Source organism: Balaenoptera acutorostrata, chromosome 8, assembly GCF_949987535.1.
Source record: "Balaenoptera acutorostrata chromosome 8, mBalAcu1.1, whole genome shotgun sequence".
NCBI lineage: Eukaryota > Metazoa > Chordata > Mammalia > Artiodactyla > Balaenopteridae > Balaenoptera > Balaenoptera acutorostrata.
In genome coordinates this window covers 64544670-64678446 of record NC_080071.1, presented here as the reverse complement: position 1 = coordinate 64678446, position 133777 = coordinate 64544670, and the positions used below count along the sequence as shown (strand labels likewise).

The 133777-nt window shown below is 40.3% G+C and overlaps 3 protein-coding genes and 2 non-coding genes across 11 annotated transcripts; 2 read left to right on the top strand and 3 right to left on the bottom strand.

Annotated features, from left to right (window-relative positions):
- Window positions 1-23734: 23734 nt before the first annotated feature.
- Window positions 23735-69826, top strand: CMKLR2 (chemerin chemokine-like receptor 2). Of its 5 annotated transcripts, XR_009008988.1 has the most exons (3): window positions 23735-23913; window positions 27726-27877; window positions 37472-37721. XR_009008988.1 is itself a non-coding variant. In XM_057551082.1 (2 exons), the coding sequence occupies exon 2, from the start codon at window positions 68296-68298 to the stop codon at window positions 69361-69363; it is 1068 nt and encodes a 355-aa protein (XP_057407065.1). In that variant the 5' UTR covers window positions 41248-41358; window positions 68268-68295; the 3' UTR covers window positions 69364-69826. The 5 variants fall into 5 exon arrangements, 4 of the variants coding, with proteins under 4 accessions (XP_057407065.1, XP_007190652.1, XP_057407066.1 ...); XM_057551082.1 differs by lacking the exons at window positions 23735-23913; window positions 27726-27877; window positions 37472-37721 and adding exons at window positions 41248-41358; window positions 68268-69826; XM_007190590.2 differs by lacking the exons at window positions 23735-23913; window positions 27726-27877; window positions 37472-37721 and adding exons at window positions 42456-42514; window positions 68268-69826.
- Window positions 69827-78646: 8820 nt separating this feature from the next.
- Window positions 78647-82326, bottom strand: EEF1B2 (eukaryotic translation elongation factor 1 beta 2). The gene is made up of 6 exons (XM_057551826.1): window positions 82179-82326; window positions 81586-81708; window positions 79840-79966; window positions 79496-79562; window positions 78956-79081; window positions 78647-78845 (listed from the first exon to the last, which is right to left on the bottom strand). The coding sequence occupies exons 1-6, from the start codon at window positions 82256-82258 to the stop codon at window positions 78691-78693; spliced, it is 678 nt and encodes a 225-aa protein (XP_057407809.1). The 5' UTR covers window positions 82259-82326; the 3' UTR covers window positions 78647-78690.
- LOC114238906 (small nucleolar RNA SNORA41) lies at window positions 79212-79344 on the bottom strand. Its single transcript, XR_003624151.2, has one exon. It is a non-coding gene; the product is annotated as a small nucleolar RNA SNORA41 (small nucleolar RNA).
- LOC114238905 (small nucleolar RNA SNORD51) lies at window positions 79645-79723 on the bottom strand. The gene has a single exon (XR_003624150.1). It is a non-coding gene; the product is annotated as a small nucleolar RNA SNORD51 (small nucleolar RNA).
- A 438-nt stretch (window positions 82327-82764) lies between the features above and the next one.
- Window positions 82765-117387, top strand: NDUFS1 (NADH:ubiquinone oxidoreductase core subunit S1). Of its 3 annotated transcripts, XM_007190587.3 has the most exons (20): window positions 82765-82922; window positions 87011-87075; window positions 87602-87693; window positions 89745-89852; window positions 90555-90631; window positions 91289-91370; window positions 91451-91581; window positions 92036-92221; window positions 94604-94738; window positions 95417-95531; window positions 96784-96929; window positions 97272-97400; window positions 101900-102029; window positions 104778-104938; window positions 109208-109362; window positions 111090-111265; window positions 111952-112086; window positions 112190-112262; window positions 113789-113898; window positions 115301-117387. In XM_007190587.3, the coding sequence occupies exons 2-19, from the start codon at window positions 87015-87017 to the stop codon at window positions 113878-113880; spliced, it is 2184 nt and encodes a 727-aa protein (XP_007190649.1). In that variant the 5' UTR covers window positions 82765-82922; window positions 87011-87014; the 3' UTR covers window positions 113881-113898; window positions 115301-117387. The 3 variants fall into 3 exon arrangements, with proteins under 3 accessions (XP_007190649.1, XP_007190647.1, XP_007190648.1); XM_007190585.3 differs by lacking the exon at window positions 115301-117387 and having other exon boundaries at window positions 113789-115279; XM_007190586.3 differs by lacking the exons at window positions 82765-82922; window positions 115301-117387 and adding an exon at window positions 83159-83312 and having other exon boundaries at window positions 113789-115279.
- The last annotated feature ends 16390 nt before the right edge of the window (window positions 117388-133777 follow it).

Below are 133777 nucleotides of genomic sequence, written 5' to 3'. Positions count from 1 at the left end.
CCCACGTGCCGCAGAGCAGCTGGGCCCGTGAGCCACAACTACTGAGCCTGCGCGTCTGGAGCCTGTGCTCCGCAACAAGAGAGGCCGCAATAGTGAGAGGCCCTTGCACCGCGATGAAGAGTGGCCCCCACTCGCCGCAACTGGAGAAAGCCCTCACACAGAAACGAAGACCCAACACAGCCAAAAATAAAAATAATAAATAAATAATAAATTTAAAAAAAAAAAAAAAGAACTACCATATGATCCAGCAATCCCACTTCTGGGTGTATATCCAGAGGAAATGATATCTCACAAAGTCAGACCTGCACTCCAGTGTTCATGGCAGCATTATTTACAGTAGCCAAGATATGGAAACAACCTAAGTGTCCATCGATGGATGAATGGATAAGCAAAATGTGGTGTATAGATATATACAATAGAATATTATTCAGGGTTTTAAAAAAAGTAAATACTGTTATTTGCTACAACGTGGATGAACCTGAAGGACATTATGCTACGGAAATAAGCCAGACACAGAAAGACAAACACTGTGTGATCTTACTTTTCCGTGGAATCTAAAAAAGTCTAGTTCATAGGAGCAGAGAGTAGAACAGTGGTTGTCAGAGGCTGAGGGTGGGAGAAATGGGGAGATGTTGGTCAAAGGGTACAACTCTGTCTCCTTGCATGGCCCTGGAATAAACCTTTCTCTGCTCCAAACTCTGACATTTGGGTTTGTTTGGCCTCACTCTACATCCGTCACACGAACGTGCACTAATAGTGAGTCACGGGGAGGTGTGTGCAGAGAAGCAAAGAAGGGCTGGGAAGCTAAGGGGATGAGGGCAGATTCAGCGTGGCAATTACAACGCTGCAGGATGACAGTTCAGCAGGCCTCAAGCAATTGGTGGACCGTGGGCAGGGCGCCTCTTGGACCGTGGGCACCTGGTGGACCGTGGGCACCTGGTGGACCGTGGGCATCTGGTGGACCGTGGGCACCTCGTGGACCGTCGGCATCTGGTGGACCGTGGGTACCTCGTGGACCGTGGGCACCTCGTGGACCGTGGGCATCTGGTGGACCGCGAGCACCTGGCGGACCGCGGGCACCTGGCGAACCATGGGGAATTGGCAGGACTCGGGCAACTGGCAGACCGTGGTTCAACAGCAGGCTGTGCCCTTTTTGCCCAAAGGGGTAGCTGATGATTTTTGGGTGAAGCTGCAGGTACCAGACCCCCCCACACACAGAAACCCAAAACTCAATTCCTTAGACCCCCAGGACTCAAAGAGGAGAAGGATGCAGCCAGTCTCACAGGCAGACCCACCTCGGGCTAAGAGACCCATTTGCAAAACAGTAAGGGGCATTTGAGCCTCCTTTGGAATTCAGTTGGCTTTTGAGTTTTTTCTTCTTAAAGAAACAGGGTGTCCCCAACAGGCTTTAAGGAGCTGCCCGAGGGATGAAATTTACCAAGGTCATTTTGGAGAGGCTTTGCAGTTGTTACTACTCTTTTTTGTTTTGTTTTGTTTTTTTAAATGAAAGATTCTTTGTTTATTTATTTATTTATTTTTGGCTGTGTTGGGTCTTCGTTTCTGTGCGAGGGCTTTCTCTAGCTGCGGCGAGCAGGGGCCACTCTTCATCGCGGTGTGCGGGCCTCTCACTGTCACGGCCTCTCTTGCTGCGGAGCACAAGCTCCAGACGCGCAGGCTCAGTAGTTGTGGCTCACGGGCCCAATTGCTCCGCGGCATGTGGGATCTTCCCAGACCAGGGCTCGAACCCGTGTCGCCTGCACTGGCAGGCAGATTCTCAACCACTGCAGCACCAGGGAAGCCCCAGTTGTTACTACTCTTGCCCCTTTGTCCCAGGTGGGAAATGAAGAGTGTACCCAGACCTTTAGGTCCCTGAGACCCGGAGAGTAGTCACACGCCATTTCAAGCATCAGAGATCTGAGCAAATGCTGTGAAACCTGGGAAATCATGGTGAAATGTGGTCACAAATCATGGTCTGGCAGGGCTGGGGCAGGGAGGCCAGAGGAACCTCAGAGAACCTCAGCATCTGAGCAGGATTGAGGTGCTGGGTGCTGCCTGACCGCGGGCTACTGGCGAACCACCGCCCAAAGGAAGTTGCCTCTCACAGTGAGGCAAATTTTGCAATCCCTGTTTAGAGCCAGCAGCATAAAATTCCTCTTCACTTCCTAGCCACTGGCAGCCCAATCCTGTACTTGGGCTCAGGGCTCTTGGAGATCTTGGGGGAACCCTGCAGGGGCCAAACTTTATCAGGAATCCCAAGCTTAATTCTGTAGCCTCCAGGGCTGAAAAAAGGAGAGTTGTGCTCTCTTTGACCAAGGAGTGAGCCCATTCTCATTCTTTGGGGGACTACGTCCATCCTAGTGCTCTGGCCTCTGGTAGACAGAGCCATTACGAAGCAGCAGGAGGGAAGTATGGTAAAAAGGGAATATGGTAATTCTTTTGGCTCTTTGGTCTTTTCCTACCCCATGGGTCTTCTCTTAAAGGGGCAGAAGATCTCCAGCCAGGCTTAAAGGGCAGTTTAACTTTGAAACACCGAGTTCAGCCTGGGAGCAGTGGAGGGCAGCGGGGTGTGTGTGTGCGTGCATGTGAGTGTGTACGCGCGCGCGCACACGCACGCACACGCACGCACACAGGTATTCATTCTGCTATCTCTCTGATGGGGACCCACCCAGTGGGAGCCACAGACTTTTGGAGTGACACTAAGGCATTCTGAAACTGAGCAGGACCCTGTGGGGCTTTCCAGGGTACAAAAGCCTTTCCATGTCCCCCGTTCCCTGTTTGTAGAAAAAGGCTGTAGTCTCCTCGACTTTCCCTGATTTTCAAAGTGTAGATTCAAGAGGTTACTAATTAGGGAAGTGAAGGAATGCAAAAACAAAGGAAAAGCAGTCAAGAAACAAGTGTAGCAATAAAACAGAGTCCTAATTCCTCCTCAAGGGATAGACATAACAATCTGACGCTTACCTTTGAGTTGTTCTGCAGGAACTAAGCCCCCCACCCAGGTGGAGGATGGTTACTATATGCTGAGACCCCAGACTGGTCGGAACCAGAGGCTGATGATTGAGATTCCTGGCACACCACTGTTACCTCACCACCAGCCAGCCGGTCATGCACCCTGCAGCCATCACCCCAAATTTTGCCCTTAAAAACTCTTCCCTGAAAACCGTTGGAGAGTTCGGGCCTTTTGATCACGAGCTGCCTGTCTCTTTGCTTCACCCTGCAATAAACCATTGTCTGCTCAAAAAAAAAAAAAAATGAGTATGTTCTGAGGGTCTACAGTACATGGTGACTATAATTAATACTGTATTTTGTTCTTTTTTTAAAATTTATTTATTTTATTTATTTATTTTTGGCTGCATCGGGTCTTTGTTGCTGCATGCCGGCTTTCTCTAGTTGCGGCGAATGGGGGCTGCTCTTCGTTGCGGTGCGCGGGCTTCTCATTGCGGTGGCTTCTCTTGTTGCGGAGCACGGGCTCTAGGTGCACGGGCTTCAGTAGCTGTGGCGCGCGGGCTCAGTAGTTGTGGCACATGGGCTCTAGAGCGCAGGCTCAGTAGTTGTGGCGCACGGGCTTTTTTGCTCCGTGGCATGTGGGATCTTCCCAGACCAGGGATTGAACCGTGTCCCCTGCATTGGCAGGTGGATTCTTAACCACTGTGCCACCAGGGAAGTCCCTGTATTTTGTTCTTGAAATTTACTAAAAGAGTAGATTGTAAGTGTTGTCAGCACACATACACAAACACAGGTAACTATGCGAGGGGATGATCGTGTTAATTAGCTTGGCTGGGTAATCATTTCACAATGTATGTGTATATCAAATTATAGAGCTGTACACTTTAAGTATATTCAATTTTTATTTGTCAGTGATACCTGTACAAAGCTGGGGTCAGGGGTAAGTGTCTGGGACTCATTGCCCGGGGGAACTCTACATTTGTGTCCTGGTTGGTGAGCACCCAGGGTCCAGGATAGAGCACCTGCGGGTATATAGGGAATTGAACTCATCAGTTTCTGGAAAAGGTCGTCTGAGGGGATGAGGAGTGACTACCGTCCTAGTGAGAGTTGAGTCTGATAGGCAGTGGGGCCATCTGAGTCATTTAGATGAAAGTGACTGTGTCCAGAACGTTCTGTGCTTCTGGGGCACCCAGTAAATCATGTCCCATTTTTCTCTGCGCTTTGCTGTGTCCACATCCGGCCTGTTTCACGGAGTACGAGGAGAGTGCAGCACCGGACACCATCTCAAGGGTCTCAGACCATTCCTGGGGTCCAGGTGTGGGTCTCCTTCTCAGGAAATCATGGCCCACTGAACATGGCTGTTCAGGTCTAAAACATCACCACTGTGGGAATTCCCTGGAGGTCCAGTGGTTAGGTCTCCACGCTTCCACTGCAGGGGGCACGGGTTCAATCCCTGGTCAGGGAACTAAGATCCCACGTGCCACAAGCCTCGGCCAAAAGAAGAATAGAATAGAATAGAATAGAATAGATTGCCACTGTTGTCTGCCTTGCTACTATCATGATTTGTCCCCCAAACCGGTGGGATTTAGGGGGTCACATCATTGGAGCCCAACAGCTCAATGGTTAATGAAAAGGGGGAAAGGAGCAACTGGTTCCAGTTATCCCCAAAAGTCCCCAAGAGGTGGACCAATTCATAAAAGATTACATGAAAAAAAGGAGTATAATCTGTAAAAATACTGAATCACTATTCTATACACCTGAAACTAACATACAATAATATTGTAAATCCAATATACTTCAATTTTTAAAAATACTATTAAACAGTAACCATCTGTATTCAGTTGAACCAAATGTTAAATACTGAGGTGATATATGGTATTCAAGAGAAATAGGACACCACTTTTTGGCAAAAAGAAAAATATGTGCACAAAATTGAATATTACATTCTATCAGTTCACGTTCTTTGCAGTCATCAATTGACCTTTTGTCAAAACTAATCAATTATGAACCAAAAAAAAAAAAAGAGAGAGGGCTTCCCAGGTGGTGCAGTGGTTGAGAATCCGCCTGCCAGTGCAGGGGACACGGGTTCGAGCCCTGGTCTGGGAAGATCCCACATGCCGCGGAGCGACTAGGCCCGTGAGCCACAATTGCTGAGCCTACGCGTCTGGAGCCTGTGCTCCGCAACAAGAGAGGCCGCGACAGTGAGAGGCCCGTGCACCGCGATGAAGAGTGGCCCCCACTTGCCGCAAATGGAGAAAGCCCTTGCACAGAAACGAAGACCCAACACAGCCATAAATATAAAATAAATAAATAAATTTTAAAAAAAAAAAAAAGAGAGAGAGAGATTACACAGCACCCAATCAATGTATGTGGGCTATCAAGTGCTGACACTTTTTTTTTTTTTTTTCTTTATTCGGCTGTGCTGCGAGGCTTGCAGGATCTTCGTTCCCCGACCAGAGATCGAACCCGGCCCACAGCAGTGAAAGCGCTGAGACCTAGCCACTGGACCGCCAGGGAATTCCCAGTGCTGCCATTTATTAGCATGCAAAAGAATTGGAAAGATAAAACTGATGCTATTAGGGGAGTTCCCTGGTGACTTAGTGGTTAGGATTCCGGGCTTTCACTGCCGTGGCCCGGGCTCAATCCCTGCAAGGCTGCTGCTCAGAGCAGGCAAAGGGACTCACTGACTGCGCGTGTGGTGAACACCCAATGGAGGAAAATGTTGGGGAAGAGGAGGAGACAGAGACTGAGGAACTTTACTAGATTCGAGAGAATTCAAACTATCCTTAAGGATTTTATATCAAAGACAGAAAATAAGGGGGTGACAAATGCCATTTGCCGCAACATGGATGGACCTAGAGATTGTCATACTGAGTGAAGTAAGTCAGACAGAGAAGGATAAGAATAAGGATAAGGATATCGCTTATACGTGGAATCTAAAAAAATGGTACAAACGAACTTATTTACAAAACAGAAATAGACGCAGAAAACAACCTTATGGTTACCAGGGGGGAAAGGAAGGGAGGGATAAATTGGGAGATCGGGATTGACATATACACACTACTATATATAAAATAGATAACTAATAAGGACCTACTGTATAGCACAGGGAACTCTACTCAATACTCTGTAATGACCTATCTGGGAAAAGAATCTAAAAAATAGTGGATATATGTATATGTATAACATTCACTTTGCTGTACAGCAGAAAGTAACACAACATTGTAAATCAATTATAGTCCAATAAAAAAAATTTTATTTTATTTATTTATTCATTTGGCTGTGTCAGGCCTTAGTTGCGGCACGCAGGATCTCTGTCACGCGGGATCTTCGTTGCGGCACGGAGGATCTTTGTCCCTTGGGATCTTTCCTTGCGGCACGCGGGATCTTCCTTGTGGTGCGCAGGCTTCTCTCTAGTTGTGGCGCACGGGCTTAGTTGCCCCGCGGCATGTGGGATCTTAGTTCCCCAACCAGGGATCAAACCCGATCCCCTGCATTGGAAGGCGGATTCTTTACCACTGGACCATCAGGGAAGTCCCCAGTAAAAATTTTTTAAAATAAAAGAAAATAAAAGAGCGACTAATGTCAAGGGGTCTCTAACATGGTCTCCGAGCTACGGCTCACTGCCTGAGGGAAGCCGGCATGGCCCGCATCCTAAGGTTCAGGAGGTACTAAGATCCTCAGACTCTCCACGACCAGGTTTTACACAGCTGGGAAACAACCCTAAATCTAAAGAGCTATTCAAACTCTCCAGTGATAGGTTGTTTGTTGTTGTCGTCGTTTTTATGAGAGACCTGTCATCCTCCAATCATCCACTTTAGTTTGACTAATATCATCTCCATTTGTTTTTACATTTTCCAGTGTATCTTTACTTTTGAAATTGGTATTTTCAACGCTCAGTTTGATGTTGCCATCCTCTGACACCAAGGATTACCGTAGAATACATAAAAATATATATATACACTTTATTCAGTGAGTCTTTCCAGGTCCTAAAGACAGGAGGCACAGCCAGCAGGCACGACGCACGGGGCCATGTGGAAAATCGCTGACCTCGTCAGAAGACAGAAGACAGGAGCGCAGGGGGAGTTTAGGTCCCAGCCTTTATTGGGTTTGTTTTTTTTTGCAGCATGTTACCCTTGCTTACATTGTGTATGATCAGGCCTCATAAGATGGCTGCTCTCTTGCTCTCTGTACATCCCCTGCTGGACCTGGCCCTGCCTCACCCTTACCTAGGTGTATGATTGCCTCCCCCTCCTAAGCTGAAAGGCTTTTTCCCCTGTTTTAAGGTGATTTTATTAAATTGATTTGGACATACTGAAGATCAAATAATATTTTCCGAAGATAAAAACTATAGACTTTAGGGGCTTCCCTGGTGGCACAGTGGTTAAGAATCTGCCTGCCAGTGCAGCGGGCCACGGATTCAAGCCCTGGCCCGGGAAGATCCCACGTGCCGTGGAACAGCTAAGTCTGTGTGCCACAACTACTGAGCCTGCGCTCTAGAGCCCGCAAGCCACTACTACTGAAGCCCGGGCGCCTAGAACCCATGCTCCGCAACAAGAGAAGCCACGACAATGAGAAGCCCGCGCACCGCAGCGAAGAGTAACCCCCGCTCACCGCAACTGGAGAAAGCCTCCGCACAGCAGTGAAGACCCAACACAGCCAAAAATAAAGAAATAAATAAATAATTTTATTTAAAAAAAACAACTATAGACTTTAAAGCTTGACGTAAAATTAGTAGCTTCAAAAGTGTTAGTCACAGCATGATAGTTAAGAAACAGCGTGATAAAATAATTCAACTATGTAGAAATAGAACTCTAGGACTAGCTGGAAACTCGGAAATCATTTAGCCTATTAGCCTCATTTTGTAAGTGAGAAAACTAGGCTCAAAGATTAAATGATTTGCTCAAGCTCACCTAATAATATTAAAGCTAAAGTAATCAAGCTAGAAATCAAACCAATTTTTCCTAAAACTAAAATCCTATCATTGATATTCCAACTGGCTCTCTATCAACTAAAAGTCTAGATTTTCCTCTAATGTTCCACACTACTGTGGCATGAAAAAGCGTTAAGACACTACAGTAAATCTTAGTCAACGAATTCAGGCCCGAAAGGGGCTTTATCAAATAACTGAGCCAGCCCCCTCCTTGTGAAAAGGAGGAAATGTGTGGGAAATGACTTCCCGATGGCTTGTTAACAGAGATGTCTGGATTAAAATTCAGATAGTAGCAAATTTACCCCCAAATCCCATCTCTAGTTTCATGGCTCACCCACTAAGTTATGTGCTCCTTTTACATCTCCTTTATACGTTGAGGTTTTAGTTATAACCTCACTCAGTATTATTCCTATTCTTAGTATTCTTCTTATTATTGTTACTATTATTTTTGGCCGTACTGCGCGGCTTTTGGATATTAGTTCCCGACCAGGGATCAAACCCATGCCCCCTGCAGTGGAAGCGGGGAGTCCTAACCACTGGACCGCTAGTATTTTTATTGATTATAAAGTGACATTTCCTTCCACGTGAACTGTGTAACTCATTAACACAGAACTTTCTTTTAGATCCTGAGCTGTCAATGTTCCAAGGGGCTCCCAAGGTGCAAACCTTTGCGTGTTTAAGCCTCTGGAATCTTCCTCTTGCAGAATAATGTCGTACTTCTCACTTGTAAAAAGACGACTACACAGTGTAGCAGAGGGTGAGATACTGCATGATGGTCTCGGTCCCCTGGAGCCCCCCCTTGCTGAGTCACTATGACATTCTGTCTGCTGCACATCAGACAGGAGCCCCCCACAGGAAGCAAGCTCCTTGGGTCCAGGTATGGCAGTCCTTCCTTGTGAGGATTCCCTACACAGGTATTACTCCAGTCTTTTTTTTATCTTGAGGATGGAGCTCTTATCTTCCAGAGAGATGTGTCTCTTGATTTGCAGATCTGGGTGAGAATCCAGCCCTTGTTATGGTCAAACAATGGAGGCGACCAGCAGCTCTGCGGAAGGGGTCCTCATCGCCTGAGTAGGATGCTTGTCTGGCTCTGCTGGGACATTAGGTGCCTCCAGGTAAGGAGCTAAAGTGCCCCAGGCTGTGGACTCAGCACACCCTCCCTCCCTCTCCTCAAGGGACACCCTGTAGGTGCAGCTTCCCAGCCTCGTGCCTCCAGGCACCTCTCTAAGCTAAAAGGTTGTATTTTTTTTTTTTTTTTTACCTTAATCAGCAGAACTTTATCCCCTCACAGTTCTGGAGGCTAGAAGTCCCAAATGAAGGTATTGAGAGTGTTCGTTTCTTCTGAGTCCTCTTTCCGTGGTTCGGAGACAGAAGCCTTCTCACTGTGTCCTCACATAGTCTTCCCTCTGTTTATATTGACTGTTTCCCTGTTTCCTCTTTTTATAAGGACACCAGTCATATTGGGTTAAGGTCCACCCATATGCCTTCGTTTTAACCTAATTACCCCTTTAAAGGTCCTGTCTCCAAATGCAGTCACGTTCTGATGTAATGGGGGCTAGGACTTCAACATATGAATTTGGGGGATTCAATTCAGTCCATAACAAGGACTAACTGAATTTGTTCCTTTACATTATCTTTGGGGAGTTTGTTTGTTTTACTGTTAAATTTTTTTTATTGAAGTGTAATTGATTTACAATGTTGTGTTAGCTAAGCTGAAAATTTCATCAATAACTGCCTACGTGATTGGCCCAATCCCCAGCTAACGATTGTTCTAGCCCTCGGATCAGAATGGCTCCAGTCTGTTCGGTCATCAACAGGAAACAGCGGCCCTCTCAACAGTTGCTAACCCAAAATGCTGTGGGGTGAATGCGTTCCATCAGTCCCCTCGCAACCAAGGAGCCCCTCTGATGTCATGCCCCCCATAAGTGATCACCTCCTCCTCCCGTGTGTAGCAAAGCCTGCTGCACTTTCCTACCTGCCGAACTCGGTGGAGCGTCCCTCCAGGACCTCTGCCTCTGACTTGTAAGATTCCCTGTCGGATAAATCGTTGATGTCTCTGACTCTGACCCTGAGTTCTTTCTTCAATCTCAAGACTGGGAAGTTGCAGGTATTGCGGGACTGTGGGTCGAAGCTTCACACCTTGCTTTGCCCATTCTTTCCCAAGAAAACCTCCATAAAGGCTCCGACCCGCTCAATGTCCCCCTGCCTCTGCACCCCGTCCCTGCCTGCTGACCTTGCCTGCTACCTCCCCAGGTGGCCCTGCATGACCAGCTGTGGGAGACTATGGTCTCATAAATATATTCTTCCTTCACGGCAATCATTTTCATATCTGTGTGTCTTTCTACTTCGGCTCAAAATAAGTCCAGGGTAGGTTTTTGAACTATTGGTATTTAGGGCAGGGTGATCTCACCACCCGGGGCGCTGGACTCTAGCCTCCTTCGGAGTGATAAGAACCTCTCCAAGAAGGTGTCTTTCCCTCTGTTGTCCTGTGCATTGTAATGTACAAAATAACTTGTGGTGCTGATCAGGGGCCTTGGCCCCTTGACATATACACCGTAAAATGGGGTTGTACGTACATGTGTATCGCATGAACCTATCAGCAAGTATAGCTGCCACTTTTGAATTCTCTCTAAGATGGTCCTGAATTTTGCCACTTTGAAATAATGTGCTGAATAATCTCAGCAACCAAAAATCATTTTCTGGGAGTATCTCTTGTGACTCAGCTGATTTATTCTGATTCATTGTATCATTTTTAGTAGATCTTATACCCAGCTAGAAAATGAAATAGAAAGAGAAATAGCATTTCCTTTAAAAATGCTGGAGTGGGGCCATTCCTTGTAGAAGAGGCAGGATGATCAGACCTTGAGTATTTGAGGAAGTATTGTACTATGCTTCATTTCTGATACATTTTGGTTTCCAGTTTTACATTGAGCTCCAGGTTTTCTACGTTTGGAAAGCAGAGCTTTGGACCCTCTGAGTGACTCCTTTTTTTTTTTTTTAATAAATTTATTTATTTATTTATTTATTTATTTTTGGCTGCATTGGGTCTTCATTGCTGCGCACGGGCTTTCTCTAGTTGTGGCGAGCAAGGGCTACTCTTCGTTGAGGTGCGTGGACTTCTCATTGCGGTGGCTTCTCTTGTTGCAGAGCACGGGCTCTAGGCTTGCAGGCTTCAGTAGTTGTGGCGCACGGGCTTCAGTAGTTGTGGCACGTGGCTCAGTAGTTGTGGCTCACAGGCTCTAGAGCGCAGGCTCAGTAGTTGTGGCGCATGGGCTTAGTTGCTCCGCAGCATGTGGGATCTTCCCAGACCAGGGTTCGAACCCGTGTCCCCTGCATCGGCAGGTGGATTCTTAACCACTGCGCCACCAGGGAAGCCCCTCTGAGTGACTCCTTTGTAAGTGAAGAGAAAGGCTGGTTTTGCTGTTCTTGTTATTTGTTCCTGGTTTTGCTGTTCTTGTTATTTATTCCTAGTTTTGTTGTCCTTGTTATTCCGAAAGCCCTGGTTTGGAGACTGTGTTCACATGCAGTGTTTACATGCAATACTCAGCCTGTTCAGCTGCAGTGTTCTTGAGAGGTGGGGACCTAATTATTACCAAAGTAGCAGCCAAGAGAGGAAAAGGTGTCAATAAAAAGGAAAACATGGTTTTTACCTGAAAAAAAAAATTTAGGGAGCTCGAAAAGAAAGTTGAGCTCCATCCTCTCGCTCTTCCTGAGAGTGCCGTGCACAGTGCCGCGAAAGGAGCGGCTTGCAGTACCTACGGACGGGGCCAAGTACGAGACACGTGCGATGCCATAGACGCCTGTTGCCAGCAATGCAGTTTACAGTGTGGTATGCGGTGTCACTCTAAAAAAAAAGTTCAATGACAGTTATTAAGGCGGTAAAACAGGCTTCATTCAGGACCGTAGCCCTAGGGATAGGGACCTCTACGATTGGGAGTACACCGGAGTCAGCTCCGGATACAGCATGGGCAAGCGGAAACTTCCAGCCAAGAGCAGGGTCGGGGGCAGTGGATGTAAAATTATGAGGAGGAAACATCATGAAAAGGCGTGTTCTGACTAAACCAATCTAACCGAATTCTTCTAAACACTCAACAGGCTGGTCAGACTCATCCTGGGGGCTGGAGAATGACAAACCTGATCAGATATCTAATGTGATCAGTTATGGAGGGTGGAAAGTTCTAGTGAAACTGATTAGCAGGGTTCTTGCCAGAACAGGATTCTAGAGGAATTGCACAGAGGAGTCGAGAAGTTTCAGGGATCCGACTAAAACAAGGCAAAGCAAAGACTCACCAAAGAGTGCCTGGGGAAGGCCCCTTGTACCGAGCAGAGGTACAGGGCGATCCAGTAGGGAGGAAGTATTCAGCAGGGAGAAGTGATAGGAAGTATCACTGAGGGAGCCAAGGTGCAGAGTTCCATGAGACTCCGAAATCTGCACTCGCTCAAGGTGCTGAGGTCCGTGCGACACTGCAGTTTGGCCGCAAGGTGTCGCGGTGTCCCATACGGTGCTGCCGTGAAGAAGAATATTCAGTGATTCTTTGTGAAATAAAAATCATATTTTATGGCAAGACAAGAAAAATTTAAACAAAAGAATTCTTGGAAGTTCCCTGGTGGTCCAGGGGTTAGGACTCAGTGCTTTCACTGCTGTGAGCCCGGGTTCAATCCCTCAGGTCGGGGAACTGAGATCCCGCATGTTGCGGGGAGTGGCCAAAAAAAAAAAAAATTCTTCTTCTTTGCCCTTTGGTCTCCTCTCTCCGCACTGTCCACTGTATAGACATCATGCATCGACCAAACCTGCTCAACCAAAAAGAGCAACCTTCTCCTAGCATCAAGACAACTCCTCCAAAGATAACATTCCTCCTTGATCTTTTAAGGGGTCACATGACCCACCATTGATGATGCTTAGATCTGGATCATATAAACTGTCGATAAACGTCATTTGATGTACAGCCCTCTGTCTCAAAAACTTACGTAACTGTGCCTTGACTTCTAATGGACGGAATAGTTCTCAGAGCTTTTTGATATGCTCTTCCCGGGTTATAATCCTCAAATTTGGCTTGAATAAAATTTTCCACTTCTTTCTTAGATTGACTGATTAATTTATCATTGACAGCTTGTTAAAATGGGAAGACAAGCATTATTCAGGGCCGTAGCAAAGGTACGGGAACCTGTCCAGCTGGGACTTCACAGTGAAGGAGAGACTGCACTTAAGTCTCAATACAGCATGGACAAGGGGAAACTTACAGCTACGGAGCAGGAGGGGGGACAGTGAAGGGAAAATTACTGAGAAGAAACATCAGGAATAAGGAAGGTTATGGCAAAACCCACCTAACACTATTTGCTGAAGACAGGCCAGGGCGGTGAATCACCTGAGGGTGAATTCAGAATGGGGGTTCTGATCAGATATCCAGGGTGGTCGAATACGGAGGGCGGGAGGTTTTGGTGAAATTACTTAGCAGGATTCTTGCTAAAGCTGGACTTTACAAAGAAGTGCACAGATGAGCCTAGGAGAACATTCAACAGCCTGATGAAAGTTATCAGGATCCTTTAATGAAGGTCAATACCATGGCCCTCTAATGAGGGTCAGTACTAGGAGTGTCTCTGAGAATGATTAATCCTTTCAGTTCCTTTCTCTGTCACCAGTGGGTTCTCCTCCCAAACCAGGACCCCCTAATGAGGGTCAAAACCAGGAAGAGAAAACAGGATTCAGACTCATGTACAGAGATACTCACACACACACCCAAGATAAAAGCCAAACCAATTCCAAAAGACTCACTTTGATATAATAGCATAAAAAGCCTATGCATAAGGAATTTCATCCCATTTTCTTTCCCTTTTACAAGACAGTTCTAGTTGAAAGATGCTGTTATAATTTAGAGAGCCATTAGGGGCTGTTGTTCTCCACACCCCAAGGAGTACTGAAGCTAAGCAGTGTTATGATAAAATACCATTTTTTTTAATTTCATGGGAACATAGCTGAAGATCTCCCAGCTTTGCAAAATACAAGCTAGGGGACTACAAGATGGAATAGGACAATTGTTTCTATTCATGGCCGATATTACTAGAGGCAGAAAAACTGGCAGATCTGTATCCAGCAGCTTCTCAGGGTGGCAAGTTCCCTGGCACTAGAATGGAAAGTTTCCTACCTGCCATTCCAGACAGAAGTGCAAACAAGCCTTGGTGTAACAGGGAGTTTCCCAGTTACCACTCAAGTGGTGCCAAATGGCCAATGGACTCCTCAACCCAGAAGGGAAAATCCAGTTAAAGTGGTGAAACCGTGCAACTCAGACTGGGAGTTGAACCCACAGTCTTTTCATTGAGATTACACACCTGGTCTCAGGACTTAATGAAGCTCAGGTTCTTGATGTCTCCTCACAGAAAGAATTCAGTGAGAAACGAAGTGATAGGTAAGAAGTGGATTTATTTAGAGAGAAACACGCTCCACAGACAGAGTGTGGGACGTCTCAGAAGGCGAGAGTGGCCCCAGGGTATGGGGTTGTCAGTTTTTAATAGGGGTGGGTAATTTCATAGGCTAATGAGTGGGAGGTGTATTCCAACTACTTTGGGGAAGGGGTGGAGATTTCCAGGAATTGGGCCCCTGCCCACTTTTTGACCCTTATGGTTGGCCTTGGAACTGTAATGACACCTGTGGGTGTGTCATTTAGCTTGCTGATGTGTTACAATGAGCGTATACTGAGGCTCAAGGTCTAGTGGAAGTCGACTGGTCTGCCATCTTGGACCTATATGGTTCTAATCAGTTTATATCATGTTCTTGTGCTATGTCATTCTTTTAAAGATTGTGCCCTGCCCACTGTTCAGAAGTAGCTACAGAAGAAAGAGACCTCCGCCCCAATTCCCAACAAGTATCTTGAGAATGAAGTCTCTCAGGCGGGAATTGTTAGGGGAACATCTGACTGAAACTGCTCGCCTGGCCAGGCACAATAGTAACCACTTGCATGAGTTATCTTACAACAGGAGGTCCTGGTAAGGAACGAGGAACTAACAAGCTACCACCAACCGGAAGAATTCGGGAAAGGTCAAAAGGACAGAGGAGATGCCAGTCCATATGTCCTCCCAACCTCCCAGAATCCTTCTCGCTGGAATCCATCATGGCTGAGAGATGTGCATGCCACCAGGAAGGACCCTGAGTCAGAGTGATTAGCCAGAGACAACCTGGAAACTAACCCCACTACCATACAACTCAAGACTGCAAGCCACATGGCAGAGCAGTTCTCCTGAGTTCCCTTACCTTCCTGCTCTCTGCCCGGGTGCCCCTTCTTAATAGAGTCTCTTGCTTTGTCACCATGTGTGTCTCCTCAGACAATTTATTTCCAAGTGTTAGACAAGAGCCCACTCTTGGTCCCCCTTCCTGCAACAGCAGCACTCCACTCAAAATCAGATGACCAAGCCTTTTGCCTTTCTTCCCACCCCCCACCCCCAAAAAAGGAAAATCCAATCAAGGCTACCCAGTAGGGAAAAATACGTTGGTGTCATCCCACATAAGCTTCCACCATGCATTAGAAATGTTTCCTGGGGCTTCCCTGGTGGTGCAGTGGTTGAGAATCTGCCTGCCAATGCAGGGGACACGGGTTCGAGCCCTGGTCTGGGAAGATCCCACATGCCGCAGAGCAACTAGGCCCGTGAGCCACAACTACTGAACCTGCGCGTCTGGAGCCTGTGTTCCGCAACAAGAGAGGCCGCGATAGTGAGAGGCCCACGCACCGCGATGAAGAGTGGCCCCCACTTGCCACAACTAGAGAAAGCCTTCGCGCAGAAACGAAGACCCAACACAGCCAAAAATAAATATAAAAATAAATTAAAAAAAAAAAAAAGACCTAAAGAAGAAATACATGGCGAATGTCTTTAAAAAAAAAAGAAGAAATGTTTCCTTCATCATGGAATCAAAAGTGCCATGGGCCAATGATGGTCTGCTGCAAGCACAATGGTGGTGTGCAGCAAGTGCTCAGGACTATCTGTGAGGCATAGCTGTTCCGGCAGTGCTGGAGAGGATGTGAGTGACACCACCAGCCAGGAGCCTATGTGCCAAGGGTAAGATACTCAGGATAGCTGTCCCTTAGTAATCACCAGAATTTTTTTGGAACTGAACTTGGGTCCTCTTGTGTGCTGCGCTGCAAAGCCAACCTACCGACACCAGACTGTGGCGAAGGAAAATACAGGTTTATTGCAAGGCCAAACAAGGAGAAAGAGCAGCTCTTTCTCAAAAGACCCAAATTCCTCAATAGCTATCAGGGCATCATTTGGGGTGAGGGTTGCAGCTCGTGGTATTTCTTCTGATTGGTTGGTGGTGAGGTAACAGGGTGATGTTTAGGGAATTTTAATCATCAGGTTCCAACCAGTCTGGGTTCTACATGCTGTGGTCAGCATGTAGTCGCCATCCTGCACCTCCGTAGGGGTCTTAGTTCCTGCAGAATGACTCAAAGATATACATCAAAAAAAACAAAAAAGATATACATCAGATTGTTATGTAAATCCCTTGAGGAGGAACTAGCACTCTGTTTTATTGCTGAACATTGTTTCAACTATCATTACTTTTCTTGTTTAACTGCTTTTCCTTTGTTTCTGCTTCGCAAATTAGTAACTGCTTGAGTCTGCTTTTTGGAACTGGGGAAAGGCATAAGAGACTAATGCCTTTTTTCTACAAACAAGACATGGGAGATGTGGAGGGGCTTTTGTACCTGAGAAGGCCCCGCAGGGTTCTGCTTGGTTTCAACCCCCCACCCCCATTTCTTTGATACTTCTCAATCCTGAGGGGGAATACATGGGTGGGACAAGAAAGGGAACAAAGTTTTGGATAAAGTGATTAGTCATAGACTCAACAGGGGGAGTCAGTCTCACCCTCATAGCAGCTGCCTAATACCGCCTCACTAAAATAAACCTCTGCATCAGCAGTTCCAAGGACGCTCTCAGGGACAGAGCCTGCAGTGAGCTATAAAGCAGGAAGAGCTGTTTTTCTATCCACTGGAAAATATTTCTAAGACAAAGCCTGGTCCTCTGAAACATCAGCTAGGATTTTATGCCATGGGCAAGTTCATGGCATTCCTGCACAGTGGGGCTCCGCAGAGGGAAAACTGGGAGAGCCAGTACTTTACCACCGCAGTTCCTGAATTATGACATCGAGATTAAGTCAGATAACAAATTCCAGATCCTGTATGAAGATGGGGAAGGAATTCCTAATATTCCATTATGATTGGTTCAGAGTTTCCAGGCCTGGACTGTGTCAAATTTCCCAACCATTTTATTTGCCTTAAACATGTTCTTTGGGACTTCCCTGGTGGTCCAGTGGTTAAGAATCCGCCTTCCAATGCAGGGGATGCGGGTTCAATCCCTGGTCAGAGAACTAAGATCCCACCTGCCTTGGGGCAACAAAAATGTCCTATTGTATAGCACAAAGAACTATATCAGTATCCTATGATAAACCATAATGGAAAAAAGTATTTTAAAAAAGAATGTATATATATGTATAACTGAATCACTTTGCTGTATAGCAGAGATTAACACAACATTGTTAGTCAACTATACTTCAATTAAAAAAAAAATGTGAAAGAAGTTTTCTTCCTCAAGGGAGGGCGAAAATCCCACCAAAGGTCTAGAGCCTCAAAATGAAACCTAGGGGCATATTCCAGAAGCTTGGAAACTACTTAAATTTGGGGGGTGGTTGAGAAAGAGGGTACTAATTTAGCATACGTATCAGGCATGCTGTGGGGAGTTCTCCTAAACTGACTTAGCGGGATTCTTGCTAAAACTAGATTTTGCAAGAAAGAATCCTTGTTGAAGAGAGGGTTCAGGGGAGATGGAGTAAAGTTTGGTCAAGCAAAGAATCTTTGTCAATATATACATATAGATACACACATACACACATGTAGATACACACATACACGCACACCCTATCTTACTGTATGGTCAGACCGCTCAAGATGGCTGTTCTCTTGCTCTCTGTACATCCTCTACCCTACCAGTGTCTGCTTCATCTATACCTTACTCACATGACTGACGTTCCTGTGCACTTGCCCCAGGCCCCAGCTAGAGATTGTTGTTGTTGTTGTTTTAATTGGGGTATAGTTGTTTTACATAGAGATTGTTCTTACCAAAGGGACAGTGAGGGGCATGCCCCTCTGCTGGTTTCCCTGGTAACTAATGAACCAACCTAATGTCAATTCCCCCCATAACTGGCAATCTTCCCTTCCCCTGGGTGTGAAGACCGCCACCATGTGCTGCCCACAGTCTGCAGCACACAGTGGGATGTCACTCCAGGACCTTGCTTCAGACGTGTAAGATCCCCCATCCATTAAACCATTGATGTCTCTGTTGCTGACTCCAGGTTCTTTCTTTGGTCTTGAAGATGAGCAAGTGCAGGCCTTGTAGGCCTGCAGAGTATAGCCCAATACTTATTCAAAAAGTAACATACTGTAATATAGTTCTGAACCCATCTTTTTTTTTTTTTTTTTTTACTGAAATTATCTTGCTGAACACTCTACATCAGTATGTAGAGATATTCCTCTTTTTTTTTTTAAATACATTTATTTATTTATTTAATTTTGGCTGCACTGGGTCTTCGTTGCTGTGCACGGGCTTTCTCTAGTTACGGCAAGCGGGGGCTACTCTTCGTTGCGGTGCACGGGCTTCTCATCGCGGTGGCTTCTCTTGTTGCGGAGCACGGGCTCTAGGCACGCGGGCTCAGTAGTTGTGGCTCGCGGGCTGTAGAGCGCAGGCTCAGTAGTTGTGGCGCACGGGCTTAGTTGCTTCCACAGCATGTGGGATCTTCCCGGACCAGGGCTCGAACCTGTGTCCCCTGCATTGGCAGGCGGGTTCTTAACCACTATGCCACCAGGGAAGTCCCAGAGATACTCTTTATTCCTTTCTCACCTGCGGAAGACTCCATTGTATGGAGGTGCCATAATCTCTTTGATTTAGGTGTGTCTCCTATATATAGCACAGAACTGAGTTAGCTTGTTTTTCGTTTTTTTTTTAAACTTTGGGTTTATTTATTTATTTATTTATTTATGGCTGCGTTGGGACTTCGTTTCTGTGCGAGGGCTTTCTCTAGCTGCGGCAAGTGGGGGCCACCCTTCATCGCGGTGCGCGGGCCTCTCACTATCGCGGCCTCTCTTGTTGCGGAGCACAGGCTCCAGACGCGCAGGCTCAGTAATTGTGGCTCACGGGCCTAGTTGCTCCGCGGCATGTGGGATCTTCCCAGACCAGGGCTCGAACCCGTGTCCCCTGCATTGGCAGGAAGATTCTCAACCACTGCACCACCAGGGAAGCCCTAGCTTGTTTTTTTTGTTTTTTTTGTTTTTTAATTTTTATTAATTAATTTATTTTGGCTGCATTGGGTCTTCGTTGTTGTGTGCGGGCTTTCTCTAGTTGCCGTGAGGGGGCGCTACTCTTCGTTGCAGTGCGGAGGCTTCTCATTGCGGTGGCTTCTCCTGTTGCGGAGCATGGGCTCTAGATGTGCGGGCTTCAGTAGTTGTGGCACATGGGCGCAGTAGTTGTGGCTCACGGGCTCTAGAGAGCAGGCTCAGTAGTTATGGCGCACGGGCTTAGTTGCTCCACGGCATGTGGGATCTTCCCGGACCAGAGATCGAACCCGTGTCCCCTGCACTGGCAGGCGGATTCTTAACCACTGCACCACCAAGGAAGTCCCCTAGCTTGTTTTTTAATGTCATAAAACAATTTATAACATTAGAATGTGATTACCAATTCTACACTATCTATGTATGAACTATCTATGAATAGCTGCCATAGAAAATGTTTCCTTCCACTTAAATTAGGCCATTGTTTGGATAAGCAGGACAAAATGCTAGGAAGGCAATAGTCTTATGTGCTTTGCACATCATCTTGGACACTGTGGCTTCACAAAAGACGTCTCGTGACACGGCCAACAATTTTCAGAGAGGCCTGTCTCCTAAGTCCAGTGAGAATAAACTTAAGATGAGATAAATATACATTGACTGGGAGCTGTCTCTGACATTTTATTTCTCTTTTATAGCGTAACTGAAAAGAGTATGATGCTAAAACAGACTGAGCCAATTAAAAAAATTCTCCTCAGCATGTGAATTGTGACTTCACTGAGGGTTTTTGGCAATGACCGTCTGTCTGAAAGTTTCAAAGTCACCCATTAATCACATGGACCACCACAGGTTAGGGAGACAATCTTTGTAGATGTTTCCACTGTTCAAAAACACACAGAGCCACTGAGTTCATTCCTGTTCTGTGTTGTATGACCAGCAAATAGGAGTAAAGAATCAGGCAATGATGAGCCAAGCTCTCTGGCCCAGGCACAGCTGTGCTTTTCTGAATACACATCCTACCTAGACATAAACTATGACATAATCAGTTCAGAGCTTAGATACAGGGTACAATGATACATTTTCTCTCATAGCCCAGAAACACAACATCAGGAGATTACAAATTGTTGCCTGGCATCATCTTTGAGTAGATAGTCACTCCTTTTGTGCTTCCTTTATGACTTATCTTCTCAATCACTCTTGAGCTGAAATCCTCTTGAATAATGAATTTATCAGACAAAAAAAATAATGATACATACTGTCAACTGATGAGCTATAAAAATGATTGTCCCTGCTTTCTACTCCAAGGACAAGGCAAAGTTTTCTCAGGCTTGATTCCCTTTGGGACAGCCCTATAATGTTAGCCACTACAAACCGAATAATCACTACATGCCAGGGACTGTATTAGGCAAGTCAATTTATGTGCTTTCTTTCTTTTTTTTTTTTTTCTTTTTAATATGAAGCAGCCATCCAAGGGTTACCAACTTGTATCTGACTTATCATTTTTTATTTATTTAATTTTGGCTGTGTTGGGTCTTCGTTTCTGTGCGAGGGCTCTCTCCAGCTGCGGCGAGCGGGGGCCACTCTTCATCGCGGTGGGCGGGCCTCTCACTGTTGCGGCCTCTCCCGTTGCGGAGCACAGGCTCCAGACGCGCAGGCTTAGCAGTTGTGGCACATGGGCCCAGCTGCCCCGCGGCATGTGGGATCCTCCCAGATCAGGGCTCAAACCCGTGTCCCCTGCATTGGCAGGCAGACTCTCAACCACTGCGCCACCAGGGAAGCCCTGTGCTTTCTTTCTTTTTATTCCATCTTTACAACAACACTGTGAGGTATATTCCCAAAGTTTTTTGTTTGTTTCAAGACAAAATTACCCAGGTTACCTCACACGATGAGACTCTAATATAATTATAATGATTCCTTTTTTTTTTTTTTTTTTTTTTAGCTGCACCACATGGCTTGTGGGATTTTAGTTCCCCCACCAGAGATCGAACCCAGGCCCTCGGCAGTGAGAGCGTGGAGTCCTAACCACCGGACCGCCAGAGAATTCCCTATAATGATACCTCGAATGATGAAATTAGCATTATTTTTTAAGGATTTTAGCATGGTGTTGCGTATGTGAGTTACAATTTGGTTTGGCAAAATATAATAAAATATAATAACAACAAACTCAAAGTAGTAGTGACCCAAACACATAAAGGCTTATATTTCTAATGAACAATAAGTTTGGAGGTGGGAGATTGTAATACAGCTTCAAGAATTTCCAGGCTGAGGTCTCAAGGAGTCTAGGCTTTTTGTAACATCTCTCCTGCACTTTTCCTTCCCTTATAGTTCCTAAAGAGCTGCTGAATCTTCAGTCATTTGGTCGATCTTCCAAAGCATACCTCCAAAGCAGAGCCAACTTTCCTTGAAGCCCCAGCCCATGTTTTCTACATAAATCTTAGTGGTCATTCTCAGCATCCATGGAAGCTGGGAAATGTAGCGTTTTATCTGGATACAGCAACAATATTTATTTCCTAAATAAAATTGTGGTTCTGAAGGTAAGAAAGAAGAAAGGAATGGATTTTGAGGAGGCAGTTGTGGTCCCTGCCACAAAGTGGGTAGGTAATAATAGCACTTCATCAACAGATTGTATAAGTGAAAAGCACTTTGGGCAATTCATAGCAAGTAATAATAATAATATAAACGTTTATTGAGAGCTTACTCTTTATGTGCTTTACTATACTGTCTTATAGAAATCTCACAACACTCTGATGTAGATAGTATCATGATCCCCATTCTCCAGATAAGCCCGTGGCACACGGGCTTAGTTGCTTCCACAGCATGTGGGATCCTCCCGGACCAGAGCTTGAACCTGTGTCTCCTGCACTGGCAGGTGGATTCTTAACCACTGTGCCACCAGGGAAGTCCCCCAAAATAAAATTTACTGAATTATGTATATGTAATTAAAAGTCAGAATAATCGTTGCAGGAAGGGGGACCAATTCCAGGGCCTGAGATTGGGCTCTTGTCTAACACTTGGAAATAAATTGTCCAAGGAGACACACTTGGTGACAAAGCAAGAGACTTTATTGGGAAGGGGCACCCGGGCGGAGAGCAGGACGGTAAGGGAACCCAGGAGAACTGCTCTGCCACGTGGCTTGCAGTCTCGAGTTGTATGGTAATGGGGTTAGTTTCCAGGTTGTCTCTGGCCAGTCATTCTGACTCAGGGTCCATCCTGATGGCACATGCATTGCTCAGCCACGATGGATTCCAGCGAGAAGGATTCTAGGAGGTTGGTAGGACATATGGACTGGCATCTCCTCTGTCCTTTTGACCTTTCCCGAATTCTTCTGGTGGGTGGTAGCTTGTTAGTTCCTCGTTCCTTACCAGGACCTCCTGTTGTAAGGTAACTCATTCAAGTGGTTACTATCATGCCTGGCCACGGCAGGCAGTTTCAGTCCGTGGTTCCCCTAACATAATCACAGCAATATTTTTTAGAACTTAAAGATTTTAAAGAACTTAAAGATTTTTTTTCACTTGTTTAGAATTGCTGGCACACAGTGATCACAAAAAGCAGAAGGGCTTTAGTTGGTTTTATTACTGGTTTAAAATTCACTAAAGACAGAGCTCTCTATTATTGTCTGCACGGGGCAGATCTCTTCCATTGCTCTTCCTTTTCACCCACCACTGTTCCATAGTTAAGCTAGTTAAAGCCGGTTTTGTTGATTTAATCATAGGTTATAATGCAGTCAGGTTTCAGAAGGGAAGCACTGGAATTCATATTTTTTAAGTGACCAAACCTAAGATTCCTTATGCAATAAAAATGATTGCCCAATGACTTACCTTTCTGTGTATGCAATTGTCCTAAACTGAAGAAACTCAAGGGGAAAAGAATCGGAAAGGGACGTGAGGGTTGCAAGTGCGAACTCCCAGAAGATCCAGACGAATGCGGTCCATGAGTGAGTGAGTGAGGCAGGGGAGAAAAGTGTCGAAATAGAAAGAAATGCCCTGCCGGAAGTGGCCAGGTGGCATGAGGCACAGCCCCTACTCAGCCTCATCCAAATGTATCCTTGTGGGATGCAGGCCCATGGTTACCCTGATCTGGCAATTTTTTCATGAGGAGCCAACAATCCGATGTCTATGTAAGATCCCTTGATTTTTAAATGATGGAAATTAATTCAAACTCTAGAAAACACTGTGCACTGCAAACAAAACACATCTGCAGCTGCAGTACGCCCGCAGGCTACCAATTTCCTAATGAAAAATGCAAGCAGTGACTGAACCAGTTACGGAAGCCAAGAAAATATGCTTTATTCTTCGATCCTTTTCCTTTCCCCAAATGTGACATTTTAGAAAAATCCGGATACACTTATATCGTATCCATAATCTGCAGTTTAACAAGAAAAGCAGCATAATTAGAGTAAATAGTTGGGAGTGGCCTGAACGCCCAGAGCCCTCCTTTCTCTTGAGTCAGAGCCAAGGATGGTGTCACCCAGATGCCTGTTAACTAAGTGACATACACCAGATTTATTTAACCACTGTCAAACCGCATTTTTTTTTTCCCTAGGGCAATAAGTTAAAAGATTATTTACCTCCCTTGGTTACAAAAAGAGGAAATACTTCTTCCAAGACTCAGGGTAGCTGCGGCCAGTTCTCCCGGAGAAATTATTTTACCACAAAGGTTCAGAGCGCAGAGCCCGGAAGCCTTTGCCCACCAGCCTCCCTGCCGCTGCACCGCATGGGCACCTTCTGAGAGGTGAGTGTTTTATTAGCCTCCAAAAGTTTCAGGCCCTGAGCATCTGAGATTGATAGTTAAGAACATCATTCTAAATCCCTGTATGTAGATTTCATTTGATTTGGCATTTGGCATATTAAAAGAGAAGGTTTTTTTCAAATAAAAGACAACAATAGAAGCTGTCCCCCCCCCTTTTCCACAGGGAATTAAAGCTTTGTGTATCTTAATTAAAAAGCTATTTGCTAAATCCTTTAACAGAATTTCTAAGTATCCTCAAGGTTGGGTTCCTGCAGGGGCCAAACGGAATTTAAAGCAAGAATTTGAAGAAGGCTTTGTCCTCTGTGCCCATTAAGAATTCTCTGGTTTAAGTTGCATGGAAGCTGCCCTGTATGGCCAGGTGGGCATGGCTCCTCTATGTGACCTCCCAGAGACACGGAGTCTGCAACTGTGAGCCCCGAGGAAAAGCTTTGCATGGTCCCAAGCCTTACTGTTAACCCAGTAAAGACCCCAAAGTCTAATCTCTGACTCTGTCTACCACAAAGAAACAGGCCTAAGAAGGGCATTTACACATGAAGACAGTCATCTCCCTGTATAAGAGGAAAAAAACTCAAAAGAAGTGAAGTCTTTCCCTTTTTCACAAATTAGTTTCTTTTAAAAGAAAATGTCCATCTGTATCATATTATCTCTTTTCTAGTGGTTATGTTCTGGGTCAATTTTTTTTTCTTTCTTTTTTTGCAAACAACAACAAAAAGATTAGAAATGACCATTAACAAAAACCAATATGACCTGATTATATTCTCCCAAATGTCTATTTCTGAAATTTCTATCATCAGAGTATTCAGGTGTCTGGGGCAAGTGTGCTATTTTTTTTTTTTTTTTTTTTTTTTAATTTTATAGCTACTTTATTTATTTATTTATTTATTTTTGGCTGTGTTGGGTCTTCGGTTCGTGCGAGGGCTTTCTCTGGTTACGGCAAGTGGGGGCCACTCTTCATCGCGGTGCGGGGACCGCTCTTCATCGCGGTGCGCGGGCCTTTCACTATCGCGGCCCCTCCCGTTGCGGGGCACAGGCTCCAGACGCGCAGGCTCAGTAGCTGTGGCTCACGGGCCCAGTTGCTCCGTGGCATGTGGGATCTTCCCAGACCAGGGCTCGAACCCATGTCCCCTGCATTAGCAGGCAGATTCTCAACCACTGCGCCACCAGGGAAGCCCCAAGTGTGCTATTTTAACATCAAACAAGAAAAGAAAAGAATAAAGATATTCTTGATCATATCAAAAGATGGGAGGCCAAGTTGCTGACCCCAATTTTTTCTGGAGGAGTTGGGGTAGGGAGAGGGGATGATCATCTTAAAATTACCCAGTCCATTCTAACTACTAGAGCTTCACTTGATTAATAGAAAGCTTGTCTTTTAAAATGGATTCTCGGGACTTCCCTGGTGGTGCAGTGGTTAAGAATCCGCCTGCCAATGCAGGGGACATGGGTTTGATCCCTGGTCCGGGAAGATCCCACATGCTGCGGAGCAACTAAGCCTGTGTGCCACAACTACTGAGTCTGTGCTCTAGAGCCCGCGAGCCACAACTACTGAAGCCTGCGCGCCTGGAGCCCGTGCTCTGCAACAAGAGAAACCACCGCCATGAGAATCCCATGCACCGCAGCAAAGAGTAGCCCCCGCTCGCCACAACTAGAGAAAGCCTGCATGCAGCAACGAAGGCCCAACGCAGCCAAAAATTAAATATTCCTGGGTTTCAGTGTGGGCTGTGCTTAAACTATGCTTGGCACACAATAAATGCTTGTGAAATGTCATTTCTTTTGTCTTCTTTCTCTGTCCTTTGCTACTCAATGCTTCGCACTCCACTGCCAGAAAATAAACCCAAAGCCAAAACTTCCTGCAATTCTCCTCAAAAATGTCTTTTATGGATGAAATTGTGCTTTTGTGTGATTACAGAAGACAGCATATAACTCTTAGTAAATACTAATATAGCTGATGCCAAGGGGTGGGAACTGGTGACTGGATATCACCTCCAGCAGATGGTTTACTGTGACCTCCTTCACCAACTCAGATAACACTGACAAGAAATATGCCCTGTTTATTAATAGTGATTATTTCTGTGGAATCAAGGGACTAGGGGCAAATGTGGGAGAGTGTTCGTCCTTATGGTGCTGAGGGATATTTGTAGTTTGAAAAAGCGTACCCACTCCCTCCCCCAGGGTTATTCCGGTCTGCTCCCACCCCACTCTCAGTGGGGATTACTGCTTTTGATTTTCTAGACTTTGTCTTTTAGAGGAGGAAAAATAATTTTCCTTCTACCTTTCATTGTTCCTGGCTAAGTACCCCACCACCACCCCGTAAAAAAGACAGATTAATAGAGGAAAAAAAAATTTTTTTTTAATTTATTTATTTTTGGCTGTGTTGGGTCTTCGTTGCTGTGCGGGGGCTTTGTTTTCAGAGCTTCTTCTATGCCTGCAGTTCTTTAAAATAAACAGCTCAAAATAATTCTTACTCTCCAAAGAGGCATATTTTGCAGTGGCACATTCTGCTAAGCCCTCAGCATTCACAGCAGTCAAATACAAATTGTGTGTTCTTCTGGCTGCTCAAGCTAAATTCAATTAGCTTGCCTAACGACGTTTTATGACCTAATAATGCTCAGTTTCTCAAGCTGATGTTAGACGTTATGAAAATCACATTAGCTCTGCAGACGGACAAGCCAGCCACATCAAGGCTGGCTCCTGTCAGCCTCCACACATCTCACCCCATGAGTTCCTGAATTCTGAGTCCTGCTTCAGGTACACAGGCGTGCCCTCATCTGCCAGGGCCACAGATAAGATGAGAGATAAGAATCAGACCTTTAATTTCCTCAAAGCCTAGAAAATTCTCAACCCACCTAAGTAAAGAAATAAAAATTAAAGTACATATTTAACTGGGATGAATTGGGTGATTGGGATTAACATATATACACTAATATATATAAAATAGATAACTAATAAGAACCTGCTGTATAAAAAAATAAAATAAAATAAAATTCAAAAAAAAAATACATACCTAACTAAGGTGTGATTCTGATTCTTCCCTATCAGAAATACACTGAAACCCAGGAAATAAAATCTCTCTCCTAATGAGCCCTGGCGCATTTGAAGAGCTCTCCTTTGACATTCTAAGGTTCTTTTCATCCCATCGTTGGAATGAAATTTTTTTTTAATAAATTTATTTTATTTATTTATTTTTGGCTGCATTGGGTCTTCGTTGCTGCGCACGGGCTTTCTCTAGTTGCGGCGAGCAAGGGCTACCCTTCTTTGCGGTGCGCGGGCTTCTCATTGCAGTGGTTTCTCTTGTTGCGGAGCACGGGCTCTAGGCACACAGGCTTCAGTAGTTGTGGCACGTGGGCTCAGTAGTTGTGGCTCGTGGGCTCTAGAGCGCAGGCTCAGTAGTTGTGGTGCACGGGCTTAGTTGCTCCGCGGCATGTGGGATCTTCCCAGACCAGGGCTCGAACCTGTGTCCTCTGCATTGGCAGGCGGATTCTTAACCACTCTGCCACCAGGGAAGTCTGGACTGAAATTTAAATTGACTTTTCATAAGCAAAAGCCCACCCAAACAAAGGAGGGATTGGTTCCTCCCCCATCACTGGTTTTCAGCCTGCGGCACTGCAGCCAACAGTAATGATTTCCATTCAAAAAACAAACCTCAGTTACACACGTGTACACACTGAGCAAAAGAATTTGTGCAGTGTGTTCATTGCTTACTTTTCTCCTGGAATACATGATGAATTTTTATGGAGGGTAGGAGAGGAAGGGAAGAACCACATTCAAGTGAAACCCAACATCCTTCTCCTCTACAGTGTCATTTCAAAAGCCAGATAAAAGCCAAATGAGGAGCCTGGGAGAAGAGTGTCCAACGTAGCTGTTCTGAAAACCACCCTCCATTTCATTCTGGAGCAGAGAGGTTTCACCACACATCACAAAAGCTTCTCTCCTCACAGAAAATTAACTGGTAAGTGCTTTCTTGTTTTCCTTGAACTGCCGTGTTTGGAACTGACCTGATGAGGATGCCTGCAGATGATTTATTTATAAAGCAGTAATTGGACTAACTACCAGCTGGCAAAAAAGGAAAAGGACTCCTGATAGTTTATGAAAAGCTCTCTGTGCAGATTCATATTTTTGGTCCTGTCAAAAGTGTTTAGGAAGAGTGTAACAGGGTTTACAACAGCTGTGATTAAACCTAAAACACTGAGAGGACAGGAGGAGGTTGCTAGGGTAGGGGTTGGTAGGGCACAGTGAACTTTCAGTCATTTCCTCAGCTTTTACCTAGCAAATTACAGCTCATAAATGTAGTGGTGACTCAGAAATGTCAAACATCATTAGTGGAAAGCCCACTGTAGTGAAATCGAGTAGGAGGAAATGGTACTCAAGATGAAAATTGATTTTGCCCTCCTTCAATTACAAGGCAGGAAAAAAGTTCCAAATTGAGTTGTAATGTGGCTTGGTTTTCTCCTCTCTTTTTAAAATGAATAGCTTGTGGCTCTTCAAAACAAACATTTCTTTGTTGCTGTGGTTTTTGAAATCTCGTAATCAATTGCCTGTTAGAATAATTGGTATCTGGGCTCATCTAATGAAGGACGAATGGCTAATTGAAGGTGAGTACTTGGAAGAAAAGGTTCAGCTACCTTGACTGTTCTTTTGGTAGTCAGATAACTGGGAGCGCCAATTGTTTTTTGTCTGATAGTTTATCCTTCCCTCCAAATGAAAGCTAGTGAAAACCAAATGAAAATTTGATAACGGAACTTTCACCAGCAATTATTCTCTTAAATTGGCCTTTCTCACTTAAAAAAAAACTCATTCGCCCAAGCTTCCACAAACTTGTTGCTAAATTAATCCACTAGTATGTTTTGTTTTGTTTTGTGAAAAAGTCAAGAGGCTGCTCTTGAATCTCAGATTACCTAGTTCAAGTAATTCCTCTTTCTAAATAATTCTCATCATGTTTGCACTTCTTCCAAACACTAAATGATTTCTAAGTTTTTTCACGGCCTTTATTTATGATTTTACCCAAGACTTAAGTCATTTAGTTTATAAAAGAATGTCATACATTTTCTGTGTTACTTTACCACTGTCATCTCCCCGAGAGATAGCTATTTAACCCAACATTCCCCTTTCAAAGGCTACAGCAGTTGAAGCTAACTCATGGAAGTAATTTTAAAAGAAAAAGTTTTATGCTAAAAGACTTCTTTTCCGAATTGCTTATAATTTTAAAAAGTCAGAAGCAATCTAAATATCCAACAAATATTCAACAAATAGCTTTCTAGTGCAACCCAAATCTGTGGTTGCACTAGAAAGCTAGTTAAGAAACATCTTGTATATTATCTCAATGGAAATATTTAGTAGTCATTAAGTTATCATAATTTGGAGGGATATGTAGCATCATGGATGAGTACTCATAATACTAACAATAATTATAATTGTGTAAAAAAGTAAATGGAGTTGAAAAAATTGAAGAAAAACATGCAAAATTGAAAATGGTTGTGTTAAGCTGATAGTGAACTGATGGTATATCAGGGAGGAAAAACATTTCCTCCACCCTCTTAAGTTCTGTTTCTGAAGGCCTGTGAATTAAACTAACGAATGACAGATTAGCAAGAGATAACACAAAATTTAATCATGTATTTTTATTAACATACATAGGGGAGTTCACAGAAAAATGTGACTCCAGGGAAGGCTAGAATTTGGAGCTTATATACCATCTTAAGGGGAAGGGAAGAGAGAGAAGGATACTTACAGGAAAACAAGTGACTTCTTAATAAGGGAAGGGGAGGGGGAGAAAGGGGACTTATGGGAAAACAAATGACTTTTTAGAAATATAAATGGACTTTAGGAGAATAGATAGGCGATGCGATAGTTTTTGTGACATTGTCTGTTTAGATCTGATGTGGAGGCTTCTCATCTATGGCAATGAGTCAACCTTACCTTGTTGCTCCTGGGAGGGGATTTATGACAACTGAGTTCTTTTGGGACCTCAAATGCCTTCTGCTCAGAATAATTTTTATGCCACAGTAGCGTATGCTGGACCCCTTCAGATCATATAGCTCTTCTTTTTTCCCAAATTTTCTCTAGTAGTCCATTACTTGTATAATTTTAAAACTTTATAATTTTGAAAAGTCCCATCTACTTTTTTCTTCAGGTCTCAATTTTCATATAAACCACAAACAGTTAAACCCTCAATCTGGTGGGGGGGGGTCTTCAGTTCTAATTCACCTGGTTTCTTTGGTGGCATTAACTTTAGTAAAGGTTCCTGCCTCATAAAACTTCCTTTTAAAAAAAAAATTTATTGAAGTATAGCTGTCTTACAATGTTGTGTTTAATTTCTTTTTTTTTAAATTTTTTTTTAAGTTCATTTATTTATTTATTTTTGGCTGCATTGTTGCACGCGGGCTTTCTCTAGTTGTGGCGAGCAGGGGCTACTCTTTGTTGTGGTGCGTGGGCTTCTTATTGCAGTGGCTTCTCTTGTTGCGGAGCACTGCTCTAGGTGCGCAGGCTTCAGTAGTTGCGGCATGCGGGCTCAGCAGTTGTGGCTCGCGGGCTCTAGAGCGCAGGCTCAGTAGTCGGTGGCTCACAGGCTTAGCTGCTCCGCGGCATGTGGGATCTTCCCAGACCAGGGATCGAACCCATGTCCCCTGCATTGGCAGGTGGATTCTCAACCACTGCGCCACCAGGGAAGTCCCCTTGTGTTTAATTTCTACTGTACAGCAAAGTGACTCAGTTATACATGTATATATTCTTTTCCATTACGGTTTATCACAAGCTATTGAATATAGTTGCCTGTGCTCTACAGTAGGACCTTGTTGTTTATCCATCCTACATGTAATAGTTTGCATCTGCTCATCCCAAACTCCCAATCCATCCCTCCCCCACCCCCACTGCCTCATTAAACTTCTAATGAAAGTAATAAAAGCGAAGACCACAATAAAAACTGATAGTATAAAAATTTTAAGGATAGAAAAAACATAACTAGCTAAATGAAGGTTAATAACGCAGCATTATCTTAAACTGGACAATTTCCAAACATGCCCCAAATCTGTGGTTCCACAATATCTTTATATTTGCTATTTTGCTTTTGTCTGTCACCCCAGAGTTTAATCCCAACTATGCCTCTAACTTGTTTCATGGCTTGAGGCAGAGCAAACTTCATGGGCCTCAGTTTCCTTTCCTCTTAAATAAACCTGATGGGCGAGGTTCCTTCCAGTACTCCAATCTCACCCCTTCCCCTTTTTTCAACCTCTGCTTACTAAGTCATTGCTCAATGTGATATATGTAATGGGTTCCTAGCACATACAGTGGGTACCTAATAAATAAATAAATAAATATCTGGTGAGACAAATCTTTTATTCAGATTTTATGTTTTCATATTCTTCAGTTATCATAGTATGTTCTGATTATTCCATGATACTCAAATAAGATGAAAAATGCTCTTCATTGTTAAAGAAACTGGATGTCAGTAGGAACAAAGTAAATATGAGTCAGGCACAAACTTTTTGCTAGAAATTATTTGCAAGTCCTTCCTTCAGCCTAATGAATATAATTGGCAAGATGATTAATTAGAAGGTAGAAGGGCAGGGGTTAAATAGACCCTGGCTTTGCCTGTGGAAGAGTTTCTCTCTGTGTGAAGCATACTGACTCAGGCAAGAGCCAACCATCCAACCTTAGTCTCATTGGCCCCTTGTTCAGCAAACACAATCAACCAGCCCATGTGAGCTCAAGTGTGTGAAACACTGCATACAGCAAGTTTTTGCAGGATGAGTGCAAATAAAGACTTGGCTTGTGATAAAGGAATTTATCACATCAAAAAAAGAAGGTATGTTAGGGCTTTCTGAATGATGTAAATTTTGTTTTGTTTTGTTTTGTTTTACTCTCAGTTTCAAGCAAAGGAAGATGGGAGTTGGAAAGTTTGGTTCCTTATTTGGAAGTTTGCTATTTTCCATTTTGGGGATGGTGAAGGAGGTTGTTTGTTTATCATTAACTAAGAGAAGCCATCTTACATATCACATTCAGTCAAGCAAACATTGAACCATCAGCTGATTTGCTAGGAGAGGACACAAGGATTTTAATGGAAAGTTCTTGCCCTCAGTAAGCTTAGAGTTGTGCTGCCTGGGAGACATAATTAAGTTATTAAACTAAAAAGTTTTAAAACTATGTAATACTTACAGGATATGGAGTTTAGAAAAGGGAGGGATGGATGTGGATGTGAGTATGCAAGTTAACAGTTTATGGAAGAGGTGACACAGAGAGAGAGGTGGGTACTGGTGTCCCATCATGAGTCAAAGTGAGATGACAAGATTTGGACTTGACTGAGCAACTGATGGGGTGTACCCACCAGAAGTCCTTCTTGGCCTGAGGAGGCTTTTGGAAGGACTTGCTAGGAGGGGGAGCCCAGAACAGCCTTTGACCTCTGAGAGGAGAGGGGGTGTAAGAGCAGCATGCAATTAAAAATGCAGAGTTGTTTCCACTAAAACATCAGGGCACAAGCAGGCCTATTTTGGGTCTCCTCTAACAAAAAAAAGGATCTATATAATGGAAGCGAATTGAGCCCTCTGCCCTCGCTTCATCCCAAATCTCTAGCCAGCTTTGACAAGGCGAGTAGCCAGCACTCTGGCAGCACACCTGATGGAGTCGTGGTACCCAAGAGGAGCAAACGTGTCTACAGACACATGTAATGCATCTTCTGGAGGCCCTGGAAATACTTTCCAGTGAACTCTTCTCAAGTATGATCTCTTTATTGGGCAAATATAGTGGATATTACATCAGCCAATGGGGACACCTTAATGAATCCTGAATTAAAATTCTAAATACTACCCCATTTGTGCCCACTGTGAACTGGGGAAATTTTCAGGTTACAATAAATATATACTTATATAGCAATTTACAGTTTTCACTGTGCTGTTTCTGTTCTCTAGAAATCCATGCCTAATTAAATTCTGCATATAAGGTTCTCATTATGTCCTGAAAACCTGTAATACCAGTGTTGCTGATATACATACAGTATTTCAGAATTTAACCAAGCCACATAATATAGGTGCACTCAAAGGCTAACCCAACTAGGACCAAGAAATTCTCAAGTGGACTTTGCTTGGGGTGTAGTTTTTATTTTTTTAATTGTATTTTTTAATTTAAAAAATTATTTATTTATTTGGCTGCGCCAGGTCTTTAGTTGCAGCAGACGGGATCTTTGTTGAGGCATGCGGGATCTAGTTCCCTGACCAGGGATTGAACCTGGGCCCCCCTCACTGGGGGCCCCTGCACTGGGAGCTCGGAGTCTTTTTTTAAAATTAATTAATTTATTTATTTTTATTTATTTATTTTTGGCTGCGTTGGGTCTTCATTGCTGTGCGCAGGCTTTCTCTAGTTGCGGCAAGCCGGGGCTACTCTTTCGTTGCGGCGTGCAGGCTTCTCATTGTGGTGGCTTCTCTTGTTGCGGAGCACGGGCTCTAGATGCATGGGCTTCAGTAGTTGTGGCACACGGGCTCAGTAGTTGTGGCTCGCAGTCTCTAGAGCGCAGGCTCAGTAGTTGTGGTGCACAGCCTTAGTTGCTCCGCGGCATGTGGGATCTTCCCAGACCAGGGCTCGAACCCGTGTCCCCTGCATTGGCAGGTGGATTCTTAACCACTGCGCCGCCAGGGAAGTCCCAGGGTGTAGCTTTTAAATTGAAGACTGAAGTAGAGTAGAAAAAGAATTCAGGCCCACCACGGGGTCAGGTGGACTAAGTTAGAACACCAAAAACATGAGACCTTGTTGGTACTGCTGACAAAAATGCAATCACTAGATGGCAAAGTTCAAAGCATGGTGAAACCAAGAAAATAATTTATTTCATAAAATTTAGCATATAAAGAATTCAATACGGATAGGTCATAGTCTTCACTCAGGAATCATGCAGAAGCAAAGCTTATCCTGTGTGCTTTGAAAGCCCTCAAGGGTTACTCTCTGAAGTTCTAATTTTGTGTTTCTTTTTATGCAAGAAACAAAAAAGTTATTTAAGAACAGTCCATGGTCAACCAGCCAGTCACTTAGTAAAATAACCAAATCAGTTGAGTATTGTAGGGGTGGAAAACTTTTCCCTTCTTCCCTTCTAAGTTATTTGGCTGGTGTAATAATTAAATTAGCATAAAACCGATTAACAGGAGAAAAATTTAATGTCATGTGTACGGGAGTCCATATAATATGAGATTCAAAGAAGTAACCAAGGCAGGCAGATTTTATACCTTTTAGACAAAGAAACAATAAATTTGTGAAGAATTGACAGTACAAAGAAGTTTGGGTTTGGGGTAGTAAATTAGTGAAGAAGTAACAAGTTTTGTTTATACAGCCTTCTTGGCCCTAAATTCCCTATTTCTGGTGATAAGGATATCTTCTACCCTCCTGATAAAGGGAGGGTACCTTTCACATAGGAGATTTATTTTCTGCTTTCAGGGGGACAAAGGAGGGTCAGAGTGTCTTTCTTGCACCAACTGTTTCTCAAGTAATTTTAATTCAAAATATTAATATGCCAAAGTGGCATATTTGGGGGTGGCATATTCTGCTCCCTTTCAGTATAGTTCCTCCATTATAAATGCTTTACACAATCGCATATAACAGACCCCAGCATTCAACAAAAAGTGATCATTATAAACAGACATAATAATTATAGAAGTGTTTGAGGAACACTAGGGGGTGCATCAGGGCTTGGGATAAAGGCAGAGTTAATACTAAAAAGGGAGAACTTCATGAAGAAGGACTTGTGCAAGGAGGTATGCAACCTGGCAGCTTAGAAAAGAGAGAATCAAAGTCAAGTGTAATAATATGTGCTGGGTTAATTTTCATTAGAACCTAAGGGCATGAAAAATAATTTGTATATGAAATTAGATCATTAGACCTAGAAGAAAGTGCTTATAGATATGACACCCTTAATTTTTCATAAAACTTTCTCTTTGGCAGTTTATAATGATAAACCTCTATTTCAGTGGAAAACATCTGGTAATGGAGCATTCTGCTTCATTATGTAGCTAAGAGTTGACATAGATTTTTTTTTTAATGAAGTTATACCATATAAAAGTGCTATTATTTGACCTTGACAATGTCGTATGCTTCAACATAAAATATGGATTACTAATTTAATAAAACAGTAAGATATATTCATATATTATTTGTTTTATTACATAAGTATTTGTTTGATTTGTGTATTTTATTTATGCACATTATATAGTTAACTATGTTTAACACTAAAACTATACTAAACATACTATAGTTTTGAGGACGAGAAATACTTCCTCTTTCATTCACTAAACTTTTATTGAGCACCTATTATGTTTCCTGCACTCTGTTCTGTACTTGAGATACAAGGATGAGTAAAACTTAGACCTTGCCCTTGAGGCTCTCACCGTTAAGCAAGGGAGATGAACACATTAACAGATGATTACTAGAGAGACGTTGTGTACAAGGATTAAGAAGGAAGTCCCTGAAGTCAGACAGACCCAGAAGTCTTGCCTGGGCTTCGAGAATGAAATGTGAAAATGCATGTAAAGTTGCTTAGCATTGTAGCGTACTTAACAAGTACTCAGGAGATGTTACCGTATTACTGTAATGTGTTAAAAGGTATTATATACTTAGGTGTGCTTGGTATTTGCTTCCTCATTTTGAATGTATTAGGTAAACTGGTCTTAATTATAGGCAATACATTATTAGACAACTGGTTTATAGTGAAGTAATTTGCTCCTGATAATGGTTTAGAGAAAAACCTCAGCATCTTTCCCTGTAAGTGGGACCTGTTGTCATTCAAAAGTCCTGGTCTAATTAAGTGGCCAGACAGATTTAATACATCTCTAAGGGGTGAGATTCAACATTCTTTTAACACCTTTAATAAGACGAGGAACTGAGAACAAGACCTAATGGATTTGATGGTAATTAAGAGCTTAAATTTCCTTCTCAAACTCACCTTTGCCTTCTCAGACAAATATAAATAAATGTTAGTTGCTGCAATGCCCGTGAGCATGAATGCCTTTTATCAAAACCCACAGAATAGCTGTTCTTCTAGTCAGTAAATATTATTGAGCTCTATTCTCTGCCTGGCACTGTTCTAGGTTCTGGGAGTATAAGGTAAGCAAAAGTACATTCTGGTGGAGGAGAGACATTCATCAAATAAGCATTCAAATATATAACTAAAAATTCTGTGTGAAGCGTGTAGATCAGGGACCCTGAAATAAGTTGAGGGGTAGGCTTGTAGAGATCAGGCAAGAATTCTGGAAATCAGGCAAGGAAAGTAATATCTAAAAACACAGCTTACCCTTTAGAAGAAATGGTGGTTTTCTCCTTAATACCAAACCATCAGCAAGTTCAGGAAATAAGAGCTTAGTCAAATCAATTGTTTGGTTACTTTATGGGAAATACTAAGTTTATATAAATTGTTTATTCTATTACCCAACTGTATAGATAATACTAAACATGACTCTTCTGTTTCATTGTCATTCTGCCCCATATGGGCTTTCATTTCATTAAGTCTATTCAAAATAAAACCATTCACCTCTGGGTTGATTTTACCATTATCAACACACTCACACACACAACGTATTTAATTCAGTTCTTTACATGCACCAACCAAGAAGATGGAAAAACTTAGAAGATAGTAAAATGAGTAAATTCTTCCTTCCTTGTCTGGGAGAGATGCCTTGCTCTGGAATGATATTTCATGTATAAGCATAGCGTTTCTCCTTGGTTTGCTTTTTGGTTTTTGAGAGATTGAATAAGGAAGGGGGAACTTCAGGACACACCTAAAACTGTTTATCTCTTAAGAGGAATTATAACATACCAAACACGATATAAAATGGTATTTTCAGATTTCCTCAGAAATGTATTCTATCCCCCAGAACACGGGCAGGCGTGGAGATGATTGTGGAGAGTGTCTCTTCATTTTAACTTTTTATTAGATTATTTACAAGAATATTCACTCATTTATTTCAGTCTTAATTAAACAAAAGCTTGATTTGTTAAAAACTAGATCTGTTTTCAAGCCATGTCAAATGAAATCTGCTCAAATTCAGTCAGTGCACTTCAATAATTTTCTTAAAAATGACCATTTCGGGACTTCCCTGGTGGCGCAGTGGTTAAGAATCCACCTGCCAATGCAGGGGCACGGCTTCGAGCCCTGGTCCAGGAAGATCCCACATGCTGCGGAGCAACTAAGCCCGTGCGCCACAACTACTGAGCCTGCGCTCTAGAGCCCGCGAGCCACAACTACTGAGCCCGCGTGCCTAGAGCCCGTGCTCCGCAACAAGAGAAGCCACTGCAATGAGAAGCCCGTGCACCACAACAAAGAGTAGCCCCCGCTCACTGCAACTAGAAAAAGCCCGCGCACAGCAATGAAGACCCAAAGCAGCCAAAAATAAATAAGTAAATAAATTTTTTTTTAAAAAAAGGCCATTTCTTCCTTTTTACACTTTTCTCAAGCTCAGTAAACAACTCATTCATCAAACTTAAGAGAATGCCCAAACAGAATTTCTTTGGGAAAGCTTGTTTTTTATTTTTTGTGGGTTTTCTTTTTTCTGAGCCAGACAATTGTTGTATTTTCCAGCCATTTGGATTACAGCAAGTCAGTGAGATTACAGTAAGAAGCTCAGCTACTTCGTTTCCATCTTCATCACAAGAAATGAACTCATCGACATGAATCATTTGATGTAAAATAAAAAGAACTCCTTTAAGTAGAACATTATCACAGGGTCAAAATGTCCCCCTTTGGAAAGGAAGGAATAAGCATAATGTAGCTTTACTGTAACAGTAGGAAACCATTATTTTGTTGCTCACAGTGGTATCTTTCAGCTAATGTTTTCTTCTAGGATGAAACATAAATCCAAAATGATATCTAAACTAATTAATATCATCAAACGAGCTCTCTGATTAGAGCCAGTGATCATTAAACTAGCTGGAAGCCCAAGAATTCCCTACTTTTCAACAAAGCGATATGTTAGTTATGTGAATTATTTCATAATACACCCTAATGAAAGGATTAATAAAGTAAGATATAACACAATTCCTAAGCTCTTACTATGAGCCGGGCACTGTGCTAGGCACTTATATACATTATCTTGTTGAATTCTTACAACATCCTTACAATGGTTTACTGATGGTGTTTCTCCCCAGATCACAGATGAAGAAACTGAAATTGCTTGTAATCAAAAAATATGGTACATGTGACCACTGTCATTGATTTGCTAATGTAGGGGAGGAAAAAAATATCATTTCTTCCTCTTCTAAATTCTCAGCTGGGGCACCTATAACAAAAGACAGGTTAACAGGGGGAAGGCATACACATTTTTAAATAAAAGTTTTACATGACATGGGACCTTTCATAAGAAAATGAAGACCCGAGGAAATAGTTAAACCTGAGTATTTTTATGTGTACTAGGTTGCATGAAAAGTGGAGAGTCATCGAGAAATGTGATAGGACAAAAGGAGTATGTGCTAAGGGTGGTAAACTGGGGGAAACTTAGCAAGGCCTGTTCATTCAGACTCCTCTCAGCATCCCTCCTTCTTTGGAGATAAAGATGCTCCTTTCCTAAGGGTATGGAGAGGGCACCTCTCACATGAGCATCTCATGTCCTCACTCAGGGGAAGGTCAGAAATCCTTCCTGTACCTGTTGTTTCTCATACTTCTTCAGCTTAAGCTATTCCAGGGCTTCCCTGGTGGCGCAGTGGTTAATCCACCTGCCAATGCAGGGGACACGGGTTCGAGCCCTGGTCCTGGAAGATCCCACATGCCTCGGTGCGACTAAGCCCGTGCGCCACAACTACTGAGTCCACGAGCCACAACTACTGAAGCCCACACACCTAGAGCCCGTGCTCCACAACAAGAGAAGTCACCACAATGAGAGGCCCGCGCGCTGCAAAGAAGAGTAGCCCCCGCTCACCGCAACTAGAGAAAAACCCGTGCACAGCAACGAAAACCCAGTGCAGCCAAAAACAAATAAAATAAAATAAATAAATTTTTTAAAAAAACTATTCCATATGCCAAGGTGTCATATTTGGGGCTAGCATGTCTTGAACCTCATCAGTATCTATGTTGGACTGAGGGGAAAAATGTGAAGTAGTACCTACAAATAAGAAAATAGGAAATAGAAGTACACTAGAAACAGAGGGAAAATAGGAAATAGGAGACTGGAAACTGAGAAGAAGGTTACAGTCATAATAGATGACTGTGTCCGACGTTGAGCTTCACTCCATTGTTTCACTTCCTCCTCACAGCTGCCCGATAAAGTAGATATTATTGTCCCTGTATCATTTTTACAGATGGAGAAACTGATGGTTAGAGCTTTTGACTGACTTCCCAAGGCCACACAGGTAGGTGATAAGTGGCACTGCAGTTAGAAAGCAAGGCCTGTCTGACCGCAGGGCCCTCATTCTTAACCACCATAAAATACTGCCCAGAAAGGATGGTAATTGTTTCTGGATTACATCGAAGCATGTGTTGAGGAGGGACTGGGAGGGAAGAGGGAAGCTTAGCCAAGGGGACAGAAGAGAAAGAAGACAGACCGGGAGGACTGGAGAAGGGAATGCAGAAATAAAGTCCACTCTGCATAAACACCCTGATGGGTTTACTTATCCCAAGGGAGAGCTGAGGCAAGGGCGGGAGCCGATCAGATAGTACTGGGACTTCTCTTCATCCCTCTTCGGTGAGGCAGACAGTGTACCCATCCTCAGGCGGGGGAAGGCATTCTGTGTTCTCCAGCTGCAGCGCTGATCAGGCAAAGTGCCATATCTAACCAATTATTTTGGAGTTTGGTGTGGCTAGAACACTGGCCTGACTCCCTTCCTCTGAGTAGCAGCTGAAGGGATTAAGAGGCCTCAGTCTGACGCAAAAAAATAAAAGAGAGAGAGAGAGAAAAGGAAAGCTGCACATATTTGAATGCTGTGCTAATATCCTGGCTGTGTCAAACAATTGTATAAATCTTCCAGCAGTCATATCAAGGGCCTGGCTTTAACATACTGTCCTTAAAGAGAGCAGATCGGAATGAAGGATGCAGGGAACAGAGGCTGGGATCCCTAAAGAAAGAATTTGCCTCAGCAATACAAATGTGTGGTGGTATCAGAATTCTCTCTCCTTCAGCCCTTCCCTGCTTGCCTGGTATTGCACTTAAACCAAGACCCCAGCCCTACCCCACCCCTTTCCCCTAAATGAGTGCTTCCCCCTGTCCCGATGCTCAGTTCCATCATCATCCTAGGAGTGGAAGGTAAATCTAGGTTTTGGAAATTGAGTGGGCCAGAAAGAAACTTCATATACACTTTTTTAAAAACCTTACCACATCCCTACCCGCCTCTCCCTACTCTCATTTGTCCTCCCAAGGTCAGACCAATACTTTTGGACTAAAGGCCTATTAAAAGACCATTTTTTAAAAAACAGGTAAGTCATGACTCACATACAAATATAAAGTTAACCTGTTTCAAAGGTTTTATTTAACTCTATTAATGATAGAATCAGTTAAGATGTTACAATGGGTAAAAAGGAGAATTCAAAGTCTCACAAATGTGTAGACCATCAGGAATGTTGAAATGGATTTATAAACAGTTACAAAACTGGCAAAACTGGTCAATATTTACAGGGCAATAACTGATTGCATTCCATTAGACACAATTCATTTGTATTTCTCTGGATGAGATTATTGCACGATTGTAAAATAGACGAAGACAATGACAAGCAGAGAGAACCTGAAATAAAACCCAACCATAAATCATATTGTTCAGGATGCCTAAATATCATAAGTCATGTCTGACAGTGTACCTCTGTATTAAGACCACTGTACTGATTTTACTTCCAATGTTCCACATCAATGTGTTGAGAAATGGAGGAGTGTGGTCCTTTTTAAGCAGTATGATAAGACGTCACTTTGAAAACATTTCAGATAATTTGCTGATCTGTTAGTTTAAAAGATAATTTTAAAATTATTCAATGCAAAATAATTATAAATTTAAACAAATTATTTTGAATAAAAGTTGCCTAGGGAGAAAACAGCTTTCTAGATTTGCAAATGAGAAGGTGGGCTCTGGATGGGAGGATAAAGATGAAAAATTGCAGGCTCTTGGTGATACTTTGCTCTACTTTCTCTGATTCTGAGCTGGAAGTAGAAACAGTAAGGATAGTAAAGCAGAATATAAAGGGTGCCCTGAAACAACAGCAGCGTGTGCCTCAGAGGGACACTTTAGCCCCAGTTAGCCACAAGCACCATCAGCCCCAGTGGTGTGTCAGGAGGTCATGATCATGGGAAGGCTCTTGTTTCATGGTTAACACTTCTGCCCAGGCCCATGTGGGGAAACATCCAAACAGGACAAAACTGATGCCTCCAGCTGCTGTGCCCTATTTCCACATCTGTTTAGTTTCCTCTTGGTTCCTGCTCCAGTCCTAATTTCTGCAGTCTGATTCCTGGCTACTCTGTCTCCTGCAGCTTTATTCATTTCCAGTCTCACTGAGTGAGTATTGACAATTTGCTAATAAATGGGCTATATTCTCTGACGTGCGGCTTCATAGAGCCTCCTGACTTCATTCCTCCACATGTAGTGGAGCACTGATTCTCCTGTTTCAAGTCAGCTCAATCCTGTGTGGTGGGTCCTCCCCTCCTAAGCCCTTAGCTACCATTGCACCTCTTTCCTCAAGGTCACCCTGCACCTGAGCACCCTAATGGGTTTGCATTCCAAAGGCTCTCTGCTGCTCCCCCAGGAACCCAGAAGCACTACTTCAAACTACTTCCCGGCTCAGCTTCACCCTGATTAACTACTTGTTTGCTGAAATAATTACAAAATTCTGATTCTCCCAACTTGTAGTAAGAAAGAGAAAGTAAGCAAAAACAGTAAAATCAAATTTAATTTTGGCCATAATGATAGGAGTTGATTTGGTAGGTAAAAGAGTTGATTTGATAGGAGTTTGGTAGGTAAAATTATTAATCTATACCAAAATCATAGTCATTTTAGATCTTCCTCACTTGTTCCTTTAACAGGTATTTACTGAGCATATTTCATGTTCTAGGAATTTATCTAGCAACTAAGGACATAGTAGAGAATAAAAAAAGACAAAGTTTTGGTACTCAGAGTTTATACTGTATATCTAACAGGGTTTCTTAGAGTGAGGAGGTAAATAGTTAATGATTTACAGAGTTCTACTTTATAGAGGGGGAAATTTTAAGAGTCTAATTGGTATGCTAATCTGTGTTCTCTAAGTTAATCACAAACAGAGTGACCAGAAAACTCGTGGCAGCAACCTGAAATAAAGGCATAATCTTTTTTTTTTTTTTTAATTTGTTTTCTTTATTTCATTTTTGGCTGTGTTGGGCCTTCATTGTTGCCCGCGGGCTTTCTCTAGTTGCAGCGAGCGGGGGCTACTCTTCGTTGAGGTGCATGGGCTTCTCATTGTGGTGGCTTCTCTTGTTGCGGAGCACGGGATCTAGGCGCTTGGGCTTCAGTAGTTGCAGAGCGCAGGCTCAGCAGTTGTGGTGCACAGGCTTAGTTGCTCCGAGGCATGTGGGATCTTCCTGGACCAGGGCTCAAACCAGTGTCCCCTGCATTGGCAGGCGGATTCTTAACCACGCCACCAGGGAAGCCCTAAAGGCATAATCTTGCAAGCCTTAAAGAGGTAAGCCACAGCAAACATCCTGGCCTGTATTTTCTTTCCAAATTTTCATTATGAAAAATTTTTAACATTCAGAGAAGTTCAAAGAATAGGACAGAGAACAACTATATACTTACAACATAAATCAATTGTTAACATTTTGCTACAGCTAGTTGATCTGTAATTATTTATATTTATATATACATATATACGTACATATATTTAATTTTTTATTTGAAAATAATTTCAGGCCTACAGAAAATTTGCAAGAAAAATAAGAAGAATCCTCTCACATCCCCTTTACCTAGATTCACCAATTTTTAAACTCTTCCCCCATTTGCTTTTTTTTTTGGCCAACCTGTGATTGAACCCGGGCCCTCGACAGTGAGAGTGCAGAGTCCTAACCACTGGACCACCAGGGAATTCCCTGCCCCATTTGCTTTTACTATATTCTATGTATGTGTGTATGTACGTTTTCTGAACCGTTCGAGAGTAAGTTGCATACAATGTGCCCCCTTTCCCCTATATTTTTCAGTGTCTATTTCCTAAGAACAAGGACATTTTCCTACATAACCACTGTATATTTACCAATTACAGGAAATTTAAAATTGATGCTGTACTTTTTAATTGAAGTATAGTTGATTTACAAGGTTGTGTTAATTTCTGCTGTATAGCAAAGTGATTCAGTTATACATATATACACATTTTTTAGAAATATTTATTTATTTATTTGGTTGTGCTGGGTCTTAGTTGAGGCAGGCAGGCTCCTTAGTTGTGGCATGTGAACTCTTAGTTGCAGCATATATGTGGGATCTAGTTCCCTGGCCGGGGATCGAACCCAGGCCCCCTGCATTGGGAGCATGGAGTCTTAACCACTGTGCCACCAGGGAAGTCCCTATACATTCTTTTTTTTAATATTCTTTTCCATTATAGTTTATCACAGGATATTGAATATAGTTCCCTGTGCTATACAGTAGGAACTTGCTGTTTATCCATTCTATATGTAATAGTTTTGATGCAATACTTTTTAAAATCTCATCTGTAATCCACATTCTAGTTTGTCAATTGATCCAGCAGTGTTCTTTTTGGCCTTTTATTTTCCTCTAGTACAGGATGCAGTCCAACATCACATATCTCATTTAGTTGTCACGCGTTTCTCTAGTCTCTTTTATTTTATAAATTTATTTATTTAATTTAGTTATTTTTGGCTGCATTGGGTCTTCGTTGCTGCGCGCGGGCTTTCTTTAGTTGGCGCGAGTGGGGGCTGCTCTTCGTTGCGGTGCGCGGGCTGCTCATTGCGGTGGCTTCTCTTGTTGCAGAGCACGGGCTCTAGGCGCATGGGCTTCCGTAGTTGTGGTTCGAGGGCTCTAGAGCACAGGCTCAGTAGTTGTTGGTGCACGAGCTTAGTTGCTCCGCAGCATGTGGGATGCCTCCGGACTAGGGATCGCACCCCTGTCCCCCCCACCGGCAGGCGGATTCCTAACCACTGCGCCACCAGGGAAGCCCTGTAGCCTCTTAATTTCCACAGAACATTTCCACAGCTTTTCTTTGTTTTTGATGACACTGGCATTTTTTAAGAAAACAGAACTTTAAAAAAAAATGTTCTTCATTTAGAGGTTGTCTGATATCCATCTTGTGTTGCAGATTCAGTTCTCCTAGAAGAAGACTTTGAGACAGAATTTAAGGGTCAGGTATTTACTAGGTTATGCCCTTAGAATCGATACCTGCGTGTGGAATGGGGGGTGGGGGCGTTCGGGGAACAACACAACCGGGCAGAGGGAGAAGTTGAGCTGTAAGGTAGGACTGACAGCCACAGCCGACTCCAAATGGACCTCTGAAGCTAAAATGGACCCATCAGGATTATCCCCCTTTGGTCCAAAGTGACCAGGTCTTTCTATTTCCACCTTAATCATCGCTGACAGTTGGCTATCCTAGAAGGGCATGACCTTGGGCAAAGGGGCTCTGTGTAGTAGCAGCAGTCTCTGAAGGGCTATTAGTTGGATGTGGCCTCTTGACAGCTCTCCCCGGAGTTAGTTTGTCCTTGTAGGGGGATCTGGACAATGCATTTCCATTTATCACATTCCATGATTGAAATCAGATTTTACATTCCCAGCTGGACAACTACTATGTGTGTGTGTGTGTGTGTGTGTGTGTGTGTGTGTGTGTGTGAGTGTGTGTATATATATATATATATATATATATATATATATATTTCTTTTCTTGTCTTTTGATTTACAATGTTGATTTACAATGTTGTGTTAATTTCTGCTGTACAGCAAAGTGACTCAATTATACATATATATACATTCTTTTTTTACATTATTTTCCATTATGGTTTATCCCAGGACTATATATATATATATCTTTCTGAATCTTTTGAAAGTTAAGTTGTAGACTTCAGCCCTAAAAACTTCAGCATGCACCTATAATAAAGAAGATTCTCCTACAAAACAACATCATTAACATACCTAAGAAAATGAAAAAATATCTTAATGATATTCATATTCAAATTCCCCCTATTATCCTAAGAATATCTTTTATAGAGTTTTAAAATCAGTATCTAATCAATGGTCACGTTAAATTCCTTTTTTTTGGTCTTTTCTCTTTTAAACTGGAACAATCCCTCTATTTGTTTTTCCATATCAAAGACTTTCTAAGGAGACTGGGTGTGATGTCTTGAAGAACCTTCCTATTTTTCAGAGTGGTTTTTTTTTTTGTTTTTTTTTTCAAATTTGAAAGGCATAAGACATAATGTCACAAGAACTGAGGAAAATACCATTTGCTTTTTCTTAGATGATTTTAAGTATTAATACAGATGAAATAATTTTTAAAGATGTGGACTATCTTTGTTAGAATAATAATTGAATGCCTGCTTTTATATCCATTATTAATTAAGGAGAGTCAAAGAGAAGTAAAGAGATAAAACTTTTTTTTTTTATAAAACGGTTTTTATACCGTTTTCATTACATTTTTATAAAATTGAGTTGTCATTATTTGTGCACGTATGTGTTTGTGTGTGAAAACATAGCCAGATTCTACTTCACGTTCACATCTTCTCTAACAAAATAAAGCAAAGTAAAAAGCCACTTAGTATTTTTTGTAATGTGTTAGTGAGAACAGGAAATGAAAGAATCATATTATCTTATCCCATCATATTATGTTGTATCATGATCATATTATATTATATTGTTAGTCCTTTAAATGTAGCACTCTCATTATACGCAGCTCTAATCCTCTTAAAATATTATGACTCATTCATTATAACAAATTAAGAAAGACATGAGACACAAGAATCTTTTCAGATTATTTCCGAACAGGCTTCTTTACCTAATATCCTTCAATTGAGTTAGTTATGAGTTTTCTGATGGAAAATAAGCCTATTTCTGCTAGGTGTTTGTCAAAATACTTGCAAAATTTGTCAGTGGCCACCACCTTGACAACTGACAAGAATATCTTCCTGTCTCCTCCCTCCTTTCTCCTTTCTTCTTTTTTTTAATGGAAAGAATTTACTGTTAAAACTATATTATAGGACTTATTTTTTACCCGAAGATATATCCCATAAAAACTAAAGGAAGTGGGAAATCTTCAATATAAAAAGTATACAATTTTATGTGGGATAAATATAAAACCAAATATTTAATGTTATGAATAGGATAAGATATAATAGAGAACAGGTCAATTTTGCCTATTTTGAGCCAATCTATTTTGGCTCAGCACTATTCCTTGAGTGTCCATTATGTTTAAGTCCCTGTACTGGACCCTTTGAGGAGTCACGAATTTAACTGATTAATTCATTTATTTATTCATTCACTTTTATAGTCTCTAGGGCTAAATCAAGCTTAGGAAGGAGAAGGAAATGGTGGGAAAATATACATTTTTCCATAGGAATTTAACTATTAAGTAGTCTACATTCCTCCTAGATTTCATAAGCCTACTTTTTAAAAGAACACCATGCTATTTGGGCCAAGTGGTTTCCAGACACACAGAGTATGCCAATTCAAACTCCCTATCCAGGTGACATCAGCAAAAATAGTGGAGTAAGGACCTCAGAAAATTCTCTCTTCCACAGAAGCAACAAGAAACTGGCAAATGGTCAGAATCAAATGTTTCAGAACTCTGGAAATTTCCCAAAGGCTTGCAACAATCTGGGGAGTGTTTATCTAAGAAGAAGAAGGAGGAGAAGGAGGGGAAAAACTGTTCAATCTCAGTAAAAGAAATGAGCTTTGTGGCATTTTTAACTTGCCCTAGTCCCATCTCGGACTCTCCTGCTTTGTGATATTCTTGGAAACCAACAGCCTGCATTTATGGTGAAGACCAGCAGCCCGACAGCCACTGGAAGGAACAGAAAGGGGCTGGAGCTCCTTCAAAGCTTCATCCCCAGAGATTTATTATATGACCTGTTTGTTCCCTGGAAAATCCCACTTGCAAGACCGTCTATTTGACTTAACTCAGAGCTCATTAAGTGTGAAAAACTTTTTCCCCATAAACATTTGTTGAAAACAATTACAGGCAGTTACTTAACTTTGCAGCTGCCTGAGGTGATGGATACCAGTTGGGGGAAAACATTAGACTAACAAAAAATTAAAAACAGAATGAGACATACAGAGGGGCTTTGGGAAGCTTATGAATCAAGAAGGCCACATGCATGTATAGGGTTGTGCTCATGCCCAGGGCTCTGTGCATTGACAAGAAAGACCTGAAAAGGCCCTAAGCTCTCACCTCTGGATGACCTTGAGATTCCGTGCAAGGAAAGTGGAAGCTACGGCAGAGTTGAAAATACACCCCCAATATGCACACAGAGCCTCTCACCAAAAACTGGGTTACTTATTGGTTCTAGGCATTTAAGGAAATTTCCAGGTCTTACGTTATACCTTCTGAGCTTTGCGTGGAGGTAAGAACAAAGGAAAGATCACATGGGCGATAAGACAGCCAAAAACTTTGATGTCTCTCTAGATTCCTGTTCCCATTTCAGTTCAGGCCACTAAGGATTTTCCTTACTTTCTTGCCAGCTCAGCCATACATTTAAAAAGATGATTTTTACATTTAGTACAGTGGCTTTTAGAGATTTTGTAGTGAAAAAATTTAAAAGAATATCTATAATGCCATATTGCTAGAAACACAACTCCACCTAGCTTTTGAGATATTATTGTTGTCCTTAGGAAGGTTCTACCTACACTGTCATTTCTTATCGGACTATAGTAAGGAGGAAAAAGTTATTATGTTGACTGCAGTGATGCATTGTTGGGGAATCCTGCTTGTCTTTTTCTACTGTTCAACCTCAGAGCCAGGCTTGAACCAGCTGCCAGTTTTCTCTTCTTATCCTTGAGGGGCCCCAGAAACTCAGCACTTACCTCTCTCTCAGTAGCTGATCTACCTACTTCTCTTGTCACAAATCTCTCCAACTTCCATATTCTTTGCTCCGCAAAAATTTATTTTTGTCTTAAGGACTTTACTATTACTCACTAGAGGAGAATAATTAGATAGCAAAAACATGACCAATATGAGAAATTTACAGGCATTTCATAATTTTACAAATCATGGTTCTGATTTCCTTTTAGGATAATTTTTGTCTTCCAATTTTATTCTCTTAAAGAGTTGTTCTATAGTTAGATGAAGACCACAGGAACCCTTCCTCCTAAACCACAGATGTAAGGGTTTGTGGATGCTATCAAGACAACAATGGGGGACCCTCTCCTCTCCAGAGAATATCTGGCACCTCTGAGAATCACCAGATTGAGTGGTACCCAAATCAGTCATCCTCTGTCCTGATTAGGACTATTATGGACATTATTTTATAATCCTTTATTATTAAATGATCAAAACATCTGAATATAAACTAGATTCTGATTGTGGATACACTTTTTTTTTTTTTTTAAGGATCCTTGGCTTTTACTTTCTTTCTTTTTTATTTATTTATTTAGGCTGCGCCATGCCTTAGTTTCAGCATGTGAGATCTTCTTTGCGGATGTGAACTCTCAGTTGCAGCATGCATGTGGGATCTAGTTCCCCGACCAGGGATTGAACCCAGGGCCCCTCCGTGGGGAGCACGGAGTCTTACCCACTGACCCACCAGGGAAGTCCCTGTGCATCCACTTTTAACCACCTGGTTAACACAAGGCTTTATACCCTTCTGAAACTCTGAGTTGATATATGTTAGATCTTCTTACTCTTTGCTCCTCATTTTTTAGCCTTCCTTTCATATCTTTCATATCATTGTCTCTCTGTGTTACATTTTGGATAACTTCTTCAGATATGTCTTCTAGTTTACATTCTCCCTTCAACTGGGTCTAAGCTACAATTTTATGCATCCATTAAATTAAATTTCAAGATTAACTTTGTAATTTCTAGAAGTTCTATTTGATTCTTTTTTGGCCTCACCATGCAGTATGTGGGATCTTAGTTCACCAGCCAGGGATTGAACCCATGCCCCCTCCACTGGGAGGGCAGAGTCTTAACCACTGGACCACCAGGGAAGTCCCTCTATTTGATTCTTCATAAAACTTTCTTTGCCCAAAGTCGATAGTCTGCCTAAAATTCTAGTGGTTATTGGTGCTTCTGTCTTTCATATTCAGGTCTTTTAAAGTGTTCTGCTAAATTTCTGTTTTCTTGTGTATAAAATGAAAGGACTAGAGTAGATTATCTCTACTATCTCATCTAACTTTAAGGACTATGATTCTGTGGTTTTTAGCCACCTGACTCCATCCTCCTTCAAAGAGATTAAAGAATTGAAACTGGTCTGTAAAGGAAGAGCTCCCATTCCCCAAGCAATAATGGCAAGTTGAAAAAGAATAAAAGTAATAGAAATGATAACCAGATCTTTGGGGGTGAATATGGGGCATAAGAAAATTGTTTCCCTTCACTGTACATCACATATGAAAGAACTTTTATAGTGTTTTCTCTCCATGCCACCCTATCCCTCTTAGCAGAAAATAAAATAAAATAAAATAAAATGAAATGAAACTACACTTAGCAGAGGCAGCACTGCATATATGCATTGACTGATAGAAGACCATGGCTAAGCCACAGAATCAGAACCATACATCCTGACCCATGGCCAGGAGAGCCATTAAACTGCATCAAGTGTAACATTAGAGTAACCAAAACATAGAGTTTCAGGGTTGGCAGAACTTTAGACATTAAGTCCAGTCACATTCGATGCCAGAAAAACCTTCAATTTATGGTTGTCTCATTAAACATCTCTAAGTATGAGAAATATGCCATCATCTGACAAAGCTTTGTGCTAGACTGAAAGCTCCATGGCTTCAGTTCATTGCTATTCACTTCTGTTTCATTGGGGCCTAGAACACATAGGAGATGCTCAGGAAATATGTAGTAAATGAATAAATGCCAATTTTTAACAACTATAATCTCTAGAAAGTTTTGCTTTATATTGAGCTAAAATTTCTCTTTCCCTCATATTCTTAGCTTTACTCTCTGGCCAGATAAAACAATTCCCTTCTCTGCATGAAAAAAGTTACCCTGCTCTTTCTTTTCCAGGATAAATAGCTTCCACCAGTTCATTCAACACTCCTCCCATGATGTCATTTTAAGCTTTCTCTTCAACCTGTTCCCTCTCTTCTGGACATGCTCCAGTTTATCCTTGTTCTTCATAAATTTAATTCCAAGGAAAGAACACAGTACCCCCGGGTACATTCTGACCAGCTCAAGCAGAGTTGGACAAATACTCCCCCAATTCTATTAAAACAGCCAAGGGCAAATTCACTCCCCCTCTTTTTATTTTAGGCTGCCACATCCCTTTCTTGACCTACTTGAGCTCATGGTCAAGGAGAAAGCTTGTGCTGAGCAGAAATTTAGCATGCCTAAAGGTCAGAAGAGGTCACCAAAGGGCACCAATCTCAGTACCCTGGGTGAACGGTGCCCATCCCGTGGAAATGCAGGTGAAAGTGGTTGACTGGGATACCTTCTGGGTACATCACATCAACTCCCTTCTCATGGTTGTTGAAAAGGCACTGAATAAACCATTAGTTCATATTATGTATCTCTTTAATGTAGGCTTACCAAATCCATTTTAGGGTAATAATTCAGGGCCTGCAACTGCTGCCTAAGCACATTACAGCTGGGAAAACTTGTTTGAGAAGATGATTCGCTTTGCACTGTAACTGGCGTAAAGTTCAACGCAGGTGTCGCTTAACAAGCTAGTTCCAAAGTGAAAGACAGGTAAATTCTAAAGAACATTCTGGACACTGCCTTTCAGTCAATTTTCCAGGTCGGTATGGTGGAATTAGACTTTTTTAGAAGTAATAGAATGACCATTCTGAATATCTCTTTCCAGAACCTTCAAAACTTTATCTTGAATGCAAGCAAAACTAAAATGTTTTTGACTCAAGATACCTGTGGTTACTATTAACATGACTATTCTTAGGTGGCTTTAAAGCCGAGCTTAGAATTGCCAAGATTTTTCTTTTAATAACTAGTCACGTGAGTTATTAAACATAGTTTCAGGGAATCAGACTTTAGGCTTGAAGTGGTTTGTCTGACTTTGTCTTAGTAGAGAAAATCTGTGATGGACAGAAAAGATAGAGGAAAGTGTTCTAAAAGTAGAATTTTTAAAAAGGAATTTTATTGTATCAAGTGATTTGCTACTCAGTTTCTTCCAAGTTCCTCGTCAGGAAATAAACTGCTTGCATTATGTTTTAGTGACGATATATTGTGTTACTTGTATAGGTGCCAGGATATTTTCTGACTGCTTTCTTGGGCTTGAGTACTTGGAGAAATACTTGGCTTTTGAATTATCAAAAGTACAGACCGTCCCCGACTTACGATGATTCAACTTATTTTTTGACTTTATGATTGTGCAAAAGCAAAGCACATTCAGTAGAAACTGTACTTGGAATTTTGGATTTTGACCTTTTCCCAGCTAGCAATGTGCAGTATATGATATAGCGATACACTCTCTCCTGATGCTGGGCAGCTGCAGACACAGCTCCCAGGCAGCCACGTGATCATGAGGGTAAACAACCAGTACACTTACAACCATTCAACTGTAGCCCCCTGCAGTGGAAGCGCAGAGCCCTAATCACTGGACCGCTAGGGAAGTCCCTAGGAGACATTTTTTGAATACCCATTCTGTGCAAAGCACTGGATTTGGTGCTACTTGGAGGCATAGACAGTAAAAGAGCTAGAATACATTGTCCTGCCATCTCTGACCTTCTCATACAAGTTTAAACTAAATGTCACCTGTATTTTTCAGATTTGGCCCCTGGGATCCTAAGTGGGAAGGTGACTCAGCCAAAGTCATGCAGCTAATGACATGTAGAACAAGAATTTAGAACCATCTCTCCTGAGTTCCAATGCTGTTTCAACATGATAGGCTACCTAGTACTGTAGACGTCAGTGGGCTCAGGTGTCATGGCAGGGCTGGAACTAGGGTGAGGTAATTAAGGCAAAATTTAACAGGTACCAAAAAATCTCAGTAAACAAAATGAATGTAAAAGATCCATGCTGAACAAAATATCAAAATTTTAAGTGAAGTCAGGATCTGGCTCTGTACTTGCATGACCCAACCTCACTTGCCTCACCCTAATCTTGGCCCTATGTCATGCAATCTGAATTTGTGGGTGGACCAATGGGGAAAACCAACAAGAAACTATTCTGGAACTGGGACACCAGGGATAATTGTGAAGGAATCCTGGAATAGATAGAGTAAGATGTCCAGATGTTCAGAGATGGGTCACAAGTGATCCACAGTAGTGTACTGAGATAAAATAGCTCTCGTTTGTTTTAATAAGAAACATATCTAAGATAAGAGGAGAATCTCGAGATGTGACGATGGGTCATGCTAACCTCTAGGGGGCACTGCTCCCATGAAGAACCTGGTTCCCGTTGAGGGCTCTGCTAGGTGAGGACAAAATGGAGTCCTCAGAGACTCACAGTGGGGTTTGGTTGGAGGGCTTTGATCAGAACTAGAAACTGGGGGGCTTCCCTGGTGGCACAGTGGTTAAGAATCCTCCTGCCCATGCAGGGACATGGGTTCGAGCTCTGGTCCGGGAAGATCCCACATGCCGCGGAGCAACTGAGTCCGTGCGCCGCAACTACTGAGCCTGTGCTCTAGAGCCTGCGAGCCACAACTACTGAAGCCCGCGCGCCTAGAGCCCGTGCTCCACAGCAAGAGAAGCCACTGCAATGAGAAGCCCGCACACCACAAGGAAGAGTAGCGCCCGCTTGCTGCAACTAGAGAAAGCCCGCGCGCAGCAACGAAGACCCAATGCAGCCACCAATAAAAAAATAAAGAAAGAATAAATTAATTAAAAAAAAAAACAACTAGAAACTGGGTTAAATTTTTCTTCCTCTTTCTGATTTTCTTCTCTCTCACCTATGTCCTGTGCCTGAAGTGTTAAGCCAAGACGTGGATATGCACCTTTTGAAAGTACCCTTGCCCTTTGTAGGACAAGAATAAATCACAAAAAAAAAAAAAAAAAAAAAAGAATAAATCACAGCAGGGTCCCGGCAGAAAGAAGAGGCTCTTGGGCAAATGCAGTCCACATATGGCCCAGGTCACGAGAGACCACAAGGGGACTTGAGACTTAACCTGCTATGGAGCAGTAAAGAATATGCATTTGCCTGATATCCTCAGAATCCAGCTGCCATGGCTGGATAGTCCAGCCGTGGTCTGGTAATTTGGTTCCTGGTCTGGTAATTTGGTTCTTCACTTTTCCACATTTGCAGTAACTTTAACAGCAGAGATAGAACCAGGCCCAGGAATAGAATAGATTCTGGGTAAATATGGGCCTCTGGCACAGCACTACTGTGTAGCTACAACAGAAGCTCAAAGATAAAAACCATTCTCACAAGCTGGGTCCACTGGGCTTGGAGGGTTGGGGGGCGGGTGAGGAGTGGTGAGAAAGGGTCTAATTAAAAAACAAAGAGGGCTTCCCTGGTGGCGCAGTGGTTGAGAATCTGCCTGCTAATGCAGGGGACATGGGTTCGAGCCCTGGTCTGGGAAGATCCCACATGCCGCGGAGCAACTAGGCCCGTGAGCCACAACTACTGAGACTGCGCATCTGGAGCCTGTGCTCCGCAACAAGAGAGGCCGCGATAGTGAGAGGCCCGTGCACCGCGATGAAGAGTGGCCCCCGAAAAAAAAAAAAAAAAAAAAGAGTGGCCCCCCGCTTGCCACAACTAGAGAAAGCCCTCGCACAGAAACGAAGACCCAACACAGCCAAAAATAAATAAATAAATTAATTAAAAAACAAAAAACAAAGAGGCTTTCTTTATCTTATATCATTCTGAGCTTCCTCCTACGTAGTCTTCCTCATTTGCAGGGAGGAGTGGTTTATTTTTGTTTTGCTTTTTTATTCAGCCACAGGTACAGTTCTAGAAAAGGAAAGTAGAATTATTCTCTAAATTCAGTGTCATTCTCAGAAACTATTTCCTTAAACACTCTTGAGAAAGGATTCTTGTACCTTGGGTGCCCAGAGGGTAAGAACTTGGGCACTTACACATTTCAATAAGAATCTAACCATGCCAGCTCACCAACTGAATGGTTTTTGCAATTTCCTTAAGTTTCCTCACCTTTAGTTTCCTAAGCAGTAAATAGAGAATAAGGGCTCAAAAGTAATGTCTATTATCATAGACTCTTGTCCTTAATGGATGATGTTAAGGACCCCCTGAGTGCAGGTGTCAATGCCTTCTACAGTGTCCCCACCAGCAGCCATTCAAGTGCAATGTATAAATAAATATCTCTTTGTTTGGTTTGTTGGTTAGTTTTCTCTTTTTTTTGGCCTCTTCTTGCGACATGCAGGATCTTAGTTCCCTGATCACAGATCAAACCCAGGCCCCCTGCAGTGGAAGGATGGAGCCCTAACCACTGGACATCCAGGGAATTCCGGTTGGTAGGTTTTGAACAGCTATAAGTTATTGGTTCCAACTAAACCAAACTTTTTAAAAATATTTATTTTATTTATTTCTTTTCTTTTTTTTTTTGGCTGCATCGGGTCTTAGTTGTAGCACTTGGGATCTTCGTTGAGGCATGCGGGGTCTTTTGCTTCAGCGCAGGCTCTTTTGCGGCACGCAGACTTCTCTCTAGTTGTGGCATGCGGGTTTTCTCTCTCTAGTTGTGGTGCGCAGGCTCCAGGGTGCATGGGCTCTGTAGTTGTGGTGCACGGGCTCCAGAGTGTGTGGGCTCTGTAGTTTGTGGCACACAGGCTTTCTTGTTGAGGCACGTGAGCTCAGTAGTTGTGGCACGTGGGCTTAGTTGCCCCGTGGCATGTGGGATCTTAGTTCCCTGACCAGGGATGGAACCTGCGTCCCCTGCATTGGAAGGCGGATTCTTTACCGCTGGACCACCAGGGAAATCCCATCCACTAAGCCAAACTTTTCCTAGCTATTATGCCAACTAATTTTTTGCTCTAGCTCCAACTTTGGAATCAACATAAATGTCTTACTATTTATGACCTTAAGACAGCATAAATGTCTTACTTTTTCCTCATCTTCAAGTATCTGAAAACAGCTCTCAGACTCCTTTATTTTCTAATTTATTTATTTATTTATTTATTTTTATTTTACTTTATATTGGAACATAGTTGATTAACAATATTGTGTTTCAGGTGTACAGCAAAGTGATTCAATTATACATATACATGTATCTATTCTTTCTCAAATTCTTTTCCCATTTAGGTTATTGCAGAATATTGAGCAGTATTCCCTGTGCTGTACAGTAGGTCCTTGCTGGTTATCTATTTTAAATATAGCGGTGTGTACATGTCAATCCCAAACTCCCAATCTATCCTCCTCCCCCACCCTTCCCCCCCCCCCATAACCATAATTTCATTCTCTAAGTCTGTGAGTCTGTTTCTGTTTTGTAAATAAGTTCATTTTATCATTTTTTTTAAAGATTCAGCATATAAATGATATCATATGATATTTGTCTTTCTCTGTCTGACATACTTCACTTAGTACGATAATCTCCAGGTCCATCCATGTTGCTGCAAATGGTATTATTTCATTCTTTTTAATGGCTGAGTAGTATTCCATTGCATATATGTACCACATCTTTTTTTTAATCCATTCATGTGTCGATGGACATTTAAGTTGCTTCCATATCTTGGCTACTATAAACAGCGCTGCAATCTCAGACTCCTTTAGTCTTCCTTTCTCACTGATTCCTTCAACCATTCCAACAGATATAATTCAGTCTCTGGAGTCCTTTCTTTTGCACTGCTTCTTTTTCCAATGGTCTCCTCAACATCTGTTTTTGCAGACCTCAACAAACTACACCTAATATAGATTGACCATGATAAAGTGGAATGCTGAGCCTGCTAGCTTTACTTTCACTACTGTCAAATAATTAAAAGTGTTCATGAAGGATGTCTCTAAACCATCGCAATAATGATTCTGGAACCCAACGGTTTGTTTACTGTCAATGGGCAAATCTTTCAACTGGTGCTTTATTTTATCTTCCACTACTACATTTGATCCTATACTCCCTCCTATATCTCCTTCTAAGTGAAAAAAAGGCAGAAATATTTTCAGGCGTAATCTTGTATGAATGGGAGGAAGTTCTAGAATTGTTGCCCCTCCCACCTCCCCCAAACTTTTTTGCTTCTGTCTTGAAAAAACATTACCGTTGCTACCAAAACAAGTTTCCCTTCCACCCGCTTTACCAAGTTCACTAACTACCTCTCTGGATGATGAATAGTTTCGTGAAGTGGCTACAACTTCAATACATTTTGCAAATTACTTGAGTGTTCTTCCTTCTTTTTTTTTGAGAAAAGAAATATATTGATACAAATTGAAATAAGCATATAATAGCTGCTAATTCAGTTTCTATCCTAAACTGGGTATTCTTCCTAGATTTCTGTCAATGTTATTGACAATATGGGATTAAGACCAAAACATCTTTAGTGCCAAGTAATGATGAAACAGAAAACAGAGGTATATTACAGTAGCAGCACAAACTTCCACTCGGTGTCCCTGAGTTTTCTGAAGCATATCTTTGTCTGCAGAGATTTCAGGTCATGGTTAACGATTTTAACATACAACCTTTTTTTACTGTTTAAACCATGGGTGGTATCTATTTTTGAGCAGTTTAATAATCTGGTAGGTATTCTGTTGTGGCTTCTGCTTCCAAGATCAGTTCTTCAGTAGACATGACATTGCCCAGAAGACCCTAAAAAGGATTAAAACTCTAGTTTTGACTGCTTATGTGGATGAAAATATCCACGGCATAAAGTGAACATTTCAGATCTCCAGCAGCTATCTAGTCATATGCCCTACACAAATAGTTACAGAAGTCCTATGGCATCAAGGTTTCCAAATTAAGTGCCTACTTCTTCTTGCTAAAAAATTATTTGCATACATAGAAATCACTTTTTAAGGAAATTTAGGGATTTCTGCTCTGACCAAGGCTTTGAAACATTACATTGCTAATGGTGGTGATTCTTTCCCAGACTTTAGATAAAATTTGGAGAAAAGTGAGGTAAAGACCTAGACCTTTAACAAAAGATGAAAATAGCTTTGTTAAAAAGGAAGAGAAGTATAATGCTTTACAGTGTCTATTTTCTCACCACTCTTGGTCAGATATGGGGATAATAGTGGCCTTTGGGGGCTTGACATAGGGGTCCGCCAACTGCCTTCAGAAGGCAGGCATCTAACAAGGTGTGATCTCAATACAGATCAATATTTTTCAAAATATAAAACACACAAAACAAGTTTTAAAATCTGTACTTAAATCTTCTCATTTTTCTCCTGAAGTGATAAAAAGAAATCCTGTTATCTTTCTACCTTCCCTCTACCCCCCTCCATTGTGTACTGCTTTTAGTCTTAAACTGGTAGTAATCAATAGCTATAGTTATTGAACATGCTTTCTGTGCCAGGCACTGAGCTAGCCACTTTCTGAGGATTTCCTTTTGTGATCATCATAGCAACCCTATGAGTTAGAACTATTACTACTCTCATTTTACAAATGAGGAAACTGAGGCTTCAAGGTAGTAGGTGATTTGTCTAAGATTCCACAGCCAGGAAGAAATAGACTGGGATTTGAAGGCAGGCATTCTGATTCCAGAGGCGATAGACCACTTTATGGCCTGATACTTAAATTTTACCCATGTGTTCATTATCTTAAAGTCTTGCAAAGGAATTAAGCCTGAAAGTTTCTCCCTGACCCAAGGTTAATCATTCACTCTGTTTTCCTCCCCACAATCAACAGAGCCATACAGATTGTACAAATCGGACACAAACTTCTGGGTGGAGCATTAAATCAACTGTTATGTAAGTAGGCGTTGACCTTTCAAATAAGTGCTGTGTTCTCTTAAACTGTCCTAGTGAAGCCTGAGGGTAGGACATGAAAATCAGCCTGCAAGTGCCTTTTATGAAAAGAGCTTGATCTCAGCAGAGTGAAAATAGGTATCATTTCCTGTGCACTTGATTCAATTGTATTTTTTTTTTTGTATTTTTTTCATACAGAAAAAATTTTCTCTTCCCCCACCCCACTGACTTTAAAATGGAATAAAACATTTGTATGCCTGAAATTAGCTATAGTTTTTCTATCCAGGGTTGATTTTCAATGACAACTCAATAAAAAAGGTTATTGTGAAGGTTATCCTAGCTTAGCTAAGCTTCCTGAAAGCTTCTATTAATCTCCAAAATGAATGTCTTTCAAATAAGTCTCCCTCATCTCCATTCTAACTCTCACTGCCTAAGGCCCTTCCGTCTTTGACTTCAATTGTGGCAATATCTCCCAAACTGCTACCAGATGATCTTTACAAAAACAAAAATTCAGCGATGCCACTCCCTGCTACAAACATTTTTATTTGCTCCCAGCTGACAATGGAATAAAACCCAAATGCTTAAGTATGACCTTCAAAGGCTTTCATTACCAAAACACTCCCTTTTTTTGTTGTGTCTTTTCCAGCCAAACCAAAACACTTACATTTATCCTAATATGCCAAAGAATATTGTCATTTGTCTTAAACTATGGCATTAAGCAATAAATGACATGGGAGCTACAGATAGGCAAGATGCTTCTCTTAGTCAAGGTTAGGCTATGCCAGGCCTTGGGGTAGAAAGGTGCAATCCAACAATTACCTTTCTACCACCTCCCAACCCCAGGAACCATCACTATCACACTCAACCTTCAATTTCCATTTAAAACTCCCTGGTTTCTTTTGGGTGAATAAACAGGGAATCTTTATAAAATACTACTGTGCCCCAACACCTTCCAAGCAGAGATCGTTTTTCCAAAGGGCAGCAAAATATTCTGCTGGTGCCAAACATCTTGAGCACAAACTGGGGTGTGGTATACAGTTTATATTTGATAGTTAGTGGAAAATATTGAGCAATGACCTCAAATAACTCCCCCCCCCCAACACACACACACACACATGCTTTTCAACAAAATCTCTCTTCCCTAACTAGACGGCTCTTGAAAAATAAAGTTTGCTGACCATGTATGTTTGCCGGGTAATGGATCTGTGGTTTTCACCAAAGAGTTTCTCTCTCATGTCCATTGATTCTTTCTACTCATTCCTGTCATTCAATCAGAAGCAGACTACAGTTTCCCTCAAGCGCCCCTATTCTTTTCATGGAAGATGCATTTCACAGGAGATACATTCTTGAGTTCTTTTTTATCAGGGTGTATGGGGAACTCTACAAAGGCAATCCACGTAGACAACTGTCAGCAACATCAAATCCTTCTCTCTGATCAAAGCAGATTAGAGCCTAAATTTTCTTAAGGTTCTGTTAGGTATACATTTCTGCAATGGTCCATGAAAACCCATCTAACTCAACGACACGGAACTAAATTGAACCCCTCTGCATTCACCAAATGCTCTGCCAGAAAGAATCTTTGTGTTTTGTCAAGGTGGATAAACAAAATGTTTCCCTCTATAGCCAAGCGTCATTTAAAACCACATTTAAAAGTTTAATGATACACATTTCTACCAGACGTCCTTTCCCCAAATCATCTGGATTTTATAGACTATTTATCACTATTCTTTCTGCCAGAACTCTTTGTAGTGAAATCTATTTATTCAGAAAAGAGTTTCAGCTTTACCATCTATTAAATCTGCATAGATAAGAAACCAGTTTGTTTAATTCAATAAACAGTTCTGTGCTCCAGAACTAGACATTAGTCACTTGAGTATCAAAGTAAATGTAACCCAGGAATGTGATAACTTGGTTCCTCACAGCAGCTGAATCCCTGTAGTAAATACGCCTCTTCACATTCTTTGGCAACCAAACCACAAACTTGAGGGATGCTTCTCTGAACTTTGCTCCACACCAAGCATTTTTCACACATTTCTAATGGACTTGGGTGGACCTGTTTATATTCATGTCCACAATGCAGCTTGGCACTCACTTCAGTGGCTACTCAAAAGATTTAAGATCATATAGATCTTTATTAGTCTTTATTTCAGTCAGAATTATTTATTTGCCTTTCAGCAACACATATGGTTTAAGACAAATACAGTAGCTATTTCCTCTTTTCAGTCAAGTCTAAAGCCTCATGCTGGCATTGTTATTGTGCTCTTCTAAACTGAGAAAAATGTATGACATCTCAATGGAAAGTCACTGCCAGCCAAGACAGTTTGACTCTTCCTGTTTAATAAATGGCAGTGTTTCCTTTAAACCTGGATTTAAAGACCTAAGTCTGCCTGCTACCCATCTTCATTTCTGGTTACTGCCTAGCAAGGCTTTTTTCTATTGCCCAGATATCCCTCTAGTTTCACCTCTGAGTCTCTGGGAGATTGGGATTGACATATATACACTAATATGTATAAAATGGATAACTAATAAGAACCTGCTGTATAAAAAAAAATTAAAAAATAAAATAAAATATGAAAAAAACTAGTGTATATATATATATATATATATATATGTACGTATATGCATATGTATGTACCTGTGTATGTATATATATAGCCACATGGTGAAACTGAGGGCAAATTTCCCCATATTTTCTTTCTGTACCTCTTTTTGCTCTTTCTCTCTTATCTCATTAAGAATAAACAGATCAGTATAACACATCATGATGGATGATACAGCAGAATATCAGTTTTTAAAAGTTTAAAAATACATGTTCTTAAATGTAGGTCCTTAAATTTAAATTGGCAGAAATGCCCAAGGCAGTAACCTTTCTTTGCAGACCATATTTTTACTTTGAGATGGCAGATATTATCTTGAGATTGCATTATCATACACTTCATTTGCACCCTCATCATCATGTGTGTATAGCTTTATTTCTTTCAATAATTTTATTTTTTTTTTTAATAAATTTATTTATTTTATTTATTTTTGGCTGCGTTGGGTCTTCGTTGCTGCGCGGGGGCTTTCTCTAGTTGCGGCAAGCGGGGACTACTCTTCTTTGCAGTGCCCAGGCCTCTCATTGCAGTGGCTTCTCTTGTTGTGGAGCACAGGCTCTAGGCATGCAGGCTTCAGCAGTTGTGGCTTGTGGGCTCTAGAGCACAGGCTCAGAAGTTGTGGCGCACGGGCTTAGTTGCTCCGCAGCATGTGGGATCTTCCCGGACCAGGGCTTGAACCCGCGTCCCCTGCATTGGCAGGTGGATTTTTAACCACTGAGCCACCAGGGAAGCCCAATAATCTTATTTCTTACTATATACAAGGCATAGTGTTAGCAAAGACTTCAAATTCAAGTACTGACAGCATCCTGGAAAGTGTCATAAATGAGTGATTTGGAAGTGGTGGTGACTATGGCAAGTCAGAGTACATACCTTGTCTGGAGAGGAATGCAAATGCTGGTACAGAAAATACAGGCCCATTATTACCAGAAAATACAGGCCCATTATTACCAGATGATACAAATTATCAAAAGAAGCTAAAAACTGCAATATTTTTTGTGAAGTCTATTAATGTTTAATATTAGCATCTACACCAAACATCTTTAACACTTTTTCAACCACAGACACACAGACCAACACACAGACTAACAGTTTGCAACCTCTATAAAACACAGTTGGTTGGTGGTGGGATAGAGCAGACCAGGCCAAGCCAGGACTCCAAGATGAAGGTGCCCACAGGAAAAGAGCAGATTCAGCAGCAAGAGATAGAAGAAAGGAGTTCAGACTGAGCTCAGTGTGTGTAGATCAGGGTTTCTTAACTTTGGCATCCCTGACTTTTGGGGCAAGATAATTCTTTGTTGTGGGGAGCTATTACAGGGTGCAAATCAGCATCCCTGGCCTCTACTCACTAGATACCAGTAGCATTTCCCCCCTCATCCTCCATCCCCTGTTGTGACAATCAACCATGTCTCTAGACATTGTCAAATATCCCCTGAGAGGCAAAATTGTCCCTGGCTGGTACAGATGTTGGTGGTAATAAGGGATGAGAATTAGTGTCAGAGCAATGCCTCCTGGGGTGGGAAGTGAGTAGTCTAACCAATGTAGGAGAGAAGCATGGATCCTCCCAGAGAGCAATGGAGCAGGGTCACGGAAATGTGGTAACAGAGGTCAGTGTTCTCCAGAGGACCTAAGGTATAGCAATCCAAAACCGGAACCTGGGAGCAAGGACTAGGAACAAGGCAATAACCCAGTTACCCAAATCAGAGAATGAAGTAGAAAGAGAACCATGGATCAGGATGACTGCCAAGTTACACTTTGAACAAGGAACATATTTGAGTTCAAGTTTGGGGTAGAGCAGAGCTTACAGGTAGGAGTTGAAAGGCCCAAGTTGTGGGACTTAGAGCAATGATGAGGTGGGGACATAGGGATCTAATGAGAGGTGGCAGAAAACAGGATGAGGGTCATTTATCAGGGAGTTTCCTCACCATTCCTCTTGAGAACCAGCTTTGTTACAGCTCCAAGGAATAGCTCTGGCTCTAGGTTATGATCCATTTCTTTGCCTTTCTTATCATGGTCCTTCTTAGTAACTAACAGAAACCCAGTAAGGTTAGGAACTTGTACATAGCATCTTTTTTCCTGGAGAAAAAAAGAGTTGTCTCAACTCTTATAGTCAATCTCTTATATCAATTTGGAGAAGGTTAAAATGAGGATCTATGGAGAGGCCCCGAGTAGCACTAAATCTTATGGTTGCCTTGCTGGGACAAAGAGGCAAGTCATTCTCAGAGGCCAACTCAGAGTTTCTATTTCCATTTTATTTTTATTTTTATTCATTTATTTGTTTTTTGAGATTATGGAAGTCAATTTTTATTTTCTCCTTTTATACTTTATACTTTTCTAACTTTTCTACAATGAACATTTACTATGTTTATACACAGAAGATAAAAACTAACATATGTGTGTGTTGTTTATTCAATTCTTTAATTATAAGACAAGACAGAGATCACTTCTTCCAGAAAGCCTTCTCTGAATTTCTTCTTTTTTTCTTTTCTTTTTTTATTGTGGGAAAATATATGTAACAAAATTTACCATTTTAACCATTTTAAGTGTACACTTCTGTAGCATTAAATACGTTCACATCGTTGTACAACCATCACCATTATCCATCTCCAGAACTTTTTCACCTTCTCCAACTGAAACTCTGTACCCATTAAACAATAAATCCCCATTTCCATTCTTCCCCTAGTCCCTGGCAACAACCATTCTAGTTTTTGTCTCTATGAACCTGAATAGTTATGCATACAAGAACAATCATACGTTTATCCTTTTGTTCCTGTCTTATTTAATGTATAGCCTCCTCCTATACTTTTGAAGAGCTCAGAGTCTTCAAAGAGTTTGCCTTCCCCAGAGGTCACAAGTTTATAGCTGGGTTGAATGCAGCCCACAACTATTTTGTTTTAAAACAGTAGTTTAGGAGTTGGAAACTTTTGACATTAAAAATATAGATATTCAGCCATTTGTCAAAAACTCTGGCAACACTAAGCCCTCATTTCCCACATGGAAGCACTTGGCTGGAACTGAGTAGCTGCTCTCCACTGAAAGCAAGTCCACTGCTCTTTGGTTTACCCAAATCCCATTGTCTCCCCAACTTGGACTGTTGCATCCATTAAAGTTACCTGCCCTTGGGACATTTAAATTATGAAATAAAGGGCAGAGGTTGTTTAACTCTGCCCAAATAACATAGGTCTATTACAACTCTAGATCGGCCCCTCATTTCCTTACAAAGCAGGAGTCTTACCAGCCCACCGTAATCAATTGAATCAATTGCAAAAACTCTCTCACATTCTCTTTTGATGACTAAAAAGGATGTTTGTTAAATGGCTCCCTGAGCATTGCTGGGGTAAAAGAGATCCTCCTTACAAAGCCAGCTTTTTCCTCTTTCTGCCCTCCCTAAGGGAAGCTCCCCTCTCTTTCTTTCAGAAGCCATGACAACTGTTAGGAATAGTTCCCACCTCAAGGGTTTCTTATAACATCTTTCACAGGAGGTGAACACTGACAAGTCTCTACCACAGTGCTTAAAGTCAAGGCCTAGAGAAGCTATATTAGTTAGGATACAGGTTCAGCTGCTTTAAAAGAATAGTGGGGGAAATATTTTCTCACTTAGTAATCCAGAAGGAGGTGGTTCAGAGAAGTAGGGCAGCTCTGCTCCATGAGGTCATCCAGGGACCCAATCTTCTATCTTGTGAACAGTCATGTTTTCCTTATCCACCTAGTACATGATGGCTCATCACTGCATCCTCATTCAGCCAATGAGAAGAAGAGAAAGAGGGTAGGGGAAGGCCCGAGACTCTGGCATAGAACGAAGAGGTCAAAACATCTTGTTGCATGTACAAGCCAAGAACTGCCAAGGTTTGCCAACAAACCACTGGAATCTAGACAAGAAGCATGGAACAGATTCTCACTGATAGCCCTCAGAAGGAAACAACCCGGCCTACACCTTGATTTCAGTTTTCTCCAGACTTTGAAACAATAACTTTGTTATTTTAAGCTATCCAGTTTAGAGTACTTTGTTACAGTAGCCCTGGGAAACTAATACAGTTAGTTAGTCTCTAGATATTTGGGTAGGTCTAAGTAAGGTTTGGAAATTCTATCTGGAGGTGCCTATAAACTATAAAGCAATACACAAACAAGGTACATAATTAAGCAAGAATATGCCCTTAAGGGTTAACTGTGTCTAGCCAAGGACTTGGTAAGATAGTTGCTGAATTCTGCCTTACTTCTCACTTTTCTCCATCCCACCCCTCCCTCTCACCATCACCAGCACACAAAAACATCTACTCAAGTCTGAGGGGAATTCCTAGCTTATATTTGTTGTGAAGGATTCAGCTGGGCAGTATTCAGCTCTTTTTTTTTTTTTTTGTATAATGCTGTAAAAAGCTGCATTTATTGCAATTTTTTTTCTTTTTTTTTTAATTTAATTTTTTTTATACAGCAGGTTCTTATTAGTTATCCATTTTATACACATCAGTGTATACATGTCAATCCCAATCTCCCAATTCATCCCACCACCACCCCCACCACCCGCCGCTTTCCCCCCTTGGTGTCCATATGTTTGTTCTCTACTTCTGTGCCTCTATTTCTGCTCTGCAAACCAGTTCATCTGTACCATTTTTCTAGATTCCACATATATGTATTAATACACGATATTTGTTTTTCTCTTTCTGACTTACTTCACTCTGTATGACAGTCTCTATGTCCATCCATGTCTCTACAAATGACCCAACTTTGTTCCTTTTTATGGCTGAGTAATATTCCATTGTATATATGCACCACATCTTCTTTATCCATTCTTCTGTCGATGGGCATTTAGGTTGCTTCCATGACCTGGCTATTGTAAATAGTGCTGCAATGAACATTAGGGTGCATGTGTCTTTTTGAACTGTGGTTTTCTCTGGGTATATGGCCAGTAGTGGGGTTGCTGTGTCGTATGGTAGTTCTATTTTTAGTTTTTTAAGGAACCTCCTTACTCTTCTCCATAGTGACTGTATCAGTTTACATTCCCACCAACAGTGCAAGAGGGTTCCCTTTTCTCCACACAGTATTCAGCTCCTCTTGAAGATCTTTCTCCAAACCTGAACTGGTCATTGCATCTAACCTACTCATCTGCTTTCTGGAAGATTAGGAATTTCTCTGGAACAAGGGTTTCTGTTTGAAGGGATTCTGTTTGGAAAAATCACTCATCCTCAAGGTACCTCCCCCTTCCCCAAGAGAAATGGGATGAGGGGTGGTTGGTATCCTTCAGCAGGCCCAGCGACCATTCTGGCCCAGCACAGTCAGCAATGACTTTGTAAGCTCCTGACTTGCTAAGGATAGTGGTTTTGTGTAATTAGAAGTCCTCCACTGGCGTTTCTATGTTTGGGGAATCAAGTTCCATCTACTCACTGCTTAGGGTTTTGTAAGGTGATTTAGGGCCATTTGACTTCAGAATTGCTCATAGCCTAAAAGAATAGGTCATAGGCACCAGGAAGGTAAGGGTGCCTTAGTATACAGGCAGAAAACCAAGACAGGGAGTTGGAGGTTAGGCTGGAAAGGATTTGACACGGAGGGGGTTCAGCTACCAGAAGGAGTGAAGAGGGCAGAGTAAGGTCCCAGACCTGAAAGAAAAGGGTAGCAAGAAAGAAGCCAGTCTTGGACACATGAAGGAAAGGACTCAGTGACAAGGAACAAGTCTAGGTCTTGAGGACAGAACTGTGGGTCAAGGCCAGAGAGATTCTGGCAATGAGAGTGACTTAGGGGTGAACTCACAAACTCTCACCTGAGGCTTTAAAATTACATTTGGTTTTGAACAGGCTTTATAGCAGAGCCAATTATTTACTGAGCACATGTTGAGCACCTGTGATACGTTAAGACCTGTACTAGGCACTGTGGGTTACAGAGATGACAGTCATTCTCAAGGAGTTCACAGTTTGGTAGGGCAGGAATTAAAGAGAAATCAATGACAGTATAGTGTATTAAGTACAATAAGAGAAGTATGGCAGAAGAGGGGAATGTCGTAGTGGTTAAGAGCCCAGGATCTGGGTTCAACAGACTTGAATTTAGATCTTGACTCTAATTATAGGTTACGAGAAACTGGGAAAGTCACTAAGCTTCTTGAAGCTTCAGTATTTTTTCTTGGAAATGGAAATAATAATAGTACTTATCCACTTTATATGATTCTTTCAAGGGTCAAATTAGATCATACATGCCTGGCATCTAGTAAATTCCCAATAGCATTGACTATTGTGTGTAATAATAGTTGTTATTATGTATTATAATTATCTGGGGGAAGGTAATGTCAGAAAATGTTTCCAAGAAAAGGTGGCATTTGAGCTGAATATTGAAAAATAAAGAGAAGTTAGTTAGGGTCTGGGGTTGGAAGGATGCTAATGAAGTGCTTTTGTTTTTAACTATGCTCTGCTAGATTCCGCAAATGATTTTAGGTAGGATGATGAATTCAGTGTTAGTCAAATGGAGTTTGAGCTGGCTGTGAGCAACACAAGATGTTTTGACCTCTTTGTTCTAACCCTACTATAATCTCAAATCGTACATATTTGCCCCATTAATGATTATAGCTCCATGAAATGAATATAACTATTAGTCTTCTTTCTACTTGATTTTGAATACTACAGATAGAAATAACACAAAATAAATTGATGAGCTATATTTACACCCAGTAAACTTTTTTGGTTGAAAAATTGACATTCAAGTTTTCTTAACGCAGGAAACTGGATTTGATAGCAGGGAGAAAAAAAAAAGGCCACAGAAAAAAACATACTTTGCATGAAATTATAATAGATAACATTTGGTATGGATAAAAATAAACAAAATAGGGGTGAGATAGGGAGGGTGGGAAGGAGACGCAAGAGGGAGGAGATATGGGGATATATGTATACGTATAGCTGATTCACTTTGTTATACAGCAGAAACTAACACACCATTGTAAAGCAATTATACTCCAATAAAGATGTTAAAAAAATAGAAATAAACAAAACTGATTAATAAATCAAATCTTTGTTGTAATGTAGAAAAGAATTACTTTGAATTAATTCAAAACAAAGAAGTTTCAGGAAAATAAAAAATTTAAATAAAGCTTAACTGCACTCTATAGGAAATTAATATAGAAATTAAGTGGTCATAATCAAGTTCATTCCAAAATATATCTTGTAGCTGAAAAGCCTTCCATATTGATATAATTCTGATGAACATATTTGAATTTATAAACCTAGAATCAAAACATCCATGGGTGCAAAACAGTGGGTCAAAATCTCCAGTGCTTGCCCGTGACATCCAGGTGGATAAGCCAAAGAAGCAATTGGAACTCTGTCTAGATCTTAAGAAGTCAGGGTACAAATAAGGATTTTGAAGTCATCACCACATAAGTATTCATCTGTTTTCTTTTGCATCTTCCATAAAATAATAATGCCTGGTAAGAACTTAATAAATATTTGTTGAATGTTAGAGTCTCTCTAGTCAGCCCTACAAGCATTATGAACATAGGAATTGTACCTATAGAGTCATTTTAATTTGGCACTTACTGAATACTTTACAAAATTAAACTCTCATAGCTTTGAGAATAATTATAGCAAAACTTAGGTCCACTGAAACTTGGACACCTGGAGTGTTAATCGCAAGTCCTACCAAGAAATATACTATTTCTAGTTCATAAGATGAAAAACATTTTTTTAACATATGATATTTCTTTAATGGTTGTAAGTCTATTCAGGTTTTGTTTCTGCTTGTGTCCATTTTGGAAGAGTACATATTTTTCTAGGAAATATTTTGCCAAATATTTCAAATAAGTATTTTTTTCATAGCTTCCTCTCATTTAAAAAATCTCTACTTCTGTGGTTACATCCCCCTTTTGGTCCTAAATTGTTATTAGTGTCTATTAAGATAAAATAATTTTATCCTTATGTTCTGTATCATTCACTAAACATTTGTTCTTTTAAAAATTGTTTTCTTTCTTTTTAAATTTGCTTCCATAGATTTCTTCATTCTGCATTTAGCAAGGTCATGGAAGATCTAGAGGAAACATTATTTGAAGACTTTGAGAACTACTCCTATGCCCTGGAATATTACTCCCCAGAGACTGATTTGGAGGAGAAAGCACACCTAGGAGTCGTTCACTGGGTCTCCCTCGTGTTATACTGTTTGGCATTTGTTCTGGGCATTCCAGGAAATGCCCTTGTCATTTGGTTTACGGGATTCAAGTGGAAGAAAACAGTCACCACTCTCTGGTTCCTCAATCTAGCCATTGCAGATTTCATTTTTCTTCTCTTCCTGCCCCTGTACATCTCCTATGTGGCCATGAATTTCCACTGGCCCTTTGGCATCTGGTTGTGCAAGGCCAATTCCTTCATTGCCCAGTTGAACATGTTTGCCAGTGTTTTCTTCCTGACGGTGATAAGCCTGGACCGCTATATCTACTTGATCCACCCTGTCTTATCTCATCGGTACAGGACCCTAAGGAACTCTCTGATTGTTATTATAGTTGTTTGGCTTTTGGCTTCATTAATGGGTGGTCCAGCCCTGTTTTTCCGGGACACTCTGGAGTTCAATAACCACACTCTTTGCTATAACAACTTCCACGAGCATGATCCTGACCTCACGTTGATGAGGCATCATATTCTGACCTGGGTGAAAGTTATTGTTGGGTACCTCTTCCCTCTTCTAACAATGAGCATTTGCTACTTGTGCCTCATCTTCAAGGTGAAGAAGCGAAGCATCCTGATCTCCAGTAAGCACTTCTGGACCATCCTGGCTGTGGTCATTGCCTTTTTGATTTGCTGGACTCCTTATCACCTGTTTAGCATTTGGGAGCTCACGATTCACCACAATAGCTATTTCCACCAGGTGCTGCAGGCCGGAATCCCCCTCTCCACTGGCTTGGCATTCCTCAATAGTTGCTTGAACCCCATCCTTTATGTCCTAATTAGTAAGAAGTTCCAAGCACGCTTTCGGGCCTCAGTTGCTGAGATACTAAAATATACGCTGTGCGAAGTGAGTTGTTCTGGCACAGTGAGCGAACAGCTCAGGAACTCTGAAACCAAGAGTTTGTGTCTCCTGGAAACAGCCCAGTGAATTCTTACTCTTCCACAAATCAGTATATGGCTTTCTTGTGGGTCCCCTGACAGATGCTTTCGGATTGTTTGGGTCCAAGACATAGAGCTGACTGTATCTTTTTATTGTTTTCGGTCATTTTATTGGCATCATATTTTTCTATTGATATAAAACATAAGAAGGATCTTCGGGTTTTTTTCAGCAACTTAAATTATCTGTGTTATTCTTGCTAATTATACTGTAATGGATTAATTAACACTATTTTTTCAATTTTAATGACTTTTTTAAAGTTCTAAATCTTAATATTAAATATATGACTAATTTCAAAAATATAAAAATATGTGTGCTTAAGCTCACTTTAATTTTGCACAAGTAACCTATTAGACCTAGTCTTAAAATACAACATATGTACTTAATTTCTTTATTTCATGTAATCTGTATATTGCATTTATGAATTAAAGTAACAGTTGGTTATAGTAGGTTAAAACTGTCCCAAAATCTAGTTGCTTAAAATAACAATTTATTATTATTATTATTATTATATCTCACAATTCTGAGGATCAGCAATTTAAACAAGGCACAGAAGGGAGGTTCGCCTCTCTGCTTCGCAATATCCGGAGCCTCAGCTGGACCAGGATGACCCGACTGGCTGAGCAGCTCTCTTCCCTTCTCCCCATCCCCTTCCCTTCCTTCTCCTTCCCCTCTCTCTCCTCCCCTGCCCTCCTCCCTTCTTCTCCTCTATCTTCTCCTCTCCTTTCTTCACACGCGTATTCCAGCATGGCACCTCAGGGTTAGCCAGACTTATACAGCAATGCAGGGCTCTAAGAGACCAGGGTAGAAATTTCTACTCCTCTTAAAGGCTATGCCAGACACTGGCACTGTATCACTTCCACTGTACTCTACTGACCAAAGCAGTCACTGGCCAGCTCAGATTCAAAGGGAGGGGACATACACCCTACCTCTCAATGGGGATATATGCCCATCTTTAATCCCCCACGATATCATTATAAACATTAATGTTTTTGCAAAATTCTGAGTATGTATGTATGCAAATAAGTATAAGATTGCTATAAACGTGAAACACTGACATCCAGATAGTAGATAGGCCAGCTCAATATCAGAATGATTTCAGGAAAATAAAGTATGTATGACGTATTGATATATTTCTACCTTCTATTCCTATATTTATAAGACCAATAAAGTATACCTTTAAGTCAGTGACCTCTTCATGGTGCAAATCTGTTGCATTTAAGACTAATAGTATTTTGACTTCTATTCATTTATGCCTTTAGCAAATAGATGAATAAGAGTTATACAGAACCATGGTAGACAGATACTGTGAAGGATGCCAAGATGCATAAGGTACTTCTAGGGGGTGAGATTAAACTTGCATAAAAACAATCCTAAAAAATAAAATAAAATAAAATAAAATAAAATAAATAAAAAATAAAAATAAAAATTAAAAAATAAAAAATAAAAAAAACAATCCTAAAACAAGGTAGACAGTAGTAAGTGCCATAAAAGAGCCAAGACAAGTGTAGACTGTTCAGAGGAAAGAGATGGCCTCCAGTGTGCAGGTCAAGAAACATTGGAAATCTATGTCCTTGCCACTGGGGTTTCCTAAAGATCCTGCTCCTTTTCCATGTCTCTGCTTGTACCCTGTCTTTTATGAATACAAACTCTGCTATTTACTGCAATTTTTAAAACATTTAATTTTCTATAATTTCTCGGTTTTATTTTGAAAGGTGTGAGGGGAGTTATGTTATTCCTTGAATCGGTATCCTTTTTTATTTCATCTCATAGTTTTTAGAAATGCTAATATCAGATCATTTATTGGCTCTGTTCTTTACTGTTAGCCCCATGCAACAATCAGATCTGGTTTGGAAATTATTCCAAGAAAAGAAAATCTGTGGCATAGCTCAGCATATCCCAAATTTCTGTTGTTCCCAAGCTTCCTGGCTTCTGCCATACTCAGTATGGGTTAAGGGAAGACAAGGAGAGAAAGGCTCATTGTGAGTTTCCAGCCCTTTGTGCACCCTTGAACCCCGCCCCTGCACCACCAGGGCTTGCGATATTCCACTCCAGGGTCCCCTTCGACCCTCAATGGATAGGCTCCCAGGATCAGGAGAAAAGCTGGAGGATCCAAGAAAGAGAAGAGAATTCTGTAGGTTCATCCCTAGTTTGGGCAAAGGGAGACACTGACTCTCAAGGCTGGGGGAGAAAGAGGAAGGCTGAGGAGCAGGAAGGAAGGGGATTAAGCAACCAGGGGCAAAAGTACATTACAGAGCTGGTGGTGGTCTGGAAGTTACATTTCAGGGCGGTGCTTCCTAAGCTTTGTGAGTTAGGAACCCGTGCAGAGCTGTTCGTTTTTCCCACGCTACGGGCTACGGGCACAGTATCTAGGGCCTGGGAGCTTTCCAGAGGCCTATGAAAATATTTGAGATCCTGGAAAGTATCATTGGCTCTAGAATAGAAAAAGAAAACTTGAGGGAATTCCCTGGTGGTCCAGTGGTTAGGACTCCGAGCTTTCCATGCCAGGGGCCTGGGTTCAATCCCTGGTCGGGGAACTAAGATCCCGCAAGGCTCGCAGCATGGCCAATAAATAAATAAATAAATAAATAAATAAATAATAACTAACTTGAAAAGTCAGAATTAATAAATACTCTGAATTCATTTGAAAATCTATTGAAAGTTATGGGTCCTTTCCCCAGAAAAATGCTTTTAAATAAAATTTCAGGGGATCCTTGTACCCTAGGCTAAGAACTCCAGTTTTAGTGGCTTTTTAAATAGCTGATAGTGGGGATGTGACTTAACAGGAATCTACTAGTAGAAAGTAGCAACCAGGGCAGGAACTTTCCAGCAGAAACAGGAGTTAATTTTTTTATTCTCAGCTTGATCTAAAGTGTAGCATAGGACCCAAGCTTGGACCCAGCATTGGAGACTCCCCAGCCAGCTTCCTCCCCTGGCAGCTGGAATCTGGATAGTGGGGCTCTCCAGGGGTCTAATGACTCCTAATGAGCAGGATGAGTGACTGAAAGGACAGAGGCTGGAGGAGAGGAGGGCACTGGGGCAATCTGAGGAGGAAGCAAGGAAGCTCAATGCCTAGTTGGCAGGAGAATAAAGAATCTCAGGGCTCCCAGGGATTGGGGCATAAACCCAACAAGACAGACCTGGCTCCCTCTCGATGGAAGGAAGCTCTTCGAAACAGGGGGCAAGTTTCAGGGACTCCAGAGGCAGGATATCTGGCTTTGCATTATGGCTCCAATATATCCTAGCTCTATAACCTTGGCTAAATTAATCCAAATTTCTAGACCTCAGTTTCCCCCATCTGCAAAATGGGATCACAATAGTAGTAACCGCCACATAGGATTATTATGAAAATTAAATGAACTGACACAGGTAAAGCACTAAAAGTGGTGCTTAGCCCTATAAATACCTAATATTAATATAATATTACCTGGTATTATACTTATTCGGTGAAACTCTTGGCACCTTCTGACATAGTAATTACCTAGTAAATGTTAGATCCCTTCTTCCTCTTGAATGAACTTAAAAATCTCATAGGAAGAATAAGGGAACTTACACAAAGAACTTCAAAATTTATAAATTTTATTTAAAAATTCATAAAGTTTATTGGGAACTCCCTGGTGGTCCAGTGGTTAAGACTCCGTGCTCTCACTGCCTAGGGCCTGGGTTCAATCCCCGGTCAGGGAACTAAGATCCCACAAGCCGTGAGGTGTGGCCAAATAAATAAAATGTTTTCTAAAAAAATTTTTTTTAATTTACATAGTTTATAAATACTATGAAAGGATATGGGCTGAGAGGCTGCAAGGGGCAGGAAAAAGTAGACTGAAAGACTTCTTGAAAGAGGTAATTTAAGTGCATCTTGAAGAATGACTATAAATTTAACAAGTGCAGGTGAAAAAAAGGCTATTTCAGGTAGGTGGCATAGCAAGAGCAAATGTTCAGAGGCTGGAAAACAGGCTGTGTTCAGAAAAGAGAGACTAGTCCCATTTTATAGGGATAACATGAGGATAGAAGATTCCCAGGTTGGAATCAGGCTTGAATAGTAACTCATAGTTCTTCAATATCCTCACATGTGAGCAGTAGTTCTTTAGGCAATGCGTACTTAGAAGTCTACTGAGTTTCCTTTGTGAAACGGACAGTTTCACTTTACTAAAAGCTATTCAGGCCAATGACATTCCAAATGCCAGACTTCCATTTGGGACATTTTCTAAATGCAACTAATATCATCTATACAGGGCATGTATTGAGAGAATATCTGTTTATCTGTCTCAATTTTCATTTTAGGTTTACACTTATGTGATTTTACTGTTCTTACTTTTCCTAATTGAGGGTATGAAGAAAGGGTTACATGAAACAGAATCAAATTGTCTGAAAGCAGGGATGAAGAACTTTCCCCATTCTATTGCCAATACATTATCTGGCCCATGAAGACCTGGTTTTGAGTTCCTCCTCTCTCACTTACTAGGTGGATAACTGGGGGAATCATCTTTCAGAGTTGTCTCCTCATCTGTAAGTGCTGATAACAGTGTTTGCCTTTATCTCACAGGCTTATAATGGGGTTCATATTAGACAGTGTATGTGAGGCATGCATTTTTTTTCCTTTTTTGTTCTAAGGACAATAACTGCCATTGCCAAATGTATTTGTTTGGAAAAAATTTATACATACATCCCAAAACACTAATGCAACTCTTTTGGTATCTGTGTCTTTGTCCATAAGTTTATCTTTTCACAGTTACAGTCAATGAAAAATCAAGCATTTTTCAATGCTGCTATAGTCTCCATTACTTTCTAAAGTAAATATATTAAATTTATAAAATGTTTCACATATGCCATAATTTAGCCCTTTCTGTTTATTAAAACAGTCCTCTTATTTCCCTGATTCTATCCACATCATCTCCAGATCGGAGCTCTGCCTTTTTCTTTTTTTTTTTACTGAAATATAGTTGACATACAATATTATATTAGTTTCAGGCATACAACATAGTGGTTTGACATCTATAAACATTAAAATTGATCACTACAGTAAGTCTGGTAATCACTTGTCACCATACAAAGTTATTACAATTTTACTGACTATATTCCCTATGCTGTACATTATATCCCTGGGACTTATTTTATAACCGAAGTTTGTCCCTCTTAATTCCTCTTATCTATTTCACCACCCTCCACCCCTCCCACCCACTCCCACCTCCACCTCTGCTTTGCTTTTGTCATTCTCTGGCTTGGAAACCAGGCTTCCCATTGCCCTCACAGAATGAGCCAGCCTATAATTCAGATGCCTCTACAACCTGGCCCTATCTAATCCCAAACTGACACTGCAAAATCCAGCCAAACTGGTCTAATTGCCTCCCAAACCTCTGTTCTCATTCTTGCCTTTATCATTCTGCCTTTCACACCATCCTGGATTTTTTTTTTTTTTTTAATGAATTACTGATTAAGGTCTATCCAGCTCAAGTCCTAACTCCTCTAAAAATACTTGTATTTAATTCTAGCCTTCCCTGACCCTCTACACTTTTGGATTATTCTCAGCCCTCCTTATCTGCAGGTTCTACACCCACAGATTCAACCAATCACGAATCAAAAATATCTGAAAAAAGTCCAGGAAGTTGCAAAAAAGCAAAACTTGAATTTGTCGCCTGCTGGCAACTATTTACATAGCATTTACATTGTATTAGGTATTATGAGTAGTCTAGAGATGATTTAATGCTGGAGGATATTAGTAGGCTATATGCAAATACTACACCATTTTATAGAAGGAAGTTGAGCATCTGAGGATTTTGGTACCTGAGGGTTGGGGGGTGGTTCCTGGAACCAATCCCCCCTCTGATACTGAGGGATGACTGTACTTGTTTAATCACAAAATTACTTTTATTCTTAACAATTTTAAGTATGTTTGAACCACCCTTAGGGTGGTTTGAATAACCACCCTAAGGGTTTGAATAACCCTTATGGTTATTTTCTTAATCCTTTTGTATTTTTATAGCATCTAACATAGTGACACTAAATGAATCAGTTTTGAATTCCCACACTGCCCAGTCCTTGTACTAGCAATGGCTGAATGTGAAAAAGAAACAAGGTTTCAGGGTCATGTAATCACTTATGGAGCATGCAAAAAAAGGTGGGTTCTTATTCCAAAGCCAGAAACAGAAAAAAAAAAAATCTCTTTATGTACACCTGTGCCTTCTGAACCCACTGGTTCAAAAACAGTTCATTCAGTATACTGGCTCACATGAATATGTGAGCATTGCTCATAATAGCAAAAAACTGAAAGCAAACTAAAGATCCAATAACTAGACTAGTTCAATAAGATATGAGACAATGGATTCTGTAACTGTTAAAAAATGAGGAAATCTTTTATGTACTGATACAAAACATCCAAGATATAATCTCCAAAATATCCAAGTCTATTTCTATGGACAAAACTTAAGATGCAGAAGTTTGTGTCATATGCTACAATTAGCCTACACGTATGCTTACACTAGCTCTGGAAAGACCTAAAAAACTGGTGACATTGGTTGCTTTTATGGAAGTGAATGGGAGACCTGGGGGACAGGGGAGACATCACTGTATAACCTCTAGAATTTCGAATGATGTTAATGTATTATCTACCTTTTAAAATGACATTAAAAGATACCATTAGGGGCTTCCCTGGTGGCGCAGTGGTTGACAATCTGCCTGCCAATGCAGGGGACACGGGTTCGAGCCCTGGTCTGGGAAGATTCCACATGCCGCGGAGCAACTAGGCCCGTGAGCCACAACTACTGAGCCTGCGCGTCTGGAGCCTGTGCTCCGCAACAAGAGAGGCCGCGATAGTGAGAGGCCCGCGCACCGCGATGAAGACTGGCACCCGCTTGCCGCAACTAGAGAAACCCCTCACACAGAAGCGAAGACCCAACATAGCCAAAAATAAATAAATACAAAAAAAAAAAAAAAAAAAAGGATACCATTAAACACATTTTTTATTCAAGGCCATGGAGTCAAGATCTTAAAGTCACATGCTTCATCATTAAGATTCACAAGACAGCTGTGGTTTGTATTGACTATTTAAATTTTTTAACTTTTAACCACATTTTTAATCATTGGGGTTTTTTATCATTAATAAATTTTAATACTTAACGTTTTGGCCAAGCTATTTGGTACTCAATCAAGCTGTTACTCATTACAGTGATTGTGAATTATTTTTGGCTATTCAGTACTACACCTCTACTTTTCCACAGCATTTTCTAGAATCCCTGGGCTCTCCTGTTCTCCAGAAAATAAAGTGCTGCCCTCTGCTGGCTCTCAAGATACTGACAACCTTAAAATTTCCCCAGTGATTTCAGACTGGGTCTGTTGGACTAAATGTTGAAGGTGATTTTATTCATCAGTACATACATGTCTGATTGAGTACACATTTTCTTTAGAATTTAAACAATTTCCCACATTCAAGTTGGTTGGCCACATACAAAGAAAATCAGATTGAGAGGGAAGGAAACAGCATCGTCTGGTTCTGCTAGGAAAACCTGGACCTCAAACATTCAATCTCCTTGGCCTACAGAGAGACTACAAAATGAAGATTTTTAGAGATCTACAATTCCCAAGCTCTACTTTTGTGAAAACTACTACTCTAAAAAATATATACTCAAATGTTCGATACATCCCAAATTAACTGTTAAGATGCAGCGGTTTCCAATATTGGACTCTCACCTCACCTGACTACAGCAATACCATCCTGAGTACACTCACCTGCAGCGCCACCTTAGTGCTGAAGTCTCCGCACCCCAACAGGCTCAATCAGACTTACAGACCCAGGTAAGATGTCCCACCTCCACACCCAAGCCAGGCTCACGCACCGCAGCCGAGGGAGCAGTCACCCCATATAGCCTCCCTCCCAGGACACACTACTACTCAAAGTCACATGCTCAACACAACTTCTCCCTCAACAGTACAGGAAGCATCCATTATATTTACAACATCTGCCTCGACAAACTCTGGGAATCCTCCCCTCCCCTGGGTTAGGTGTCCTTTAGTAAATCGCACATGCCAACTCATAACTTAACATTAATTTTCGGTAGGATTTGTAAATGTGATTTTTTTTTTTTAGTCACAAGTAACCCCTAACTTGAAGATGCTAGGTCACAACAAATTACTTTGTCAGCCATTGTAAGTCACTGGTTACTAACTATAAATTAGTCCTGGCATTTAATTCCTTTATCTCCAAATGTTTCATGACCTGGCAAATGACATTATTTGCTATGTGTATTGACCTGAGCACTTTCCTGTTTTTGACTCATTTCTCATGATTCTTTAAGGTACTCCCAACATTCTCATCGAGGAAAGTTAGCTGAGATATTAAGTAACTTTGTAATCACTTGCAAAGGGCAAGGTCTTGAACCAATATATATGGGACTAATTATCTAAAATCAAAACTCTTGGGAGTTTCCTGGTGGTCCAGTGGTTAGGACTGGGTGCTTTCACTGCTTTGGGCCTGGGTTCGATCCTTGGTCAGGGAACTAAGGTCCCACAAGCCACGTGACGTGGTCAAAAAAAAAAAAAAAAACCTCTTACTACAAAAATTTCAGTCAAGTTTACCTCCCCAATTTCTTTTAAAAAACAAGGCAAATATAAACACTTGAAATATTGCGGTAAAAGTTGTATCATCGGGGGCTTCCCTGGTGGCGGAGTGGTTAAGAATCCGCCTGCCAATGCAGGGGACGTGGGTTGGAGCCCTGGTCCAGGAAGATCCCACATGCCGCGGAGCAACTAAGCCCGTGCACCACAACTACTGAGCCTGTACTCTACAGCCCGCAAGCCACAGCTACTGAGCCCGTGAACCACAACTACTGAAGCCTGCATGCTTAGAGCCCGTGCTCCGCAACAAGAGAAGCCACTGCAACGAGAAACCCACGCACCGCAACAAAGAGTAGCCCCCGCTCAACGGAACCAAAGCAAGCCTGCATGCAGCAACAAAGACCCAACGCAGCCAATAAATAAATTAATTAATTAATTAATTTTAAAAAAAAGTTGTATCATCACACACTGAGGACATCACTAATGGGTAAAGAAGTTGTACTGAGTCCACTTCTGTTAATTTGTTTATAAAGTCTACTCTACATCTATGCATAGTCACAGTATTTATAACAGGTAGTTCCCCTCCTTTTTTGGGCTAAACGTCAAACGACAATGAGGACCCAAATTTATATTACTTATGAATTATCTATCCATTAAATTTCTTCCTTCAAAATGGAAGGAATATAAATAAATACCATCCTTTTATTTAGAAGTCAAGAGCCAAGGGTGTCTTTCAAGCTTTTATTTAAGAGCACTGATCCACGATGGATTTTAGATCTTGTTGAACGCAGCCACGTCCATAGACTGCACATACTCGTCAAAAGCAGTGATCTGCTCCTCCAGCATATCCGTTCCAACTTTATCGTCTTCAACTACACACTGTATTTGAAGTTTTTTAATTCCATACCCCACCGGAACTAGTTTAGCTGAAAAGAGCATCAAGAAAAATCTTAGTTAGAAAAGTCCTGTTGAGTGACAAAGGTTGAAACTACGCAAACTCCAGATGCCAGTGTCAAAAGGCAAAGACTAAACTCACAACAGCCCCAGACTAAGCCGTCTGCTTGAACGCTTCTGACGCACTCCTCTAGTTTTGCCATATCTGTCTCATCATCCCAAGGTTTCACGTCTAATAAGATGGAAGACTTGGCAACAAGTGTGGGTTCTAAAAATGAGTACAAGAAACAGCATTATTCAAATAATTATTTTTGCCCCACTTCAAGACACTTAACAAATCTTAAATTGTTTCTAAATGGATCATCTCCTTAGCCACATAAAACTATAGAAAATACACCTTGTGTTTGTCACACATATGCCCACTTTCTATTTTGCTGAGAAAGAGGTGTTTAGTTATGTAACAGTTTCTTTCCCACAGAGGAATGCCACAGCTGCTACCATAAAAACAGCTGCAGACCAGTAGCTGTGGAAGTTTTGAAGCTCCACTTCAACAGAAGGTTTTGAAATACTGACATATTCAAGGAATGGGGAAGAAAGGAAATTACTTTGGGAATCAGTCTTTGAAAAAGATTATTCACATTATTATGAAAACAAGTTAAACACAAATTATAAAATGACCTACTTTTGGCTTTCTTTGACTCATACTGTGCAAGGCGTTCTTCTCTTAGCCTCTTGGCTTCTTCACTTTCCTGTGAAGAAAAAATTTAATATACTTCACAAAGCTGGTTGTTCCTCAGCTTAAGGCTGGTGGGTCCTCAGCTTAAAGCAGACCAGCTTTATCAGAAAAAAGCAAATCCATCATGAGCTCAGCCGAAAGATGGTGATTTGATTTTATTCATCATGTAGCCAGTGAGAATTTTTAAAAGGCAGGTAATAAAGTGAAGCCAGGATTCAAACCCAGGCACTTTGGCTACAGAGCCTGTGCCTAAGCACAATGATACGCACAAATGTCAACTTATGCCATACCTCCTCATCATCAGATCCAAAGAGATCAATGTCATCATCATCTTTACTATCTGTAGCTCCACTTTCTGTGGTGTCTTCCACGTTAGCAGGGCCATACTTGCCCAAAGCTTTCTTCACTCCTGGCAGGCTTGAAAAAAATTTAATCAGCTAGCTACTATTAGGTCGGTATGATGTCCCTTTTCAAACAATACATGAGAACTTGTTTTCATTACAACTTATCAATAGACCCCTTTTGCACCAAGAATTTACCCTTCAACATTCCCAGGTAAATGCTTTTACACGTTTAGCTCCTCACCTAACAAACGTCGGTAGCATGTGAAATGCTATATTCAATATGCACAAAGATTTACTTTCAGAATGAGTATTCCTGTTTGAGATTTCATTAAGTACGCTCAGTTCCATTCTTAGTGAACTGGAGTCCACCTGCCCAAACTTCCATCCTTGTTAGCAGTTTCAGAAAAATGGCAAAGGACTGAAAGAATGAGCCACCCCTCACCCCAGAGGTGGGTCCCCAGGTCAAGGTCAGGCACACTGGCAGGCCAGTGTGGGGAAAAGCTAAATTGCTGTCATTGATGAACTAAAATTCATATTTTGTGGCAAGACAAGAAAAATTTAAACATAAAAATTTTCTTTGCCTGTTTTGGGCCACCTCCCTCCTCTAAACTGTGTATTGTGCATCTGCATTAACCAGCCCTCCTGAGGAGATAACATTCCTTCTGAATCTTGGGCCATGATGACCCATGACCCACTACTCGCTTTGTACCTGTAGATCTGGATTGTATTAACTGTCAATAATACATTATTTAATGCACAACCTTGTCTTAAAAACTTATATGCGAAGTGAGAGAGTTGCATGAACATATATACACTACCAAATGTAAAACAGATAGCTAGTGGGAAGCAGCTCGCATAGCACAGGGAGATCAGCTCGGTGCTTTGTGACCACCTAGAGAGGTGGCAAAGGGAGGGTGGAAGGGAGGGAGATGCAAGAGGTAAGAGATATGGGGATATATGTATATGTATAGCTGATTCACTTTGTTATAAAGCAGAAACTAACACACCATTGTAAAGCAATTATACTCCAATAAAGATGTTAAAAAAAAACAAAACACAACACAAAAACCCAAAACAAAACATATATGGACGGAGACTTCCCTGGTGGCGCAGTGGTTAAGAATCTGCCTGTAAATGCAGGGGACACGGGTTCGAGCCCTGGTTTGGGAAGATCCTACATGCCGCGGAGCAACTAAGTCCATATGCCACAACTACTGAAGCCACATGGGCCACAACTACTGAGCCCGCGAGCCACAACTACTGAAGCCCGCGCACCTAGAGACTGTGCTCCGCAACAAGAGAAGCCACCGCAATGAGAAGCCAGCGCACCGCAACAAAGACCCCAACACAACCACAAATAAATAAATTAAAAAAAAAAAAACACTTATATGCACAGAACACTTTTCAGAGGTTTCTTAGGGGCTTTTCACAGGTTATAATCCTCAGTGTGGCTTGAATAAAATTTTCTATTTCTTAGATTGACTAATTTTTTCTTCGAAATTGTCATGTTCTACCTGTTACATGAAAAAATGGAGGATTTCAGCCTCTTGGCCTTCTAAAGTCACAGAGAAATTTAGCTTACAATATCCCCACAAAACTAAAGTAGCCTGAACCCTAACTTGTCACGTGAAAACCCTGAGTTTAAGCTTAGAAAGCATTTTATTCTTCCGATAAACACAAAGATACTTTTACCTGGCCTTTTCCTTTTCGTAAGATTTGATGTGATTATACCAACGTAGGGCATGACACAAGTCGGCAGGTGGTGGGCCGGAGACTGCTTCAAATACTGCCACATCTGCTTGTGACGGCACATACCTGCCAATGATGCAAAACTAATTACACACGCCTTTAAAAGAAAAACCACAAACACCAGCCAACGAACGACAAACGCTACGACCGTCAAATTAATTAGTGGCAATTCGCCCTCTTGTTACCGGGCTACCTAAGCAGCTTTAGTTTTCTGTAAAATATAAGTTCCTTAGGATCAGGGATCATTTATTTGGTTCTCCGAGCTATCCTGAGACACAACTGCCACTCAGACCTCAGAAATTGCAATCACTAACGTGGACCTACAGGTTTACATTTGTTAATTAAGCAAAGACGCGCAAACACCTGGTGGAGTCAAGTAAGCCGAAACAAAGCACATTTTTAACCCTTCTCCCCTCGCAGTCCCCTCCCGCGGGAGAGCCCTGGGGTCGGGCTTCCTTTCCTCCAGCCGCAGCCGAGGCCGCGCCACGTGGCACCACTGCTCCCGGCCCTGCCCCGACCCCGGCCCGTCAGCTCACCCTTCGATGTAGCTCTTGTCCGCCAAGTAGTCGTTGAGCACCTGGAGGCCGGCGGGGCTTTTCAGGTCTCCAAAACCCATGGCGACGGCTGACAGGGAACTGGGCGGCAGCGGAGGAAAAGAGGAGCGCAGACGGTCGCTGCCGAGCGCTAAGAGGGAAAAAGGCCCGCAATGAGGCCGGAAATGCCTTATATAGACACGGAGGCGTTTCTCTCCGATGCCCCCAGCAGCAGGTTAAAGGTTAAAAGTAAAGTACGTTAAGATTTCTCAACGTAAAAATCAAGGGGTCTTAATTAATGGCCCACAAATTATCTGCCGAGCTTTCTTTGTGTTTGCAAATCAATTAATAAAATGGGCATTGCTTAAATTACTACCTCCAAGGTTTGCGAAGACTACCGGAACCGCCCCTTGAAGCGCCGGAAATGACGGAAGACGCTCGGCCTCGGGCTCCAGGTTACTTCCGGCGGAACTGATGTCCGAGCCCGCCCCCTTATCCCGCCCCCGCTTCCTCCCGGCTGCTACGCCCTCCGCCCCGCCTTCTGTCAAGCTGACGGAAGTTGCCGAGCTCAATCTAAACGAGAAATTGTCGAACTGGGGTTTCTAGTCCCTCCCGGCTTTCCGTTCTTCCAGGCCCGGCTGACTGAGATACCCGAGGCCGCCATATTGAATAAGAAACCTGGCGTCTGAAGGTTTCGGCGGGGTGTAGACAATTCTGCAGGGCAGCCTCGGCGGCTCCAGGGAGAAGGTGAGGTTGTGTTTGGGTGAGAAGGCTGAGGTGCCTTGGTCCCCGGAGTTTGTTTATTGACGAGACTGTTTTCTTTGGCCCAACCGACTCCTTCTCCTCTTGTCCTTGAGTGGGCGCCGCCTCCCACCCCGCCTCCTCGGGAACCCCCGAGAGCTGGCAGGTGAGGACTGTTAGCCAGCGTCTCTGGTCTGACGGAGCAGAGAGGAGGAGGAAATCAGGCCCTGGGGAGCGCTGGCCCGAGTGCAGCCTTGTGGGTGACCTTCCCTCTGCAGGGGAATGCAGGACAGTCCCCTTCCTGGAGAGGAGGCCGTTTTGTTTCCCGGGAGAGGACCTCTGTCAAGGACTTAGGCCTAAAGACTGAGCCTTTTCCCCCCAATTACTACATACCTGGTATAGTGCATCTTTGTTTGGCTGCTGTTGCCTTAGCAACTGTCTATGCCTCTGTTTTTTTGTTTTTTGGTTTTGTCCATAGATTGCGTTGGCTAATACTTCTTATCCTTTTCACTGGTGGGGAAACTGAAGAAAAAAGACGTTTAAAAAGTTGGCCCAAGGTCGCACTGCAGATAACAAAGCTACGTTGTTTAAAAGTTTTGGGAATCTAATGCATGTACATGTACTGTAAAAACGTGGATCAGACACTGCTCTGCTCAAACACGAATTGAGGGTATAGAAAATGTAACGTGAACTGTTTCTGATGAATAAACATCAAGTTGGTTTTTTGCGGAACGTCCTTTTTTTCCACTGAATTGTGTGTGCATCTTTAAGCAGGGTGTTGTAAGGCTGCCAGAGCACCTGCACTCTTTAGTACCAAGAAAGTGGAAGTGATGGCCAGAGAGTAGAGATAGAATTCATTTAACAAATAGTTGTTGAATGCCTATTATAAGCTAGAAGTGAGTCCACAAGGAAGAATTAAATGAGTGATGTGACTGGGGAGTACTTAGGATATTTTAGTTAGGCTGGTCAAGGAAAATCTCCCTGAGAAATGCCTTTTAAGCCAAAATTTGAAGGATGAGGAGGGGCCAGAAAGATCTGAGGGAAGAGCATTTCCATCTGAGGTCACGGCCCCTGGGAAGATGGGAGAGGCTGTGGGAGCAGTGTGGAAGCCAGGAGACCTGTTAGGGGGCTACTGTAACAATCCAAGCAAGAGATGATGGTGGCTTGGAATAGGACAGTACCTTGGAGGGAGAGAAGTGGATGGATGTGGGATATCTGGTGGAGAATGTGGAGTAGTATTGTCCCTGCACCAAAAAGTGTCCAGTCTAGTTTTAGAAATGATTATTCATTAGCATTTTCCCATCTTAGGGATGATTATTTCTGTTCTTACATGGTAGCCAAATAAGTGTAAAGTGCTTATCAAAGTTTTGCAAATCTGTATTTCTTATGTTGGGGCGATGCAGTCTTCCACTTGATGCTGGGTTTTCAACAGACAGCCTAGTCCTGGTGGATTTCCTAGCTAAAGTGGGCACCACTTTCATATTATATTGGAGACAAACGTAATATTAAAGTTTTTACATTGTTGTGTGAAATATTGTTGATTTTGATCTGTCTTTAGCAAATTCAGTTTTACCTTTATATGAATAGATTTTAATAGGACAGATGCTACTCATTCTGGAACTTGGTGGTAAGACTACAGTTGACCCTTGAGCAATGAGAGGATTAAGGGTTCCAACCCTTTGTGCAGTCGAAAATCTGTATATAACTTATAGTTGGCCGTCTTTATCCATGGTTCTGCATCTGAGGATTCAACCAATCTCACATCTTGTAGTACTGTAGTATTTACTATTGAAAAAAATTCACCTGTAAGTGGACCTGTGCAGTTGAAACCCATATTGTTTAAGGGTCAACTCTGTTTGATGGTTCATTTTCTTAGGGGCACTGTGCTAGGTCTTCAGAAAAGGGAAATGACCAAAGTGCACCATTCCTTGTCAGGGAGCTTACAAACTAGAGATACTGAACTTGATTACTAGCTTACAGTTTAGTAGGTGGAATAATAAAGATATATATATATATACACATACACAGTGTGTGCTGGTAGTAAAGAGAAGGAGCGCAAAGGAAGAGCCCTTTATAGCTACTTTATTTATTTATTTATTTTTGGCTGTGTTGGGTCTTCGGTTCGTGCGAGGGCTTTCTCTAGTTGCGGCAAGTGGGGGCCACTCTTCATCGCGGTGCGCGGGCCTCTCACTATCGCAGCCTCTCTTGTTGCGGAGCACAGGCTCCAGACGCGCAGGCTCAGTAGTTGTGGCTCACGGGCCTAGTTGCTCCGCGGCATGTGGGATCTTCCCAGACCAGGGCTCGAACCCGTGTCCCCTGCATTAGCAGGCAGATTCTCAACCACTGCGCCACCAGGGAAGCCCGAAGAGCCCTTTAAAACTGATTTTCAGTGGCCAGTCCCATCTAAATTGAATTCAGATATAACTGACATTTATTGAGCTCCTACTAGTAACACATAGCCTAAGAGGTATTGTTTTCTTTTATAGATAAACAGAAACTGTGATTTACCAAAAAGTCACTCACTAGTAGGTGACAGATGTCTGCAGATTCAGTATCACAAATTCTGAATTAATGAATTGTTTGAGTTATTGACGTCTGAATTAATGAAATTTCTGTGAAACTTATGCTTAAAACTTATGTATATATACTGTTTTCTAATATAAACTTTGAAATTCTTTATGTGATACATTCTGATCACATAATTTGTTGTTTGTTTTTTTTAAGATTTATTTATTGATTGATTGATTGCTATCTTGGGTCTTCGTTTCTGTGCTAGGGCTTTCTCTAGTTGCGGCAAGCGGGGGCCACTCTTCATCGCGGTGCGCGGGCCTCTCACTATCGTGGCCTCTCTTGTTGCGGAGCACAGGCTCCAGATGCGCAGGCTCAGTAGTTATGGCTCACGGGCCCAGTTGCTCCGCGGCATGTGGGATCTTCCCAGACCAGGGCGCGAACCTGTGTCCCCTGCATTAGCAGGCAGACTCTCAACCACTGCGCCACCAGGGAAGCCCTGTTGTATTTTTAAGAGTTCCAAATGAAAAATTAGATGCTTAGCCCATATAATCAAGTGAGTAGACAGAAAGTTCAGTGCTTCGCCGATATGATCAAGTGCATGGACAAAAAACTCTAAAAGATCAGATAAATTTTCTCTCTGTTTGCTTATGTATACCTTTAATTGGTGTTAATTTATATAATCCACTTCCATTTATTTCAGTAATTCAGCAAATCCTTTAGAGAGGGCTTCTCAACTGCAGATCTGTTGACACTTGAGATAATTCTTTACTATGGGAGATTGTCCTGAGCCTTGTAGGATCTTTAGTAGCACGCTGACCTCAACCCACTAGATGCCAATAGCTTTCCCCTAGTCGTGACAACAGACAGTTTGTCCAGACATTGCTAAATGTTCCCTGGGAAGCAAAATTATCTCTTATAGAGAACCACTGTTTTAGAGCTTACTGTGTGGCAGCCTTGGGGGTAGGTACTGAGGATAGAAAGATAAAGAAGTTCATAATACAGTGGGGGTAGAACAGGCACATAAACAGATAATTGCAAATCTGTAAGATAAATGTACTCCTGGACACAGAAAATAGCACTCCAGAGTTTTTAAAGGCTTGGGCTTGTGAGCCAGCTCAGAATATCTCAGAAGCGTTTAGTAGATAACTGCTCAGAACGTAGAATGTTAGAATGCATTTTAGCAGGAAATGAAGGCAGAAAGGTAGGCTTTATTTTACATGGCAATTAATGATAAACTCACTGTTAATTCTTGAAATTTATTTTACTATATAGTAGTATATTAAGTTTGATCATTTGTTTATAATTCAAAACAACAAAACTGCCCTTTATATAGAATTAGAAGATTCAACTTTATATGCTAGCTGCTCCTTCTTAGCTTCTTAATGATGTACAAGTCAGTTAATCTGTCTGAGATGGAGTATTCTCATCTCTAGAATTTCAGGAAAAATATCAGGACTTGTGAAATGTTCAGGGAAATAATGTATATATATGAAGTGCTTTAAAACCATAAAATATTACCAAAAAGTTTGGGATTGGCATTGTTTTTCCTATGATAATATAACTCTTCTTTGTTTTATTCTTAGCAATATGTTAAGGATACCTGTAAGAAGGGCCTTAGTGAGCCTTTCTAAGTCTCCTAAAGGATGTGGTGAGTGTCTTTTTTTTGAATTTGCGTTTGTGGGTACTAGACTTGCTGTCTTTGTAAATTCATAGGTTTATGGAATGTTTCTTGAAAGACCCATAATATATATTAAATAAAAATGGAAACAGTGACCCAAGTTGAATAGAATGATTTTCAAAATACAACCTTAAACATTTTATAGAAATTATCGTGGAATAGAAAGTAGTAGGAATTGCCCATCAGTGCCAAAATGGAAAAAGCAGTCATTCTGCTTTTGAGAAGTGGTCTTCCCTAGGAACATATTTTCAGTGGTATTAAAAGTTACAACTTAAACTGCTGTTAAAGGTAGACAGCCATATTCTGTTTGGTATTCAGGACTGGAAAAGCTTTCCTCTAAGTCAATAATTTAGAAGTTTGCATCTAGAGAAATAGAAGGGAATAGTATAAAATGAGGAAGAAATTTAGATGTGAAGGTTAATTAATCCATTATCCTCTGCTGTAATAACTTGAACTCTGTTAATTTCGTTTTCACCTTAATATTTTTGATGGTCAGTTCGAGCAACTGCCACAGCAGCAAGCAACTTGATTGAAGTATTTGTTGATGGTCAGTCTGTCATGGTGGAACCAGGAACTACCATCCTCCAAGTAGGCATTCATTTTAATTCTTTATTTTTGTGTATGTTCTGATTTAAAAAAACAAAAATAATTTATTTTCTTTATATTGTTCATTTACTTCTAAAATTTTCAAGATTCCTTGACAAATGCTCATTAAAGACCTATATATAGATAGTAAAATTATATGAAAATAAGTTTGATTTGAAATCTTGGCATTTCAGAGTGAGTGAGCTATCATTTATCAGTTTCTGACTTTCTAAGTGAACTGTGGCAGTTCTTTTGTTTCACTTCTGCCTTCAAATAAATTCCCATTTAGAAGTTTTAAGTTACCTAAAATAAATTATTGGTTAATATAGGTAAGTTTGGGGAAAAGGTAACCTTTGTTTTGAGCCTGCTTGATGCATTTCACTTTTATGTAACCTTTCTATTTTTAATAGTATTTCTAGGAATGTGTCCTACAAAGCAGATAAATGGAGGGTAGTAGGTTCTCGAATTTATGCCCTAAATATTTAATTTCTCCAAATTCCTCCAGAACTTACAGAGTTGGTCATGGAGAAGAAGTGCTTCATTCCATCGTAAATTATTGCAGAGCTAAATGCTCTTTTATTCATTTTAACAGTAATTTCTAGACTGTCAGGCATACACATGTAAACATAAATATATAACAAAATTATGTTCAGTGTACAGTGGAGAGTATTTTGGCATGTATAGGAGGTGGTAGAAAGAGATGTCAGGAATATCTCAGGTGATCTCTGAGAAGATTTTAAAGGATGAGTAGGTGTTTATATGTGGACAGGGAAGCTTCAGGTAGTTTGGTATTGATGGAACATAAGGTATGTGTAGAAGAGGAGATAACAGGAAATCAGATTATTCTGGTAGAGAAGGTCTGGTCATTAAAGACAATCTATGCAATGTTGAAGAGCTTATAGTTTGGACCATCAAGAATATTCATGGCTACTAAGCAGTATGACAGTGACTGTAGAGGATGGTGGTTTGGAGAATAATAAGACTGGAATGAGACATGGAAAGAGTATATCTTGCATTAGTGGAGCAGGAAGTGAAAAGGCCTAAAATAGTGGCAATGGAATGAAAACAAGAGGGTCTATTCAAGGGAGAGTGAGATGTAGGTAGACAGGCCTTCAGGAATGTTGAAGAGCAGAGGAGTTTTTGTGATTGCTGCCTTTGTTAGCTTATTTGAGGATGTATAGTAGGGGGCAGAAATAGATTGAATTTTAACTGTCTGTAGAGTACACATGTGAATGCCTACTGACTTCTAAAGAAGTGGAGGACTATCAGGGCTGCAGACCATCAGGGCTACAGATGAAGTTTTGAATGTAATCATGTGTAAATGAGCTAGTGTGAAGGCTGGGACAGTTGACCCACTGCATCTAGCACACAGGAAGACTCCATACATTTTTGCTAAGTAGTTAAAATATTGAAAATTGATGAGATTGCTTTAGAGTGAGGGCTAAGGATGGAAGAACTAATTCTAGAGGAAACTTGAGTACATTTGTAGGCTCAGAGAAGGAGCAAGGATAATTGGTAGAGGGAACTAATATCCTTCACTAAGCAAATGGGAACTGGGAAGGGAGTGAGAGTCCTGGGTGGGGTATTTGGAGCCAAAGATAGAACCAGATTATAGTCAGCTGGGTGGTGTAAAGTGGAGTCTAATCTAAAGGAGGAAGGCTAGTCAATGAGGAAGTCCAGGTATGAAACCACTGGGACAGAGTTTGAAGGAGGAGTCTTTGTAGACAATGGTTCAGAGTAGAAATGGGGAGTCAAGCCTTTAGCACAGTCTGAATATGCTTTTTTATCCAGTTTCTTCCACGTCAGGTATAGGCACGGTGAGGATCTTTAAAGAGGTAGCTTCAGAGCAGACGGGTTGGAATCAAGAGCAAAGAAAAAGAGGGAAATCTCTTTGAGGATCAAGTTACAGGTATTTGTAGGTAGGAGTAATAAGATAGGTAGGGGATGGCCTCATGTTTTTTTGATTGTTTTTTGTTTGTTTTTACTGTGTTTTAGACAAGACAAGGATGAGGTCAGGTTATTCTAGTGCAAACATTTTTTACTTTGTCTTCTAGGCTTGTGAGAAGGTTGGCATGCAGATCCCTCGATTCTGTTATCATGAAAGGTTGTCTGTTGCTGGAAACTGCAGGATGTGCCTTGTTGAAATTGAGAAAGCTCCTAAGGTACTTGATACCTAAAATTCCACACCATGCTGTAGAAGGTAGAAAACTTTAAATCTTGCAGCAGACTTTATTTAGAATCAATATTGTTGTAGTGGAGAATCTGGTCCTGTTTACTTCTATCTATAAATTTATTTTTTGTGTGATTGATTCTCTTCATTTCAAAACTGGAAACACATTGAAGAAAGTGCTTTATGTAAATGCAAGTGGCATATAATGGTAACATTTAGAAATTAAATGGGTCTTTTTAGAGCAGTCACTATTTGCAAACGGCTGTGTGACACACAGCCAGGATGTGGAGCTGCCAAGCAGCACGTTAGAAGTGCTTATGCTGTGCCATTTTCACTGGAGAAAAGGGTTGCAGTGAAGAGGTTCGCGTTCACTTTGATTTCGTTTCGGCTTGTGCAATTTTAATTCAGCACTGCCTGCTAATCAAAACACAGTTATCTGATGTTCTGTTTCAGAGCCTCTTAAAAAAAATCTCATTAATTATTAGAATAAAACTAAGAAGATGTCTAGTTTCTAAGAGAAATGTATCGTGCCAGATTATCATATTATAAATATGAAAACTGAAAAACTCAGTCTTCAGAAATACTCTGTTCTTTCCTTGTTTTCATATGTATAATTTAATATTTTTATATATTGGGTTAACTTATAATTACCAATAAATACAAATACTTAGAGATTTTTGCATTGAAATTCCAGGTTGTAGCTGCTTGTGCCATGCCAGTAATGAAAGGTTGGAACATCCTGACAAACTCAGAGAAAACTAAGAAAGCCAGGTACTTTATTGTTAACTCGGCATAGTGACTTTTATTAGAGCAGAAAATTGCACATTTCAGTACGTAGACCTTCCCATAGATGAGAAATTCAGTATCAAACTCTGAAGAAGTTGGCGTGCTTGGCTTCTAGGAGCAGTTGGAAGTGAGTGCACATAGAGGAGGTGAAGTCAGGTGTTTATGGTTTTGAGCCTACCGCAGAATCAGCATTAAAATCCCTTGTTTATAACCTTGCTCATCTTGTGGTAACAGTGAGTTTGGGACTTATTGAACTGAGATTATTTCAGTGATATTGTGATATTGTACTGTACTGTACTGGCACTGATTGTGTTTGTTTTTGCTTTGCATTCATGTTTTTTTGAATTAATGCCAGTGTTTTCTGAAGACCATTCAGCAACTTTTGGTATTTCTGTATTGTTAAAACTCAATTTTCTAGGTTCTCTAATGATATTTTATTCTGGACTCCTATAAACATTTTTTAGATTATGTATTTAATACTACTCTTATAATAGTTACATTGGCGTTTCTGATAGTAAATGTAAAATCCATGTTAACTATATGAGAGTATTCATCTGTGACAGTTATTTAAATAGCCTATATGTAAACCATTTTGAATGTCAGCAATTTATGTAATTTTATATATTACAATTTTCTTTACAGGGAAGGTGTGATGGAGTTCTTACTAGCAAATCACCCACTGGATTGTCCTATTTGTGACCAGGGAGGTGAATGTGATCTGCAGGTATGTAGTCTAATTCCTTAAATCTTTTTGTTTTAATTTTGTTAGCAAAATTTGGTTAACTCTTTCATAATCTGCTTAAGGATCAGTCCATGATGTTTGGAAGTGATAGGAGCCGGTTTTTAGAGGGGAAACGTGCTGTGGAGGACAAGAACATTGGGCCATTGGTAAAAACCATTATGACTAGATGTATACAGTGTACTCGGTGCATCAGGTAATCTTTTTCTCCTTCTCTCTTCTGCAATATCATTTGTATACTTATTTAATATTCACAAAATTTGGTGGAATAACACCACTGGAACAGATATCAACTTTTTTTTGGTGAAAGAAGAGGGATGTTGTATTCATTGTTTTTTACATAAGCCAGTAAAATGAATAAGTTTTCACTTTTAGTTAATATCAACTTCGCTTGGATTTAAAAATCAAAATCTACAAGCATTAACTTTGTGATAACTTGCTGAGCTGTGCACATGATCTGTGCAATTTTCTGTACGTGTGTTACACCTCAAATTAAATGGAAACATTTATTGTTTTTATTCAGGGACTACATTTTCCATTGAAAATCTGTCATTTTAGTGTTTTGAAAATCATTACCTTTGTGATAATGAATAGGAAAGGAGGTAAGTTTGCTGTGTTTGACCATTTGATGGTACATTTTTATCTTGCAGGTTTGCAAGTGAGATTGCAGGAGTAGATGATCTGGGAACAACAGGCAGAGGAAATGATATGCAAGTTGGCACATACATTGAAAAAATGTTCATGTCTGAACTTTCTGGGAATATCATTGACATCTGCCCTGTAGGTGCCCTGACCTCTAAGCCCTATGCCTTTACTGCTCGGCCTTGGGAAACAAGGTATTCATCATGGTATTTTTTGTCCTTTAATTCAGTACTATTCAAAAAAATTTAAGATTCATTTTCTTCATGAGTTCTAATTGTTCTGGTCCAAGTTTTTATTTATTTGCTTTAAGTAAAACCCTTTTAATAGAAGATAAGTTGTTAAATTGAAGGATAGGATGAACCTGTGCAAATTAATTGTAGTTTTCTTGGAAATTAATTCCAAAGTACTTAATCACAAAATTATTTTATTCACTTGTTCTTCCAAAGAATAAGATTGTCTTGATTTTTTAAAATTTATAGTTTCCTCTTATTGTACATTAAATTTTCAACCATGTACACATATTATAGTTTATTTAATTAGTTCTTATTAGACATTTAGTTTATTTCTATTTCTTTATAACTACAAATCTATTTTTTAAAATCTATCTATCTATCTATTTATTTATTTATGTATGGATGTGTTGGGTCTTCGTTGCTGTGCATGGGCTCTCTCTAGTTGCTGCGAGCGGGGTCTGCTCTTCGTTGTGGTGCACGAACTTCTCATTGCGGTGGCTTTTTCTTGTTGCAGAGCACGGGCTCTAGGCGTGCGGGCTTCGGTAGTTGTGGCACGCAGGCTCAGTAGTCGTGGTGCATGGGCTTAGTTGCTCCGTGGCATGTGGGATCTTCCTGGACCAGGGCTCGAACCAGTGTCCCCTGCATTGGCAGGTGGATTCTTAACCACTGCACCACCAGGGAAGTCCTACAAATCTAAAATAAACATATTTATAACTTTTATTATATATCTCTGATTCTTCTAATTAAATTAAGAAATGAAATAGATCGTTGCAATAAATTTGAATACTTTTAAGGTTCTAAAAATATATCATCAAATTGCCTTCTAATTTTAAACTCCTACCAGAGTATATGGGAGTATCTTAAAATTCCAGGCTTTAAACCATGTATTTGTGTATACAAAAGGTTTAGGGAGTTGGGGGCAGGGAGGAGACAGTACATAATTGAAATGTTTAAGTAGAGAGTGTTTTCTCCTCTCCATAATACATACAAATGCTACACTTAATGTTGTGTCACAGGTCTTTGAGACACTATTCATTTTTCTTAAAACTTTTTTTTTTTCTTTATTCTTCAGATTGGATGAATTCTATTGATCTACTGTCAAGTTCATTCATTCATTCTTTTGTCATCTCAAATCTGCTGTTCAACCCCTATAGTGATTTGTTTTATTGCAGTTACACTTTCCAACTCCAGAATTTCTATTTCGTTCTTTTTTGTAACTTCTGTATCCTTACTGGGAATCCTTGTTGATTCAATGTTTCATACTTCCCTTTAATCTTTAAACATAATTTTCCTTATTTCTTTGAACATATTTTAATATTCTTGTTTTTATTTTTAAGCAAGGCTTCTTAGGAGTTGCTCCTGTGTCTGCATAGCTTAGTAGTCAGATAATGACTGTGCTTAAATTCTTTGAGCCAATAAAGCTTTCATCCTCTGCCATTGGATCTGTGTGTGGATAGAAGAGCATATTCAGAGTTAAGGCTGTTTTCAAGTCTACCCAGCTTGTACTTTACACCAGGTCTTTTGGGTCTCTGTGTTGTCCAGGAGAGTATGACTAGCCTGGGCGCTCTCTGGTCTCAGCTGCACGTATGTGCAGCCTCCACCAGGAATGCTTGCCCTGCCTGTGACTACAGCCTCAGGCTAGTACTCTTGACTTTCCTTGGCTCAGTGACCTCCAAGATACCACTTCCACAGACAACTTTTGCCGTTTCTCCAAAATGAGTGAGCCTTGTCTGTGGAAAGAAAGAAGCTCCTGTCTTCATAGCTTGCCCCATCTTGGCAGAACCTCCAGTTCAAGGTGGTAGGAAAGGGGATAAGAATGGTCCCAAGCCAGAACACCACTGATTTCCACTGTTCTTACTTGAAGTTCAGGAGTTTTTCCCACACATGAAAGCGTCTCATGATATTGTGTGCTTTTGTTAGCTCTCCAAAGAGCTGAATTGGTTGCTTTTGTCAGTTTTTGTCTAGCTTTATTTTTGTTTTTGGGGGGAGGATTTGTGAAGCTCCTTAATCAGCCATACCCCAAAATCTTGCCCCTCTTATTATTTATTTTGATACTCTAATTGTCCACATTTGGCTATTTGCAGCCGTTCCAGTTGGTTTCTGTTTTAGATAACAGTTTTAAAGGCTTCATTTTTGCATTATGGTCTGTTCAAATATAAGGGTATATTTTTATTTATTTATTTATTTGTTTAATTTTTTAAATCACAGTTCCTCTGAGTTCCATTAGTTTTAGAAATTCAGAAAGGAAATTTGTAAAATTTTTTGTTTCTGGTAAACCCAGTAACAGAAACTTTTTCCTTATTTTCAAAATCAACTAGTAAATATATGTGTTTATTTTCTTAGAAAGACAGAATCCATTGATGTAATGGATGCAGTTGGAAGTAATATTGTGGTCAGCACAAGAACCGGAGAGGTAATGAGGATTTTGCCAAGGATGCATGAGGACATCAATGAAGAGTGGATCTCTGATAAAACCAGGTATGTGCTATATTGTTTCCTTTAACTTTTGGACTTGATTTAAAGGAAATTTTATAATAATTTTGATTTTAAGGAACAGTCTTTTATATTTGCAAATTAATGTGTATAGACTATTGAAATCTGGACTGTTTATATAGAGAATTGGACAAAACTGACTTTAGTAGTCCTAGGTATATCACTGGCTTTCATATTAACTGGCTTTCATATTGAGAAATATGTTTTTTCCTCCCAGATAGAGAAATTGAAGTAAATTAAGATACTTAATCTATTTCACTTTGCCTCTGTTTCATTGGAGAATAGAAGCTAAATATAAGTTAGATTTGTACAATATAATTTTGATGGAATATCTAAAGATACTCAAGTTTTATAAATGGTTTGGCTTTTTCAGCTACCAGATTTTTTGTATATTATAATTTTAAGATTATTCAGGTAGCTGAAAATAAATTATAAGAACGCAAACATTTTAGGTGGTATTTTAGTTTTAGATGATGTTTGTAGAATATTTATTAGTTCATCTCCAAAGAAACCTGGAATAATTATTTTATCCAAGTGTTTACTATTCTATTTGACCTTTAACCAGTACTGTATTTTAATAACATTTCTTTTAGATTTTAAACTTGAAAATTATAGTTGCCTTTTTAGCAAGATTCCACAAATGGTATAATTTCTGTTATCTAGATTCGCCTATGATGGGCTAAAACGTCAAAGACTTACCGAGCCGATGGTCAGAAATGAAAAGGGGCTTTTAACATACACCACCTGGGAGGACGCACTCTCGCGTGTAGCTGGAATGGTAAAAAATTGAAGTATAGAATAACTATATTTGTGATTTCCAAGGCACATCTTTCTAATGAAGAGGGGATATGTTTCTCTTCACTTCTTTCATCTTGCCAAGATTATCTTCCATTTAACAAACATTTATTGAGAAAAAAAGAAAACATTTATTGAGAGCTATACAACATGTCATGCTAGATGTAGGGATATAAAGATCACTAGCACATAGTTCTTAACCTCCCACAGTCTTTTAGGAAAAGATGCATAATTAGGCAATTATCATATGCTGCTGTGGGTAGTTGTGCAGAAAATGATATATGAGAGAGCACATTGGAGGGATGCCTAACCAGGTATCGTGTCACATAGGTAAGGTGATTCCTTAGGCAAAGTCTAAGCATGAATACAAGCTTGCCAGAGCAAAAACAGGGGGAATGGCCTTCTGGTCAGAGAAGAGCAACATACCTAAAGGGCTTGAAGGAATGACAGATCCTTCAGATGAAGTTGTATTTAAATATAATTCCACAGTCTTCATTTTCCAGACCTCATTTTGAGACCCTTTGTTCCTAGTTTAAAAACAAACGGGGGGGCTTCCCTGGTGGCGCAGTGGTTGAGAATCTGCCTGCCAATGCAGGGGACACGGGTTTGAGCCCTGGTCTGGGAGGATCCCACATGCCGCGGAGCAACTAAGCCCATGAGCCACAATTGCTGAGCCTGCGCCTCTGGAGCCTGTGCTCCATAACAAGAGAGGCCACGATAGTGAGAGGCCCGCGCACCGCGATGAAGAGTGGCCCCCACTTGCCGCAACTGGAGAAAGCCCTCGCACAGAAACGAAGTCCCAACACAGCCATAAATAAATAAATAGATAAATAATAAATAATAAATAAATAAATAAAACAATAAAATAAACAAACAGGAACTTCCCTGGCTGTCCAGTGGTTAAGACTCCACACCTCCATTGCAGGGAGCACAGGTTCGATCCCTGGTCAGGGAATCAGATCCCACGTGCCACACAGCACAGCCATAAATAAATAAGTACATGCATACATACATACATACATCTTTATTCCAGGCTGATGTCATTAACCTTGGCCCCACATAACGCTTCTGCTTCTCACTTTCAAATTAATAATTAGTGTGAGAACTTTTTACTTAGAAGTTTGTTCCTTTTATTGTACTTGAAAATGACATTATTGTTTTGTTTTCTGAACATTTCATTGTGATTTTTTGCTGAATGAAGGTTTCTTGGTGATAGCCTTTTCATCCATTTTTAGTTGCAGAGTTTTCAAGGCAACGATGTGGCAGCAATTGCAGGTGGCTTGGTGGATGCTGAAGCCCTAGTAGCACTCAAAGATTTACTTAATAGAGTGGACTCTGACACCCTATGCACTGAAGAGGTCTTCCCCACCACAGGAGCTGGGTGAGAAGTTTGAAGCTAGAATCTAGGCTTTCTTTTTTTTTTTTCTGGTTACAGGTTTTGTTTAAACCAACACATCTATGGCATCAATGACTTTTATGTGACAGCTTGGATACTCCAACATACCTACCAGCTTATTATCACATACAGACCAAAGTCAAACCAGGAGCTATTAGAGAATCCAGTTATTAATAAGTATTTGAACCTTTGATGTAATTTAAGAATGCTTCATAGATTTTTTTTGTCTGGGAGTGCCATGGGTTTGATGACAGGAGAGTATTTCATGGATTGTCAGTGTGTATTAGTTTTAAAGTAAAACTTGCATTTTATATTTCGTGTTTCTAGCACAGATCTACGTTCCAATTATCTTCTTAATACTACAATTGCCGGTGTGGAAGAGACAGATGTTGTCCTCCTGGTTGGTACAAATCCACGTTTTGAGGCACCACTATTTAATGCTAGAATTCGAAAGAGGTTAGTAATAATATTCAGGGTTTTAAAAACATTTATATGGGGGCTTCCCTGGTGGTGCAGTGGTTGAGAGTCCGCCTGTCAATGCAGGGGACACGGGTTTGAGCCCTGGTCTGGGAAGATCCCACATGCCACGGAGCAACTGGGCCCGTGAGCCACAATTGCTGAGCCTGCGCATCTGGAGCCTGTGCTCCGCAACAAGAGAGGCCACGACGGTGAGAGGCCTGCGCACCGCGATGAAGAGTGGCCCCCGCTCGCCGCGACTAGGGAGAGCCCTCGCACAGAAATGAAGACCCAACACAGCCAAAAATAAATAAATAAATAAAAACATTTATATGATAATTTGTTTTATCTATGAAAAAATGACTATTTTAGCTGATTCCTAATAGTGTTAGTGGGAGTGAGACTCCAAAAGATAATTGGAGGGCAATTTCTAACAGGTCCGTTCCCCGCTTCTCCCCCTGCTGATCTTTTTATTTTTTATTTTTTTTAATTTTTTTTTAAAATATAAATTTATTTTTTTTTATTTATTATTTTTGGCTGTGTTGGGTCTTCATTGCTGCACGCGGGCTCTCTCCAGCTGCGGCGAGCAGGGGCCACTCTTCGCTGCAGCGCGCGGGCCTCTCACTGCAGTGGCCTCTCCCATTGCGGAGCAGGGGCTCCAGGCGCGTGGGCTTCAGTAGTCGTGGTTCGCAGGCTCTAGAGCGCAGGCTCAGTAGTTATGGGTCACGGGCTTAGTTGCTCCGCGGCATGTGGGATCCTCCCGGACCAGGGCTTGAACCCGTGTCCCCTGCATTGGCAGGTGGATTCCCAACCACTGCGCCACCAGGGAAGCCCTATTTTATCTTTTTAGTTTGAAATAATTCAAGATACTTGAAATGTTCTTTGTATACCCATTTTTGTGTAATGTTCACCCGATTAGTCAATGTTCATGTTTTATATTTTTTTTTATTCTCTCTCCATGTATGTATTTGTGTGAATATAATCATCTGAAAGTAGGTTGTAGACATGATGCCCTTTTTATCCCACACTGAATACTTCTGTTTGGATTTCCTAAGAACAAGGGATATTCTCCATTTAAGAATTTGATTCTTTATTTAATCAAGACTTTACTATTGATACAGTATTATTATCTAATCTATAGTTTGTGTTCAGATTTCACTGATTCTTCCATAATTTCTTTTATAATTTTTTTTTTTTCCTGCCCAGGATCCAGTCTGGAGTTACACATTGCAGTTAGTGTCATGACTCTTCAGTCTCCTTTTTTGACATTTTTTTTGAAGAGTACAGGCCAGTTATTTTGTAGAATGACTCTCCATCTTTTTATATCTTAGAGACTTAATAGATCGACCATATAATTGATTGTCTAAGCTGGGACACTGTTGAGAGTAGAAAGGGGAGTTGTTAATTACTCCAGGATGACAGGTTAAAACCACCACTGTCTCTGACAAACCAGAGTATATGGTCACCACATTTATAACTATTTTTGGAGGAGCTGGATCCATACTTCCTTGTCATAGAGAATAAATATGAATGATGTAGTTTGTTTTTTATGAAATTTATTTAAATGGCCTTAACGTATAATTAGGAGGTAACTGACTCTGCTGTGTAAATATGACAAAATAAAAACTACAGGTCATTTATTCTAAAATTAAAGTCTTTGTTTATAGCTAGCTTAGAGTTAGCATTCTAACACAGCAAATTAATTCATTGAATTTCCTTGGTGTGTACGGGCTTACCTCATTTTGTTGGACTTTGCTGTACTGTACTTGCAGATATGGTGTTTTTTGCAAATTTAAAATTTATGGCAGCCCTCATTCAAGTAAGTCTTTTGGTGCCATTTTCCAACAGCATTTGCTCACTTTGTGTCTCTGTGTCATATTTTGATAATTTTCACAATATTTCAAACTTTTTCATTATTATTACGTTTTATCATGGTGACCTGTGATCAGTGATCTTTGATGTTAGTATTGTAATTGTTTTGGGACACCACAAACCATACCCATATAATAAGGTGAACATAATAAATGTTGGTGTGTTTTAATAACCTACAATGGCTTCCAGGTGTCAAAGTGAAAGAAAGAGTTGCACATCTTTTACTTTAAATCAAAAGCTAGAAATGATTAAACTTACTGAAGAGGGCATGTTGAAAGCCGCGACAGGCCAAAAGATAGACCTCTTGTGCCAGTTAGCCAAGTTGTGAATGCAAAGGAAGAGTTCTTGAGGGAAATTAAAAGTGCTACTCCAATGAGCACATGAATGATAAGAAAGCAAAATAGCCTTATTGCTGATGAGTGGTCTGGATAGAAGATCAGACCAGCCATGACATTCCCTTAAGCCAAAGCCTAATCCAGAGCAAGGCCCTAACTCTCTTCAATTCTGAAGGCTGAAAGAGGTGAGGAAGCTGCAGAAGAAGAGTTGAAGCTAGCAGAGGTTGTTTCATGAGATTTATGGAAAGAAGCTATCTCCATAACATAAAAGTGCAAGGTGAAGTAGCAAGTGCTGATGTAGAAGCTGCAGCAAGTTATCCAGGAGATCTAGCTACGATAATTAATGAAGGTGGCTACACTAACCCACAGATATTTCAGTGTAGACGAAACAGCCTTATATTGGAAAAAGATGCCATTGCTGGAGAAGGACTTTCATAGCTAGAGAAGAAAAGTCAGTGCTTGGCTTCAGAGCTTCAAAGGACAGACTCTATTAGGGGCTAATGCACCTGGTGACTTGAAGTTGAAGCCAGTGCTCAACTTACCATTCCAAAAATCCTAGGGCCCTTAAGAATTTTGCTAAATCTATTCTGCCTGTACTCAGTAAATGGAACAGCAAAGCCTGGATAACAGCACATCTGTTTGCAACATGGTTTACTGAATATTTTAAGCCCATTGTTGAGACCTACTGCTCAGAAAGAAAGATTCCTTTCAAAATATTACTGCTAATTGATAATTGCACCTGATCACCCAAAAGCTCTGATGGAGATATACAATGAGATTAATGTTGTTTTGTGCCTGCTAACACAGCGTCCATTGTGCAGCTCATGGATCAAGGAGGAAGACTTTTGGGTCTTATTGAGAAATACATTCATAAGGCTGTAGTTGCCATAGCTAGTGGTTCTACTGATGGAAAGTAAATTGAAAACCTGGAAAGGATTCAGCATTCTAGATGCCATTAAGAACATTCTTGAGGGGCTTCCCTGGTGGCGCAGTGGTTGAGAATCTGCCTGCCAATGCAGGGGACACGGGTTCGAGCCCTGGTCTGGGAGGATCCCACATGCCGCGGAGCAACTGGGCCCGTGAGCCACAACTACTGAGCCTGAGCATCTGGAGCCTCTGCTCCGCAACAAGAGAGGCCGCGATAGTGAGAGGCCCGCGCACTGCAATGAAGAGTGGCCCCCACTCGCCGCAACTGGAGAAAGCCCTCACACAGAAACGAAGACCCAACACAGCCAAAAATAAACATAATAAATAAATAATAAATTAAAAATTAAAAAAAAAAAGAACATTCTTGAGTCATGGGAAGAGGTCAAGATATCAGTGTTAAAAAGGAGTTTGGAAGAAGTTGATTCCAAACCTCCTGGATGACTTTGAGGGGCTCAGGACTTCAGCTGAGGAAGTAACTGCAGATGTGGTGGAAATAGAGAACTAGAATTAGAAGTAAAGTCTGAGGATGTGACTGCATTGCTGCAATCTCGTGATAAAACTTTAATGGATGAAGAGTTGCTTCTTATGGATGAGCAAAAAAAGTTGTTTCTTGATATAAGATCTATTCCTGGTGAATTCTGTGAAGAAATTGTTGAAATGACAACAGTGGATTTAGAATATTACATAAATTTAAGTTGATAAAGCAGCAGCCAGATTTGAGAGGATTGACTCCCAATTGTGAAAGGATTTCTACCATGGGTAAAATGCCATCAAACAGCACTACAGAGAAATTGTTCATGAAAGGAAGAGATCATCAATGCAGCACACTTCATTACTACCTTATTCTAAGAAACTGCCACAGCCAGCCCAGCCTTCGGCAACCACCACCCTGATCAAAGTCAGCAGCCATCAGCACGAGGCAAGATTCTCCACCAGCAAAAAGATTTCCATTCACTCAAGGTTCATACGATGTTTAGCATGTTTTTAGCAATAAAGTATTTTTTAATTAAGGTGTGTATATTGTTTTTCTGACATAATGATTTTGTACACTTAATAGACTGCAGTGTAGTGTAAATATAACTTTTATATGCACCAGGAAACCAAAAGATTTGTGTAACTTGCTTTAGTGTGATACTCGCTTTATTTTGTGGTCTGGGACCAAACCCACAGTATCTCCAAGGTATGCCTGTATTTTTACAACACTTTGTTTTTGAAAGGTACACAATAATATCTGTTAAAGTTAAATGTTCTAGGAGGGCTTTAGTGCTTTTAACAATTTAAATAGATGTAGCACATAGCATTGAAGAGACCAGTAACTGCTAACTTAGTGATTTAGCTCTAAAAACAATGTTGTTTTTATTTCAGCTGGCTTCATAATGACTTAAAAGTGGCCCTTATAGGCAGCCCTGTTGATCTCACTTACAGCTATGACCATCTGGGAGATTCTCCCAAAATTCTTCAAGACATTGCTTCGGGCAGCCATCCTTTCAGCCAGGTGCTCTTGAGTTATATGTATCTACTCTTGTTGATTTTTAAGTATTATTTTTAAAATTTATTTTTTTGGAATAATATGTGATTGCTGTTAAAAACTACATATATATAGCAACATAGAAAATAATATATAAGAAAGTAAACATTATCCAAAATCCCACTACCCCAAACAAGCATTGATGAAACATCATACAGTCATTTCTCTATTCATATATAGAGCAAGATGGATGGATAGGTAAACAAAAATGAAAGCATACTGTACATTTTTATTTATCAGAGTTTAATTTTACTTGAAGTTATCATTAAAAAATGAAGTAAAACTGAAAGAATTAAACTTTAAACTTCAGTGAAATCTTTCTTTACAGCAAGGGTTATTATTCCTAAAAGAAATTTCACCAGTTTTTGTTTGTTTGTTTTTTCTTTTTTTTTTTTTGTCCACACCACGTGGCATGCGGGATCTTACTTCCCCGACCAGGGATCGAACCCGTGCCCCTTACAGTGGAAGTGTGGGGTCTTAACCACTGGACCACCAGGGAAGTCCCTCACCAGCTTTTTTTACATGACTTTTTCATTACTAAGTTCTTTATTTACATTCATTTAATTGCCATCTGGAGTTTAGAGCTTTGGGGTTTGGTTTTGTTTGTTTGCTTGTTTTTGTTTTTGTTTTCAAGAAGAGATGTAGGTGCACCATTCCTTGAGTTCTTTCTTACTTGAGAATGTTTATTTTATTCCTGAAGAGAGCCTTGGCAGGATATAAAGATCTAGGGTTATACTTTTTTTGCCCTCTGAACTTCATAGATACTGCCTTTTGTAACTGGAGAAGAAGCCCAGTGTCAGCCATATTCTCTTCCAACCCTGTCCTATTTTTTGTTGTTGTTGTCTAGATACTTTTTTATTGATATTTCATGCTTGATATTTTATCTATGAAATTTAGTAACTTCACTAGAATATGTCTTAGTGATGGTGGTTCTCTACCATTTTTTTTTTAATGGGACATGCACCTTTCAGTCTGAAGATTCAAGATTCTCTTTATTTTAGGAGTAGTGTGTGTGTGTGTGTGATGTGTGGGATGGTGATTGTTAAAAAAATGTAAAAGGTTTCTCTTTCTCACATAACAGTGGTTCTGAAGGTAAGCAGTTTGACAGATGGTGCAGTTGTCCAAGGATGTCATCAAGGCAGGAGCCTACCTTCCTGCTTTGCTATCCTCAGTGCATTTACTCACTCACGTGTGTTTGTGTGTGAGCCTCTCCTCATGGTTCCAAGATGGTTGCTTTACTGACAGCTTCATGTGTAGGCAAGAAGAAAGTCAAGTGTGAGGGGACACAGCAGCCAAACCCAACTTCTTTGTTTGTCGGTTTTGAATAACATCATTATTGTTACTGTGATCAAAAATATTTTTTTAAAATGTATTGAGAAGAATCCTTCTCTTCTCTCTAGTTCGCATCCCCATGCCCCAGAAGGTGATGAGTGTTCATCAGGAAAGTTTTCTTCTCTAATATATTTAAATGTATTTTCCATTAATTAGTTCTTTTTGTTAAGAACTCTTAACAATGCAGATATTGGATCTCCTCTTCTATCTTTTCTGTCATTTTTTCTTTATTCTTTTGTTCTTTTTCAGTTTATTTTATATAATTTCATATAAACTGTCTGTCTTGTCCCGGTATTTACAGTCGTGTTTAATTCTGTTTTTTATTGTTTCTGGAATGATTTTCATCTCTACTTTGTTTCTCTTCTAGTTCTTTCTTGAATTCTCTGATGAAAATCTTCCATAATACTCTCTATTATGTAACTTCTCTGAGCTCTTTTTTTAAGTGAGGAATTGTTTTGTTTTTCATTTTCTTTGAGGCTATTGAAAACTGTTGCTTATTTTTTTGAGGCTACTGAAAGCTCTTCACATTTCCTTGGGAAATTCCTCTTGTCAATGTCCTCCTCTTTGTAGTATCTAGGCACAATTCTCATGCTGATTCATTGATTGGGTCCAGCTATTTATTGAAGAATGACACAGAAAATGGGCAGGAGAGTGAACTGTTATAGTCTACAGCTTTACTTCTAATTTTTCCATCCACCACTGTATGTGTAGTTTCTTTTGCACTTGCGATGCATTTCCTCTCAGTTTTTGGTATTCAGATAGTTACTGTGGTTTAAAGCAAAGCCCTTAACTTTAAGGTATTCTGCATTGCGATCTAGTGATCATTGCTTTCCCTACCTTCTCCTCCCTGTCTGGGGCATAGAGAGTAGATAGAATATAGTAGACATGGTACTTCAGCATGGTCTCTCCTGTTACAAATCACCTGAACCTCTGTACGGACATTCCTCAGTTTTTTCTGGGACCTATCCTATAGTCATTCTGACCAAAGGATGTTTGGCTAGGGTTTTCATTCCCAATGCTTCCTTTTTGAAAATTTGTTTTATTTGATACTAGTTTAGCTATTTCACAGTAGCATTGGCAAGAGATTTTTGAGTAAATCTGGTTGTATGTATATCCATATGTCGACTAGCAAATTAAGACATTCACGTTAGAACTAAAACTTGAGACAGCATATTATAGATGCAAATTTGGTTAGATTTAGTTACTTCTAATGTTTGTTTATTTTATTTTTTAATTAATTTTTATGGGAGTTTAGTTGCTTTACAATGTTATGTTAGTTTCTGCTGTACAGCAAAGTGAATCAGTTATACATTTATTCCCTCTTTTTTAGATTTACTTCCCACTTCTAATGTTTTTTTAAATGAAAGTTCTTTTTTCTAAAAGGTCCTAAAGGAAGCTAAAAAACCAATGGTGGTTTTAGGCAGTTCTGCACTCCAAAGAAATGATGGGGCAGCAATTCTTGCAGCTGTTTCCAACATTGCTCAAAAGATTCGGATGAGTAGTGGTGTTACTGGTGATTGGAAAGTTATGAATATCCTTCATAGGTAAGTTGAGTAGTTGTTTTATAATCTATAATTTTGTGTATATTTTGTGTACTCTGTCACATTTAGGTTTACAAACAACTTAATATTTAGCGACATTATCTCAGTAGCAGATGTGAAATAGAAACCTTTATTTTGTGTGAGAAGCCAAGATAATAAATAATATTAAAAATATCCAAATTGCAGTAAGTGCTAAGAAAATCTTAAAAATCTGTATCATATTTAGATACTGTGGTTCAAAAATTGCAATAAGTCCTCTGACTTTTTTTTTTTTTTTTTTTTTAATTTATTTATGGCTGTGTTGGGTCTTCGTTTCTGTGTGAGGGCTTTCCCCAGTTGCAGCAAGTGGGGGCCACCCCTCATCGCGGTGCGCGGGCCTCTCACTATCGCGACCCCCCCCCCCCCCAGCTGCGGAGCACAGGCTCCAGACGCGCAGGCTCAGCAACTGTGGCTCATGGGCCCAGTCGCTCCGCGGCATGTGGGATCTTCCCAGACCGTGAGCCACAACTACTGAGCCTGCGCGTCTGGAGCCTGTGCTCCGCAACAGGAGAGGCCGCGACAGTGAGAGGCCCGCGCACCGCGATGAAGAGTGGCCCCTGCTCGCCGCAACTGGAGAAAGCCCTCGCACAGAAACAAAGACCCAACGCAGCCAAAAATAAATAAATAAATAAATAAATAAATGTAAGCTAACGTGAGAATTCAAATAAAGTGAGGTTTTTCTCTGGCAATATTAATAGTGCAGATTTATTTTAGAAAAGTTGGAAAGAGAAGAAAGAATACAAAAATGGAAATTATCCATAGTTCACAATCTGTAGATAATTACTGTTGCAATTTTTGTGCACTTTGTTTTGGGTTTCTTTGTGTGTGTGTATAAATATTTTTTTAGTTATATAGTTGAAGTCATACTGTGTATGCAATTTTGTGTCCTGATTTTGATTGATTTTCATTACCAAACAAGAATTTCCTCATGATTAGAAATTCTTTATAAACATAAACATTAATGGCTATATAATATGAATATATATAAATTTTTTAGCCTTTCCTTTTATTTAACATGTAATTCATTTTGCATTAGTGAATGAATTTCCAATTTCCCATAATTCTTTCTACCTTAAGTATTATTTTTCAAATCTTCAAATTTGTTTAAGGATTGAGGCTAAACACTCTTAAATTTGCTAGGCAAACTTTTTTAAATTTAAAAGTGTTCAAATACATTCTTAAACATTAATTTCAGTGTTCTATTTCCCCACTTATTGGTTTAATTTGGCATTGTAGTTCATCACGTAAACATTTTTTTTAACTTTTTTTTTTTTTTTTTTTTTTAATTTTTGGCTGTGTTGGTTCTTTGCTGCTGCGCCCGGGCTTTCTCCAGTTGTGGCAAGCGGGGGCTACTCTTTTGTTGAGGTGTGCAGGCATCTCATTGTGGTAGCTTCTCTTGTTGCAGAGCACGGGCTCTAGGCACGCGGGCTTCAGTAGTTGTGGCACGCAGGCTGAGTGGTTGTGGCTCGTGGGCTCTAGAGCACAGGCTCAGTAGTTGTGGCACACAGGCTCAGCTGCTCTGAGGCATGTAGGATCCTCCCGGACTGGGGATTTGAACCCATGTCCCCTGCATTGGCAGGCAGACTCCTAACCGCTGCACCGCCAGGGAAGTCCCAAAAACTTTATATTTTTTAAATAGTTTATTTGCATTGACCACCTCTAGATCCTTTCTAGCCACAATTTTTAGCATTTTAGAAAAATTTTTAGAATAGAAAAGAGACTAGATATTTTCTTATTTTTAATTCACTTTTGAATCCATGTCTTTATTAATATTTTTTTGTTGTTTGTTTTTACTGAATGGGTACTTGATAACTTTTTAAGAAAAATTTCTGTGTCTAACAATGTCTTCCTGATGCCTTCTTACAGATGACCACTTGGCTAGATACAAAGATCACAAGTTCTTTCCTTTAATACTCAAGGTTTTTTTTCACCTTTCTTTCACATTTTAGAGAAGATCTCATCTAATCTGAGTTTTGTCTCTGATTATAACCTGATTTTATATATGTATGTGTTTTTGTCCACCTGCTCACCCTTTGGATTCCTTATTTTTGATGTTAAAAATTTCTACTAGAATATAACTGAGTGACATTCATTTGACATTACCTTTGCCTGGGAATATCATAGAACTCTCCATTTTCAAATTGAAATTTTTGATATGGTTTTTCCTTTTAAGTTCAGAAAAAGCCAGTTGGTTTACTTTTACATTGTAATTTGGTCTCATGCAGAAGCTTCTATTTGTTATGCATTTGTTGGCCCTTCAGACTTTTATCTCTTATCTTTTCTCTCATAATTTTTCTCACTTTCTTTTGATGTTTAGGTAGAATTTCTTATGTCATTTGTGAGTTTTCATTATGGAGCGCAATGACATCATTGTAATTTTTAATTGATTAACCTTGTTTTTTTATTTCATTCTTACCTAAGTTTTCCTTTTCATGAAAATTCAATGTAGTTTATTAGGACATACCTTTTAATGCTTGTTGAGAACATGAAACAGATATTTTAAAACCTTTTCTTTCCTTTTTTTTTTAGATATTTATTTATCTATTTATTTATTTATTTATTTTGGCTGTGCTGGGTCTTAGTTGCAGCACGCAGTATCTTTGTTGCGGCATGCGGGGTCTTTTAGTTGCAGCATGCGGGGTCTTCTACTTGCGGCATGCGGGATCTTTAGTTGCAGCATGCGAACTCTTAGTTGTGGCATGTGGGATCTAGTTCCCTGATGAAGGATCGAACCCAGGCCCACTGCATTGGGAGCTCGGAGTCTTGGCCACTAGACCACCAGGGAAGTCCCTTGTCTTTATTTCTTATAGTATATTTCAGAGTACAGCATATTTTCTAATTCTTGGAGAATCTTTTAATCTTTTTTTTGTTTACTGATCATTCTCGCGGAGGCAAACTTAGGTTACTTAGTTTGTTTTCCAAGATGAGGTGGGCTCTGTCATAAGTTAGCGTGTGAGTCTCTGCTCAGATCTTTGAGAGACATCAAGGCTTAGAATGAGAGACATTAAAAAAAAATATTGTGTAGGTGGGGCGGCAGGGGGAGCTAAGTTTTGAAATTGAACTTGGGAAGTGTGAGTTCTCTAACTTTGTTTATTTTTAAGATAGATTTGATTGGGAACTCCCTGGCAGTCCAGTGGTTGGGACTCCACACATTCACTGACGTGGGCCCAGGTTCAGTCCCTGGTCAGGGAACTAGGATCCTGCCAGCCATGCAGAGTGACCAAAAAAAAAAAAAAAAAAAGATAGATTTTGTTATTTTTGGTCCTTTGCATTCCATGTGAATTTTAGGATCAACTTGTCAGTTTTTGCAAGGGATTCAGCTGTGATTTTTTGATAGGGATTGCATTAAATCTATAGATCAATTTGGGAAGTATTGCCATCTTAACAATATTAAGTCTTCCAATCCATGAACATAGGATGTCTTTCCATTTGTTATGGTCTTTAATTTCCTTTGGAGTTGTTTTGTAATTTTCATTATACAAATCTTGCACTTCTTTTGTTAAATTTTTCAAAGTATTTGATTCTTTTGATGTCCCATTAGAGAGTTTGACAGAGCAGCAGCATCTAGTGGGAGTTCGTTTGACCTGCCCTCCTCCCTTACCAAATAGGTAAAACCCAACTAGCTTTATTCACAGTAGGTCCTCAAAATGGCTACTATCTCTTTAAAGAAAATTAACAATAGCAAACTAGACCAAAGACTCCCAAATGTTCAAAGTATAGTTCTTTGAAACCTTTTCTTTAAAAGATTATTATCTGCTTGTAATAGTAATATATGTTCATTGAAAAAATTCCATAAGGACATACACCAGTGTACTAATTATAGTTTTCTCTGAATTAGTTTTATGAGTGGTGTTTAAATTTTTCCCTTTTGGTTTTCAAAATCATCTAATTTTTCTCTAATGACTGTGCTTGACTTATCAAGTCTTACTGTATTGAATAAAAATCAACTTAAGATGATTGCAGTTGGCATAAAGTTTCCAGAATTAGTCCATTAAGTATTATTTCATGAGGAAACAGTGTCCTAAGCATCTTATTTACTTTTTTGCCATTCTTAAAACAGTACAAGATGACTGCTTCTGGTTTTGACATCTATTTCAAATGGGTAAAAAAGATGAGGGAAGATCTTTGACAGCATTGAATAGAAAAGAGACTAGGTATCATTTCAAGAATCACATTTAAATTTTTATAATGAAAACACAACAAGTATGCTAAAAGCTCGTAATTGTTTTACAGGATTGCAAGCCAAGTAGCTGCTTTGGACCTTGGCTATAAACCTGGGGTGGAAGCAATTCGGAAGAACCCTCCCAAAGTGCTGTTTCTCCTGGGAGCAGATGGAGGTTGTATTACTCGACAGGATTTGCCAAAGGATTGTTTCATTATTTATCAAGGTTAGTAGCATCTATGGCACTAGAAACAGAAGAGAATAGTACATTGTGTATATTAGAAACTGTATGGCAATATATTTAGTGGATTGAATATTTTCCATTTGAGAATTTCCCTACACACACACCAATTTTAAAAAAATATTTGTTAATATGTATTTTTATAGATATTTAAATGTTTTAGATTTTATATTTAAAAAAATAGGTTTATTAAAAAAATAGGTTTATTAGTTACATAGTTGCTATTGCTATTAAGAATTATCGGACTTCCCTGGTGGCGCAGTGGTTAAGAATCCGCCTGCCAATGCAGGGGACACGGTTTCGAGCCCTGGGCTGGGAAGATCCCACATGCCACGGAGCAGCTAAGCCCGTGCGCCACAACTACTGAGCCTGTGTGCTGCAACTACTGAAGCCTGTGCACCTAGAGCCCGTGCTCCGCAACAAGAGAAGCCACCGCAATGAGAAGCCTGCGTACCGCAACAAAGAGTAGCCTCTGCTCGCCCCAACTAGAGAAAGCCCGCACACAGCAATGAAGACCCAAAGCAGCCAAAAATAAATAAATAAATAAATATTTAAAAAAAAAAAAAATTATCACCTCATGTTTTTTAATAACAAAGAATTAGAAGAAACCTAAATGCCCCCAGTAGTAGTAATTTAAATTACGAAATATTATGTAACATTAAATTCAGTTTTTCAAAGAATATTTAGTGTTATTATATAATCAAGGGGAAGCTTTTTTATATATATAAACAGTGTAAAAGTTAGAAAATCACGAGTCCTGTGTCATAAGACACTTAATGAATTATATTTAATAGCACTCCTTTGGCTTTTTGTGTTTGACTCATTTTCTTGAACTCTAACTCATTGCAAATGTAATCAAGCTTCTTTGGAATAAATGGAGTCGAGTATTCCTGGATATTTTATAGAGAAAATTATTATATAACTTTTTACTTCATTTAACACAAACACCATACACTTATACTAGGCTTTTTATTGCCATGCCACATAAAAAGCATTATGTAATATTTCATATCTTTAGTTTAATAAAGTTAAACCAAAATGCATAAACTAAAATCCTGTCCTAGTTCTATCCAGAGATAATCATTGATGATGGTTTAGATATGCACAATTCATATGTACTTCTATGCATATGCAAACATGTACATAAATGAGATCAAACTTTAAATATTGTTCTATAACTTTTTCAATTAACTAAAGTTTCTTTTTTCTTCCAACACTTCTGTTAAACTTTTAATGAGTGATAGTCTTTCAGCATACTATTTTCTGTAATCGTCTGTTTATGCTCTTAATCGTACTCCTGTATGTCATACTCCTGACACTTTTTGTTCCTCCACCATTTCAGTTTACTTTACCAAATTTCACTAACATACATCTGAGCGTTTCCACTTTGTAATGATCAAGAAAAATGATACACCTAGTTGCACATAATATGTGTGTTTATGCTGTTATACGTATTTGTGTATTTGCAAAAATTAATCTGGGAAGACACATACCAAATGCTTTCACAATAGTTTTCTTTGGGAAGGGAGTTTAACTGTGGGCAAAGTGGGCTTTAATTTTTATTCCAAATACTTCAATACTATATTGTTTTAATTTTTAAAACACTTATACTTATAAAAATGTAATTTTAAAAGGGTATATCCTGTGTTCATGTATAATACCTAATCAGCTTTGTGCTAAAATGTTGTTTGCCGTTTTCCATCTTTTCGCAGGACATCATGGTGATGTTGGAGCTCCTATAGCGGATGTTATTCTCCCCGGTGCTGCTTACACAGAGAAGTCTGCTACTTATGTCAATACTGAGGGCCGAGCTCAGCAGACTAAAGTAGCAGTGACACCTCCTGGCTTGGCAAGAGAAGACTGGAAAATTATAAGAGCGCTTTCTGAGGTATTTGTCCTTAGTGATGCTGCTAATGGAATGTTTGACATGTTAGCTTGTCAGAATGATTTTCGAAGTCAAGGAAGATGCACGTCTGAAATGCAGAGATGATTTGAATAATCTCTGTAGGAAAAACGTGTTCAGAAAACGGGGATTTGGGGAATTCCCTGGCGGTCCAGTGGTTAGGATGCCACACTTTCACTGCGGAGGGCGCGGGTTTGATCCCTGGTGGGGGAACTACGATCCCACAGGCCACGTGGCGTGGCCGAAAAAAAAAAAAAACCATGGGGATTTGAAATAGGTGTTTTTACATTTGACTTGTCTTTTTAACTCTTTGACTATAAAAAGAAGCATCATGAGATTTAAAATAATAATATACAGTTGTCTGTCAACTTTATATATGAGCAATAGCAGGTTAGCCAAAGCATTCAAATTTAGCAAAGCATTTCTTTATTTCATAATCAGTGTATTTTCTAAAAACAAATTACTAATGTATTGACAGCTGTTTATGAATTAGAAGAATTATTGACAGTAGTATTCCCCACTTAACCACCTGCTTAATATACATACAAATGGACACCAATATATTTTTCATAGTAGTACTGCATTATTTTACCATAGTTGCAATGATGTATTATTTGAAATTTTTAAGTATTAATGCTTTTTGTCAATTTTTGGAACCTATTATGTTACAGATTGCAGGTATGACTCTTCCATATGATACTCTGGATCAAGTAAGGAACAGATTGGAAGAAGTCTCTCCTAATCTTGTTCGATATGATGATGTCGAAGGAGCTAATTATTTCCAGCAAGCAAATGAGCTTTCCAAGGTAAAAACACGCCTGTATGCAGTTTTCATAATAATGTATCCTCTGGTGTAACAGTACTGATTTTCAATACTATTATTATTGATCTCTTACTCTTTTTTTGCAGCTAGTGAACCAGCAGCTTCTTGCTGATCCACTTGTTCCACCTCAGCTAACGATAAGAGACTTCTACATGACAGGTACGCAGCTGTCAGCATGACTGCCCAACATGAAAGGTAGAAAGGAGTAAAATCACCTAATTTAGCATTATGATTCCAACGTGCTAGTGGTAGTATTTGATGTTTTTAATCTCAGAAGATTTTTCAAATATCAGAACTAATGTAACTTTATATTTTCAGATTTTACTCTAATTTCTTTTCTTTATGAAATGTAAGTAGAGTTTGAAAATCCAAGAATTAACAGATTTTAAATATAAAATTTTACTACTGTATGAAGAATTACTGTGTAGCAATTTAGGGAGAATTTTCTAAGTGACAAACATCTGTGAAGGTTTTTCTGAGACTTACAGTAGAAGAATCAAAACACTAAAATGTGAAACATGCTAAATGGTGCTTCTGATGTAAATTGTTAAGAATGTGCTTAAGGAATGCAGACTAACAAACTTGTTTACTACAGATTTTACAACACTTGATATAACATCTAGGTTATGAGGTAGTTGATAGACAATTTAAAATAACTTTCTGTCTAAAAGCAGATAGGAGTATATTTTTCAAGTTCTTGGTGCAGTTTGTATCTAAGATTTTTTTTTTTTTTTTAATTTATTTTGACTGTATTGGGTCTTTGTTGCTGCCTGCAGGCTTCCTCTAGTTGCGGCGAGCAGGGGCTACTCTTCTTTGAGGTGTGTGGGCTTCTCGTTGCGGTGGCTTCTCTTGTTGCAAAGCATGGACTCTAGGCGCACAGGCTTCAGCAGTTCTGTCACGCGGGCTCAGTATTTGCAGCTTGTGGGCTCTAGAGCACAGGCTCAGTAGTTGTGGCACACGGGCTTAGTTGTTCCGCGGCATGTGGGATCTTCCCGGACCAGGGCTCGAACCCGTGTCCCCTGCATTGGCAGGCGGATTCTTAACCACTGCGCCACCAGGGAAACCCTAAGATTATTTTTAATAGGTTTTTTTCAGTTGTATTATAAAAGTTATGTTCATTGTAGAATACATACCTAAGCCCACAAGAGCAAGGAAAAATCACTGTGATCCCACTACCCAGAAATAACTATGTTTAACATTTTGGCCAGTCATCCAGGGATATACACATATATTAATTTATTTAAACTAAAAATGAGATTACTTATTTACTCTGGGAGAGAGGGTTTGGACAGCTTTATTGAAATATTCACATACATAAAATTCACCCATAAAGTGAATTCATGGATTTTATTATACTGTTCTGTAACCTTTTTTCAATAATGGTATATTGCACATTCTTTTCCTATCTTTAATACTTTTCTATAACATTTTTAATGGTTGCATACTGGCCCTTTGTATGGCTGTATATAATTATTTAATCATTCCTAGGAGTACTTATTAAAAGCATTTAGCTATTAAGGGGCTTATCTTCTGAACTTACTGATTTTACAATGTTTACGTATAGTTACATAGACTCTTCCAGTCTTTTTTGTTGTTGTTCCTGAATATGTGCAACAGGAAAGTTTTACTGTGTGCTTCTTTTGAAGTTGTATTATCAAAACGCACATTTTCTTCATATCTTTCAGATTCAATTAGCAGAGCCTCACAGACAATGGCTAAATGTGTCAAAGCTGTCACAGAGGGTGCCCATGCAGTAGAGGAACCAACCATATGCTGAAACATCTACTAGCACCCAGTTAGTTAAAGGACAGTTACGTTGGCATGATCTCTTAGAGGTGTATCTCTCTAAAAAATAATCTAAATGATGTAATATTTAAGGTTCTACCATGCTGTATTTGAAAATGATATTGCAATTATCAAAGAACTTTGAGGTTTCCAAACATTTATGTATTGTGTGTATACGTTAAATAGTTTAATAAACATGTATAGATGGCCTTTCATGTAAAAGCACTAATAATCTTTGTGACATAAAAAAGAAAATCCTTAAAATATGAATTTTTGTTTATCTTCATTGATCACTTATGTTTGTAAAATGGATGAAATAATAGCTTCCATTAGGACCTATTTTTTTCTAGTGCTAAAGAAAAGATTTAAGTATTCTGTGAAGCTGGGTAAATAGAAAATATATAATCATACATCAGATGTGTATCTTGGACAGCGCTAATAATCATAATAATGATGGCTAATGATTATTTAGGATTTTCTACGTACTAAGCACTCTGGTTTTACATACATTATCTTGTTTTGTCCTTTTACATCCCTGTCAGACAGTATTATCTCATTTTACAGGTGAAGAAACGAAAGCCCAGGGATATTGGGTAGCTTGCCCAAGGCCACAGCAAAAAGGTCATAGAATCAAGCCTGGTTCTCTGACTTCAAAGCCCATTGTTCTTAACTGCTGCACATAATTTCCTCCCATTAGTACAGATTCCATAGGTTGTTACGTCTAAGAATCAGTATTGAGAAGCTTAATGGATAACACATTTTTCTGTTTTCTCTTGAATCTGTTTATATAATGTCATGGTGATTTATGGGATATTTTTCTTTGTATAATAGATTGCACACACATACACCCTTGGAATGAGGGAGGTTTCAAGAGATATAATTTAGGTCCTCATTGATGTTCCATATTTATTATATTAACACCATCTGTAGTATTAAGTCAACTAAATTATTCCAGTAATAAAAGACAAAACTAACAGCTCTCATAATTTTCAATTGTCAAAAAAAGTTAAAAATTTCCAATTAATCTAGGAGATAATCTAATGCTATATTAATTTGTTTTCAAAATCTATGTTCAGAATCCTTTGTTTTGTAATCCTTAGTCCTTTTTGCTTTCATCAAAGACTTAGCCCAACTATAGGTTGCGATTTTACTGATATAACAGAGGATAAAAATTTTAGACTATAGTATGTCACCAGTACTTTATCTTCAAAAATTGTGCAAAATTTGTCACCTGTTAACAGTTTTTTCAGAATTATTTTATTCACTTCAGTCATGAAATTGTATACTTCGCTTAAAGTACTTTGCTTAAAATTCTCAGTTGCCTGAAATTGTATAAATTGTATAAATTCTTGCTGAAAGTCTTTGAATTTAATACAAACTTCTTATCTCTCTCTTCCTTCTTTATCCCTTAGCACTGTTGCTGACCTCAAGGGGGCAAACACTTTCAGTTTTGTGTTTCGCACAGTACTCTTCAGTGAATGAGTGTAGATTTCATAGGATTCTTGGTGAGGGAATATTGCATTCAAATGGAGAAAAGGTGATATATAACTAAGATGGTCCAGGATCCTAGGACTGCCATCTAGGCAGCATGTGTTGAACTTGGAATTCTGTAAAGAATACCTTGTTTGGGCTAAGTAGTACTCAATAAAATTTGTTGGTTTTTACATAAAGTAAACATGAAAGTCTGTCCCATGGGCACCTATTAGTCACTTAATGCTAAATATTAAGGTTATTGTGACCATAAGCATTGATGATGGTTGCAAAACTTTCTGAAGAAGAGAGCCAGATAGAAGAAAAATACATATAGATGAGAAGAATAACAGCTGATGGAATTTTGATTCTAAGCAACGAGGGAGTCAACATGAGAAATCTACAGAGGATCAAGGCCAAGTCCTTTTAGGTGAAGACGGCAGTCTGGAAAGACCCTGGAATAATAAATAATACCATTTAGAAAAGACTAAATGGCACTAATATGTGCCATTAAAGCTTTAAGTACATTGTGTCTAATTTTCACAAAACCCTGCTAACATTCGGTATTAAGACCCAAGAAATATCAAATAACTCACCCATTGTTACCCAGTTAAAGACTAAAGGCAAGAATGTTTAATTAGAGATATTTTTTACTGTCCCATTTTGCCTCAAAAAACCTTGTGGACCACTATAAGAATTGAATAGATATACAGGAAAAATTTTAAAGCCTAAACTTCATACAGAATACCCCCCAAATTTATTGTGAATTGTAGTAAAATGAATACATCAATAAAAAGTATTATACCTTATTAACAATACTCAGTATACAATAATTTATTATTGTTTGGTGCTGAGTTGTTTAAACACTGTTTCTTGCCAGGTCAGAAGGATCTTGTTCAACTTTGGAAATATTACTTGGAAAAATTTAACGATTTCTTCATCTGTAAAATGAGGATAAATGTTCTAATAATTGTACCTACTTCCAACCTTATAGGGTTGTTATGAGGAGCAAGTCAGAAAGCCTCTAAAACTTTCTTGGCCTATTTCCTGACACATAGTGAATGCTCAATGTGCTTAGGGACTGAGAACCATCATTATAGGAAAATGTGTATTCAGAACTTTGCTGGATGTTTCAGGAGGTTGCAGCTAACCATCCATGGGAGCCCTTGAAGTCCCCCTTCTAAGTGAATTGAGTAAAAAACTCAATTCCATTGATTGTGAGGGAAAGTCATGCCTAATATAACCTGTAGCTGCTGTTTTCCTAAAGAAATGGATTTCTTTCCTAAGACTCGACAATTAAATGACTTGTCCAAGGTCAACCCAAGTAACAGAATACTGCTACTACAAACTGTCCACCAGCGTTGTGAAGATTAACTTATTATGCAGAGCTCTGCATATTTTGATGGAATTTTTACTAGTCACAGTAAGATTTACTGAGTCTGTTGGATTCTAACCCTTAAAAGAGACTACTTCTGAAAGCAAAAACAAAAGGCAGTGCAATCAGAAGAGGGAAAACTATATGCTGGTGATAGAAAGGGTACTGAAGGAGGGTAAGAGCTATTGATGTGCATAAAAGGGGACAGGTGAATTCTTACGCCAACATGAACCTTTAGCTAATATAAACTGTCAGCTTTATTGTTGCCAAAACAAATTACCCCACCACGATTCAAGCTCCCACGGGGAGAGGAACTAAAGCAGCTTAGCAACAAAAGCAGTGGTAAGAGATGGTTTTTTTTTTTTAATGTTAACAATGTCATTCATGACCACTGTTAAAATGTCACTAGCAAAGTGATTACAAACCCCTGTTACCAAAGGCCCAGTGTGGCTGGGGAATAGTTCAAGCAGAAATAAATGACACGCATGAGTATGACAATTTTTTAGACATTTTTTTAAGGTTAATCTTACCTTAGCATAGCTAGACCTTAGGTTTGTGATTGACCCAACTTTGGGGAACAAGTACACGTGAAAAAAATGAACCTTGATAAAGACATTTCGGAACCAAAAAAGTGTGTGTGTATACATATATGGCCACCTTTTATAAAAAGATAAAACTGGGCTTCCCTGGTGGCGCAGTGGTTGAGAATCTGCCTGCTAATGCAGGAGACACGGGTTCGAGCCCTGGTCTGGGAAGATCCCACATGCCACGGAGTGGCTGGGCCCGTGAGCCACAGCTGCTGAGCCTGCGCGTCTGGAGCCTGTGCCCCGCAACGGGAGGGGCCGCGATAGTGAAAGGCCCGCGCACCGCGATGAAGAGCGGTCCCCGCACCGCGATGAAGAGTGGCCCCCACTTGCCGCAACTAGAGAAAGCCCTCGCACGAACCGAAGACCCAGCACAGCCAAAAAAATAAATAAATTAATTAATTAAATAAATAAATTTAAAAAAAAAAAAAAAAAAAAAAAAAGATAAAACTGATAATACCCAAATTTTCTAATAACCAGTATTTTAAAATGTCTTAACAGTTGCACAGTATGTTGCTTATTTCATTTAGCCCAGGAGACAAGAATGTTAATGAGAAATTTGATTAGACCTCAGATCTAGCTTGTAAGAGAACAAGGATCTCAGAGCCAAATACCCTTTTGCTTAAAGTGTTTTATGGTTTTTATTACTGAAAAATTTTAAAGATTAAAGACTTACCTATGACTGATATTCAAACTATGATCGATATTCAAAATCATTGACATCTTAATATTTTTTAAATAACTTACCTGAAAAGCATATGTTGATATTGAAAAATAGGGTAAAATGTACAGTCTAGGACTAGTAATTAGCTTACAATATTTAATTTGAATTTGTATATAAAGAGATCATAAGCTGAATAACAATTTCCTTCTTATTTCTTTTTGGCCATGCTGCACGGCATGCAGGATCTCAGTTCCCAGACCAGGGATGGAACCCAGGCTCCCTACAGTGGAAGCGCGGAGTCTTAACCACTGGACCACCAGGGAAGTCCCTAATTTCCTTCTTAGATGCATATAATTTTGGATCTGAAAAGGACTGTAGAAAAAAATCTAGTATTACACATACCTTTGGTAATTATGGAAATGGAGGTCAAAGAGAATAAGGAGTAAATTAGGGACAGATCCTGTGATTTGAACCAGCCCTTCCGACGCCTGGTTCATTGACATCTCAAAGCCTTAAATTCAGCTCCAACATTTATTAAAGATTTGCAGAGTATCTGCTGTGTGTGAAGTACAATATTAAGTATTAGGACTACAAAGAGAAATACATATATGAAAAGTATCTCAGCAGATGCAAAACAAACTTAATTGTGTTTACCTCTAGGTAGTTCAACTAGTCTGAGGAATAGCATAAAGAAAAGGATTGTACACCTCTATCATTTGAGCATTTGAAAGCTTTTACAATAAGAATATATTGCTTCTATAATTTTTAAAAACATTGCTTAAATGAAAAATAGCAAAACAAAACATTTAAGTTGATGAAAACTAAAAATAGCAGGATGCAAAATTGTATGTGTACCACATGTGGTTGGCAGCCTCTAACATGGCCCCAATGATCCCTGCCTCCTGGGATTCACACCCTTTTGTCATCTTCGCTCCTTGCGTGCGGGCTGGACTTCCTGACTCACTTCTAATGAATAGGGATGTCTCTGCTGAGATGAAGTTTTAAACAGTCTGTGGTCTCTGTCTTGGGCTCTCTGATGCTCTCCCTCTCAGATCACTGCCTGCCGTGTTGTGAGGATACTTAGGCAGTCTATGGAGAGGCCTCATGTGGTAAGGAAGAGGCCTTCCAGTAACCGTATCAGTGAGCTGAATCCTGGCCGCCAATTGAGTGGAGGTGACTGTAGCCCCAGCCAACAGCCTAATTGCAACCCCATACATTTCTGGATTCCTAACAGAAATTGTGAGCGAATACGTACTTGTTGTTTTTAACCACGAAATTTTGGGTTATTTTGTTATGCAGTAATAGATAATACACTATGATTACAACCAGGCAAAGGCATATACCAGGGTACCCACATCCAATGACTGACTCATGGGAATATAAAGGCCTGGCCATCTAGACCCAATGGAGGACACTTCTCGAAGGCTATTTAGCTCTCAAGCGTTCTGTGGGGCTGGCTGAGGCTGTCATTGGACCTGCATTGCAGCTCAACTTTTCCCTCTGCCCACTCCTGCCTTCTTCCCCTCCCTTACAGGTGTTGACCCCCATGGAACTCCTTAATAAATATTTTGCACATTGAATTCTGCTCAGAATGTGCTACCTGGGGAATCCAAACCGTGACAGCCATCTAGAATATCTATGGATCCTACGTAGCTGCTCCAGTTATCACTATGTGTCAGCCAACATGAAGAGTGAGGGAGAAGAAGTGGAGGACAAGCACTGATGTTTTATTGACATGACTTGGAAATTGCATCACTTCCATTCACATACCATAGGCAAGACTTACAGCCACACTCACCTGCATGAGAGGATGCTGGGAAATGCAGCCTCCAGCTGGACAGCCATCTACTCAACTAAAACAGAAATTCTAAGAGGTGTTCTAGTTGATCTTTTGCTATGTAACAAACCACCCCAAATCTTAGTGGTGTAAAACAACAACCATTTTATTATGCTCATGTGATCCTGTGGATCCAAAATTTAGAAAGGGCACAGGGAGATGGAGTGACAGCTGGATGACTAGAGTATTTGGGGATGAAAAGTATCTCATATATGAAAAGCATCTCAGCAGATGCAAAAAAAAACTGAATTGTGTTTACCTCTAGGTAGTTCATCTGGTCTGAGGAATGGCATAAAGAAAAGGATTGTATGTCTCTATCATTTGAAGGCTTTTACAATAAGAATACATTGCTTCGGGCTTCCCTGGTGGCGCAGTGGTTGAGAATCTGCCTGCCAATGCAGGGGACACGGGTTCGAGCCCTGGTCTGGGAAGATCCCACATACCGCAGAGCAACTGGGCCCGTGAGCCACAATTGCTGAGCCTGCGCATCTGGAGCCTGTGCTCCGCAAAAAGAGAGGCCACGATAATGAGAGGCCCGCGCACCGCGATGAAGAGTGGCCCCCACTTGCCGCAACTAGAGAAAGCCCTCGCACAGAAATGAAGACCAACACAGACATAAATAAATAAATAATAAATTTAAAAAAAAAAAAAAAGAATACATTGCTTCTATATAGAAGCAAAATATAGAAAAGGCACAGGGCGGTGGAGTCACAGCTGGATGACTAAGTACTTGGGGATGACTCAGATAGCTGGGGACTGGAGCAGCTGTGGCTGGAGGACCTTCAGTCCCCAGATGGCATCTTCACTTACATGTTTGGCTCCTGGGCGGGAATGGTGGAAGGACAGGTTCAGATGGCATTGTCTTACAGAGCATCTACCTGTGGCCTATTCAGCATGGCAGTCTCAGGACAGTTGTACTCACAGGTTGGTTCAGGGCGCCAAGAGCAAGAGCGTTCCTAGAGACCAAGGAGGAAGCTGCAAGTCTTCTTAGGACAACCTCAGAAGTTATATAGTATCACTTCACTGTACTTTATTGGTCAAGCCAGTCTCAGAGCCCACCCAGATTCAAGGGGAGGAAGCATACATCCCACTTCTTGATGGGAGGAGGGTCAAATAATTAAAACCACCACAAAGGGAGAATAGATACTGGGGGACAATTAGTTCCTGCCATCAGCCCTGTGATACGTACTGCAGTAATGAAGAGGGAGATACACAGGAAAAAATGACTATAATAAACTATAATGTGAAGTTTCTATAATACACCAATTAATCTATAGCTATTTTCTCATTACTTACTGCAACTCGACTGCTTTTGTATTCAGTATAGAGTTGGTAAGTCCCCTCATATATAGGATAGAGTTAAGGCCCTTCTCTTTGGCTCTAATTCTTTAAGCTTTTAAATATAACTCAAGAACCTTGGCACCTATAACTGAAATGCTTTTGGGGGGATTAAGGCTATTTAGAGGAGGAAATGAGCCTTTGTTAGGTTGCCTACAGATTGTCCAGCCTGGGTTACTACAGATCGGGTAAGTACTAGGCCAAATGGAGTAATGTTCCTCAAGTAATATATTTAGTATCACAGTTTGAGTACAGTAGTGGAACCCAAAGTGTACTTTTTCAGTATCTTCTATTCCATTTCCACTTCACAGGATTTACTATATTCTTCAGCAGGTTAAGCAAACCCCCTGCCAGACAATGTACTGTATGTTATTAATGTAAATTATTTTCTGAATTAAAAAAAGGTGTCAAGTCATGGGCAAACTAGGACAGGAACTGAGTCTGTTGAGGTCTTTAAACTCTTCCAAGACTTGGGGATTTTCCTTATGTTCCTAGGGGGTTAGGGTGACCTTGTCCCATTGTTCTAGAACAGAAGCATCTACTTTGCTGCTGGAAAGCCCTGGGATAATGTTGGAAATCTAAAAGGAGCAGTAAAGCATGACTAAATTTCATTAATTTCAATTTCCCCTGCCAAGAAAAATAAAGGCCAAAATTTTTTTTGCCTGTTTCTGCTTTTTTTCTTTTAAGACTGAAAGTAACCTGGTCTTTATCTGAGATGTGTTGTTATGTGGATAAAGTTAAATCATAATAGAGCCTTCAGATAGCTCCTCAAACCCCAAACTACAATTCCCATAAAGCATAAAGTGGAAATTTATGGTTTGCTTAGCAGCCGGAACTAAACAGCTGCACCCCTTCATGGGATGGAGCTTGTTTTGTATCTGCAAACGCAGAGGGAATGAGGAGTGAGGGGCAGCAGCATTCCCTTGGGAATTTGGGGTTGTTCCTCAGTAACTTGTGTACGTCTTTACTCTGTGACCGGTGCCCTCCCCTTGTTTACCCTTCACTTTCTAGTCAAATGCATGTGTCCATCTCTCTTAAAACCTTTTGTTCCATAAGAGGTGGGATTTGCTCCTCACTCCTTTCACTCTATATCTCTAGTGGTTTGTCTCTAATGTTCTTACCTAATGCTTTCCTCTCACGTTGTTCCCAGTCATATATGAGGCTCATTTTCTACAGGTTCACATTTGTCATTGTCATCTCATGTAATCTGTACCTTTCCTTCATTGTGACTCAGCATACAAAATATATTGCCCTTTGGTTAAACCAGCATGATTCTCATCCAAAACTGGAATATTAGGATAAATATTTTGTAAGGGAGTGGTTTCAGGAAAGTGTGGTACCCTGTATAAATCTATTGATTGCCAGAAAAGAGATACCTAATCTTTTTAAATAACTTGTTTGATTCTTTGAGAGTCCACATCTTATTCCACTAAGATCTTTTTGATTGGAATTGGTTCTTCCATTTCATGTTTTGTGGGTTAATTCATTAAGTCCCTGTGCAAGAAAAGCAGTTTGCAGAAGGAAAACAAAAACCACCCTAAAAGGGGGCAGAGACATTTCTGCTAGGCAAACTACCAAAGAGATTATTAGGAGCTTCTATGCTCCTAATACACCAACCTGCTATTATCTTTAATAGCTTTACAACTAAGGCTACTAGGCAAGGACTGTGCCTGCTCAGTTTTTAAATTTGAACATTGTGATGTTAACTCGAATTATAATGCCTAATCCTCAAGCTTGAGTGGAGCGAGTCAACTGCTCACCCCTGGGAATAAGTTAATTTTTCCCAGGCACCAAGATACTGATTAGGGCACTGGGCAAGGAATTTTCCTAAATCGGCCCTGCAGCCCAGAAAGTCATTCCTTTTCCCTGGCAAGCACCTCCCTCCCAGGGAGCAGGGTTGACTCACTTCTGACTTAGCATGCTTACCACACAATAAACGGTTGAGAAATTATTGTCTCTGCTAGAGTTCTTGTTGCAGTAGAACATATGTATGCATTTAATGACCAAAAAGACCACCAGATCTCAGTTTCCTATGGGGCCCATAATTCTTTCCCTGGTCCCTTTTCTCCCCTGAACCCACCCACCAAACTAATACATCAAAAGTGTTAGCTGGTCATTTGCAGCAACATGGATGGACCTAGAGATTATCATACTAAGTGAAGTAAGTGAGACAGAGAAAGACAAATATCATATGATATCACTGATACGTAGAATCTAAAAAATAGTACAAATGAAGTTATTTACAAAACAGAAACAGACTCACAGACAAAGAAAACAAACTTATAGTTACCAAAGGGGAGTGGGGAGGGAACGGATAAATTGGGAGTAGGGGATTAACAGATGCACACTACCATATATACAACAGATAAACAGCAAAGACTTACTGTATAGCACAGGGAACTATTCAATATCTTGTAATAAACTATAATGGAAAAGAATAAAAAATATAGATATATACATAATATATATGTATAACCAAATCACTTTGTTGTACACCTGAAACTAACACAATATTGTAAATCAACTATACTTCAAAAAAAAAAAAAAAAGCTCAAGAAGAGTGATAACTAGGGATAATATCCATCCCCAGTTCCTGTATGTTAATTGAGCAACTATTATGGGTTGAGGACTGTACAGGTGCTGAAGATAGACCTGGTCATCAGTGGCAAAGACAGACAAGTCACTGATGATTGCATCTATATGCAAGTGCTGTGACAGAACAAGAACAAGGTGCTCTGGGAGCAGCAGAGAAGGCACCTTCATGACAGCCCTGACTGGGAGGGTGTCAAGAGCTATCAGGGAAGGCTTCCAAGAGGAAGTGCTTACTGTGAGGAGTCTTGTGGGTTGAGCAGGAGTAAGCCAAGTGGACAGAAGGAGCACAGCAAGAAAGGACGCAGAGGTCTGAGAAAGCATGCCCTTTTGGGAAAACAGCGGCTCTGACAAAATGGTGCCATAAAGGTCTGTAGATGCCAGACACCGTGGTTTTGCTTCATGAAAGAACTTGCGCTTCATTTGGAGGCACTGCTGGATGTGCCTCCTCACCTAGACAGGACATTTAAGTGAAGAGCATCGAGTTGAGAAAAATATCTCGAAGTCATGAACTAATACAGGTTTGGAGTTTCACAGATCCTGGTCAAGCCCCATGTGTGACTTAACCAACCCACTTCACCTCTATGATTTTGTGGTCAACCAGCAAGAACACCCACCCCTTAGGGTTACTCTGAGGACTAAATGGAATTATCTACTCATGTCAAATTGGCAGCAAAGTGTGTGTCACCTAACAAACATTTTAATAAACATAAGTTTTCCTTGCTTTAAAAAAAAGAAAAGTTGGCTGGTCTTTTCTCTCCTCACCCTCCATGTTGCCCCAAAGCCTCTCACCTTCCTTCCCCCGCAAACCCTCGAAATTTACTCTTTTCCACCAGAGCCCCCCAGAATTTACTCTCTGTTCTTCAACATATATGCACCAAATCTAGCCCCTCTCTAGCTACATATTTTGGGGGGCATTGGAGGGAGGGAGACAGAATGAGTCAGCAACTGACTGCCTTCTGGTTAAGTAGTGCGTAAAGCTGTCTTTTTTTTTTTTTTTTTTAAAGAAATTCACGTTCTTTTATTTATTTATTTATGACTGTGTTGAGTCTTCGTTTCTGTGCGAGGGCTTTCTCCAGTTGCGGCGAGTGGGGACCACTCTTCATCGCGGTGCGCGGGCCTCTCACTGTCGCGGCCTCTCTTGTTGCGGAGCACAGGCTCCAGACGCGCAGGCTCAGTAATTGTGGCTCACGGGCCCAGTTGCTCCGCGGCATGTGGGATCTTCCCAGACCAGGGCTCGAACCCGTGTCCCCTGCATTGGCAGGCAGATTCTCAACCACTGCGCCACCAGGGAAGCCCCCCAAAGCTGTCTTTTTTAAAAAGCTGCCTAGTATTCCATCGTGTGCCTCTACAAAAATGTATCCCAATTCCCTATCAATAATGATAACTAAAATGTATTGAGCATATACTATGGATTAGGCACTGTTCTAAATACTGTCACAACCCAGTGGAGTAAATTTTGTTACTAGCTTCACTTTACAGATGGGTAAAATAACAGCACAGTGAGATAATTTGTCCACGATCACATAGTAAATTGTGGAGATGGGGATTTGAATCCAGGTGATTCTTAACCACTATGCTATACTGCTTCCCTATTGATGGGATACTTAGGGCTTTCCTAGATTTTTTTTTTCTATTACAGATAATGTAGTAATAAATATCCTTATACGTAAACATTTGCATACTTTTCTAAATACATCCGTTAGGACACATTCCTTGAAATGACATCATGGGATCAAAGAGCAGCACATTTTTATTTGAAGAGAAAAAGTTTCTCCTCCAAATTTGTCATTTGTTTGGAGGAGGGAGCATTTTACTAGAGCAGTAAGCCATCCTCTTTATACATTTAAAATTTTGCTTGCAAAAGTACTAGAAAGTCATCTTAGTCCTTTACCATCTAGGTGGTTCTTTTCTCATATCACTTCTGTTTTTTAACTAGGAGTAGAGACAGGGAAACTAAAGCAAATAGGCCCTGGGTTATAGCAGTTCAGTTATTGATGTAAATGACTGAGTCTTTGATATATATTTTTTCATCTGTAAAATGGGGATATTAGGTACCACCTACTTTATCTACCACCTGTGGATTTAGAGGCACAAATATGAATGTATACATTTTTCATATGTATCATTGAGAACACATAATGGAGGGTTAACCCATCCAGGGACCAGGGAAAGAACTATGGGCCCGATAGGAAATTGAGATCTGGTATCTTTTTGGTCACTAAAAGCATACACGTGCTTTATTGCACCAGAAACTAGCAGAGACAATAATTTCTCAACCCCTCATAGTATGTGACCATTTGTATAAGTCCTAGTACAGTTTCCTTAAGTAGGCTCACTGTAAATATTTTATGAATAAATTAATAAAGTTTTCAAGGCCATGCATAAATTTTCCAAAGCTAAAACTAAGGTCCTCTCTTAAAAAAACAAAACTTTGTCTTACCCCTAAATAATAAATATCTGTATCTTCTTTAGGAGAACCCTGTTCATAATATAGTTTAAGGGTGTTGAAATTTGATCTCAGGCAAACTAATAAATCAAAAGATCCAGAGCAAAAAGTCTGAAATTAGCTAGTTTGTCAAATGTTGAGTAACTGCCTCTCTATAAATTTGGAAAATACAGAAATGTAGAAAAATAATCCATTTATTGACTAGTAGCCCTTTCTTCATGCTGTGTAATTTTTGTTGGTCCTTTAGGACACTATCTTCTATTTCTTTAAAGTTATTGATAGACAACCCTATTTATGAAAATCACTTCCAAGTGATTAGCAATTCAGTAGAAATTAGTCATGTGTAGTCATATATATGCTGACAAAACTTACTTTCAGATTATAATCTAAACTTACTTTGAATATATTTTAGATTATGTGTATTTTATTGGACTATATAAATCACACTTCATATACTTTATCTATTTTACTCCAAAACTTTCAATTGACTTGAATAATGTTCCTTCTTGTTGAGTGTATCCATCTTTCAAACACTTGTACAAATGTGGATATAAATTGAATTCATTTTCCCCCTTTCCAATTTATCTAGACTTATACATTTTTAAAACTAGGTTGGGAAATATCTACAAACTTCAACATGAAAATATTTTTGATTCAGGTGTTCTGGAATAGAAAAATTTACACGTTTCTATGAATGAAATATGTAAGTACTCAAATGTATAAAGTAAACATGAAAAGCATTCTTTCTGACTAGATGTGAACAGAATATATTGTTAAGAGTCTATCACAAGGGCTTCCCTGGTGGCACAGTGGTTAAGTGTCTGCCTGCCAATGCAGTGAACACGGGCTCTAGCCCTGGTCTGGGAAGATCCCACATGCCCCGAAGCAACTAAGCCCATGTGCCAAAAAAAAAAAAAAAAAAATCTATCATGAGGCAGCAAAAATTTATTTGCCCAAGTATCCGTCCAGGATTTTTCCAAGAACTGGAGAAATAATACTGTTTTAATCTGTTTGGGCTGCTATAACAAAATACCACAGACTGGGTAGCTTAAAAACAACAGAAATTTATTTCTCACAGTTCTGGAGGCTGGGGTCAAGTTCTGGTGAAGACCCTCTTCCACGGTCTGGAAGAGATGGTAGCAGACTACCATCTCTCGCTGTGTCCTCAACATGGAAGGGACTAATCCCATTCATGAAAGTTCCATCCTCATGACTTAAGCACCTCCTAAAGGCGCCACCTCCTAATACTGTCACCTTAGGCATTTAGGATTTCAACATATGAATTTGAAGGAGACACAAACATTCAAATCATAGCAAATACCTAAATTGATAGCAGTCCAACTTAAATATGGGAAAGTAACTGCCAATGGCAAAATAGATACTAGTGTATAGTTTTACCTTATTCTGAATAACTGTGCTGGGAGCTACATTCTCCCTGAGTCATGCCATCAAATTAAAGAGATGGTTTCAACAGCGGTGATGATGAACTTGAGTCTGAAATGTCCTGGGCTCTAGTTGTTGTATGTGCATTCAACAGGACTTAGATTTACTAAGTCTGTGCAGCATTTAGGCTGTTTCTAAAGTTTCTGTTTGCTGTATGTATCACAATCTATTGAGATTATAGTTTTTCAGCTGTATGCCAAAGTTGGGGAAAATGATCCAGTTACGAGCAGGATTTGGAACAATCATTATATCCAAAATTTTTTTTTTAAACTGGGTGGCAACACTATGTGATACTGTACACACTGATTTGTGTGTTAGAGGAGAAAGCTCTGGAATCGGTTCCCTAGATTTAAGTCCTGGTTCTACTGCTTAACAGCCATGTCATCTCTATTACTGTTAGCTATTGATATGGGGGTGATGATGATAGTAACACCTGCCTCATAGAGTTGACTTCATAACGTATTATGTGTAAAGCACTGGGCAGGAATAAGTGCTTAATAAGTTGTTGATATTTCATCCTTTAAAAAGAAAGAATGAAAAAGTATACCTAGAAGCCTGTGATTTAGTATGCAACCAATCTATAGTTTAGTACTAGAATAGAAAGCATTAAATGGCTTTCCTTTTTTTTGTTGTTTTTTAAAAAATTAATTAATTTATTTGTTTTTATTTTTGGCTGTGTTGGGTCTTTGTTGCTGTGCGGGCTTTCTCTAGTTGCGGTAAGCGGGGACTACTCTTTGTTGCGGTGTGCGGGCTTCTCACTGCGGTGGCTTCTTTTGTTGCAGAGCACAGACTCTAGGCGCGCGGGCTTCAGTAGTTGTGGCGCATAGGCTCAGTAGTTGTGGCGCGTGGGCTCAGTAGTTGTGGCACATGGGTTTAGTTGCTCCGCGGCATGTGGGATCTTCCCGGGCCAGGGCTCGAACTCGTGTCCCTTGCATTGGCAGGCGGATTCTTAACCACTGTGCCACCAGGGAAGCCCCTAAATGGCTTTTCACACATAATACTTTACATCAAAAATTGTATTTCTAATTTGTTGAAAGTAGTAAGAATGGGAAAACCTTGGTTTTAGAAACGAACTCCCAGACAGAAAATAAGTATATAAGAATTAGATATTTGAATTATTCCCTGAGGTTAAGCTTCTAAAAGCAATATCCCCATATTTTGAACCATGATTTATTACATCTTACTGGTCATCACTAATATCTATCTAGTGTCTTGCACAGTCAGAAATGAATAAAAAGTAAATGTACAGTTATAGGCAGGAGTATGAAGAGAACATTTAATTTTTTTCATTTATCTCTGGCAATGTAATTTCCAACCAATAATGTGCACACAGGTTATAGAAACCGAGCCCTTGGGACAGCAGCGTAATGTATCATGGTAAACTATAATAATTGCTTTTACAACTGGGTGTGATCCTGTAAAATCTGTGCTGTTGGTGACAAACAGTGAAGGAGGAGGAGAGACAGATGGATGAACAGGAGTTCTTCACTGCTTCTGGAGGACAAATCAAAACCAATGTCCTACCAATGGAGGATTAATGACATTACTTTTACAAAGGATTTAGACAAATGCGCAAATATATTGCAATTTTTTAAAAAGTGACCTACTGGGCTAAGAAGAAAAAGTAAAAAGGGACCTGTTATTAAAGGGATATTTTCCTTTTGCCTGATTTATGTGGACTGATGGTCCCATTAGTCCAAATATATTCATGTGGTTGGCAGAATAATGGCCCCCAAATATGTCCATGTTCTAATCCCCTAAGCTGTGAATGTTACCTTACATGCAAAAGGGATTTTGTAGATGTGACTGAATTAAGGGTCTTGAGATAGGGAGATTATTCTGGATTATCTGGGTGGGCACAATGTAAGCAGAAAGATCCTAATAAGAGCAAGGCAGGACAAGAGTCACAGGAGGTTGAAAGACACTATGTTGCTGGCTTTAAAGACATAGGGGAATTCCTTGGCGGTCCAGTGGTTAGGGCTCCACACTCTTGCTGCCTAGGGCCTGGGTTCAGTCCCTGATCAGGGAGCTAAGATCCCACAGGCCGCGAGGTGCAGCCAAAAAATAAACAAAGACATAAGAAGGAATCAGGAGTCAACGAAAGCAGGTAGCTTCTAGAAGCTGGAAAAGGCAAGGAAACAGATTCTCCCCTAGAGCCTCCAGAAGGAACGTAGCCCTGCTGACACCTTGATATTAGCCCAGTAGAACCATTTCGGATTTCTGACCTGCAGGACTGTAAGATAATAAACCTGTGTTGTTTTAAGCTACTAAATTTGTGGTACTTTGTTAGGACAGCAAGTCAAAAAGAATACATTCATTAATCTGCACCTAACCTGTGGAGACACCAATTTGTAGCCAGTACAAACTGAAATGTACTTCTAGTTCTCTTGGATTAAAACTGGAGTTATCCGTGGAAAAGTGATTTATTCTGGGGCTGGAGCAGGAAAAAATACAAGGTGAATCTAGAGTGTCTTATGGCGTTAGAAAGTAAAGAAGTGCTGAAAAAGGATGAGAGCATGTGGAAAGGGCATAGGAGCTAACCTGAAAGAGCTCCCAATGGCCAAAGCTGGAACAATTAGAACAACAAAATAATGATAGTGTTGGATTCTAATTCCCCAAATAAAATATATATCCACGCATCCACAATGAAATAAATAAATAAATAAATGGAGAAGAATGGACAGTTCCACTGATGAATGTTAAAATTAGTGTAGGAAGGTTTGAGGAGAAATAAAATATTTGCATAGTTCAAAGTATCTCCCCCAAGGTATCTTTTAATTACAAATGGCAAAATAGTAACGTTACAGCGGAGAAACCAGAAGACCACCAGCCAAACCAAGTAATTGGGCTAATAGCACTAGCGTGGTAGGCATAATTCTAAGATGTCCACTCCCTCCCTTTCCTCCCCACCTTCGGGATACATGCCTTTCATAACCATCCAGGCTGTGAATACGATGGATTTTAATCTGTGACTAGGTTATATTATGTGACACAGTTGACTTTAAAAAAGGGAGTATGGGTTTGGGCCTGACCTAATCATATGAGCCTTTTAAATCTGGGTCTAGAAGTCAGAGATTCAAAGTGTGAGAGGGACTTTAGGGGAGGGAAATTCTCCTGCTGCCCTTGTAAATGGAGAAGCCACCAGTGAGAATTTGAGAATAGCTTCTAGGAACTGAGAGTGAGTCCTGCTGCCAACCTGCAAGAAAACAGTCCATCCTGAATTCTGCCAACAACATGAATGAGCTGGAAGAGGACCACAAGCTCCAGCTGAGAACACAGCCCAGCTGACACCTCGATGGTGGCCTTGGGAGACCCTGAGCGGGGAGCCCAGCCACACTCAGCTTGGCCCTCTAAGCTGCAGAAACTGTGAGATAAGAAGCTGGGTGTTGTTCTGTGGTGCCAGGTCTGTGGGGACGTGTCACAGCGGCAGCACAAAACTATGCAACCGGTCGTAACACAGGTCAACATCATGTCCTCCCTGACAGGATGCTCTGAAAAGGACATATGACGTCTGAGCTTTTCTTGCCAAAAAATACATTCCCTCATCTAATCATGAGGAAATATCAGAGAAACCCAGACTGAGAGACATTCTACAAAATAACTGACTGCCACACCATTGTAAAGCAGTTATACTCTAATAAAGATGTTTTGAAAAATAAATAAATAAATAACTGACTGGTACTCTTCAAAAGGGTGGAGGTCATGAAAGACAAGAACAGACTGAGTATCTGAAGCAGAAAAAGGACATTAGTGGTAGACCTGCAAAATCAGAATAAAGTCTGTAGTTCACAACAACAAAAATTACAACAGAACATACCCAAAGTTATTCCTCTGTAGAATCAGGCGACTCTATGTAATCTTAAGCAATTCACTTCTGGAATGTTTTTCCAGTTATTAGGTAACACGAAAAGCATTTGTAGTGTGCTTTAAGATTCTTAGCTGAAATAGTAACAGTTGTGTTGCTTACTGTTTGTCTTTTCTATTTTCCTTTAAGATGGCTAAATTTTGGAAGAGTTATTGTGTTTTGGAAGACTCAGTATGCTTCAACATTGTGATGGCTTTGATGCAACAGTATAGATTAATGAAAACAAATACTATTAATGGATGCAATCCAAAAATGAAAAATTAGACAATTAGTATATTGTGGAGGCTTTTGTGGTTGTTGCTTTGATGTTTGCTTTTTACTATTATTTCAAATTAAGGAGTTGGCATGTAAAACTATAAATACACAAAATCCTTTCAACAGCTTAAAAAAATGAACATTTCAGAAGTTTCCTGAATTCAAGTCAAGACAGAGGGAGGGAAGCAAAAAACACTGAACAGTTTGATTCAGACAAGATAGAAATGCCCTTTCAGTAGAGAAAAAAAGGGCAAATGACCTGCATGGAGTATTTACATCAGTTTTCTAAGAATGGTATCATGTGTCTCCTTTCCCTATAATCTTTTTCTTAGCTTCATTTCAGAGAACTGGACACATGCTATAGAGACTGAGTGATAATTTATCACTGCATCAGTGATTATTGCATGAAGTACTCTGACTTTGCTGCTCATACATTTTAGGTAATGTAATTCTTCCCTCCTTCCTCCATAGAGAGAAACATAGTGTCTACCATCTAGCTCAAGGCTGGCTTAACGGCCTCCTCTGAGGTTAATGTTAACATTATTCTGGAGGGAGCAACAGGAAGCATCTGTGTATCTTACCACAAACTGAGATGATCCACTCTTTCCCCATTTGAAGTATAAATTCTGTTGGTATTAAATTACTTAACTGCTCTTGCTGTGCACACCTAAAACACTTAGATATATAAAACATCATGGTAATAAGCTCTGAGAAAACTGAAATGATTTATGACTATGTAAATATTTATTTAATTCTTCCCAGTTGGTCAATATTGATTTTTTTTTTCCCGTCTATAATTTAAAGGAAACTTGTAGTATGAAAGCTATTCTGACAAATCTTTGGTTCTTATGTTCTGGAACCATCTATGGTGACAGCAAAACTCAGGGAACAATGTTAGTTAATTAACAGCTGCCAAGTTACCTGGAGGAGCAGATGGTATAATTGATCACGTCCTACAAAATGGGGGAAGGGAATACTCCAAGACATTTGCTCAAATATGCTTGAGCGTTTCCACGCAAAAGGCTTTAATGAAAGCCATACTTTTTCCCTCTTGTATGGTTGCCTTTTACTTCAGGTGATTCTCTTATATTGTATTTGTTAACCTGTCAAGTGTTCAATATTAAGTGACATTAAATGTCATTTAAAAGTAGAGTATACAGAAAATAAATACATAAACAAAAATAGAGCATACATTTTAAGTGTTTTTACCAATAAAGAATGTACAACACTTGGGGAATTCCTGGCGGTCCAGTGGTTAGGACTCTGAGCTTTCACTGCCAAGGGCGTGGGTTTGATGCCTGGTCAGGGAACTAAGATCCTGCAAGCCGCACGGTGTGGTCAAAAAAAAAAAAAAAAAAAAAAGAATGTACAACAGAAATATGCCAAGAATACTTAACACCACCCCCAGATTTTTTTTAGCTGGACTATAACATGGTCAAATGGAATATAATGCTCAAAGGTTATTGACATAATTAAAATTGTACAGATATTTTATTAATTATCTTGGACCTGTACTGAGATTGACAACAGAAAGTCCATACTTGCTTCCTTAGAACCTTTCTCATTTAACCTATCCAGAAGCCATATCTTAATTATCTAACAGTCTCAAAGAGATTGTATTGCTTAAAAGTTCAAAATCTCAAATATTCATTAATTCAAATATTTATGGTGCATATTTTGTGCTAGGCACTCTTCTAGATGCTAAGTCAACAAAATAGCTCAAGAGGAAAAAAAAAAAAAAAAGGACAAAACCCTTAGCCTTGGGACTTCCCTGGCTGTCCAGTGGTTAAGACTCCACGCTCCCAATGCAGGGGGCCTGGGTTCGATGCCTGGTCAAGGAACTAGAGACTGCATGCTGCAACTAAGACCCACACAGCCAAATAAATAAATAAAAGCAAAACAAAAAACCCCCTAGCCTTCACAGTTTATATTTTTAAAAGTAGGATCTGTATATAAATAAAACATCCCCCAAACAATAATTCTCTCCTTTCTTTTTTTTTTTTTTTTTTTTTTAATAGCT

Bases quoted from the DNA above. Each gene is read 5' to 3' on its own strand.
- CMKLR2 (XM_057551082.1), top strand. From the start codon at position 68,296: ATGGAAGATCTAGAGGAAACATTATTTGAAGACTTTGAGAACTACTCC.
- EEF1B2 (XM_057551826.1), bottom strand. From the start codon at position 82,258: ATGGGTTTTGGAGACCTGAAAAGCCCCGCCGGCCTCCAGGTGCTCAAC. The intron at 79,563-79,839 runs GTATGGCATAAG...TTTTCTTCACAG, and splicing joins TTGGATCTGATGATGAGGAG to GAAAGTGAAGAAGCCAAGAG. The intron at 78,846-78,955 runs GTGAGTTTAGTC...TGCTCTTTTCAG, and splicing joins CGGCTTAGTCTGGGGCTGTT to CTAAACTAGTTCCGGTGGGG.
- NDUFS1 (XM_007190587.3), top strand. From the start codon at position 87,015: ATGTTAAGGATACCTGTAAGAAGGGCCTTAGTGAGCCTTTCTAAGTCT. The intron at 109,363-111,089 runs GTTAGTAGCATC...ATCTTTTCGCAG, and splicing joins TTGTTTCATTATTTATCAAG to GACATCATGGTGATGTTGGA. The intron at 112,263-113,788 runs GTACGCAGCTGT...CATATCTTTCAG, and splicing joins AAGAGACTTCTACATGACAG to ATTCAATTAGCAGAGCCTCA.